Source organism: Helianthus annuus, chromosome 3, assembly GCF_002127325.2.
Source record: "Helianthus annuus cultivar XRQ/B chromosome 3, HanXRQr2.0-SUNRISE, whole genome shotgun sequence".
Classification (NCBI taxonomy): domain Eukaryota; kingdom Viridiplantae; phylum Streptophyta; class Magnoliopsida; order Asterales; family Asteraceae; genus Helianthus; species Helianthus annuus.
The window spans coordinates 67,620,395-67,764,573 of record NC_035435.2 but is presented as its reverse complement, the minus strand read 5'-3'; the positions used below and the strand labels follow the sequence as shown (position 1 = coordinate 67,764,573).

Sequence of the window (144,179 nt, the reverse complement as noted above, 5' to 3'; positions counted from 1 at the left end):
AAAGTCTGAGATTATGCTAGATCCGAGTTTGAATGATAATGTATGTCTGAGTTTAAGTAATAAGTGTGGCCGAGTTTGTTTTTATCAAGTTTGGCCGAGTTTAATGAATATCATATGGTCCGAGTTATGTGCAAGTATTATTGTCTGAGTTTATTAGCAAGCATAAGATCCGAGTTTATGATTTATGGGATAGGCTGCCCGAGTTTATTGAGTTGTTGTTTGGACCGAGTTTAAGGGTTTCTGGTCTGAGTTTGTTGATTGGTAAAATGGGCCGAGTTTAATTACCCATGTATGGTCTGAGTTTAAGTCATCAGGTGATGTCCGATTATTATTCAAGAACACTAGGGTCCGAGTTTAAATGATTGTTTCTTGTCCGACCTTATTGTATTACAAGATGTCTGAGTATAAGGTCCGAGTATAACACTTTGTCCGAGTTTAATCCTCTACCCCCCCCCCCCCACCAAGTCCGACTTTCATGTTAACCGAGTTTATCTACACTTGTTCTGCCCGAGTTTTGTGCTTGTTGATCGTCTGAGCTTTTAAACAAACAAAAGGGTCTGAGTTTCAAGAGGTGGCATGTCCGAATTTCTTCAAGGGATTTTGTAATGAGTTTTTTTTATTGTATGAATGTCCGAGTTCTAATTGAAAGCTATAAGTCTGATGGACCGATGTTTCGATATCCATATAAGTGGGCCGACTCTTGGGCTTGTAGCACATAATCTGATTTTCGTATGTCAACCATGTAACTTGACTCTTATATATATGTATCAAATATGATCTGAAATTTAAATATAACATACAATCCGAATATTTAAATGGTAATCATATTTTCATTCGTAATCGCATTGTCCGACTGTTATGCATGTTAACTTGACCGACCTTCATTGATGTGCGTTGCCCGAATATGTTAACTGTGTTAAGTGTTAACCACGTTAAGAGTGTGAGTTTTGCCAAAACTTGTTACCTTATTAAGTATGTGAAGGTCGTTAAACACGATACTGAGTAACCTTGTTCGTATTAACCAAGAACTCTATATTATGATGCATGATTGTAAGAAAGTGAAATAACTGCTATGTGTTACATGTCGATGGTTGCTTACACCCATTTCGAGACATACATATTGCATGTGAGTCTACAAGCTTAACTGATTGAGTGTTCATGCATAAATTAGGACTTGACTGATTACCTGTGAGCACATACTTAGCATACCGAGCAAACCAAGGTGAGTTCACACAGCCAAGGCATGGGGTTCCCAGGGTGGGAATGGGATTTGATTATTTACTGGTACTTATCTATACTGGAACGTAGTAATGGGATTTGATGAACTATGGTACATATCTCGCTGATTGAACAACGACTAGACTAGTAAAACTTATTGAACTGATCTTCGCACACCTGCCAAGGGTTGGCCGCGATATTATGACTAACTTCGCACACCTGCCTTTGGAAGGCCGCGAACTGTAATTTACTAATCTTCGCACACCTGCCTAGTAGGCCGCGATACAGATAAACCTAGTCTAGAATACTTGGGATGAACATTCCCCTAATATCTTCGCATACCTGCCTGGGAGGCCGCGATGGAAACTAATACGATACGTGACATAACGAACGAACATACTACTACTCACGCTATACTATTACTGAACTGTTAACTGTGAACTCGCTCAACTAGTTGTTGACTCTCTGCTGCATGCCTTGCAGGACATTAGGTACATATGGAGCTTGCACAGGGAGGAGCAGGTCGTTGTGGAGCTTGGATCGTGGATGTTATGTTACACTTACAACCCTTGAACTATTTACATACATTGGATTCTCATTGTTACGCTTCCGCAACTTAAACTATGTTTTGTTGGAACATCAATCGTATTGAATAATTTGTTTACATTTATTTTACTTGACATTAATTACATGTTCGATATGATTGGTGGCTTGATCCTGGTCAGTCACGCTCCCAAGCGGTGATACTCCGCAGGTGGATTTTGGGGGTGTGACAAACGGAGTATCATCAATCGACTTCAAATCAACTTCAGCCAATTCCTTCAGAGCTAATATACGTTCATCAGACATCTCTGTAACGTGTTCTCCCTCTTCTAATAGTTCACCCGTGACTGGATGATACTGTTGAACAATTGAGGATTCAGGGAGATCGGTAAATGCTTCTGGTTCAAGACTAACATGTTCAAACCCTGCCGAAGCTTCCAACGTTTCAGTCTGCTCAGACGGACCAGTAGTAGCTGTTGGAGGAGCAGTAGGAGCATCTTGAGACGTACCAGACCCACCTGCAGCACCAGATGCAGTTGCACCGGAACCTGAGGCAGCTGGTTGATCAGGATTTGCTACATCATCGTCTTTGTCATCGCCACGCTTTGAGGGAACGATGCCTAATGCTTTGCACCTTTCATTCCAAAGCGTAACTACTTTGTGATCAATTTTCTTGAAGTTTGCTTGAACAGGCTTGAAGGCTTCTATTAATCGATCATCACGATTTTTATAGCGATCCGACTGCTCTTCATGCTTCTGCTTTAACACTTTTGCCTCATGCTCTAACACAGTGCTATGCCCTTTCATTATCTCAACTTCCCTATCACGAGCCCTGTTTGCTTCTTTCAGTCTTTCAATCTCTAGAGCTTGTTCTTTTATCTTAAGATTCTGTGCACTAACAATTGAGACTAGCTTGTTGTGTGCCTCCACATCCTGTGTTCGCTGTACACGATACTCTTCAATCTTTCTAGTATGCCAACCGACTAAGTTACCCAATTCACTGACTTGTTCAATCAGGAAGTGAATTCTCTCAGCGTCAGACAAACCAGACAATGTTTCTGCTAGAGTCGGCCGTGAAGGCTCAGGTCCTGAGGAGCCAGACTGACCAGATGGACCGGAAGTACCTGTTGGACCAGTAATAACAAGAGGAGGACGTGTGTGTGTACCTGAGACAGGAGTTGCAGGCGGCTGTTGATCAACAGTCGCCGTGCGTGTCCCAGAAGACGTCTGCGGAGAAGAAACCAGCGCCAACATCTCTGATGTGGTTAATTGATCACTGACAGGAGGTAGCTGATGCTCTGGAGGCGTTGAATGCTGGATCGAATCAGGTATAGTGACATCACTAGCAGTTTCACCCATTGACCCTGATCCGTCCTTTGATTTCTTCGAAGTACGAGTACCCTGTTTTCCTGCTTTCCTCTTCTTTCTAACCGAACCAGGGGCAGCAGGAATATAATCATCATCTTTGTCAGATTCTGCGGCACTAACCCGTTTCTCTATACGTTCAAGACCACGAAGATTCCCGCGCTGATCATAAACCTTTCGCATCCCTGGTGGAGGAGGATTATCATCCTCAGAAGACGAATCATCATTACCAGAACCTCCTTCATCATCAGAAGACGAACTGCTTTCATCCACCAACCTCCTCGGCTCATCCGCCTTACTTTTACCTTTGTCGGTCGCATCATCGCCTGACCGACTTGCAGTACCACCATCTCCACCTGCACTACCACGAACATCAGAATCGACGAACACACCTTGAACTTCTTCTGCTACAACATTCACATCAATTTCAGCATGTGTTGCAGCACTGGAACTGCCAGCAGACTTCTTGCTCGATGCTTTAATTCCGTGCTTAGCCCCCAGTTGTGTGTTAGCTAACTCGATTAACCTGGGCTCTTCGTCATCAGAATCACTTCCATCTCGACGCCACTTGTTGTTCTGTGGTGCCTTGTAGGCCGGATCATCGAGGTGGCCAATAAGCTTTCTGACTGGATCGGATTCCTTATACTTAGACATAGACTTGAAGATCAGCAATGTACGCTCGTTCGTCGGATTAACTGGTAGAACGTCTGCCTCAACCTTGGGAAGATTCGGAATCTGATCATCTATCATCATTTGCAAGAATCTTGGATATAACCAAAACTTGGTTGACGTCTGTTGATTTGCTGACGGAAGTGGCCTGCGGGCATTCTCTTTCATATTGTCAAAAATGTAACGTGATATGTTGAACGGCTTGTTCAGAATTAAAGCCGTAAACAATCCCGTCAATTCAATAGGCGACAGATCGTATCCAGACCGTTTGTTGCTCAGACAGTGAATAAGAATATGCAATAAAAACTTGTATCGTAACGGCATGAACCCTTTGTTTATCTGATTTGCTAGCACATTCTCGGAGTAACGTAGCCTCATCAATAAACCACGCTGACACTGTAAATCAATAGAAGTCGAATCTTCTGGTTGATCTCCCAATTGCAAACGTGCTCTGATGGTGTTCTCGGTGATCACCACGGGTTTCTCAGTAACGAATCCTCTAATCACTTCTTGGTTATTCACTGTTTCCACCACAGCAGAATTCCAGAATTCCTTGATCTGGGACTGATGAGCGGTGTGTTGTGTAGTAATGGCATAGTTGATTCGTGCCTGATGAAGATACTCCATTATCCCTTTGTATTCCGGACTAACTTTGTCTACCGGTTGCAGATACGCGGCCATGTTGTGTCTTGGCTCGGACATTGATTCAACCTCAGACTTTTCTTTTTTAGTTGGTTTTGCCCGTTCCTTCTTCTCTTTCGGTGCCATTTCTGTTCATGAAAACAACGACACGTAATGAGAAAACAGTCAAACAGTCAACAAAGATTTCACACTTAGAAAAATTTCAGTTTCTTGAAAAATTTCTAAGTGTTGTTTCGTCGAAGGATCCCATTTAGACATCGAAGGATTGACACTTTGATCGAAAGATGTTATTTTCCTCGAAAGATGAAAGGTCTTATCGAAGGATCAACTTACGAAGGATCATTAATTTTGAAAGATATTTTGGTCAATCGAAAGGTCTGATCAATCGAAGGATGGATCCTTCGAAAAGCTTAGTGTCCTTTGAGTCTCAGTTCGAAGGATATTTTGCAGTCCATCTATCGAGATTAAGAAACATCATCTTTCGAGATCGGCGTGTTTTCCGGTGACACTGTTCATCGGCGTGTTTTCCGGTGACAGTTTTAAGTGTGTTTTCCGGTGACAGTTTTAAGTGTGCTTTCCGGTGACAGTTTTAAGTGTGTTTTAAACCATTTAAAATCATCAACATCAAATCATTTAAAAACATCAACCTCAAAACCAACCCCGGACACTAATCCTAACCCGGATACTAAACACAAACAGAGGTACCGATTAACCCCAAGAACACACAAGACCATTAAGATTCAACCCAAACCTCTGTAACATAAAACATCAATCAAGATAAAAATCTTATGATCATCAAAACCTACCACTAACATATTTACACCACATTCACATTACATATATAACACAGTTCATCCCATCATTTTCATTAGAATGATAACAAGAAGGATAAGACCACATGATCAGATGAAATGTTCATGTTGTGTTTGTTAAGTGTATTAGGATTACCCTACCGTGAACTTTTGTTTTGATTTTGGCAGAGTTTCGGTAGGATCAGAGGATTTTTGAGTGATGAAATTTGACCGTTATTTTGAAATGAAGAAGTGACCCACTTCTATACTCTGTCCTCGAAACTCGAACCGCCTCGAAGGATCACTACCCTTTCGAAAGATGAAAAGGTGTTTCGAAAGATGAACCTTTGGGTCGAAGGATCCAGATCTGGATCGAAAGATACCAGATATTTGTGGATCTGGATCGAAAGATACCAGATATTTGTGGGGACCCTCAACAACTTCGAAAGATGATCCTCGAAGGATATCTTTCGATCTGATCCATCTTTCGAAAAGTCTGATCAGCTCGAAGGATCCAATTGGTCAAATCCTTCGTTGACCAATTCATCTTTCGAGCATCAAGATTGACTTTCATTGACCATCTGATCTTTCAAGGGCCATTGCTTCCTCGAAGGATCAGATTTTCACCAACACTTTGGATTTTGGGAATTTGCAATTCAAACCCTTCAATTTTTAAAAGTTTTCAGAAACGACCATTTTGAAAAATTGCCCGTTATGAAGTTATGCAAAGGTCAGTTTTATGAAGTATCTCGGCTTGCCAGGTATCGGATCGAGCACCAACATCGGTTAATCAAAAATAAGATTAAATTGAAAATCTTTTTGGATTTTGATAAATTAAAAGACAACAATTTTAATATCCTTTGAGTGTTATCAAACGACATCACCGCTAATGTCGTGCTGATATGCACCAAACGACAAAACTGTTTAAAATAAGACAATAAAAGTTAAGCAGTAAATAAATATGTACAAACACAACAATATTTTTGCGAGTTTCTGGCGAAGAGAATCATATCAGTTTGCGGTCTTTTGTCAAAACACATTTCCTTTTAATATTCTTATACATATGTGGATAAGTATTCTACCACAATTACCGATATTGTTATCCACTTAAACTCAGCGATCAAGTGTAATCATAATACATTGAGATACATTTAAGGTATGATTTATACTTACCGACCGGTGTTCATCCACTCACGACACATTCCCGTATCAAGGTATGCTCGAGAGTTCATCTTACTGGCGAGTATACCATTTATCATCCGTTTTTAACGTATATAAAATGTGAGTTTGAAAACCAAGCCCTATGTGATGAAATCACTTATTGATGAGGAACTTGATTTTCATATGCATGAGGGCACAGGAGCAAGTCCGTGAACAGGTCAGTACTTCCGTACAACAGAGAGACGAACTTGACTCCCGGATAAATGTGATATTTTATCACTTATTTGTTTGGACATGTGATTGTTTATCACTTATTGAGGTCGAATGCTGTATGAGATATGTACACGTATGTATGGTATCATGGAAGAACTAGACTTTGTCTTTTATAGAAACAACCATGATACCCAGATGATAAACAACATAAACCCCGAATATCTCAGAACCTCGGCAATCTATCAAACGAAATTTCGGTACCAAGACCATATGCCAATGAGCGGTTCCCACGCGGTTTTCAGTTCGTTATGTTTATATCTCCTGCATACTTTAAAATGATCGTGAGTCTACCGGTACATCATTAGTAGAACTACTTATCATTTTCTTTTCTTTTGATTTCTAGAAACATGTTTCGACCGACCTCTGATGTAATATCATTTTCTCTTATATTGCCAAGAAACTCATTTTTGTTTTTCTATTGTTTTTGTGTTTTTCTGAATTTTCTCCCCCTTAAATGCAGAAAGTAAATAAAATAAAGACATATTTTTGTATTTTTTGCGGTTTTTCAATGTTTTTGTATTTTTCTTGAAACTTTCTCCCCCTAAAATTCAAAAATAAAATAAAGTAAAAACATATTTTTTTGGATTTTTGGTTTTAGAAAAATATTTACAAAAACGATTTCCCGATGTCGGTTACTCTTGCTTCACCTTTATGCCGTTTACCAAAAGTAAATAATCGAATCTTGATTTATCAAATGCTTTGGTAAAAAGGTCGGCACGTTGGTGATCGGTATGAATGTGAACCACATCGATAAGTCTCTTTTCAAAGCAATCACGTATGAAGTGATATTTAATATCGATGTGCTTCGTTTTTGAGTGCTGTACAGGATTTCTAGTGATCTGTAAAGCAGCTTCATTATCAACATAAATAGGAGTAGTTAGGAATTCAAAACCGTAGTCCCGCATCTGTTGTTGGATCCATAGAACCTGGGAGCAGCAACTAGACGCAGCAATGTATTTCGCTTCACATGTAGACGTAGCCACACATGTCTGCTTCTTGCACTGCCAAGTGACTAGGCGATTGCCTAAGAACTGACATCCTGCTGTAGTTGATTTGCCATCTTTCTTGCAGCCGCCAAAATTAGAATCACTGTAAGCCTTGAGATCGAAGTTATCATCCTTAGGGTACCATAACCTGGTGTCAGGGCAACCCTTCAGATAACGAAAAATCCTTTTGACAGCAGCATAGTGAGAGACCTTCGGATTCGCTTGGTATCTGGCGAGAAGGCACGTTGGATACATAATGTCGGGTCTGGATGCGGTGAGATACATTAAAGATCCAATCATAGCACGATAAAGTGAAGAGTCCACAGCTTCCCCTTTTTCATCTGGAGTAATCCTGTGATTCTGCGGAAGAGGAGTAGAAACTGGCTTCGAATCGGACATCTGGAACCGGCTCAAGATGTCTCCGACGTACTTGGTTTGATGGATAAAAATTCCAGATTCGGACTGATTAACTTGCAAACCCAAGAAGAACGTCATTTCACCCATCGCACTCATCTCGAATCGATCTTGCATCACCTTCTCAAATTCCTTGCATAACTTATCATCGGTAGAACCAAAGATAATGTCATCGACGTATACCTGTACCAACAGAAGATCTTCACCTTTTTCTTTGATGAAGAGGGTACAATCGATCAAACTCCGTCTAAACCCGTTGTTCAGCAGGTAGGTAGACAGTGTCTCATACCAGGCTCGAGGTGCTTGATGAAGACCATATAATGCTTTGTTAAGTAGTAAAACTCTGTCAGGATGTAATGGATCTTCAAACCCCGGTGGTTGCTCGACATATACTTCCTCTTCGACTACTCCGTGAAGAAATGCACTTTTAACATCCATCTGGTACACCTTGAATTTCTTGAAGGATGCGTAGGCTAGAAAGATTCTAATAGCCTCCAGACGTGCAACAGGTGCATACACTTCATTGTAGTCAATACCTTCTATCTGACTGAAGCCTTGAACAACTAACCTTGCTTTGTTTCGGACAACAATCCCACGGTCGTCCTTCTTCTTAAACACCCAACGAGTTCCGATCTTCTTGTAGTGGTCAGGCCTATCAACCAATTTCCATACGCCCAACTTCTCGAACTGCTGAAGTTCTTCTTGCATGGCCTCCACCCAGGAATCATCTTTCAATGCCTCCTTCCAAGATCTAGGCTCTTCTTGGCTAACATAGCAGGCGAAAGACCAATCATTTTGTTGTCCCGATTCTCGTATCTCAGCATACAAGCCAGCATTTTCGTTATTTCTGATTTGATTTCTTGTCCTTACACCACTGAGAACATCACCTATAATATTCTGCTGAGGATGAATGTTATGAATTCGGGTTTCAGAAACTGGAGGAATTTCAACACTGGTCCTCAAGTTATTGATATTTAAATTCCCGATATCATTCTGAAGTTGTTGAGTTGTAGAAGATGATGCATTTTCTTCTTGGACAATTGGCGCAGACACTGGATCCGTTGCTTCTGAAGTACCTTGAACCGGACGCAGTGCTTCACCATCATTTGCATCAACATACTCCTCATCTTCCGATGACAAATTGTAGTCGACAGCATCATTAAACACCTCGTTTGAAACGAGATTGTTGACAGAAGAAGATGCTTGTGAGTCAACAATGATTGGGCGAACTAACTGAGAGCCAGTCGCATTCTCGCTTTCAGACAACATTTGAGCAATTGCATTGTCATCATCAAATGTCGGCAGATTGAATGAGTTGAAAAGACCATCATAATCGAACATCCATGGATCTCCAGAAGGCTTCGGTGGATTAGAATATCTTTGAACTTTTACTTCACCCCACTCTTCAATCTTCTTGGTAGTCAGGTTCCATACTCGCAGATTTGGAGTAGCATACCCAAGGAAGTAACCTTCGATAGCTTTGGCACCAAACTTCCCGTCAGGCTCAATCATGGTACATGGTGCACCAAAAGGTTCTAGATATTCCAAGTCAGGAGTCTTCTTGTGTAGGAGTTCGAAGCACGTTTCGCCATGTCTTTTCACTGTGAGAACCCTGTTTAACGTGTAGCAAGCCGAGGCAACAGCTTCAGTCCAGAATCGAACTGGAAGCTGAGACTCAACCAACATGGTTCTTGCAGTCTCAATTAAGGTTCTGTTCTTTCTTTCAGCGACTCCGTTTTGTTGTGGCGTGTACCGAGAGCTGTATTCATGAAGGATTCCTTTTGCAGTGCAAAATTCATCCATAACCCTGTTTTTGAACTCGGTTCCGTTGTCGCTTCGAATTCGCCTCACCTTTAGATTATAAAGATTTTCCAACAAGGTGATCAAATTCTTTAGAATTTCTGGAGTCTCGCTCTTGTGGACCATGAAAGCAACCCATGAAAATCTTGAATAGTCATCAGTGACTACCAAGCAGAAAACCTCCCCGTGCACACTCTTGTGTTTGACTGGGCCGAAAAGGTCCATATGCAGACGTTCGAGTGGCATGTTTACAGTGTTAACCTTCTTCAATGGATGTGATTTCTTGATCTGCTTCCCTTTCTGACACGGCACACAGACATCTTGAAGTTGAAAATTCTTCACATTGACACCACTCACCAGATTGTTTTTGACAAGGTGATTCATTTTTCTGAGGTGAATATGACCCATCCGTCTGTGCCAAGAGATCGTCTCCTTTTCAGTGGCTTTTGAAATAAAGCAAGTAACTTGTTTGGACTTAGTTATTGCTTAGCTCATATCGAGGACATACAAATCATTAACTCTTGGTGCTGATAAGAGAATCCATTCTTCGGGAATCTTGAATCCTGGCTTCAGCACATAACAACCGGCATCATCAAAATGCACGGTGAACTTCTTGTCGCAGATCTGAGAAACACTCAGGAGATTGTGATCCAAATGTTGCACATATTTGATTTTGTCGAAACTCACAACTCCATTTGAGATCATTCCCTCGCCGGTGATATACCCTCCTTTGTCTCCAGCAAACGCAACATATCCTCCTCTTATACTTCGCACATCGAAAAGAAGACGATAGTCGCCCGTCATGTGCCTGGAAGCCCCACTATCAACAATCCAATGACTATTAATAGTTCCTCCTGGAGCCGCCTGCACATGCACTAACTTATCAGTTTGAGAGGGGGACCCAAGCCTTTGTGGACTTGGGTCGTCCTTGATCATCAAGGAAAGTGATTTCAATCACTTGATGATTAGGAAAAAGAACCTGTGGTGCTCCCCCTGATTGAATTACCTGCTTTTGCTTCCAAGCTGTTTGTCTTTTACCAGTATTTGAATTTATTGTTTTAGCATTTACTGGTTTTACAGTTTCAGGTTTTGCTTGTACAGGTTTTTCTTCTTTGACCTCTGATTTTAAAGCCTTTTCAATTACCTTTTGATTCTTTTACTTTAACTTCTTTTCCCTTTCTTTCAAGACACGTGGGTCTTGTTTCGGGGAAACTGGTCGTTTTTGGTAATTGATTTCTTGGGGAGCACTCGTTTTTGACTTCAGCTTTTGCACGTGTGGGCAATATCTTACAATATGCCCAACTGTGCCACATTCAAAACATGTTCTCCGCTCTACAAACTTCGGAGAAACATGTTGATGACCAGACGGAGAACCAGACGATGAACTTTGTGATCTAGACGTGCTTGGACCTAAATCACATCCGTTGGTGTGTTGGGTGTAATTATTCTGATCATTTCGTTTTAAAATTCTAACTTGTTTTACAAAATCAACGTTAGATTTATCCTGAAATGTTTCAAGTTTGTCTGAACCCGTGGATCCAACAAAGTTCATTTTCGGTTCTCGTTTCTTAACAGGAGCTCTTTTGTTTTGCACCTTTTGTTGTTGAACCTTAGGTTGCTCAACCTTTGATTGTTGAATTTTAGGTTGTGCAGCCTTAGGTTGAGTAGCCTTAGACTGTTCAACTTTAGGTTGTTGAACCTTTGGTTGTTCAGTCTTAGGCTGCTGAATTTTAGGTGCTTGAACATTCTTGTTCTGAGCCTTCTTTCCCTGTACCTTACCCTTTCCGGAGTTGACTTGTTGTTTTCGCTCAATTGGTAGTTTTTGATTTCCGTATTGTTTTCTAATTTTTTCACACGGAATTGGATCACATTGAGTGACTGTAACTTTGCCACTTTTGTTCCCCAAAAACTTATCAGTGCATCCTTCAAAAATTTGCTCAATTAAATCTTGATTTACATTTTTAATTGGAAAATCTTTGTTAGAGTAGATTTTGCTATCTCCTTTGAGCATGTACAACAAATTATTCCCTTCAAGGCTAGATACAATGGACTCCATTGCTTTTGACATTTCAGTCTTACTCGGTTTCACTGGTGGATCACACAGGATGTGATTCTCGATTGGAATATCTGTTGTAACCGAGTTAGACTGTTGTTTCACAATTTCATCAGATTCATCGTCCGAAGAATCAGCATCCTCAATAATGGGAGGACTCTGTTCCTTATCACACGATGAATGTATCACATTCTCAGATTCTGATTGACCCAAGGATGATGTACCAGTTGTGAACCCGAGGCCTGCTGCAAAGTCATCTAGACCGAGTGGCACAGTAGGTTCAAAACGGGGCATATCCTCATCATCAGGCAATTTGGAGTAATTGTTATTCATTGGGGGGGGACATGATTTGAATCCAATGCATTTTGCATCCCCCTTTTTCCTTTGAACGTCAATGATGTGATCCAATACATAGCGGGAATTGGAATAGCTTTCCAATTTCTGCTTAATTGTCTCACATTCACATCGAGCTGTTGCTAACTCTACCATTTGCTTTTCAATTGTGTCAATAAGATTATTGCTAGCATGTTGTTTTCGCAAAACAGCCTTTTGTAATTCTGAAACATCATGTCTTAATGACGCAATTGTTGCTTTAAATTCCTTTTCATTTCTGGTTAAAAACAAGTTAGCTTCGGTTGCTTTAGAAAGATCTACAATCAATTCTTGATTGTGTTTGTGTGTGATTTCAAACTGACTTTCCTTTTCTGCATATTTTAAACACTTTACACATTCAATAGGAACAGAAATAGAGTCAGAATTAGTATCACATACCTGAGAAGTCTGACCTTCTACGTGAGCCATAAAGGCTGTATGAAAAGAAAAAGATCCATCTTCAGAGAAGAACTGAGCAAGCTTCTCGGAAGTTCCAGCAGATTTCTGGCAGAGAATAGATCTCCTCTTGCATAATGCTTCAGCTTCAGCCAAAAGCTCATCAACCTCCAAATCTAAAGCATCACTTGATAAATCACCAGCATCAAGTGATTCCCCATCCATGCTCCCACTATAACCCGAACTATCATCATCTTCTGAAGATTCACCAGCAGACACGGGTTCTACTACCTTCTCAAACACTTTAGCATAACATGCTATTCCACCATTTCCTCCTTCTCCAAGCTGAAGGTTCCAGTTGCAGATTTCATCAGCTTGAACAACCAATCCTCTATGGGGATTAGTGTTTGTGGATCCAGATGCATTTCCTCCAACGGGAACTATTGATCTGACAGAATTGTTGTTCGATTGTTGTTGTGGCTGTCCTTGATTCCTAAAGGGATTCTGATTTCCTTGCTTAGGTGGCTTCTGACACTCCCGCTTGAAGTGACCCTTTTCACCACAATTGAAGCAAGTGACAGCATTCTTATCAAAGCCATACTTGGTGTTGTTGTTGCTTTCCAAGTTGGTTCTCCCCGTCCTTTCCATAAACTCCTTTGCTCTTCGAATTGCACTAGCAAGCGCCCATTTGATATCCATCATTTCAAACTCTTCTCTATCCACTTGCTGATAATCTTCATTGGTTAGATTGATATTCCCAATCTGACCTGCGACTAATCCACAATAAGCACTAACCAAGGTATTCAACATCTCCATATGCTCCTTGGCTATTTCGACAGTGACTTTGGAAAAGTTGGAAGTGTCTAATCTGACTGTGTTCGGATTGGAAGTGGCTTGAAAGTTTGAAGAGCTTCCATAAAACCCTTGCTGTTGCGGTTGTTGCTGCTGAGCTCTGCTTGGGTCTAAGAAAGGCGGTGGTGTGAATTGCTGAGCTGTCGGTTGCACATACTGTTGTTGAGAAGAAGAATCTGGTCTTGAATACATCATCGTGTATGCTGAAGGATCAAACTGATTTGTTGTGGAAGGTCCGGTGTTTGAGATGAAAGCTGTTTGAAGCTTCGCGTGTTGAGAGGCTGGTTTTTCTCCACTGATACCTCCTGCAATCCCATAGTACATCTCTGGATTTTGAGGAGTTGTGTTCTTTTTGCCTTAAGCTTTTCTTCTACATCCTTGTTCTCCAATTTTTGAATTAACTCATAAACGGTGATTGTGTCTAGAACACCATTTTCTTTGAGAATTTCAAGAAAACTGCTCCACTTTGCTGGTAAGCTATCAGCGAATCTCTTCACCATTTCTTGTGGAGTGGCAGTGACTCTAAAAGCAAACATCTCGCTCAACAAGTGATGGAACCTTGTAGATAACTCTGCCAAAGTCTCATTCTCCATACACGTGAATCCTTCAAACTCTTTCTTCAGTAATTCTTGCTTGATCTTTCTAGATTGAGCATTTCCTTCACATCGTAACGTGAGCATATCCCACAAGCTTTTAGTAGTCATGCAGTAAACAAACTGGTGGTAAATGTCTCTGTGAAGAGCTTGTGTGAGAATCATGAATGCTTTCTTTTCTAACTCAAATTTCTTCTTATCATCATCAGACATAGTGCTGTAAGTTTCTGGATTAGATCCTGCAACTTCCAAATCATTGTCAAATGCGGCGAAAAAGCACATCCATAGATCTTGACCTTGCCCCTGAACATAAGTTCTCAGCCTTTCTTTCCACCATCCCCAATCATTGATGTGATTTAGCTTTGGCGGTTTTGTGCTTGTACCAGTTTCACTGTCGTTCTGCATCATCGCTTGAATGCTGCTGCTTTGATTTGTGACCAATGCCCATTGATTTGCAGTTATCATTGCAGCTTGAGGTGGGGCAATAGCCTGCATAATCTGACCGTTTGTTCCCATTTTATAAAAATTAATATATTAAGTGAAAATTGATTTAAAAACTGAAAAACAAGTTTTCCCTTTTTTTTAAATTTAATTTTCACAAACTATGTTAATATCTCTAATGATAACAACCAGCCGAAGGATCCCTGATCGAAAGACCTGAAAAACACAAACTTGTTAAACTTAAACAGACTAGGATCGAAGAGTCAATACTTGTTCGAAGGATCAACAGTGTTCGAAAGATCACTGTTGAATTTCGAACAATGATTTCAAAAGATTCTCCAATCGAAGGATCCTTATCTTTCGAATAAGAACTGTAGATCGAAATATATATCCTTCGAAAAGATTCCTTGGATCGAAGGATAAGTCACAGACTTCGAAGGATGTTCGAAGGATGGTTATCTATCGAACCTCCCTTAATCGATAGATGATCTTTCGACTTCGAAGGATATCCTTCGATCTGTACGGACACAGCAGACAAAAGGTGACAGGTTGGTGAAAAGGTGATTGGTTGGTAGAGAACTTTCGGCAGAAGGTATGTTCAGACCATACTTTCTACCAAATCAGATTTGAACAATAAAATATTACCTAAAAAAGAAAGTTCTTATCCAGAAAACCGGTCACCGGAGTAAGCCGGAATTTGGCCGGAAATTACCAAACTTCTTAAAACAAGTTTTAAATTACCCAACCCGTCCTTTAACACACCCGATTAGTTTAGAACACGTTTTTACGTCTAGAAATGCGAGAAAAACACTAAAAACGGGTGCTAAACCATGTGAGTTTTTGTCCAAACACTCCAAAGTCTTGTATAAACTCGGTTTTTAACAAGGAAAAGAGCCACGGCTCTGATACCACTTGTAGGTCCCCCGGAGGTCGAGGTTAAACCTTATCCTTGTTATGTTTAACACACTAGCAAGTGCGGAATCCAAGCTAGAATGCAAACCGGTAGTTTATATGAGAACACAAGCTACAAAGAGAAAGGTAGACACACAAGATATCAAAGTTTTCTCTTGTATTTCAGTGGACACGGTTACAGCCCTTGACCAAACTGAAAATACGCTCTCTACAAGACTAAGTTCACTCACATAATGAAGTGAACACATTACATGACTATATATACTCATCACAGATCGTCTGGTCGAAGGATCAGATAGACTGATCGAAAGATCATCTGTCGAACTGAAACCTGTCGAAGGACCACATATACCTCGAAGGATGATATCCTTCGAGGTCCATTAAAATCCATCGAAGGCTTATCTTTCGAGCTCATCGAAGGATATAAACAATCCTTCGATGACTCATCCTTCGACACAAACATATTACAAAACCATGTGTTAACTGTTTGGCCAAGTCAAACCAGGAGGATGGTTGACTTGGTCAAACTTACATCAAACACACATATAACAAACATAAGACGTAAACAAGACTAACAAAAGACATCGTTTTATATCATAACAAAATACAGACAAAGTACAGACACAAGTGCACCAACATGATCGCCGTCGTTTCGTAGTGAGATCTAGGGTTTCGCTAAAGATAACTGCCGCACACCTATGTCATCCGAATAACGTATAATGGTGACGAGCATGGGCTTTACTTGGGCCGGCAGCCCAAGCGGCGAATCATGAGGAAACTCCACAGTTTCGTCAGACAAGGAATGATGGCGAAACACTAGTTTCGTCGGGTGATGGTAATGACGAAACACTAGTTTCGTCGATTGAGGTTTGAGGTCAAGTTAATACACTTAATGTAACATTTACTTTCACAAAAAAAAAACTTGAGTGGTTTAGATACGGGGAATGGAAGCTCTGGGCGAAATTGGCGACCACGTGAAACCCTAGCTTTCTTGTTCATCTTGTTCTTGCTGATCTTCTTCTTGATTAATCTGGGTTAGCGATTGTGGTTTTGTCGTTCCTTCTGAGTAAGGATACTAGACTTTACCGTGGTTGCTAATCTTTTGACGTCAGGATTAGGGTTAGTGTTGTTTTTTTTCGTTTTCTCTGCTAGGGTTTGCTGATTTCGTTTGGGTTGCTTGTTCTTTTGATTTGTCTGCACGGTGCATGTTCTAGTTTTTGATTGCCATGGAAGCAAGTCAGATCAAACCGACGGATATGGATGCAAGACATGCAAAGCCGCCGGATATTTTGACGTCCACGTTAAACCCTAATAAGGGTTTTGCTTCGAGATCTCTAAACATTGATGGTAAAACGTTTTGTCCACGAAGGGGGGTCTCGTCTGATAATCAACAAGGGCAGAAAGTTGTGAACATAATAGATGAACTCACCAAAATCACTGTTCCAGTTGATGTCCAAGCCGATGGCCAACATGATGCTAATCTAGAGAATGTGAATTTGGTAGGTGACCGATCAAACCTGAATCTTTCTCCTCAGGCTACATATGCAGATAGGGTTAAACATAACATGAAAGGGAAACGTGAGGTTAACTTCAGACTTCTTGAATCCATGGAGACTGTGGAGGAGGCTGATGTGGTTATCCCGAAAGAAGCTGTTCGGCAGGTACAAAAGAAATTCGAGAACGTTCTTTATGGTTATTTTCTGGGTGATAGGTTACCGTTTCCGGTAGTAGATTATTATGTTAAGAATGTTTGGGTGAAGTATGGGTTTGTTAAGGCAATGATGAACTCTGAGGGGTTTTTCTTTTTCAAGTTTGCAACCAAGGAGGGTATGAATAAAGTTCTAGAGGGGGGACCATGATTGATACGTAAGATGCCATTATTCTTGAATGTATGGGGTCCGACAGTCAGTCTAAAGAAAGATGGAATTAAGTCTGTGCCTGTGTGGGTAAAATTTCATAATGTTCCTCTTGCTGTTTACTCTGATGATGGTCTTAGCCTTCTAGCTTCGAAAGTTGGTATCCCCAAGAGGTTAGATGCTTACATAGCTGACATGTGCATTGATAATTGGGGCCGGACTAGCTATGCTCGTGCCCTGGTAGAGATAAATGCAGAAAACGAGCTAAAGAGTCAAGTAGTTGTAGCTATTCCAAAGATGGATGAAGAGGGTTTTGTAAAGGAAAGCATCAGGATTGAGTATGAGTGGAAACCACATCGCTGTGATACTTGTCGGATATTTGGCCATAATAATTCGTCTTGCCCGAGTAATCCTAAGGATAAAGCTAAGCAGGTTATTATTGATGATGAGGGGTATATCATGGATAGAAGGAAGATAGCTAAGCATGGCTTTCCGCAGAAAAAACAGAAGCCGAGATTTGTTTACAAACCTAAGCCTAACTCAAATGGGGCTAGCACTTCAGGTACAAAGGAACAACCGGAAGCAAAAAAAGCGTCTTATCATGTGGATACTCAGAATAAGTTTGAAAGTCTTGCTGATGAATCGTTGAAATCAGGAACTTTGAATGAGCTGAATTATGGTGATCCGATTTATGAGAAGCCTCAAAGTTCAGGAAGTAGTCAAGTTGAGAAGAGTTCAATGCATCAAAACCCGTATGATGTTGAGGAGGAGGGATTTCGTGATCCTTTCCATACAGAAGTTTCGTCATTTATGAGTTTGAATAAAAAGAAAGATAATTCTGAGGGGGCAAGCACTCCCGGTGACATGGGTTTACATGGATAGTATAGCTGCATGGAATATAAGGGGCTTGAACCGGCCCCTGAAACAAAGGGAGGTTCAGCAAATAGTTAAAGAAAATCGTTTGAATGTATGTGCTATTTTAGAGTCTCATGTAGAGGTCTCAAATCTGCCAAAGGTGTGTGGTAGAGTGTTTAAAAAGTGGGATTGGACGTCTAATGGAGGGGTTTGCAACAAAGGAACCAGAATTATTGTGGGATGGAATGATGATCACGTTCAGCTTATGGTGCTAGCTCAAACAGACCAGGTGATGCATGTTCAACTAAAGTCAAAGATTGATTCCAAAATTTTGTTTGTCTCTTTTGTCTATGCTAAGAATACCTACCAAGAAAGACGGGTTCTATGGCAAGATTTATGCAAGCATAGTTTGGTAGCTGGGAGCCATTCGTGGATAGTTATGGGGGATTTCAACTCGGCCCTCTATATGGATGACTGCCTGCACGGTACGTCTACCCCTACAATAGGTATGAGGGAGTTTTTTGAATGTGTTCAAAAGAATGAGTTAATAGATATTCCAGGCCATGGTCTTCACTTTACGTGGAATCAAAAACCTAAAGACGGTGTAGGTATCTTAAAGAAGATTGACCGGGTGATGGGTAACGTTGCTTTTTTGGACAATTTTCCGAATGCACATGTGGTTTATCATCCGTACCGGTTGTCGGACCATACTCCATGTATTCTGAAAACGGCTAGAGAGATCCGAATGAAGCCTAAACCTTTCAAGTTTGCGAACTTCATTGCTGCTAAAGATGGTTTTAAGGAGTGTGTTAAGGCTGAATGGAGCAAAAACATTGTAGGTATTCCGATGCTCTCAGTGGTGAAGAAGCTTCGAAACCTCAAACACCCGTTACGGAGCCTTCTTCACAAGCAAGGTAACTTGCATGTTAAGGTTAATGATCTTAGAGCTCGGTTGGATGATGTTCATAAACTGATTGACCAGAACCCGTTTATGCTGAACTACGAGCCAAAGAATCACATATTATCAAAGAGCTCCATAGCGCTGCATATGATGAGGAATTGTTTGTGAAACAGAAAGCCAAGCTTGATTGGCTTAGTGCGGGTGACGGCAACACGACTTATTTTCACAATTTCGTTAAGAGTAGAAACGCAAGGAGCAAAATTCATTCTATTAACGATGCTGATGGTAATCATTTTGAAGGCCCAGATGTGGAATGTGCTATAGTTGATCACTACATGAAGTTTTTGGGTATAGAATCTGCGGTGGAGGACATGAATATAGAGGAGTTGTTTTCAAATACCGTAAATCCGGTTGATGCTAATCACATGATTCGGCCTGTGACTCGTGAAGAAATAAAGGCTGCAATGTTTAGTATTGGAGATAATAAAGCTCCAGGGCCAGATGGTTTTACGTCAGTTTTTTTCAAGAAAACTTGGGATATAGTGGGTGAAGAGGTCTCGGATGCGATTATCAAGTTTTTTGATAATGGTAAATTGCTTCAACAGGTTAATCATACTATAATTGCTCTTGTCCCTAAAGTTCCTACTCCTTCGTCGGTGCTCGATTACAGACCCATCTCTTGCTGCAATGTTATTCTTAAATGTATAAGCAAAATTTTGGCGGATCGAATAAAAGGGAGTTTGGGTGGTTTGGTGAATATAAATCAATCGGCTTTCATTCCGGGTAGGAGGATTTCTGATAATATCCTGCTCACTCAGGAGTTAATGCATAATTACCATCTTCATAAGGGAAAACCAAGGTGTGCCTTCAAGATTGACATTCAGAAAGCCTACGATACGGTTAGCTGGTCTTTTCTAAAGTCTATTCTAATCAAGTTTGGTTTCCCTAGTAGAATGGTTGATTGGATAATGACATGTGTGTCCACTGTTTCGTTTTCCTTGAGTGTTAATGGGAATCTTTGTGGTTACTTCAAAGGTAAAAGAGGCCTTAGGCAGGGTGATCCTATATCCCCTTATTTGTTCACGTTAGTTATGGAAGTTCTTTCGTTGCTGTTACAAAAAGCTGCTGATCAACACCCTGCATTCAGATATCATGATAAGTGCAAGCAGCAGAAGATTATCAACGTGTCCTTTGCCGATGATCTATTCCTGTTTATTAACCCGGACATGGTCTCTGTTAAAGTGATGCGAGATACATTGGAATTGTTTACTAGAATGTCGGGATTAACTCCGAATCTAGCTAAAAGCACTACATTCTTTTGCAATGTCTCTCATGTGGTCAAGCAGGAAATTCGGTCGCTATTGCCGTTTCAAGAGGGAGAGCTCCCTGTGAAGTATTTGGGAGTGCCGCTTATATCTACTAAGCTTATGTATAAGGATTGCAAGATTCTTGTGGACCGGGTAGATAAAAAGATCGATCATTGGATGAATAAAACTCTTTCTTTTGCGGGTAGACTCCAACTGATTAAATCAGTCATATCGGCTATGCACATTTATTGGGCATCTGTGTTTATGCTTCCGGCGCGTATTATTGGTGATATTGAAAAGCGTATGCGGAATTTTCTATGGAGCGGGGGGCTGAATAAAGTTAGCCATCCTAAAGTGGCATGGAAAAATGTTTGTCTTCCTAAGACGGAAGGGGGATTGGGTATTCGAAGGATCCAGGATATGAATAAAGCTCTTCTCGCTAATCATGTTTGGAGTATTTTGCTTAAAAGGGAGTCGCTGTGGGTTAAATGGGTCCATTCTTACAGGATTAAGGGTAAGAATTTTTGGGATATACCGTTTCGGGGCAGCATGACTTGGGGGTGGCGAAAAATTCTTAAGCTTCGTGCTTCTATTCGTCAGTTTACTTGGTATGAGATTGGTAATGGCCGGAGCACGAATGCATGGCATGATAACTGGTGTAATCATAGTCCTTTGGGAGTCTTCATTACGCCAAGACGCATACATGGGGCGGGGTTTAATATGAGCTCTAAAGTTGCGGATCTTGTCAGTCACCGTAGCGAGTGGATATGGCCTAGCTCGTGGCTTCAGTTATATCCGGGTTTGATGAGCCTTGTGCCGCCTATTCTGAACCAAAATGTTCCGGATAGGTTGTTATGGAAGGATAGATATGCTAAGCATAGGGAGTTCAGTACATATGAAGCTTGGGATAACGTTCGTCCGCGTGGGGAAGAGGTTCATTGGGCTGAGCTGGTGTGGTTCTCTCAGTGTATCCCGAGGCATTCGTTTCACATGTGGCTTGTTATAAAAAATAAGCTCAAAACTCAAGATCGGATGGGGATATGGGACGCAGGTAGTGCAACTAATTTAAACCTCATGTGTTGTCCGCTTTGCTGGAACGGTAAAGACTCTCGTGATCACTTATTTTTCCAATGCTCGTATGGGTTGCAAGTGTGGAATATGGTTAAAGATTTGGCGTACATGGAAACAGTTGATGCCAATTGGGATTCTATTATGAATTGGTTTTATCAAAATCCTTCGGGTAAGTCATCAGAATTTTTAGTTGGTAAACTGGTTGTTGCGGCTTCAACTTATTTTATATGGCAAGAGAGGAACAATAGATTATTTTCTACAAAGCAGCGGGAGGCTACCTTGATTGCAAATATTATTCTCCATACGGTCCGCATGAAGTTGATGACGTTTAAGCCAGGGAGAGGATCCAAGAGTCCGTTATTGCTAGAGCGGTGGAAGTCCCAAGTCAAGACTATGAGCATTGATCCAGGCTAGAGTGGATTTGTAGTCTTTGTGTGTCTTGTTGTTGCCATTGTTTCGGCTTCTGGTTGTGTTTTGATGTGGTTGTTTTTGTTTGTTTGGTCGTGATTGCTTGTTGGTGTTTTTGGTTTTGCTAGTCTTGGTATGCCAAGGCTAGCCCTAGTGTGCCTCTCTGGCCCACTCGTGTATTTCTTTATTCTTTATATAAAATTCACCGGGGTAACCCTTTACCCAAAAAAAAGTTAATACACTTAAACAACTCAAATGCTTCTAATACTACACAATAATAATAATTATAACTGTTACAATCATATATCAAATGTGCACAGTACAAAGCAAACAATTACAATATGAGAACACCGGTGTGAAACAAGTAACGTGCCGAAGAAAGGTCTTGAAAATTCGGGTTGTCACACTACCCAGGTTTGGACCCTCTAGATCCCTACTATGATAACAATGAATACATTAGGGAAATTTTAGAAAAGCCATACCCATACCAGGAACCCTTGCACCAGTTCCCAAACCCAGTCCCAGCACCTGCACCCCCAATGAGTGCAGAAAATGTGCAAGAACTCCGAACTTTTGGAGAGGAGATTTTAGAAAGCAGCGAGAGGATGAGGCAGGTTGGAGAGTGACTCGTCTGGAAGTATGACGATCGTAATATGGAGTTTTGGATGAATCCATATCCGTAATGATGATGGTAGTAGTAATAATAATATAATATATATACATACATATATATACATAATATATGTGTATGAAAAAAAAAGAAAAATCTAGACAATAGTTATGGATGCATAATAGTATTGTAATTCTAAATTTTAGTATCAGTTTGTAGTAGATGCACATTATATATAAAAAAGAGTAAGTCGCAATGTTCGACGTTTTTTATCAACATGCGTGTTGTGTGATTGGTTGTATTAAATATTATCTTGTGATATTAATATGTGGTAAATGTTTAAAATTCAAATGGACAACGAAGTGAACCAGGAAAACTAGAATGATAATAACCAGAACGACAATAACCCAAATAATGATAATCCGAACAACAATAACAATGGAAATCAAGTGGATAACAGTGCCATCCAACACATAGTGGCACAAGGAATCATAGATGCAATGCCATTTATTATTCAAACTGTTAAGGAAGCTGATAATAAAAGTAACAAGGGCCGTAAGCGACCAACTGAACCAGATCACAGCGTAAACAATGGACCCATACTTCAAGTGCCCATTCCCAAAAGAAGAAGGACCATATCTTATGGTTGTTCTTACAATGAATTCTGGTCTTGTAAACCAATGGAATTTTTGGGCTATGAAGGGGCCATTGCAACTCTATGCTAGATAGAAAAGACTGAGGCAGTCTTAAAAATAAGCAAGTGCACGGAAGAGGATAAATTAATGTTTGCTTCCAATCTGTTTAAGAACTTAGCCTTAGAATGGTGGACCACTATCCTCTAGTCTAGGGGAAGTGACAGGGTTTACAATATGGAATGGGAGGAGTTTAAGAACATGGTGGAAAGGAAATTCTGCCCTCCCAATGAAAAAGAACAAATAGCAAATAAATTCCTAAACCTTAGGATGACTGGAGTGGATAGTAATGGTTACACTACGTTATTCTTTGAATATCCTAGAATAGTACCAACCCTTGCATCCTCTGAACCAGTATTAATCTCCCGTTACATTTGGGGATTAATTAGTGAGATTAGGCTTGTAGTCAAGGCAACTAGACCTCAAACTATAGAAGAAGCTGTAGAGCTAGAAAATACCTTGACAGATGAGTTAGTGCGTACACGGGAAGAGGATCAAAGGAATAACCTAGCTCAAAGGCTTACCCAAGAATTTCGTTATGGAAATTCCAACCGTGGGAAAAATGTAAGTTCTACCTTTGCACCCTACTGCGAAGCCTGCAAGAAAAAGCTTTCGGGAAAATGCTCCACTTACTACAATTTCTGCAAAATACCAGGACACAAGGAAGAAGATTGCAGGAGGAAACCTAATAATGGGATGTGCTTCAACTGTGGAGAAAAAGGTCACATCAAGCCGAATTGTCCGAAACTAGTTCTAGCCATGGGCAACAAGAACACTAAAAATGCTAGAGCATTTGTTCTGACGGCAGATGAAGCCAAGATGATTCCGGACATGATAGCCAGAATGTCTACTAGAGACAGCAAATGGGGAAACTGTTAAGATTTCTGAAATCTTGCAGGGAGCAAGAATAGAATTTTTAAATCAAAAGTTTATTGCAAACCTTTACCCAATGAATCTGGCAGGATTTGATGTTGTATTAGGAATGGATTGGTTAATAACCAATAAAGCCAGTATATTATGTGATCAAAAGTCAATTCAAGTAAATTCACTAAGGGGTGAAAAGATCACAATTAAGGGAGATAAACCATCTAGATCCAAGAAATTCATCTCTGTGATGAAAACAACAAGTTATATAAGAAAAGGATCTTTAGTGTATTTGATTTCCATAATCACTAACACTAAAGGAAAAGAACTGAAAGATATTCCAGTAGTATCTTTGTTTTCAGATGTGTTTCCAGAAGAATTACCAAGACTACCTCCAGACAGGGAAGTTGAATTCAGAATTCACCTACCACTAGGAACAACGCCAATTACCAAAGCACCTTACCGTTTGGCACCCGCAGAAATGCAGGAATTGAAGAAACAGTTAGACGAATTGTTGGAGAAAGGATTCATACAGCCAAGTTCCTCGTCATGGGGAGCACCAATACTGTTCGTCAAAAAGAAGGACGGGTCAATGCGAATGTGTATTGATTACCGTGAATTGAACAAAGTCACGATTAAGAATCGGTATCCATTACCAAGAATCGACGATCTGTTCAACCAATTGCAAGGAGCTCGATTTTTCTCAAAAATCGATTTAAGGTCAGGATATCATCAATTAAAGGTATAGGAAGAGGACATTCCTAAGACTGCTTTCAGAACAAGGTATGGCCATTATGAATTTACTATCATGCCATTTGGTTTAACCAATTCCCCAGCTGCATTTATGGACATGATGAACCGAATATGTAAGCCATATTTGGATAAATTCATAATTATCTTTATAGATGATATTCTCATTTACTTTAAGAGTAAAGAAGAACATACAAAGCATTTGCACGCACTTCTAAGTTTATTAAGGAAAGAAAAGCTTTATGCAAAATTTTCAAAGTGCGAATTTTGGTTAGAACAGGTACAGTTTCTTGGACATCTAGTCAATCATGAAGAAATTCATGTAGATCCCACCAAGATTGAGGCAATTACCAAATGGAAAACCCCTGAATCACCAACCGAGGTTAGAAGTTTCTTAGGATTGGCCGGTTATTATAGAAGATTTATTCAAGATTTTTCTAGAATAGCCTTTCCCTTAACTAAGCTAACCTGTAAATCTGTTAAGTTTGAATGGGGACTAAAACAAGAAGAAGCCTTTAGAATTCTTAATCAAAGACTAACCAATGCACCCATACTAGTGTTACCAGAAGGAACTGAAGACTTTATAGTCTATTGTGACGCTTCTAAGTTAGTTTATGGATGTGTGTTAATGCAACGTCAAAAGGTTATAGCTTATGCATCTAGGAAACTTAAGAATCATAAAGATAATTATTCAACCCATGATTCAGAATTAGGAGAAATAATTTTTGCTTTGAAAATTTGGAGACATTACCTTTACGGTAGTAAGTTTACCATTTTTACAGATCATAAGAATTTAAGATATGTTTTCAGGCAAAAAGAATTGAATATGAGACAAAGACGCTGGATGGAGATTCTTAGTGATTATGATTGTAATATCCAGTATCATGTAGGAAAGGCAAATGTAGTAGCTGATGCTTTAAGTCGAAAGTATCATGAAAAGCCAAAAAGAGTATGTTCTCTTAAATTAAACCTACACGTAGATTTAAATAAACAGATTCGAAAAGCACAAGCATCAATAATCAAGAATGATACTAAAAAGTTAAAAGGCATGATTAAGGAATTAGAACAAGGAACAGATGGAATTTGGAGATTCCATGAAAAAAGAATGTGGATACCCAAATTAGGAAACCTACGTCATCGTATACTAGAGGAAGCCCATAAATCTAAGTATACGATGCACCCTGGAAGTGATAAGATGTATTAGGATTTAAGAAAGAATTTTTGGTGGATAGGAATGAAAAAGGATATAGCAGCTTATGTTTCTAAGTGTCTAACTTGTTCACAAGTGAAAGCTAAACATCAGAAACCCTCAGGTTTGTTGCAGTAGTTAGAAATGCCAGTTTGGAAATGGGAATTGATAACAATGGATTTTGTTACCAAATTACCCAAAACAAGAAAAGGTAATGATACAATCTAGGTGATTGTAGACAGGCTAACTAAGTCAGCTCATTTTCTACCAATGAAGGAAACTTTCAGGATGAAACAGTTAGCTAAATTGTATGTAAATGAAATAGTTTCATTACATGGAATTCCTTTATCAATTGTTTCTGATAGGGATAGTCGTTTTACCTCTCATTTTTGGGCAAGTTTCCAAAAAGAAATGGGGACCAAATTGAATCTAAGCACAGCTTATCATCCTCAAACGGACGGACAAAGTGAAAGGACAATTCAGACAATGGAGGACATGCTTAGAGCTTATGTAATGGATTTCGGAGGTAATTGGGATGACCACTTACCATTAATAGAATTTTCTTATAATAATAGCTATCATACCATTATCAATGCTGCACCATTCGAAGCACTTTATGGACGAAAGTGCCGAACCCCAGTCTGTTGGGCAGAAATTAGGGAAAAGCAACTATCTGGACAAGAAATAGTGCAAGAGACAACCGACAAAATCATTCAAGTCAAGGAACGACTGAAAGCAGCACGTGATCGACAAAAGAGTTATGCTGATAACAGGCGAAAGCTGTTGGAATTTCAGGTAGGAGAGAAAGTATTATTGAAAGTCTCTCCTTGGAAAGGAGTAGTGAGATTCATCAAAAGGGGAAAGCTAAGTCCCAGGTATATTGGACCTTTTGAGATTATTAGAAGAATAGGACCTGTAGCCTATCAGCTACAACTGCCAGAGGAAATGGCAGGAATACATGATGTGTTTCACGTATCTAATCTCAAGAAATGTTTAGCTGATGAATCACTGGTAATACCTATTAAGGATATATAGGTAAATGAAGAACTTAAATTTGTGGAAAGACATCTACAGATTGAAGACATGAAAATTAAGAACCTCAAGCACAAAAGATTTGTTTTGGTCAAAGTGAGTTGGGACTCCAAAAGAGGACCAGAATACACATGGGAGCTTGAATCAGAAATGCAAAGGAAATACCCGCACCTATTCCAGTAGATCTCGAGGTCGAGCTCTAAAACAAGGTGGGGAGGATATAACAACCCTCCTAAATTTTTCGACACCCTAAATGTCACACCCCCAAAATCCACACGCGGAGTATCACCGCTTGGGAGCGTGACTGACCAGGATCAAGCCATCAATCATATCAAACATAGCATTTAATAATAAAAGTAGATCAAATAAATCATCACGACATGATTGATGTTCAAAACCAAACTTTGTTTAAGTAGCGGAAGCATAATAATGAAAACCCAAAATAAGTTATAAGTTCAAATATCGTTCATGATCCGTATCCAACAACGACCTGCTCCTCCCTGTGCAAGCTCCATAATGTACCTAAGGTCCTGCAAGGCATGCAGCAGAGAGTCAACAACTAGTTGAGCGAGTTCACAGAAGGTAAATGCGTAACAGTAAGTTCATGAGTATCAAGAGGCTCTACTGGGCCAATATAGGTTTCTATTGGTGGGGGCTTCCCATGTTATTAATCCACTAGACTATGCGTAACCATATGTGTTCTTCACAACCGAGAACAGTAATACGTACAAGTTTACGCAGGATTTACGTAAGTATCCTTCACAACCGAGGATAGGGTACGTGGGGGTTTACGTAGGTTTTACGTAAGTGCCTGACACAACCGAGGCAGTAGTGAGTATCCGTTCACGCAGGTTTTACATGAGTATCCTTCACAACCGAGGATAGCGAGTAACTTAGTTATACGTAGGTTTTACGTTTGTGTCCTGCACAACCGAGGACGATGGTATGGTAGTCTAGTAACAATGTCCGTATGAGTCTATTCAACCTTATCCTTATCAATCCCATTCCCAACACCCCGGGAATCCCATGCCTTGGTAAGAGTGTGAACTCACCTTGGGTTGCTCGGCAGATACACAAAGGAAAGAGTTCTTGAACTAGGGTTGGTCAACCACGTCCTAACAGGGTTACCATACGAGTCAAGTTTTGACACAAATGATGCACGTACGTATCACATAAGTTAACACGTTACAAACATGTGAATATCATGGTAAACACATAACAGTCAAACAATGTATCCAACAAATGCGAGTAAAATAGCCCAATAGTAATCGGCCCAACATGTTGTGCGATCCGCATAGTCCCGGCCCAACTATACTTAAGCCCAACAGAAGAGAAGTCCAAAACATAACATACTCGGCCCATATAAAAGCCTTGTGCGACTGACTAGGTTGTGCGATTGGCCTTTGGGCCTGTCCGGCCCAAACAGCGTAACAGCTCAACGTGTGCGATTCATTTGGGTTGTGCGACTGACCAGCCCAACCCAACATGTCCCCCGGCCCAACAGCTAAGCTAATCCGCTAACCTTGTGCGATCAGGTCAACAACTTGTGCGGTTCGTCCCTTATTGGTCTCGTGTGGTTCATGCAAGACTTGTACGATTGGTTTAAACTTTCCGAAAATCATGCTAAATCGGTTACAACATTTATCAAGTTTCCTTATTCACAACTATCAATTAACAAGTTTCCAATTAGTTTAGTTAGCATGTATTGATCAAACATGGTTTTCACCTTCAAATTCTTATGAACCCTAGCCGAAACATACATGAACATCACTTATAAACATAACGATTTACATGAACCCGTGCCCTAACATCCAATCTGGAATATGAGATTTGTGCACTTTCAAACATCAAAAGTAATCCATCGATCAAAACCCTAGCAGCCGACTAACAACATACACCAAACCCGATTCACTAGTACATCAGCAAGCTAACAAATCTGAATCATGTATCGTAACAGCAATTTAACAAGCATCATCAAATCAATTTTTGGTTATTCTCATGCAAATCCGACCACAAGAGCATCAATATTAGTTTACATCATTAACAATCATGCATTCTCTAAGACATGTGAAATCACATAACATAAACCAATCAAATAATAAAACACTAACCAAATGATAGTGGGTAATCCGATTGGAGGAACGATCTTGAAGAGAAGGAGAATGCTTGCCGTCGGGTTCCAAGCAAAACGAGAGAGAGAAAGTCGTCTAGGGTTTCTTGTGTGTGTTGTGATTCTGTAAAAAGTGGGGAATGGTTACAACCCTCCTATGTGGTAATCGGTTTAAGGGAGGATGGGCCGAACCCACCACTTGGGCTGCCCTATAGTCCGAGTACAAAACAGTGCGGCCCAACATGGGCTTGTGCGACCGAGTGCCTTCTTGTGCGATCGGGTTTGATGTGTGGTTTGGGTTCAATCAAACATGTATAATGCACATCACATATAGCATAATCACATAATCATTCAATTAATAAAGTTCTCATAAACACGTATCGTTACACAAAGTAAGTCTAAAGTTCGAGTTGTCACATTATCCCCAACTAAAAAGAAATTTCGTCCCGAAATTTGGTACGCACTCACTGAGGAAGCTAGGTGAGTTCAATCGTTCACTGATTTTCCTGGGGTGTCACACTAAAAATAATTGAAGTGTCCCTATATGCCCTAAAATACACCCCGTATGCGAAAACGGGCCCCGAATACCTTTACTGTTGTTGGTGCATATGTCTGTCGACTTCGTCTTGTATCAAGTCTTGTAATTAGAATAATAGATCAAGTCACGTAGATCGAGAAAAACAAGAAACGTGTAAGATGGAACCATTTCGCACGAAATACAAAAGGCCATTTCGCACGAAATGGACAAGTGTCCATTTCGCACGAAATGGAACATACCCATTTCGTACGAAATGATCTGTCTATATATAGTGTGCTTGAGTCTTTCATTGGGAACGTTCTGACTCCGGTGCCGTAGTGCTGCCGAAGTGTCTCCAGATCGTGTAAAGCTGTGAAATCAATATACGAGACAATTATAGTGTATATCAAGCTGTTTCAACTCCGATACGTCTGTTTCCGCCTTTCGTATTGGACGAGATCTCTTCTGAATGAATCGTTTGGTCGTGCGAACCGATCCTACATGTGGTATCAGAGCTCAGGAGGAAGAGTTCTTACCGATTTCAGCTTGATTTCATCAAAATTCTGATTTCTACACCTTCTTTTACAAGATTTTTCAAAATTAACTAAGATTTTTGGGATAAAATGGCTAATTTTCATATATAACGTGCGAAACACTATTTTAACGAATCCTTGAAAGAATCAGACCTAAAATCGACCTAAATCTTGATCATTTGTGCCAAAATCATACCCGATTGAGTGACGTCATCATCATTTCATACGAAATGGGTCATTTCGTGTGAAACAAATACTCATTTCGCACGAATTGAACATATTGGATCTCATTTCGCACGTATTGGACATATTGGACTCCATTTCGCACCAGATTTTCATCTTGTTTGAAAGTTGTGTCATTTCGTACGAAATCATCCATTTCGCATCAGATCGTCCATTTCGCTTGAAATTTAAGTTCATTTCGTTTGAAGAGGTTCATTTTGTTTGAAAGGCTGAGTTTATGAAATTTTATACCGAATCATGGAAGAAGAGTTTTACAACGCGTTTGCTACTGCCCCGGGTACTCCTGTTACCATTTCTCAGAGTGTGAACATGGAAAATGAAACTGGAACGTTACAGAAACCTCCAAAGTTGATGGGTATTGAAGAATACTATGGTTAGAAAGACTGGTTCGAAAATTGGGTTCAAGCAAATCATTTGAGGTCTTGGGAGTGTATTGAGAAAAAGTATGTTAAACCTCGTACAGATGTGGGAGTTAACAAAACTATTTCTGAATTGTCGGATAAAAAGAGAGACATGTACAAGGCAGAAAAAATGATGATTAGTCTACTTCAGCAAGCTGTGAAAGAAGACATCTTCATATTACTTCAACATGATGATACTTCACGTTCGATTTGGGAAGCACTTCGAATTAAGTTTGAAGGAAGTACGAAGATCATCAGGAGTTAGAAATCATTATTAAAGAAAGAATTTGATTTATTTACTAGCTTGCTGGGTGAAACTACAAAGAAACTGACTGAGAGATATTGCCATTTAGTGTGTTCAATGTCACTGTTAGATATAAACAAAGATCGAGAAGAATGGGCTGACAAATTAGCTGATGCTTTACCTCAGAAAGAATGGGATACATATCTGATGATCTTAAAGAACACTGGAGAATATGATAAATTGACAATTTCTCAGTTCATTGAAAAACTTGAAGGGCAAGATCTTGAACAACAAAAGATCGCTAGAATGAACAATCCAGGTGGGCAACAAGACATCAAGATGTATTACAAAGGGAATGTTCAGAATGTTGAAGCAAGTCCAAAAGTTCAAACCGCTTTCAGCGCAGAAAAATCATCCGGATCAGTCAATCAAAGTCCAATCAGCAATAGTGGATTTTCTTCATACTCGAGTGTTAATCTGAATGTTTCAACCTCAAGTTATCAGTCTCAAAGCTCAAATAACGGTACCAGTTATATGATTCAATGCAACATCGCGTTGCATCTTCAGAACGGTCAAAATTTCTCTGAAGAAGTCGCTAATGGTCATATGGCATTACTAGCTACAGTGTTAGAATCATATGAGGGCTTGGTTGCAGGAAGGATCGGAAATCCTATGTTAACAAAAGTGGATTACGATCAGATCGATGCTGAGGAAATGGAGCTTATGGATACTAAGTGGTGTTTAGCGAGTGTATTGAGAAGAGCTGAGAAATTTAAGCTGATTACAGGAAGAGATGACTTCCGTGATGCTAATGTTTCTACTTTAGGTTTTGATAAATCTAAAGTTAGTTGTTTTCGATGCAGGGAAAAAGGACATTTCAAGAGGGAATATAACAATCTAGAAGCAGGTGGAGCTCAGAATCCGTTCGGGAATAATGATTATTATCGGAAAGCTATATATCAACAAGTTGCTCAACAACCGTGTTAGTGCACTACATCTGTCAACTTCGTCTTGTATCGAGTCTTACATTGCTTTGTATAGATTAGGGCACGTATTACTAGAAAACAGGAGAATGTATGAGTATTAGGTGATGATTTCACTTATTTGGACATAGGGGTTTCGCTTATGTGGTCTTGATGGTTTCGCTCATATGGATATATTCCTTGGAGCGAAATCTCAGCTACTATATATAGGGGTTCAATGAGCGAAATCAGGATCCTAGCCTTGTATTCCATACCGAAGTGCTGCCGGTGTGAAGATCGAGCTGTATTCATTGTCAAATCAATACAATCAGTAGATTAAGTGAAGAACTAGCTATTTCTACCTCCGTTTCTTGTTATTCCACACCTGAAACGAAGTTGAACACCTCTGAACGACTCATTCGGGTGAGAACGCGATCATACAATTGGTATCAGAGCTCAGGAAGAGGAGTTCTGTAGAGATTAGCTGGAATTTATCGAGATTTCTTACTTCTACACCTTCTTTCATCATTTCAGAAAGTTTTACCAGTCAAAATTGGATCAAAATTTCACAGATTGTGCGTAATTGAACATAGACAAATCCCTGAGAGTTTGAGACCTAAATTCAAAGTAAAAATGGACAAAATTTACCTCGGACTAGGTTTCGCTTTTATGAACATCCTGTTATTCGCTTTTGTGTCATAGTGTTTTGAGGTTTCGCTCTTGGGTAATCATTGATTTCGCTCTTGTGACATAATTCAAGGACTATTTCGCTCCAAAGGTCATTAGGGTTTCGCTCTTGTGTGCAACATCCTATTTCGCTCTTAAGGATCATCTAATTTCGCTTTTAAGAACATCTGGGATTTCGCTTTTAAGTACACAAGTACCTGATTATGCTTTTTAGTCACTGATTTTGAAAAACGTGCTAAGTCATCATGGATACCGAGTTCTATAACGCGTTTGCAACACCGTCTGGTCCAACTGCTATTGCTCAAGCCATGAGTTTAGAAAACGAGATGGGTACCACCCAAAAGCCCCCGAAATTGATGAGTATTGTATAATACTACGGGTGGAAAGACAGATTCGAGAACTGGGTTCAGGCAAACCATCTTAGGTCGTGGGAATGTATCTTAAAGAAATATGTATTGCCTCGAACAGATTTGCAAGTTCTTAAAGAGTTATCAAAATTCACGGATCAAGAACGGGTTATGTACAAAGCTGAGAAAATGATGATCAGTCTGCTTCAACAAGCTATCAAAGAAGACATATTCATTCTGCTACAGCATGACAAAACTGCAAAGTCAATCTGGGATGCTCTTTGTGTTAAGTTTGAGGGTAGCGAGAATATGATTAAAAGCAAGTAGGCGCTGCTAAAGAAAGAGTTTGATCTGTTCAGTAGCTTACCGGGAGAGGATACGAAGAAGCTGATAGAACGTTACTGCCACTTAGTGCGATCCATGTAAATGTTGAGTATTACAAAAGATCGTGAAGAGTTGGTAGACAAATTGGCCGATGCGTTACCACAGAAAGAATGGGGAACGTATTTGATGATTCTGAAAAACACGGGTGTTTATGATGGGTTAACTATCTCTTAGTTCATTGAGAAAATCGAGAGTCAGGATTTGGAACAACAGAAGATTGCTAGGATGAACAGTCCTAGTGGTCAACAGGACGTAAAGATGTACTATAAGGGAAGTAAAGATGTCAACAGGACGTGATTCAGTGCAACATCGCTCTAAATCTTCCAGAAGGTCAAAGTTTTTATGAGGAAACTGCAAAAGACCACATGGCTCTACTTGGTTCAGTGTTACTCTCATATGAAGGTCTTGTTGCTGGAAGAATCGGAAATCCTATGCTTACAAAGGAGGATTACGATCAGATAGACGCCGAAGAAATGGAATTGATGGATATCAAATGGTGTCTTGCTAGTGTTCTTAGACGTGCTGAAAAGTTCAAGACAATTACCGGAAGAAATGACTTTCTTGATGCTCACGTATTTACTTTAGGTTTTGATAAATCTAAAGTTACTTGTTTTCGATGCAGGGAGAAAGGACCTTTCAAACGGGAGTGCAAGAACAGGGAAGCTAGTGGAGCTCAGAATCCGTTTGGAAAAGATGACTACTACCGGAAAGCCATTTATCAGCAGGTTGGTCAATCACAAGATTCATAGACGGCTCATGGTAGGAAGATTGAGGATTCAAAAAGAGCGTGTTTAGTAGATTTCAACTGGAGCAACTACATATCTCCTGATAGCGAAGCATGTTTAGTTGATCAAGATGATGAACAACTCCCTGAAGGATTCAGTTGGGATATGTTTGTTGATGTAAAGGGTGTTTTCAAAGCTTTCATCGCTAAGATTGTTAGAGAACCAGACACGTTTGCCACCTGGATGAAGTCTATTGGGGAGACTGTAAAGAGTGTGGATGCAGAGTCTGTTGTATCTGATGAAAGCTCAGAAAGTGCTGATGAAGGTTCACAGAGTGCAGATGAGAGTGTGCAGAATGATGTTACTTCAGAAATCGAAGTTGTATTTGATCAAACACCGTCAGATTCTGGTTTATCAGATGCTGATTCTAAAAAATCTGTACAGTTTGATCAGTCACCAGTTGATAGTAGCAGTGATGATGAGGAAGAGAAACATATTAATGTTGCTAAAACTCATCTTTCTCCTGAAAGTTTTCATTTCTATTTTGCAGATCGCATGGAGAAATTGAAGGAGAAAAGAGCTGCTAAAGAACAACAACAAATGAAAACTGAAGATGTTGTTAAGAATGAGAAAGTTGAAAGTGTGGCTGAGAAGATTGCTAAAGATGAGAAGGTGATTGAAGAAGAAAAAGTGGTTGAAGTGGTAAAAACAATCGAAGTTGAAAAGATTGTTGAAGTTGTAAAGCCTTGCACGAAGTGTTTGGAAGCATGCAAGGAAGTGCGGCAAAGAATGAAATAATTGCTGAGTATGAGAAGAAGAAGGAGCAGTTACTGTTCAACCTTAATTATGTGAAAGAATCTTATGATGTCTTTAACAAAACAGTAACTGGTCTCCAAAAGACAAATTCAAAAAGAGAACAAGCACTGACGATGATGAATGCTGTGATGATGACAAACAAAAAGCAATCAATTTCTACATCGAAGAAAGTGCTAAGTGGAAGCAAGAGTTGGAGACATAGAAGATTGAGAATGAGAGAATTAGACGCTTATTGCAAAGTTACTCTAGTTCTGATTATCTCATTGATCGTATTTACCCAACTGAGGGTGACTCGATAGTCGACTCGTCAACATCTGAGGGGGAGTCTGTTGGTGCACTACATCTGTCGACTTCGTCTTGTATCGAGTCTTACATTGCTTTGTATAGATTAGGGCACGTATTACGAGAAAACAGGAGAATGTATGAGTATTAGGTGATGATTTCGCTTATTTGGACATAGGGGTTTCGCTTATGTGGTCTTGATGGTTTCGCTCATATGGACATGTTCCTTGGAGCGAAATCTCAGTTACTATATATAGGGGTTCAATGAGCGAAATCAGGATCCAAGTCTTGTATTCCATACCGAAGTGCTGCCGGTGTGAAGATCGAGCTGTATTCATTGTCAAATCAATACAATCAGTAGATTAAGTGAAGAACTAGCTATTTCTACCTCCGTTTCTTGTTATTCCGCACCTGAAACGAAGTTGAACACCTCTGAACGACTCATTCGGGTCAGAACGGGATCCTACAAACCGTCATCATCCCATGCTATTGAAGATGGAAAGAAGAAAGCTTATCTAGTTAATCAAGATGATGAAAAAGTGGCAGATGGTTTTAGTTGGGACAAATACATTTCGGCTGATTCCAAGTTTGGAGCATTCATTCCACAAATAGTTCAAGAACTAGATTTGATGAAGGAATGGATGGATGTGTTTGCTAATGATGAGAGAAGTCAAGATGAAGAGTCTGTCTCTTCAGAAGATTGCTAGGATGAACAGTCCTAGTGGTCAACAGGACGTAAAGATGTACTATAAGGGAAGTAAAGATGTCAACAGGACGTGATTCAGTGCAACATCGCTCTAAATCTTCTAGAAGGTCAAAGTTTTTATGAGGAAACTGCAAAAGACCACATGGCTCTACTTGGTTCAGTGTTACTCTCATATGAAGGTCTTGTTGCTGGAAGAATCGGAAATCCTATGCTTACAAAGGAGGATTACGATCAGATAGACGCCGAAGAAATGGAATTGATGGATATCAAATGGTGTCTTGCTAGTGTTCTTAGACGTGCTGAAAAGTTCAAGACAATTACCGGAAGAAATGACTTTCTTGATGCTCACGTATTTACTTTAGGTTTTGATAAATCTAAAGTTACTTGTTTTCGATGCAGGGAGAAAGGACATTTCAAACGGGAGTGCAAGAACAGGGAAGCTAGTGGAGCTCAGAATCCGTTTGGAAAAGATGACTACTACCGGAAAGCCATTTATCAGCAGGTTGGTCAATCACAAGATTCACAGACGGCTCATGGTAGGAAGATTGAGGATTCAAAAAGAGCGTGTTTAGTAGATTTCAACTGGAGCAACTACATATCTCCTGATAGCAAAGCATGTTTAGTTGATCAAGATGATGAACAACTCCCTGAAGGATTCAGTTGGGATATGTTTGTTGATGTAAAGGGTGTTTTCAAAGCTTTCATCGCTAAGATTGTTAGAGAACCAGACACGTTTGCCACCTGGATGACGTCTATTGGGGAGACTGTAAAGAGTGTGGATGCAGAGTCTGTTGTATCTGATGAAAGCTCAGAAAGTGCTGATGAAGGTTCACAGAGTGCAGATGAGAGTGTGCAGAATGATGTTACTTCAGAAATCGAAGTTGTATTTGATCAAACACCGTCAGATTCTGGTTTATCAGATGCTGATTCTAAAAAATCTGTACAGTTTGATCAGTCACCAGTTGATAGTAGCAGTGATGATGAGGAAGAGAAACATATTAATGTTGCTAAAACTCATCTTTCTCCTGAAAGTTTTCATTTCTATTTTGCAGATCGCATGGAGAAATTGAAGGAGAAAAGAGCTGCTAAAGAACAACAACAAATGAAAACTGAAGATGTTGTTAAGAATGAGAAAGTTGAAAGTGTGGCTGAGAAGATTGCTAAAGATGAGAAGGTGATTGAAGAAGAAAAAGTGGTTGAAGTGGTAAAAACAATCGAAGTTGAAAAGATTGTTGAAGTTGTAAAGCCTTGCACGAAGTGTTTGGAAGCATGCAAGGAAGTGCGGCAAAGAATGAAATAATTGCTGAGTATGAGAAGAAGAAGGAGCAGTTACTGTTCAACCTTAATTATGTGAAAGAATCTTATGATGTCTTTAACAAAACAGTAACTGGTCTCCAAAAGACAAATTCAAAAAGAGAACAAGCACTGACGATGATGAATGCTGTGATGATGACAAACAAAAAGCAATCAATTTCTACATCGAAGAAAGTGCTAAGTGGAAGCAAGAGTTGGAGACATAGAAGATTGAGAATGAGAGAATTAGACGCTTATTGCAAAGTTACTCTAGTTCTGATTATCTCATTGATCGTATTTACCCAACTGAGGGTGACTCGATAGTCGACTCGTCAACATCTGAGGGGGAGTCTGTTGGTGCACTACATCTGTCGACTTCGTCTTGTATCGAGTCTTACATTGCTTTGTATAGATTAGGGCACGTATTACGAGAAAACAGGAGAATGTATGAGTATTAGGTGATGATTTCGCTTATTTGGACATAGGGGTTTCGCTTATGTGGTCTTGATGGTTTCGCTCATATGGACATGTTCCTTGGAGCGAAATCTCAGCTACTATATATAGGGGTTCAATGAGCGAAATCAGGATCCAAGTCTTGTATTCCATACCGAAGTGCTGCCGGTGTGAAGATCGAGCTGTATTCATTGTCAAATCAATACAATCAGTAGATTAAGTGAAGAACTAGCTATTTCTACCTCCGTTTCTTGTTATTCCGCACCTGAAACGAAGTTGAACACCTCTGAACGACTCATTCGGGTCAGAACGGGATCCTACAAACCGTCATCATCCCATGCTATTGAAGATGGAAAGAAGAAAGCTTATCTAGTTAATCAAGATGATGAAAAAGTGGCAGATGGTTTTAGTTGGGACAAATACATTTCGGCTGATTCCAAGTTTGGAGCATTCATTCCACAAATAGTTCAAGAACTAGATTTGATGAAGGAATGGATGGATGTGTTTGCTAATGATGAGAGAAGTCAAGATGAAGAGTCTGTCTCTTCAGAAGAAAGCTCAGAAAAGACTACAGTCTTTGATCAATTATCAACTAACAGTAGTGATGATGAAGAAGAAATACAAATAAACATTGGAAAAACTCAATTATCTCCTGAAAGTTTTAAATTTTATTTTGCAGATAGACTGGAGAAGTTAAAGGAGAAACGAGCAGCAAAAGATCAGAAAAAAGCAAAATGCAAAAAGGTTGCTCAGGAAGAGAAGTCTGAACAGTGTGAAGATTTTAAAATTGCGGAAAAAGTGGTTGAAGTTGAAAAGATAGTCGAAGTTAAAAAGATTATTGAAGTTGAAAAATTTGTTGAGATCACAAAACCTTGTCTAAAATGTTCGGAACCATGCAAACATTGTGAAGAAAAAGATGAGAATTATAGTGAGCTTGACAAGATGAAAGAAAAATTATTGTTCGATGTTAAGTATATGAAAAAATCATATGATGTGTTGAACAGAACGGTGAATAGTCTGCAAAAGACAAATTCTGAAAGAGAAGATGCTTTAACCATGATGAATGCAGTGATGATGTCTAAACAGAAGGCTATCAATCACTATATTGAAGAATGTGCAAAGTTGAAGCAATAGTTGGAAACTGAAAAGATAGAGAATGAAAGAATCAGACGATTGTTGCAAAGTTATTCAAGTTCTGATTATTTGATTGATAGAATTTATCCTACTATTGCAGGTTTTGAAGCCTTTCAAGACAAGAAGTCGGAAGATAAGGATACTGGTAAGAAACAAATTGCAAATTATAAAAAGTGTCCGCCTCCGATCTAGGAAGGTTATTCTCCCAGAAAACCAAATGAGGAACAAGTCAAAAAGGCAGTCAATATAAAGTTAAAATCTGAAACAACTGATGATTTACCAGAAAGCATTGACGTCACATTCATATCGTCTGACACTGATCATGAGTCTGAGTTAATAAAGAAAGTGGTCGATCAGGTGTTGGATAAAGATGAGGAGTCAGAGTTAAAGTCTGAATCTGAGAGTTCGAGTTCATCGGTTGACAATCCAAAATCATCGGTCAAAAGGGTTTACAATAAAGAATTTTTGTTATCAAAATCCAATTTGAATGACGAAACATTTGAAGTTGCATATACTTTGAATGATTCTGACAAATTATATTCTTGTGAGGAATTTCCAATAAGAAGTGTTCAAATTGAAAAGATTGAAAAGGTTTTCAAATTAACAGAAATTAATATTTCTGAAATAAAAGATGTAAATCCTACTGAAAAACCTAAAAAATACACTTCAATAGTTCAACAAAGATTGAACAAGAAAAAAGGTTACAGTTCTGGTTCTGGTTTTCAAAAGAAACCAAACCATAACAGTAATTTCAAAAAGAAAGGTTTATGCTTTATTCCACCCGAAAATCATAAAAATGAGAAAATTTCTAAAACAAAAACAATATTTGTTTCAGGGTCAAGTTCTGAAGAAGAAGAAGAAAAGAGCTCATTCTGGAAACAATCAAACAAAGAGTTCTTTGCATAAAAACAAAAGTTTGAGAAGACTGTGTTTGGAGCTAATCAGAAAAGGGAGACAAGAACTTGTTATCGATGTCAAGAAGTTGGTCACATCGCCTGGAATTGTCCAAAGGCAACCAACACAAAACATAAAGTTGTTTCTAAACTCAAAGAAAAGATTGTTGATAAAACTGAACCACCAACTGAAAAATTAAAAGTGTTTAAAAATTCAACATATGAAGTTGGTGAATGTTCTAAAAGGTTTTACAAAAGAAGGGTGAATCTTAACAACCTAACATGGGTTGTTAAGAAAATAGATGTGAAATGTGGCGATGAATCTGACTCGTCAAAGTCTGAGGAGCCATAAGTTGAAGAAAAAAGAGAAAATTCAGTTCCGCCAATGGATGATGTCTCCTTTCCACCATTGCGGGCTGAAAATTTAAAATCAAAAGTTGGAAAAGTTGAAATTTCGAATCAATTCTATTCTGAAAAGAAAGAATTTGATGTCGAAAAGGCGTTTAATGGCAAAGTGAAAAATATTTTTGGGAAAATGGTCGATGGAAGGGCCAAATGGGTAAAGGAATTTTATGAATCAAAAATAAATGTTCAAACCCCGAGTGAAACTGAGAAAGTCACACCCAAAGCTGGTCAAGCTTGGGTGTCTGTATTCCATATGTAAAAATCCTGACTTGCAGGAGCTCCCAAGTTGGTAATCATGGAGCAGGAATCGACATCATTCTTGAAAATGTTTGTTTGAAAAACCTACAAGTGGTTAATCAAGGTCATTAAGTTGGACTTGATTTAACTTTCATACAACTGGTTGAGAGAACAATGTGATGAATTAACCCGTCTCCTACAAGTGGTGTATGAAATCAACAAAACTTATTTTCTAGAAAAATCATTTTGATTAAAACAAACTTAAATGTTTTGAAATCATAAGGGGAAAATAGTTTGTTGTCAGTGGGAGTTCTGATTGTTTATGCCAAGTGAATGGAGAATTGAAGCAGTTTACATCGGTTTTGTCAAATTTTCTTTAAATGATTTTGAATTTTAGGGGGGGTAAGAAATGTTTAAAAATCCAAAAACATTTGTAAATTTGAAAAATCCAAAAACATTAGAAAATTTCAAAATTCAAAAACATGAGAAAATGAAAAAGAGTTTTGTTGTGAAAAGAGGATATGATAGTACATTAGTGGACTATCACAACACGCTAAAGAATTGGAAAGTCAAATGTGATAAACGATCTCACTGATGATATGCCAGTAGGTTTTTATACATTTAGTAGATTGTGTTCGAGATATAAACCTAAAATATCAAACTTTCTTATTTCGTGGGGAACATCTCTCGGATATATAGGTAACCCCTGAAATCTTGTTTGAAGGGCTTTCTGTCACACCCCCAAAATCCACACGCGGAGTACCAACGCCTGGAGGCGTGACTGACCAGGATCAAGCCACCAATCATATTGAACATAAGAAGTAATAAGTAAAATTCAACCACACAATATGAAAGGTGTTTCAAATCAAAAACGTAGTTAAGTGTTTAGCGGAAGCATAATTGTAAAACCCAATGTAAGTATTAAATATGAAATAAAGTAATGTTTCTAGCATGGCACACACGGCCATGTCCCACAACGACCGCGCCTCCCTGTGCAAGCTCCATGAGTACCTAACGACCTGCAAGGCATGTAACAACGAGTCAACAACAAAGTTGAGCGAGTTCACAGTTGGTTGTTTAGTTATAGTATTCGTTTCGTAAACCATATGTTCGTTTTGTAAACCATGTATCATATTAATTCGTATCGCGGTCTCCCAGACATGTGTGCGAAGATTAGTGGGGGCTTCCCATGTGTTACTAGACCGTGTGTATCGACTACTACGAAAATGTAAGAGGTGCACTAAGTCAATGTCTATCAGCATTGACCCTTTGCCCATAGTCAATTAGTACACGCCCATTCGAACGACACGGTGTGAGGTTTGTTAAACCTAATAGCGCTATTAACTAATGACCCGCTCGCCATAGGCCTCGGCGATTAAGTCGATATAAATGAGGGACTTAATGATAGAGTTTTCGTCCAGTGTGTATACTTGGCATCCTACTCTCAGAGGATGGTTGTTATTACCGTTTAGTTCATTAACCTATTCCCAACCCTTGGGAATCCCATGCCTTGGAAAGAGTGTGAACTCACCTTTGGTTGCTCGGTTGAACTCTTATAATAGCTAACAGTCAGGATTGGTCAATCACGTCCTAGTATGATTACCATATAGTCCATTAGTGGTTTCAAATAGAGCACAAAGTTCCTACACATATTCTAACATGTTACACGTAAAATATTATAATGTAATCTATGTACACATGCATGCAAAGTGTCGCTAATCGAATTAGCGACCACATATTCGTCACAAATCACATAATAAATCTTGTCACAAAATTTCAGCTTTTAAGTGCATTTTCGGACAATTTGCGGTGCGTTAATCGGGACCGTTCAGGCACCGGATAGTTCCCGAAGAATTACAAAATGTTTCAATCGAACCAGAGACCATTGCATTAAAATTTGGTGACCAAATTCCTTACGGATTTTTCATGAAAAATCTGGTCAGGTTTGCCGAAATTTTTTTTAAAAATATACGTTTATCCGATTGACGAAATTCCAGTTGGAGGTTTGCACTGACACTTAAGAGCATCTACAGTAAAATTTTCAAGTCGAAACAGTAAACATATACCATGTTATGACACGAAACGTGAGCTGCATTTTCTGCAGAAAATGACAGCTTAGAGCAGTTTTGCGATTTAATTCGTTAAAAATACTTAGACCTGTCCGAACAATATGAAATCACTGCGGTTTGAAAGCTACTTGAATTTTGAATTTTCAAAGCTTTCAAACTCATATAACCATCAATGATCGACCTAACATGTTTCACATAACATCACATACATAAACTCATAACATTGTAATTCAGAAATCAACACGCATGATCGTATACGAGTTCGTGTTTTTGAACCGAAATCAAACCGGAACTTGTTCTCATACATATAGACACTTACACAGTAATATAACCACTTGTTACACGGATCCGATTACGGGTTTTTATGGCTTTAAAATGGAGTCGAACTGGAACTTTTATACACACAGTCTATTATACGTCGTACACACGCAGCTCATCGACAACATGTGCAAGTGTGACCCCTATCCTTGAAATTTCATCATTGACTTATATTACAATCGGATATAGTAAATGGGGAAAAAGCTACACGTCGATAATTTTTCATTATTTAGAGTCAATTTTCCTATGTATAAAGCTTTCTGTTCCGGATTCAATATTTAGTTAATTACCCCATAACCGAACCTAATCAAAGCCAATAACCACCTAACCAAAATCTATCAGTTTACAAAGGTGACCCATGTGGCCATTATATATCATCGTTCATGTATAGTTTCATATACATCATCGTACACATAGTTTCATGTACATCATCGTACACATATGTATTTGCTAGAGAATTGGGAGTTCCTATCGTAATGCATGACTACCTAACAGGTGGATTTCATATACATCATCGTACACATATAGTTCATTAACAATTTCATGTAATCACTAAATCAAAGACACCAAACAAAGCTAAAGTTGGATCGAAACATAACTAACCTTGAAGAGACAAAGAGTGAGATAGCGAGAGAGAGGAAAAGCGATGAAGATGGGGGGCTGCTACTGCACGTCGAAGAAGAGGGGTTGTCACAGTGTCGCCGGTTGATTTCTAATGTTTAGGGTTTGTTATGGCATGCATCATATGTATATAATGAAAGAGATGGATGTGGCGGTGTGAAAGGGATGGGCCGAAGAGTGTGTTGGGCTGGAGTTAAGTGGGTGGTTTAATTGGGTCGACCAAACAAAGGGAATGGAAAAGTAACAGGGGAGGAAGACTTTGCATTATGATTGTTATTATATATGTTTTTTTTACACTAACAACTAATATTAGAGTAGGATGTAAATATATAATATACACGTTACGGTTTGGACCTCAAAGGTTTCGGGTTACGCAAGTAGGTTAGGTCGACTAGCGAGACATGGCTATGGTTCAAATAGTTCGAGTCGGTTCCAAGGTTAAGGATTCTGTTCCAAGTTAATCACTTTTATAATGCAAACTTATAATATAATTTAGTTAAGTATAAAAATTAACTCGTCAAATAAAATAAGTATAAGGTCCGATTAATAGTGTGACAACTCGAGTTTACAAGATTCTATTTTCGCATTTACTGCACGTTCATTGTTTGTTTAGCTATTTATTTGCACAATTGGTTGCTATGAAACTGTATACGTTTTAATACAATAAAGTGTATTGTGATTGTGCGTGGTTATGTGTTACTTGTGAAAGATTTGACAAATACTTGAATGTGGTGATGAAACTGTGAAATGTACATCTTTTTCCTGTAATATGTAATAGATAGTAATTAAGGGTATATAGGGTAATTAGTGAAACTTAAATCATTCTTAACCCTAATCCCTTTTCACTAATCATCACCAAAGAAACAAAAACACGTACTTTTATTCTCTGATCTTCTCTGGCAATCATTTGCTTCATCTTTGGCACAAGACTTTTACATCAATCTTGGTCTTTCAATCCATCTAGAATCAATCCAAGGTAATAGTTAATCATTGTTTATTGTTAATTGGTGATTAATTGATGCATGCTAAACCCTAGTTCTTCATATGATATTCTCTGCCTATTTGATTGATCCTGATTAATGAGAAATGAATAAAGTTGTTGTGGAATCATTGCTTGATGATTAAGATACAAGATATGTTAGAATGATCGATTGATGATTGATTATTACACTGTGGAAATGTATGAAATTAGGGTTTTGATCGTATGAATGTTAGAATGTAACTGTTGTTTTGATTCTGTGAATTTGCCTTGGAAATTACGTATGTTGATAGTCTGTGGATTAGGTCAGAGTTTTGTGATAATCAATAGTCTGAGTTTTATAACTATATGCCTGATCCGAATTTTAAACAAGTGAACATGGGTCAGACTTTTGGCCAAGATGGTGAGGAGTCCCAATTTTATCCTAGGGAAGAAAGTCCCAATTTTATCCTAGGGAAGAAAGTCCCAGTTTTATCCTAGGGAAGAAAGTCCCAGTTTTATCCTAGGGAAGAAAGTCCCAGTTTTATCCTAGGGAAGAAAGTCCCAGTTTTATCCTAGGGAAGAAAGTCCCAGTTTTATCCTACGGAAGAAAGTCCCAGTTTTATCCTAGGGAAGAAAGTCCCAACTTTATCCTAGGGAAGAAAGTCCCAGTTTTATCCTAGGGAAGAAAGTCCCAATTTTATCCTAGGGAAGAAAGTCCCAATTTTATCCTAGGGAAGAAAGTCCCAATTTTATCCTAGGGAAGAAAGTCCCAGTTTTATCCTAGGGAAGAAAGTCCAAGTTTTATAAGGGAGGCAGTGTTTTAAAACCTTGTCCGAATTTTTAACCCAGGGACAAGTGGTCCGAGTTTTTAAGCCAGGAAACCCCCCCTTGGTCCGAGTTTTAGGTAAGGAACCCCCTTGGTCCGAATTTGTTACCCTGGAATGTTGTCTGACCTTCTGTTGTGCTGTATTGTCCAACCTTTGTGAATTAAACATGATTGTCACTCTGATTTGCATGCTACTAGTCAGAATTCCACATATGATATATGTTTACGACAAACATCAGTGTTGAAGCTTGCTGTATGATTCTATATATGATTGTATGCTACTGAATGCAACTGTATGATCCTGCATGTATGAACATTATATGTGATATCATCCTGTACACAATAAACACACAAAACACTGTTGCTTGAATATCAATGACTTGCAAACCCTAATTGGATGCAAACACTTACATCGTATCATGTGCAATGTATCCTAGGTCGTGTGTAACGGACTTAGACATTTAATAAACCCTAGAAGCAATAACATACCGAGCAAATCAAGGTGAGTTCACACAGCCAAGGCATGGGGTTCCCAGGGTGGGAATGGGATTGATTTATTTATTTGTACTTCTCTAGATAATGGAACGTAATGATATGATCCTCGGGTAAGGAAGGTGATTGGTTAAGATACTGCTAGACTAGTGATGCTTATAGAACTGATCTTCGCACACACGCCGGGGTTGGCTGCGATAATATGACTGATCTTCGCACACATGCCAGGGTTGGCTGCGATAATATGACCGATCTTCGCACACATGCCAGGGTTGGCTGCGATAATATGACTAATCTTCGCACACATGCCTAGGAAGGCTACGAACTATACACTAAACTTCGCACAGGTGCCGGGTGGCCGCGATACAAACATACCTAGTCTAGAATACTTGATAACTTTCCCTAATCTTCGCATACATGCCTAGGTGGGCTGCGATACGAACTATTACGATACATGACTTAATGAACGAATACAAGGCTTATTACACTGTTACAATTACTGAACTATAAACTGTGAACTCGCTCAACTAGTTGTTGATCCTCTGTTACATGCCTTGCAGGTCGTTAGATACATGGAGCTTGCACAGGGAGGAGCAGGTCGTTGTGGAGCATGGATCGTGGATGCCATGTTAAAACATTTAAACATTTGAACTATGATATACATTGGGTTTTCGTACTTATGCTTCCGCTACACTTGATACTATAATTATGTTTTGAACACCTATCGTATTGAATGATTGGTTTGCATTTATTTTACTTGATATTAATTACATGTTCAATATGATTGGTGGCTTGATCCTGGTCAGTCACGCTCCCAAGCGGTGATATTCCGCATGTGGATTTTGGGGGTGTGACAGATTGGTATCAGAGCCATTGCTTATAGAGAACTTGGTTTTAATATGGGAAAACGTTTTTATTAAAACCAGACTATAACCAGAACAGTGCTCTCAACGATCCACAACGATGCTTCGCTCCACGTGCAAGACTCAACATCCTAGGTAATAAGGTTTATGTTTATTGCCTACTTGCTAGAATTGCATAGAACTTTGCTCGTGGTATGCTTAGATTACATTGTTCACTATTTGTTATTGCTTGAGAACACCTGTGTGCTTACACTCTTCTGTCATCGCACTATTCGCGAACATCTCTCACTCATGTTCTCCTTGATATCAAGATCATGAGTGGACGTGTTAACCTAACTCAAGCCCAGTTGGCGGCTTCGATCACTGAACAAGTTACCGCAGCACTCGCAGCAGCCCAGGAAGGAGGTGTAACCTGCCATCACCACTTACTCTAGGATCTTTAGATCCTACTCTCGTAAACCAACACTCGTGCTCAAGTATGTTTACTCTTACGCACACGACAGGTCAACACGCTCAGCCACCTGTCTGCACATTCAAGAACTTCATGGACTGTCGACCAAGCACGTTCAGTGGCACGGAAGGAGCAGTGGGACTACTCCATTGGTTTGAGAAGCTCGAGTCAGTATTCAAAATGTGTGAATGCCCTGAGGCTCGCAGGGTCAAGTACGCCACTGGCACGTTGGAAGGAATCGCGCTAACCTGGTGGAACGAGCAAGTTCAGATATTAGGGCTGGCAGCTGCTAACGCCACCCCTTGGAACGATTTTAAGGAACTCATTAAAAAGGGAATACTGCACGTGTGATGACATCCACAAGTTGGAAGTGGAGCTTTACCATTTGAAAATGACGGGGTCAGAAATTGAAGCTTATACGAAACGGTCGAACGAACTGGTTATCTTGTGTCCAACCATGGTAGACCCTCCAATCAAGCGCATCGAGTTATACCTCAAGGGTCTAGCCTCAGAGATTCAGAGCCATGTGGCATCGGCTAATCTCGACAACATCCAAGACATCCAACGTCTTGCTCATAGACTCACCGATCAGGCAATGGAACAGAACAAGTTGCCCAAACGCATCAGTGCTACCACATCAGCCGCTACTCCTACTACTCCCAGTGACAACAAAAGAAAGTGGGATGGGTATTCTAGCAAAGGTTCAGCAACAGTTCAGTCGCAAGCTCAGCAACAGAAGACTGACCACTACCAGAGTCCTAGTCAGCAGTCTTCTGGTAGTCGTGGACAGAGAAGATATCAAGGATTTCACCCCAAGTGTCACAACTGCAACAGACACCACAGCGGCCAGTGCAACAAGGGTCGTTGCCAAAGGGGTCTCAAGATGGGGCACGAGGCCAAAGACTGTAGGAGCCCACGGCCTGCGAATCGGAACCAGCAACCGCAACTACCAGCTCCACAGAACCAACAGCAGCAGCCAACACTCTTAACCACCAAACATGTAGTAGAATTAGCTAATGGTAAGAGTCTAGAAGCCACGCATGTAGTCAGGGGTTGTAGTATTGTCTTAGCCGGTCAAGCTTTAACGATCGATCTTATTCCCATAGTCTTGGGAAGCTTCGATATCGTTATCGGGATGGATTGGTTGTCCCAACATCAGGCAGAAATCTTATTTGTGACGGTGAAGGACCATTATCCAGTGTTATTTGTGAAAAAGAAGGACGGTACCTTCAGGATGTGCATAGACTACCGGGAACTCAACAAGGTGACGGTGAAGGACTGTTATCCTCTTCCACGTATAGACGACTTATTCGACCAGTTGCAAAGGTCGAGCTATTACTCCAAGATCGATCTAAGATCAGGTTACCATCAGTTGAGAGTCCGGGATGAGGACGTCTCAAAGACAGCATCCAGAACTCGCTACGGCCATTACGAGTTCCTAGTCATGCCATTTGGGCTTACGAACGCGCCTGCAGTTTTCATGGATCTTATGAACAGGGTGTGCAAACCCTATCTAGACAAGTTCGTCATCGTCTTCATCGACGACATTCTGATCTACTCCAAGAGTCAGGAGGAACACGAGCAGCACTTACGTCTTATCTTGGAACTTCTTCGAAAGGAGCAACTGTACGCAAAGTTTTCTAAATGCGACTTCTGGCTTCGAGAAGTCCACTTCTTAGGCCATGTGGTGAACAGGGATGGGATCCATGTCGATCCATCCAAAGTAGATTCGATCAGAAATTGGCCAGCGCCTCGCACACCAACGGAAATACGCCAATTCTTGGGTCTGGCGGGTTACTACAGACGATTCATTAAAGACTTTTCGAAGATCGCGCAGCCGCTTACTATGCTGACACAGAAAGGTGTCACCTACCATTGGGGAGATTCCCAGGAAACCGCTTTCCAGTACTAAAAGGATAGGCTTTGCAGCGCACCTATTCTCTCATTGCCAGAGGGCACGGATGATTTTGTGGTCTATTGTGACGCATCGATACAGGGGCTTGGTTGTGTATTGATGCAGCGGGATAAAGTTATTGCCTATGCTTTGCGGCAACTCAAGGTTCATGAACGAAACTATACGACGCACGATTTAGAGCTGGGAGCTATTGTTTTCGCGCTCAAGATATGGCGACACTACCTGTACGGTACCAAGTGCACTATCTACACCGATCACAGGAGTCTCGAGCATATCTTCAAGCAGAAGGAATTGAACATGCGTCAACGACGATGGGTCGAGTTGCTTAACGATTACGAATGCGCCATCAAGTACCATCCAGGCAAAGCCAATGTTGTGGCTAATGCCCTCAGTCGAAAAGATACTCTACCTAGGCGTGTACGAGCTTTGCAGCTCACTATTCAGTCTGATCTTCCTGCACAAATACGAGATGCTCAGGTGGAAGCATTGAAACCAGAAAACGTCAAGGCCGAAGCCTTACGCGGCTCAAGGCAACGATTAGAACAGAAGGAAGATGGCGCCTACTATGTAACAGGACGTATTTGGGTCCCACTTTATGGCGGTTTACGAGAACTTGTGATGGATGAAGCTCACAAGTCTCGCTACTCGGTACATCCAGGTTCGGATAAAATGTATCACGGCATCAGAACTACATACTGGTGGCCTAACATGAAGGCCCACATAGCAACTTACGTCGACAAGTGTTTGACTTGTGCAAGGGTCAAGACAGAGTACCAGAAACCCTCAGGCCTACTTCAGCAACCCAGGATACCGCAATGGAAATGGGAAGAAATTGCCATGGATTTTGTTACAGGCCTACCTAGATCCCAGTGTCGGAATGATACTATTTGGGTGATCGTAGATCGACTCACAAAGTCTGCTCATTTCTTGGCTATCAAAGAAACGGATAAGTTCTCTGCATTAGCAGACATCTACTTGAAAGAAGTTGTTTCGAGGCACGGGGTGCCCACCTCCATCATTTCGGATCGGGATGCACGATTCACGTCAGAGCTATGGCAAGCGATGCACAATGCTTTTGGCTCTCGATTAGACATGAGTACTGCTTATCACCCTCAGACGGATGGGCAGTCTGAGCGCACGATCCAAACTCTAGAAGACATGCTTCGGGCGTGTGTTTTTGATTTCGGTAACAACTGGGAAAAGCACCTCCCGTTAGTGGAGTTTTCGTACAATAACAGTTACCACACCAGCATACAAGCCGCACCATTCAAGGCATTGTACGGGCGTAAATGCTGGTCACCTCTCTGTTGGGCAGAGGTGGGGGATAGTCAGATTACAGGTCCAGAAATGGTAGTTGACGCTACTGAACGAATAGCACAAATACGACAACGCATGGCGGCAGCTCATGATCGCCAGAAAAGCTACGCTGATAAACGCAGAAAACCGCTCGAATTCCAAGTTGGGGATCGAGTGCTACTTAAAGTCTCACCCTGGAAGGGTGTGGTTCGATTTGGTAAACGAGGCAAGCTCAATCCACGGTATGTTGGAACGTTCGAAATCACAGAAAGAATAGGCAAAGTAGCCTACAGACTAGACCTACCAGCTGAACTCGGTGCAGTTCACAACGTATTTCACGTGTCGAATCTGAAGAAGTGCCTGTCAGATGAGACCCTCATAGTTCCTTTTAAGGAACTCACTATCGATGAGCGGTTGCAGTTCGTCGAGGAACCGGTTGAAATCACGGACCGGGATGTCAAGGTCCTCAAGAACACTAGAATACCTCTTGTACGAGTTCGTTGGAACTCCCGTCGTGGCCCAGAGTATACCTGGGAACGAGAAGATCAAATGGAACTCAAGTATCCCCAGTTATTCGAAAACCGTGCAACCACTACTGAGGCTGAAGCTACTAATACAGAATTTCAGGACGAAATTCCAAATCAACAGGGGGATGATGTGACACCCCAGGAAAACCAGTAAACGATACAACTTACCTAGCTTCCTCAGTAACCGCATGCTAAATTTCGGGACGAAATTTCTTTCAAGTTGGGGATAATGTGACAACTCGAGTTTCCAAGATTCTATTTTCGCATTTATTGCACGTTCATTGTTTGTTTAGCTATTTATTTGCACAATTGGTTGCTATGAAACTGTATATACGTTTTAATACAATAAAGTGTATTGTGATTGTGCGTGGTTATGTGTTACTTGTGAAAGATTTGACAAATACTTGAATGTGGTGATGAAACTGTGAAATGTACATCTTGTTCCTGTAATATGTAATAGATAGTAATTAAGGGTGTATAGGGTAATTAGTGAAACTTAAATCATTCTTAACCCTAATCCCTTTTCACTAATCATCACCAAAGAAACAAAAACACGTACTTTTATTCTCTGATCTTCTCTGGCAATCATTTGCTTCATCTTTGGCACAAGACTTTTACATCAATCTTGGTCTTTCAATCCATCTAGAATCAATCCAAGGTAATAGTTAATCATTGTTTATTGTTAATTGGTGATTAATTGATGCATGCTAAACCCTAGTTCTTCATATGATATTCTCTGCCTATTTGATTGATCCTGATTAATGAGAAATGAATAAAGTTGTTGTGGAATCATTGCTTGATGATTAAGATACAAGATATGTTAGAATGATCGATTGATGATGGATTATTACACTGTGGAAATGTATGAAATTAGGGTTTTGATCGTATGAATGTTAGAATGTAACTGTTGTTTTGATTCTGTGAATTTGCCTTGGAAATTACGTATGTTGATAGTCTGTGGATTAGGTCAGAGTTTTGTGATAATCAATAGTCTGAGTTTTATAACTATATGCCTGATCCGAATTTTAAACAAGTGAACATGTGTCAGACTTTTGGCCAAGATGGTGAGGAGTCCCAATTTTATCCTAGGGAAGAAAGTCCCAATTTTATCCTAGGGAAGAAAGTCCCAGTTTTATCCTAGGGAAGAAAGTCCCAGTTTTATCCTAGGGAAGAAAGTCCCAGTTTTATCCTAGGGAAGAAAGTCCCAGTTTTATCCTAGGGAAGAAAGTCCCAACTTTATCCTAGGGAAGAAAGTCCCAGTTTTATCCTAGGGAAGAAAGTCCCAGTTTTATCCTAGGTGTCACACCCCGACCGCGTATAACATGCAACTGCGGCGGAAAACGTCGGGGAGTGTTGTGAACAGAATTAAATTGTTTCATAACCATGGCATACAAGTTGTATTTTATTTATAAACAAAGGTGTTACATTGTCTTGGAAAGAGAGTACGGAAATCAAAACATAATTAAGCTAGTTCAAACTTCATTTTTAGGCTCTAAGGCACAGGTCCGCCCTAGAATCATGATCATCATCCTATGGAATAGCTCCTGAAAACACATGTGAAAGTAGGTACGTCAGCATAAAAATGCCTGTGAGATACATAGTTTTTGCGAAAATGGGATTCATGACTTGAGCTTAAAGAAATGTTTAATAACAGTCAGTCATGAACCTTGTAATTTGTTTTGCCTGGTAAACCATTTGAAAAACGATAACATCAATCGATATGTATAGATAAGTGCAAGGTTAAACGAGTAACCAAGTAAAATGAGTTGAATATGATAAGTTGTTTTGTAAGATGATGTTTTATGAAAAGTATGTTATTTGTATAAAATGTTATATGTTTAAACTGAAATGATTTAGATAACGCTAAGATATGTAATATTATACAAACATTTATATATAGGAAGTACCAGCGGCGTATCCACCATGTTTGCATCATATTATATACTCCACGTTACCCGAACCATTTACCCAAACCAATCCACCATGTAAATTGTTTATGTATAACCCAAATGTCAAGTGTTATTGTGTAAACCTTGTCAAATGTCTATGTTCAATGTAGACCACCAAATGTGTATGTCAATGTCAACGTGTTCATGTTCAATGTAAATCATGTAACGTGAAATCCCAAAATGTATCATGTATGGTAAGCGAAATGTATCAACTTAAACCATATGCACAAAACAGGTCGTTGAAGTAAAACGTGGTTTAAATCAACGTGGTGTCTTGTGGGAAATGCATGCTCAATTGATATTAACATTTATGCGGTATTGTAAACTATGCATACATCCAAGCCTTGAGACTGCGGCGATAAACCCTTAAACAAATTAAAAGTTTATCTAAGTTATGTATATCGAATTCGGTCATTCCTTCCAGTCCTATCAAACCCAGGACTTCAGGAATGGGAGTTGTCAATTCCTATGGTACCACTACCTACTAACGAACGGCGTGATCAATGTTAATGAATGTATTGTCCCATGTTAAACAAACCAAATGTCATAACAAAAATGAAGGCATGTGATGTAAACAATTGTACTAAGTATGCTAAGTAAACATACGAAGCAGAAATGTTCATGTAAATCAATGTGTCCATATGCTGAGTAAACATATGCAACAGAAATGTTTATGTAAATCAATGTGTCCATATGCTGAGTAAACATATGCAACAGAAATGTTCATGTAAATCAATGTGTCCATATGCTGAGTAAACATATGCGGCAGAAATGTAATGTAAATCAATGTACTAAGTATGCACACAATGGGCATACATAGCATAAAATGTAACGAAATCATGTACTATTATGTACTAATGAGCATAGCAGATATACGATGTGAAAACATGGAAAGCATGAAAGTAACAGATAGGCACATGTGTTTCACCCCAAAACAGTTGGAAAACAGTAAAAGATGGGGTTCTATGTACTCACCTGAGATTGCTTTGAGTTCCTTGTATGATAACCAGTCAATGCTAAAGATCACGGACTATCAACGGCACCTAATAGGTAGCTTATGTTAATATACCGGACCAAATCGGAAGGATCGGACAGTACGCGGGTTCGTAAACCAAACGAGTATGGAGGCTCGTGTAATATGGTTTAACAAAGCCTACATACTAAAATGAAACTTAACCTAAGTGCTTACGGTCCATTACGACCCGTTGAGGTAGCTTATGCCACCCTAACGCGTCATTCGCGTAGAACGCGTTCGGAACGCCTAACATTGCGACCACCAGGTATAACCTCGGAAGGTTATAGCTATGGTCACCTAACATGTTTGGTCGGATCCTAAAGATCGACCAAATGGGTCGGGTTCGAAAGTATAAGCATGTTTGGTTATAGCTATACTAAACGTGACGAGCTAAGCATGTTAGAACATGCTTAACTAAGTTTAGAAACAGGTTTGACATCAAAACAAACGGCTTTGATGCCCACGAGTAGTTTGGTTACAAAATATGCAAGAATGCACATTTTGGCCGAAACTACGACTCGTCACTGAGCCTAGATAACGTGGTGATCAGTAGGTATGGTCACTATGGACCATAACCATCGTGATCACGCTCACGTTATGAAGTTCCATGAACTTTGCATCGACCATAAGCTGGTCAATGCAGAAAGTCAACAAAACGTTGACTTTCGGACTCGAAAAGCGAATAAAAGAGCGAAAGAAGACTTACGGAGGGTCCCCGAGTGCTAATCTAGATCAAATAGCTCAGGTATGAAACAATGGTTTCAACTTAGAGCTTCAAGATCAGATTGTTGTGATTTTTACACAAAGGGGGGGGGGGTATTTATAGGAAAAGTGGAACCGTTAGGATCGTTTTATCGAATATCGTGCCTTGATCTCGTGCGTACATGTGTCCAGTGGTTAAATTCACTGAACTTGGCTCTTGGCCCTTCATTGGGTGAAAAGGCATTGCCCCTTGATCGAACGAAAGGCCAGATTTTGCATTAAATGCAAAATCTTTCTGTCAGACATCCTTAAGCGGCCCGCGTGAAAGGGAGTGCAGGTCTTACGCGGGTCGCCTGGCCCCGTCTGATCTGCACCACTTGCAGAATTTACATATTTGGCCCCTGTTGCGTTTTTAAGCTATTTCCAGCCCTTTTAAGACCTGTAAAGTCATCTTTAAGGCCCCAAAATGATGCCTAAACATTGTGGACATGAAACATGCCCAAAAATGTTCCGGATGTTGGCTCGTTTGGCCGTACGATCGCGATGTTCGCTTAATTACGACGGAATGTGCATAAGCGCGAAAGACGATCCAAATGACGCGACGAATGGATTTTTCTCATGCCAAACACTAAGGCATAATATAAGGATGCTTACATAAATTTTTGGATGTCCGGATGTATTCAGAACGTAAGTTATGTGCAAAAGTGCAAACTTGTGCACTTTTTGACACTTTTAGTCCCTGAATGACCCAAAAGTTTATTTTAGCATACCAAACCCCTCAAAGCCTATTTCTAAGCTATGTAAAGGATATTTATGGTATGTTTAACTTATGGGCATGTTCCGGAATGTTTGTTACAGTTCAAATTGGCATACTTTTACAGTTTGTCAAGTTTAGTCCCTGTAAGCGAATTATCTTGTTTTTGCCATACCAAAGCCTTTAAAACTTATTTCTAAGTTATGTAAAGGTTATTTAAGGTATGTTGAGTATGTGTTGATGTTCCGGAGTATTTGTCGCATTAAACGGAGTACGTTTACGCACCAGTTTGCGTATAATGCTCCAGAAAGCGATGTAGAGTTTGAAATTGAACAAAAGTCAAAACATGAAAAATGTAAAACACAACGAAACAAACATTGGGATCAAATAACATTATTTTATTGATAATTGAACTGTTCATAATGATTACAAGCACAAATGTTACAGTCTCCCCTACTTGTGGAAATTTCGTCCCGAAATTTATTTAGAGGAAACTGATTGAAAAAGATGCGGATATTTTGCCTTCATTTGATCCTCACGTTCCCAAGTAAACTCGGGTCCACGCTTAGATTCCCAACGAACCTTGACCAATGGAATGCGCTTGCGTTTAAGCCACTTGACTTCACGTTCCATGATTTCCACTGGTTTCTCGACAAACTTCAGAGTTTTATCAACACGAATTTCGTCAAGCGGTATGTGGAGGTTCTCATCAGCTAAACACCTCTTGAGATTGGACACGTGAAAAGTTGGATGAACATTTCCAAGTTCAGGAGGTAACTCAAGTCTGTAGGCTACCTTGCCGATTCTTTCGACGATCTTAAATGGTCCAACGTATCTAGGTGCAAATTTTCCTTTCTTTCCGAATCTGATCACACCTTTCCAAGGTGAGACTTTAAGTAATACACGATTACCGACTTGAAAATCCAAGGGCTTGCGTTTTAAGTCCGCGTAATTCTTCTGACGGCTTCTAGCTGTCTGAAGGTTATCACGTACTTTCTTTACCTTTTATGTTGTCTCTAGAATGATGGCAGGTCCAGTAAGCTGAGCCTCACCGATCTCATTCCAGCAGACTGGTGAACGACATTTTCGACCATAGAGAGCCTCGAAAGGAGCCATGTTGATGCTGGAGTGATAACTGTTGTTGTAGGAGAATTCAATCAACGGAAGATGTGAATCCCAACTACCACCAAAGTCGATCACACAAGCTCTAAGCATATCCTCCAGTGTCTGGATTGTTCTTTCAGATTGACCATCCGTTTGCGGATGATAAGCTGTGCTCAGATTAAGTTGGGACCCCATAGCAGATTGCATGGTTCTCCAAAAGTGAGAAGTGAAACGAGCATCTCTGTCAGAAATGATGCTCAAAGGAACACCATGTCTAGCTACAATTTCATCCACGTAGATTTTAGCAAGTTTGTCAGCCGAATAATCCTCACGGATTGGCAAGAAATGCGCTGACTTGGTAAGACGATCCATGACTACCCAGATGGCATCGTGACCTTTCTGTGTGCGCGGAAGTTTAGTAATGAGATCCATAGTAATGTTTTCCCATTTCCAAACTGGGATCTCCGGTTGCTCTAATAATCCGGAAGGACGCTGATGTTCAGCCTTAACCTTAAGACAGGTAAGGCATTTGGATACGTATAAGGCAATGTCTTTCTTCATACCAGGCCACCAATACTGTATACGAAGATCCTTATACATCTTATCTGAGCCAGGATGAATAGAATAACGAGACTTATGGGCTTCATCCATAAGCAAGGTACGAAGATTATCTTGGCTCGGGACCCACAACCGGTCCATGAAGTAATACGATCCGTTGTCCTTCAGCTCTAGAGCAGGAGTTATGTGATAAGGAAATTCCTTATCCATTAAACCTTGTGAAACACAAGCTTGTTGAGCCTGAGAAATACGGGCTTGGATATCGGTTTGAATAACAGATTGGACACGTACACAATGAAGCTTAGTACGTTCCTTGCGACTCAATGCATCGGCTACGACATTCGCCTTACCAGGATGGTAGCGGATCTCGCAGTCGTAGTCATTTAGAAGTTCAACCCAACGTCTTTGCCTCATGTTTAGTTCTTTCTGGTTGAAGATGTGTTGAAGACTCTTGTGGTCAGTGAAAACCACACATTTTGTACCGTACAAGTAGTGTCTCCAAATCTTAAGAGCGAAGACAACTGCACCTAACTCAAGATCATGAGTGGTGTAGTTTTTCTCATGTATCTTCAACTGCCTTGATGCGTATGCTATGACTTTGTTTCTTTGCATCAGGACGCAGCCAAGTCCTAATTTAGATGCGTCGCAATAAACGACGAAATCATCGTTGCCCTCAGGCAATGTTAGGATAGGCGCGTCGCAAAGCTTTTGCTTCAAAGTCTGAAACGCTTCCTCTTGTTTGACTCCCCAATCAAATGGCTTGTTCTTCTGAGTTAGAGCAGTTAGAGGAACTGCAATCTTTGAGAAGTTCTCAATGAAGCGGCGGTAATAACCCGCTAGACCAAGAAAAGAACGAACTTCAGTAGGGGTAGTAGGTGTATCCCAATCCTTAATCGCACTGATCTTGGAGGGATCTACATGAATACCTTGTTCGTTGACAATATGCCCTAAGAATTGAACTTCTTTAAGCCAGAATTCACACTTGGAGAATTTGGCGAAAAGTTGTTCCTCCTTTAGGAGTTCCAAAGTAAGACGGAGATGTTGCTCATGATCAGCTCGCGTCTTAGAATATATCAAAATGTCGTCAATGAAAACTATGATGAACTTATCTAAATAAGGCTTGCAGACCCTATTCATTAAGTCCATGAAAACAGCAGGAGCATTAGTCAAACCGAATGGCATGACTGTGAACTCGTAATGTCCATAACGAGTACGGAACGCTGTCTTGGGAATGTCTTCTTCATGTACACGAAGCTGATGATATCCAGATCGTAGATCAATCTTTGAAAAATAAGATGCGCCTTGTAATTGATCAAAGAGATCATCAATGCGAGGTAGGGGATATCGATTTTTGATGGTAAGCTTGTTAAGCTCACGATAATCGATACACATCCTAAAAGATCCATCCTTCTTCTTTACAAAGAGAACGGGAGCACCCCAAGGTGAAAAGCTAGGACGGATAAAACCTTTGTCGGAGAGTTCCTGCAGCTGTTTAGACAACTCTTGCATCTCGGACGGTGCAAGACGATATGGAGCTCTGGCAATGGGATATGCACCAGGTACGAGATCAATACGGAACTCGACTTGGCGTGCTGGAGGTAGACCAGGTAAGTCTTCAGGGAATACTTCGGAATAATCCCGAACGACAGGAATATCTGAAATAGACTTACCCTTGCCTTTATCTGTTGTAACATGTGCTAAGAAGGCTACATAGTGCTTTCGCAGATACTTCCGCGCTTTAAAACATGACATGAGTTTGAGACCACCGGCAGGCTTCTCACCACGAACCTGCAGGATCTCGCCTGTTGACAGCGGTACACGAATAATCTTCTCAGAACAAATTATCTCTGCATGATGCTTGGATAACCAATCCATTCCCACTATAACGTCGAAGCTTCCAAGTTGCATTGGCGTGAGGTCAATAGGAAAAATATGGTCGTTAAGGTTTAACTGGCAGTTGCGTAGAACGGAATTAAGAACAATGGGTTCACCACTGGCAACCTCTACTGTCAAAGGTTTACCTAGTTTCGTTCTAGACACGCGAAGCATTGTCTCAAAAGACAATGACACAAAGCTCTTGTCGGCACCCGAATCAAAAAGAACAGATGCTGGCTGATTATTAATAAAGAACGTACCGTTCACCACCTCGTTGTCTGCTTGTGCTTCATGTGCATTCATGTTGAAGACTCGTCCTCGAGCCGGTGCCGGATTCTGGTTTGCATTCTGGTTCTGGTTGACTAGTCTTGGACACCGATTTCTGTAGTGGGTCAGATCCCCACAGTTATAACAAGCACCTGGTGGGTAGTTTGGTCGTGCAACCTGACCATGTTGTTGAGCAACTTGTGGAGCAGGGTTCTGTACTGCGCGGTTCTGAGCAAACCGACAAACATTGGCAAGATGACCTGATTTCCCACAGTTAGTACAGAAACGGCACTGATATTGCGGCTGATGGTGACTGTTGCATTGATTGCACCAAGGTGCACTTCCTGAGTAGGGTTTCTTTGCTGGAGGCTGGTTGGGAGCTGCCTGGTTAGCTTGGGCAGTCACAGCAAAATTTTGGGAAGCCTTACGCTTCCTTGACCCCCTTGAGGAACCAGAGTCCTTTCCCTTCTTGTTCTGACCCTTCTTACTATCCTCCTTGTCAGCCGACTGCTTCTTGCCCTTGTCACCCTTCCTGTGTAGTTTATTCTTTCGGATCTGCGACTCAGTCAACGTCGCCGATAACTCGATTGCCTGACGGAGTGTGGTAGGGTTGTTACCAGTGAGAATGTCTTGTACTGAGTCAGGTAGGCCGTCGATGTACCTTTCGATGGCCTTATCGAGTGGGGTAACCATAGTCGGGCAAAGGAGACTCAACTCCTCAAACCTATCCGTATAAGCCCTGTGCTCGCCACTATCTTGCTTCAAAACATCAAATTCTTTCTCCAACGCTCGCTGTTCATGACGAGGACAAAATTCCTTCATCATAAGGGCTCTCAGTTCAGCCCATGACTGAGCTAGAGCAACTTCTGCACCTTGATCTCTCATAACCCCATTCCACCATGTTAGAGCCCTCTTCTGAAACACGCTTGAAGAAAACTCGACCTTGCGATTATCCGAACACTGCACGTGGCGAAAAGTGTTCTCGATGCTCTCGAACCACTGAAGAAGCCCAGTTGCTCCCTCAGAACCACTAAACTTCAGTGGCTTAGCCGAGTTAAAATCCTTGTATTTGCATGTACCATTGTTGTTGTTGGCCTGGTTCCATTGAGCAAAGAGATTCGGAAATTGAGCAGCCATCTGCTGCGCAATAATCTCCGCCAGCTCGACAGTAGCTATCTGGTTGTCGCGTCGAGGAGGCATTCTAGAAGAGAAAAACATGAAATGAAACGAGTGAGATGTTTGGATGAAGAGAATGAGATGAAGCAAAATCAACAAAAGCAAAGATGGTGGTTATGCATCGCAATGCAAACAAGCGATATGAAGTGTCTGGTCAAAGTAAATGGGTCAGAATTAGTGTATCGCGAAGACATGCTCGCCTATAAGTGAACACTCACCCCAAGAGTTCCCAGGTAAGAGTGACTGGTCCGATTATGTGGATTTGTACGAACACTCTAACCTTAGACAGAAAACTCAGGGTACAGGCATTCACCCTTCCAGTTCGCACGTGTTCACACTATTAACCCAACACTTTGACGGGATTTTTGAAAATCCAAAGGGGTTCAAAACCTTATAATAGAGGGTTCAAAACCTAGTAATCAATCATCCTAGAACAGATGATTAATTTTCAAAGCGGATTCGGAACCGAAGTTCCCGTTGTGGTTATCACCTAAGGATAGGTGATGTGCAAGTTTTAAACTCTAAACACAAGATAACTTGTGTTAGGGTCCTAGAAAGTTATAGTCTAGGTCAAAGCATTACTAATAACCTAGTTCCCTATAACCATTGGCTCTGATACCAACTCTTCTGTCACACCCCGACCGCGTATAACATGCAACCGCGGCGGAAAACGTCGGGGAGTGTTGTGAACAGAATTAAATTGTTTCATAACCATGGCATACAAGTTGTATTTTATTTATAAACAAAGGTGTTACATTGTCTTGGAAAGAGAGTACGGAAATCAAAACATAATTAAGCTAGTTCAAACTTCATTTTTAGGCTCTAAGGCACAGGTCCGCCCTAGAATCATGATCATCGTCCTATGGAATAGCTCCTGAAAACACATGTGAAAGTAGGTACGTCAGCATAAAAATGCCTGTGAGATACATAGTTTTTGCGAAAATGGGATTCATGACTTGAGCTTAAAGAAATGTTTAATAACAGTCAGTCATGAACCTTGTAATTTGTTTTGCCTGGTAAACCATTTGAAAAACGATAACATCAATCGATATGTATAGATAAGTGCAAGGTTAAATGAGTAACCAAGTAAAATGAGTTGAATATGATAAGTTGTTTTGTAAGATGATGTTTTATGAAAAGTATGTTATTTGTATAAAATGTTATATGTTTAAACTGAAATGATTTAGATAACGCTAAGATATGTAATATTATACAAACATTTATATATAGGAAGTACCAGCGGCGTATCCACCATGTTTGCATCATATTATATACTCCACGTTACCCGAACCATTTACCCAAACCAATCCACCATGTAAATTGTTTATGTATAACCCAAATGTCAAGTGTTATTGTGTAAACCTTGTCAAATGTCTATGTTCAATGTAGACCACCAAATGTGTATGTCAATGTCAACGTGTTCATGTTCAATGTAAATCATGTAACGTGAAATCCCAAAATGTATCATGTATGGTAAGCGAAATGTATCAACTTAAACCATATGCACAAAACAGGTCGTTGAAGTAAAACGTGGTTTAAATCAACGTGGTGTCTTGTGGGAAATGCATGCTCAATTGATATTAACATTTATGCGGTATTGTAAACTATGCATACATCCAAGCCTTGAGACTGCGGCGATAAACCCTTAAACAAATTAAAAGTTTATCTAAGTTATGTATATCGAATTCGGTCATTCCTTCCAGTCCTATCAAACCCAGGACTTCAGGAATGGGAGTTGTCAATTCCTATGGTACCACTACCTACTAACGAACGGCGTGATCAATGTTAATGAATGTATTGTCCCATGTTAAACAAACCAAATGTCATAACAAAAATGAAGGCATGTGATGTAAACAATTGTACTAAGTATGCTAAGTAAACATACGAAGCAGAAATGTTCATGTAAATCAATGTGTCCATATGCTGAGTAAACATATGCAACAGAAATGTTTATGTAAATCAATGTGTCCATATGCTGAGTAAACATATGCAACAGAAATGTTCATGTAAATCAATGTGTCCATATGCTGAGTAAACATATGCGGCAGAAATGTAATGTAAATCAATGTACTAAGTATGCACACAATGGGCATACATAGCATAAAATGTAACGAAATCATGTACTATTATGTACTAATGAGCATAGCAGATATACGATGTGAAAACATGGAAAGCATGAAAGTAACAGATAGGCACATGTGTTTCACCCCAAAACAGATGGAAAACAGTAAAAGATGGGGTTCTATGTACTCACCTGAGATTGCTTTGAGTTCCTTGTATAATAACCAGTCAATGCTAAAGATCACGGACTATCAACGGCACCTAATAGGTAGCTTATGTTAATATACCGGACCAAATCGGAAGGATCGGACAGTACGCGGGTTCGTAAACCAAACGAGTATGGAGGCTCGTGTAATATGGTTTAACAAAGCCTACATACTAAAATGAAACTTAACCTAAGTGCTTACGGTCCATTACGACCCGTTGAGGTAGCTTATGCCACCCTAACGCGTCATTCGCGTAGAACGCGTTCGGAACGCCTAACATTGCGACCACCAGGTATAACCTCGGAAGGTTATAGCTATGGTCACCTAACATGTTTGGTCGGATCCTAAAGATCGACCAAATGGGTCGGGTTCGAAAGTATAAGCGATGGTTTAGATCGCTTACCTTACGACCCTATATAAGCACTATACTAAACGTGACGAGCTAAGCATGTTAGAACATGCTTAACTAAGTTTAGAAACAGGTTTGACATCAAAACAAACGGCTTTGATGCCCACGAGTAGTTTGGTTACAAAATATGCAAGAATGCACATTTTGGCCGAAACTACGACTCGTCACTGAGCCTAGATAACGTGGTGATCAGTAGGGATGGTCACTATGGACCATAACCATCGTGATCACGCTCACGTTATGAAGTTCCATGAACTTCGCATCGACCATAAGCTGGTCAATGCAGAAAGTCAACAAAACGTTGACTTTCGGACTCGAAAAGCGAATAAAAGAGCGAAAGAAGACTTACGGAGGGTCCCCGAGTGCTAATCTAGATCAAATAGCTCAGGTATGAAACAATGGTTTCAACTTAGAGCTTCAAGATCAGATTGTTGTGATTTTTACACAAAGGGGGGGGGGGGTATTTATAGGAAAAGTGGAACCGTTAGGATCGTTTTATCGAATATCGTGCCTTGATCTCGTGCGTACATGTGTCCAGTGGTTAAATTCACTGAACTTGGCTCTTGGCCCTTCATTGGGTGAAAAGGCATTGCCCCTTGATCGAACGAAAGGCCAGATTTTGCATTAAATGCAAAATCTTTCTGTCAGACATCCTTAAGCGGCCCGCGTGAAAGGGAGTGCAGGTCTTACGCGGGTCGCCTGGCCCCGTCTGATCTACACCACTTGCAGAATTTACATATTTGGCCCCTGTTGCGTTTTTAAGCTATTTCCAGCCCTTTTAAGACCTGTAAAGTCATCTTTAAGGCCCCAAAATGATGCCTAAACATTGTGGACATGAAACATGCCCAAAAATGTTCCGGATGTTGGCTCGTTTGGCCGTACGATCGCGATGTTCGCTTAATTACGACGGAATGTGCATAAGCGCGAAAGACGATCCAAATGACGCGACGAATGGATTTTTCTCATGCCAAACACTAAGGCATAATATAAGGATGCTTACATAAATTTTTGGATGTCCGGATGTATTCAGAACGTAAGTTATGTGCAAAAGTGCAAACTTGTGCACTTTTTGACACTTTTAGTCCCTGAATGACCCAAAAGTTTATTTTAGCATACCAAACCCCTCAAAGCCTATTTCTAAGCTATGTAAAGGATATTTATGGTATGTTTAACTTATGGGCATGTTCCGGAATGTTTGTTACAGTTCAAATTGGCATACTTTTACAGTTTGTCAAGTTTAGTCCCTGTAAGCGAATTATCTTGTTTTTGCCATACCAAAGCCTTTAAAACTTATTTCTAAGTTATGTAAAGGTTATTTAAGGTATGTTGAGTATGTGTTGATGTTCCGGAGTATTTGTCGCATTAAACTGAGTACGTTTACCCACCAGTTTGCGTATAATGCTCCAGAAAGCGATGTAGAGTTTGAAATTGAACAAAAGTCAAAACATGAAAAATGTAAAACACAACGAAATAAACATTGGGATCAAATAACATTGTTTTATTGATAATTGAACTGTTCATAATGATTACAAGCACAAATGTTACACTAGGGAAGAAAGTCCCAACTTTATCCTAGGGAAGAAAGTCCCTGTTTTATCCTAGGGAAGAAAGTCCCAGTTTTATCCTAGGGAAGAAAGTCCCAGTTTTATCCTAGGGAAGAAAGTCCCAATTTTATCCTAGGGAAGAAAGTCCCAGTTTTATCCTAGGGAAGAAAGTCCAAGTTTTATAAGAGAGGCAGGGTTTTAAAACCTTGTCCGAATTTTTAACCCAGGGACAAGGGGTCCGAGTTTTTAAGCCAGGAAACCCCCCCTTGGTCCGCGTTTTAGGTAAGGAACCCCCTTGGTCCGAATTTGTTACCCTGGAATGTTGCTGACCTTCTGTTGTGCTGTATTGTCCAACCTTTGTGAATTAAACATGATTGTCACTCTGATTTGCATGCTACTAGTCAGAATTCCACATATGATATATGTTTACGACAAACATCAGTGTTGAAGCTTGCTGTATGATTCTATATATGATTGTATGCTACTGAATGCAACTGTATGATCCTGCATGTATGAACATTCTATGTGATATCATCCTGTACACAATAAACACACAAAACACTGTTGCTTGAATATCAATGACTTGCAAACCCTAATTGGATGCAAACACTTACATCGTATCATGTGCAATGTATCCTAGGTCGTGTGTAACGGACTTAGACATTTAATAAACCCTAGAAGCAATAACATACCGAGCAAATCAAGGTGAGTTCACACAGCCAAGGCATGGGGTTCCCAGGGTGGGAATGGGATTGATTTATTTATTTGTACTTCTCTAGATAATGGAACGTAATGATATGATCCTCGGGTGAGGAAGGTGATTGGTTAAGATACTGCTAGACTAGTGATGCTTATAGAACTGATCTTCGCACACACGCCGGGGTTGGCTGTGATAATATGACTGATCTTCGCACACATGCCAGGGTTGGCTGCGATAATATGACCGATCTTCGCACACATGCCAGGGTTGGCTGTGATAATATGACTAATCTTCGCACACATGCCTAGGAAGGCTGCGAACTATACACTAAAACTTCGCACAGGTGCCGGGTGGCCGCGATACAAACATACCTAGTCTAGAATACTTGAGAACTTTCCCTAATCTTCGCATACATGCCTAGGTGGGCTGCGATACGAACTATTACGATACATGACTTAATGAACGAATACAAGGCTTATTACACTGTTACAATTACTGAACTATAAACTGTGAACTCGCTCAACTAGTTGTTGATCCTCTGTTACATGCCTTGCAGGTCGTTAGATACATGGAGCTTGCACAGGGAGGAGCAGGTCGTTGTGGAGCATGGATCGTGGATGCCATGTTAAAACATTTAAACATTTGAACTATGATATACATTGGGTTTTCGTACTTATGCTTCCGCTACACTTGATACTATAATTATGTTTTGAACACCTATCGTATTGAATGATTGGTTTGCATTTATTTTACTTGATATTAATTACATGTTCAATATGATTGGTGGCTTGATCCTGGTCAGTCACGATCCAAAGCGGTGATATTCCGCAGGTGGATTTTGGGGGTGTGACAAATAGATACGAAAATGAACGGTTTATACCTTGAAGTTACGGGTTGTCACATCATCCCCAAGTTGAAAGAAATGTCGTCCCGAAATTTAGCACGTAGTCACTGAGGAAGCTAGTTAGTTTGTGTGGTTTCCTGGTTTTCCTGGGGTGTCACATCCTTCCCCCGTTGAGGAAGAGTGTGATGGTTTGGCCTAAGCCAATGGTATAAATTAGACATATCATTAATCAACAATCATGTGTCGGTACAAAAGCTAGTGCAAAGATTTCGCATATCTAAGAAAAACTATCATGAAATTAAAGTACCTCTCTTGTAGTGTATGGTGGGTCAGGTAAACGTATAAATTATCGTGTTTGCCGGTAGGTTGAGTGATACATCTCTGTCCCCAAATGTCCTGAAGACTATTTCACAAGTAATGGCATCCATTCGCTAGGTTGGGTATACGTGAGGGCTAATCAAGTAGAATAAAAATAAACCATCCAACAGGGTAATGAGGTAGTCTTGTGATCGGTGAAAATTGTGGTATGGTTGTTGGGGTTTCGTTAAATCAGTTGCCAATCGAAGAAACAGGGAATTAATGAGGTTCATATGAAGAATTGAGCGAAAACATGGGTCCAACAATAACCGAAGGATTCAACCAAGAATCCTGTTGCTTAGAAGCAATTCTAGTAGTGAGGTATGGTGGCACGACACAAAAAGGGAAGTTCATTGCATCATGGTCATGGAAGTATATCAATTGTCCATAACAGAATTTGGTTGGTAGGGTTGCGAGTTGCAAAATGACAAACGCGTGTAACTGTGGCTGCTTCGTTTCTGGTAACGACGACCGGTGGAGATGATGAGGTTCGTCAACAGGGATGTGTGGGTATAGTTCTTGTGACACCCCAGGAACACCAGGAAACGACACAACACAACTAGCTTCCTCAGTAACTACGTACTAAATTTCGGACGAAATTTCTTTCAAGTTGGGCATAATGTGACAACTCGAGTTTCCAAGATTCCATCTTCGCACTATTGCACGTTAATTGTTTAGATTGTTTGTTGACACGACTTGTTTGTTTCACAACTGTACACGTTTGTGATACGTTAAATTGTATTGTGATTTACATGTTATACTTGATGTGCAATGCAAGTGTTGTTCTTGTGTTTATGTATGGTGTGTAGTATATGTGTATGGGTTAACAATACATTTTGGTATTTATGTTATGATGGTACAAGTAAAACATGGAACCTTGGGCCGATTACCCTACCCCACTCGAAAACACTCTAGCCGGAAACACCCCTACCCTCCCCACGAAATCACCCCCCCACCCACAAAAACACCTTAGTGTTTTTATCAGGAAGTGGGCGACGAAAACACAATAAATTCAATGGAGTGGGCTTCGGCCCAGTAGTGTGGCCGGTTATCAAGTGTTCATCAAACTATTGTATGTGGCCTTCTTATGTTACTACAGGCCCACATCGAGCCCACCCCCATCTATTATTTACGTATAATTAACTCATAATTCCACAACTCCTTGCAAACCCTACGCTCACCTAATCATTACGGCAGTGGAGCCCTTTTTTTATCGAAACTCTGTGACCTCTTCAATCTATACATTTGCATTCGGTTAGTGAGTTATATTGTTAATCCATTTGTTGCTCTTAAAGATTGATTGTGTTGTGTCTATTCATGATTATGTGATATGTTGTGCTGTTTGAATGGATGATACATATTGATATGTTTAGTTGTTTAACCGAATGATGATGTTGTATACATGACACATGGATGTTAATTCGGATTGTATTCATGATTGAGAAGTTATCAGATGGTGTTAGTTGATCCGATTGATTGATTGTTTGTCGTAGTAGATGAAACGGCTATTGATAATGATAAGGATTTCTGTGTTCTCTTGTTGTTGACGATGATTACGTTACCTGGGGAACCTTCAGTGAGGAAGGTTAAGGTTCCTCATGAGGAAGGTTAAGCTTCTTCAGTGAGGAAGGTTAAGGTTCCTCATGAGGAAGGTTAAGCTTCTTCAGCGAGGAAGGTTAAGGTTCCCCGTGAACCTGTAAGAACTTTAAGGTTCCTCGTAAAGTTTATATGCACAGTAGTTTTATATGTTAACTCTGTTAGTATGATAACTCCGTTAGTATGTTAACCCCGTTAGTATGATAACTCTGTTAGTATGTTAACTCCGTTAGTATGGTAACTCTGTTAGTATGTTAACTCCGTTAGTATGATAACTCTGTTATGTTAACTATGTTAACTCTGTTATGTGAGCTATGTTAACTCTGTTATGTTAACTATGTTAACTCTGTTATGCTAACTATGTTATTTGTGTTAACTGTGATATGTTTCTGATTAACTCTGTTATGCATGTGAACTATGCAAAGTATATTAATCCAGTTAAGTGCGGTAACCTCGTTAAACCCATTAACACCGTTAGATATGTTAGTGGATGATATGGTTAGATTAAACTGAGAAAGCCTTGGATTGTATGAATGTCATTAACTGATGTATGATGCATGATATCAACTGCCAAACATACCATGTGGTATTGATTGCATATGAAACTTTACGAACTTGAACTGATTGAGTATACATGCATACTATAGGACTTGGTTGATTAATTGCGAGCACATAATTTAGCATACCGAGCAAACCAAGGTGAGTTCACACTCTTACCAAGGCATGGGATTCCCGAGGTTGGGAATGGGATTGAATGATTACATGTACTTACATCACTACGGAAATACGTACCACTGACCTCGTTAGGTGTAGGACACCTATAGATACAGCTAGACAAGTAAAACACGGGAAGCCCCCACTAATCTTCGCACACATGCCTAGGAGGCCGCGATACAAACATTAATCTTCGCACACATGCCTAGGAGGCCGCGATACATATACTAATCTTCGCAAACATGTCTGGGAGACCGCGATACAAATACAAACACAACTAGTCTAGGATACATGGGAAACCCCCACTAACCTTCGCATACATGTCTGGGAGACCGCGATACGAATTAATACCAAACCTGGTACAGAACGAACAAATGATTTATGAAACGAATACTATAAATAAACAACCAACTGTGAACTCGCTCAACTTTGTTGTTGACTCGTTGTTACATGCCTTGCAGGTCGTTAGGTAGTCATGGAGCTTGCACAGGGAGGAGCAGTCGTTGTGGGACATGGATCGTGGATGCCATGTTAAACATTTATGACATTTCAAACTTATTACTTATGTTGGGTTTTTACATTTATGCTTCCGCTACACACTTGATTATGTTTTGGTTTTTGAACACCTTTTGTATTGATGAATGACTTTTACTTATTACTTTTAATGTTCAATATGATTGGTGGCTTGATCCTGATCATGTCACGCCTCCAAGCGGTGGTACTCCGCGTGTGGATTTTGGGGGTGTGACAGATTGGTATCAGAGCCATTGGTTATAGTGAACTTGGTTTTAATAAGGGGAAAACGTTTTTATTAAAACCAGACTATAACCTGTACAGTGCTCAACGATCCACAACGACGCTTCGCTCCACGTGCAAGACTCAACACACTAGGTATTACTATTCATGTTTACATTGCCTACTTGCTAGATTACATAGAACTTTGCTCGTGGTATGCTTAGATTACATTGCCTACTATTCATTATTGCTTGAGAATACTTGTGTGCTTACTCTCTTCTGTCATCGCACTATTCGCGAACCTCTCTCACTTATGTTACATTTGCTATGAAGATCATGGCTGGACGCATTAACTTGACACAAGCCCAGTTGACGGCTCTCATTAACGAACAAGTTGTTGCGGCACTGGTAGCCGCACAAGCAGGAGGTATACCCTGCAGTCGTAAATCACACTAAGATCTTTAGATCCTACACTTCTAGACCAACTCTTGTGTTTAACCTTGTCCTGTTCTTATATACACAACAGGTCAACACGCTCAGCCACCTGTTTGCACTTTCAAGAATTTCATGGACTGTCGTCCTAGCACGTTCAGTGGCACGGAGGGAGCAGTGGGACTCCTCCATTGGTTTGAAAAGCTCGAGTCGGTGTTTGAGATGTGTGAACGCCCTAAGGCTCGCAGGGTGAAGTACGCCACTTGTACTCTAGAAGGAATTGCGCTGACTTGGTGGAATGCGCAAGTTCAGATATTAGGGCTGGCAGCTGCTAACGCCACCCCTTGGAATGATTTCAAAGAGCTAATCAAACGGGAATATTGCACACGTGATGATATCCACAAGTTAGAAGTGGAGTTCTTTCATTTGAAGATGACGGGGTCGGAAATTGAGGCATATACTAAACGATCAAACGAGCTGGCCGTCCTGTGTCCGACCATGGTGGACCCTCCTATCAGGCGTATAGAGTTGTATCTCAAAGGGCTAGTACCAGAAATTCAAAGTCACGTGACATCGGCCAACCTTGATAATATCCAGGATATTCAACGTCTTGCTCATCGCCACACAGATCAGGCAGTGGAACAGAACAGGCTGCCTAAACGTATCATTGCTATCGGTACTACTACTTCCGCTACTCCCAGTGATAACAAGCGGAAATGGGATGGGGATTTCAGCAAGGGTTCAGCTACAGCTCAGTCTCAGGTACAGCAGCGAAAGACTGACAACTACCAGAGTCCTGGTCAGCAATCTTCTGGTAGTCAAAGCAGGGTGGATATCGAGGAAACCTTCCAAGGTGCAATACTTGCAACAAGCACCACAACGGCCAGTGCAACAAGGGTCGTTGTCAGCGGTGCCTCAAGTTTGGTCATGAGGCTAAAGATTACAGGAGCTCACGACCTGCGAATCAGAATCAACAACAACAACCACATGCTCCACGAAACCAGCAACAGCAACAACAGTGAGGCAATAGGGGATGCTTTCAGTGTGGTGCTGAAGGCCACTTCAAACGTGACTGCCCCCAGTTAAACTAGAATCAGAATAACAACAATAATCAGGGCAATGGGAACAACAACGGGGGAAACAATGATGGAAATAATGGCGCCAGGGGTCGTGCATTATGCTGGGTCAGGGTGATGCAAGGAATGATCCTAACGTGGTAATGGGTAAGTTTCTTCTTGACGACTTTTATGTTACTGTATTATTTGATCCGGTGCGGATACCAGTTATATGTCTCTGAAAGTTAGTCTAATGCTCAAGCACACACCAAAACTTTTGAACACTAAACATGTCGTAGAGTTAGCGAATGGTAAAAGTCTAGAGGCCACACACATAGTTCAGGGTTGTAATCTTATCCTCGCTGGTCAGACTTTCTATATCGATCTTATTCCCATAGCTCTGGGTAGTTTCGACATCGTCATTGGTATGGATTGGTTGTCCCAACAGCAAGCAGAGATCTTATGCAAGGAGAAGATTGTTCGTATTCCCCGTTCTGGTAAGGAACCTCTTGAAGTTTAAGGCGACAAGAGTGGTGCCGTGGTTGGCATCATCTCCTTCCTAAAGGCCCAGAAATGTTTACGAAAGGGCCACACTGCCATTTTGGCACTTGTTTCAGACGCATCAACGAAAGAGAAGAGATTAGAGGATATCCCAGTTGTACGTGATTTTCCTCAAGTGTTTACTGAAGACTTACCTGGTCTACCGCCTCATCGCCAGGTTGAATTCCAGATAGAACTAGCTCCTGGAGCAGCACCCATAGCTCGCGCACCGTATCGATTAGCTCCAACCGAACTGGAAGAACTGTCTAGGAAATTACAAGAGCTCTTGGATAAGGGTTTTATTCGTCCTAGCTCTTCACCCTGGGGAGCTCTAGTATTATTTGTGAAGAAGAAAGACGGTACCTTCAGGATGTGCATAGATTACCGCGAACTTAACAAGGTGACTGTGAAGAATCGCTATCCTCTTCCTCGTATTGATGATTTATTCGATCAGCTACAAGGGTCGAGCTACTACTCAAAGATAGATCTGAGGTCAGGCTACCATCAACTGAGAGTCCGGGATAAGGACGTCTCCAAAACAACATTCAGAACTCGCTACGGCCACTACGAGTTTCTTGTCATGCCATTCGGGTTAACAAACGCACCGGCAGTCTTCATGGATCTTATGAACAGGGTTTGCAAGCCTTACCTAGACAAGTTTGTGATTGTTTTCATCGACGACATTCTGATATACTCCAAGAGTCAAGAGGAACACGAGCAGCACTTACGACTTATTTTGAAGCTCCTTCAAACAGAACAGTTATATGCCAAGTTTTCGAAATGCGACTTCTGGCTTCGTGAAGTCCACTTCTTAGGCCACATGGTAAACAAGGATGGGATTCATGTTGATCCATCCAAGGTAGACTCGATTAAGAACTGGCCTGCTCAGGTAGAAGCACTGAAACCATAAAACGTCATGGTTGAAGCCCTACGCGGCTCAAGGCAACGATTAGAACGAAAGGAAGATGGCGCCTATTATGTAACGGGGCGTATTTGGGTCCCACTTTATGGCAACTTACGCGAGCTTGTAATGGATGAAGCCCATAAGTCTCGCAACTCGGTACATCCAGGTTCGGATAAAATCTACCACGATCTCAGAACTACATATTGGTGGCCTAGCATGAAAGCCCACATCGCAACTTACGTCGACAAATGTTTGACTTTTGCGAGAGTCAAGACAGAATATCAGAAACCATCGGGCCTACTTCAGCAACCCAAGATACCACAATGGAAATGGGAGGAAATTTCTATGGATTTTGTTACTGGCCTACCTAGATCCCAGCGTGGGAACGATACTATTTGGGTGATCGTGGATCGACTCACAAAGTCTGCACACTTCCTAGCTATTAAGGAAACGGATAAGTTCTCCACTCTAGCAATCTCAAGGAAGTTGTTTCAAGGCACGGGGTGCCAACCTCTATTATTTCGGATCGTGATGCACGATTCACTTCAGAATTGTGGCAAGCAATGCACAAATCTTTCAGCTCACGATTAGACATGAGCACAGCATATCACCCTCAGACGGATGGGCAGTCTGCGCGCACTATTCAGACTCTAGAAGACATGCTTTGGGCATGTGTTATCGACTTCGGCAACAGTTGGGAAAAACATCTTCCGTTAGTGGAGTTCTCGTACAATAACAGTTACCACACCAGCATTCAAGCCGCTCCATTCGAGGCATTATACGGACGTAAATGCCGATCACCTCTCTGCTGCGCAGAGGTGGGCGATAGTCAGATCACAGGTCCAGAACTTGTAGTTGATGTTACTGAACGAATTGCACAGATACGACAACGCATGGCGGCAGCTCGTGACCGTCAGAAAAGCTACGCTGATAAGCGCAGGAAACCACTCGAGTTCCAGGTTAGGGATCGAGTGCTACTCAAAGTCTCGCCCTGGAAGGGTGTAGTTCATTTTGGCAAATGAGGCAAACTCAATCTGTGGTATGTCGGACCGTTCGAAATCATAGAAAGAATAGGTAAAGTGGCCTACAAACTGAACTTACCAGAAGAACTCGGTGCAGTTCACAACGTTTTCCACGTGTCAAATATGAAGAAGTGTCTGTCAGATGAGACCCTCATAGTTCCTTTGAAGGAGCTCACTATCGACGAACAGTTGCATTTCGTCAAAGAACCAGTTGAAATCACGGATCGGGATGTTAAGGTCCTCAAGCACACCAGAATACCTCTTGTTCGAGTTCGTTGGAACTCTCGTCGTGGCCCAGAGTTTACCTGGGAACGAGAAGACCAAATGAAACTCAAGTATCCCCAGTTATTCGAAAACGGTGCAACCACTACTGAGGCTGAAGCTACCACAGAATTTCGGGACGAAATTCCAAATCAACGGGGGGATGATGTGACACCCCAGGAAAACCAGGAAACGACACAACACAACTAGCTTCCTCAGAAACTACGTACTAAATTTCGGGACGAAATTTCTTTCAAGTTGGGGATAATGTGACAACTCGAGTTTCCAAGATTCCATCTTCGCACTATTGCATGTTAATTGTATAGATTGTTTGTTGACATGACTTGTTTGTTTCACAACTATACACGTTTGTGATACGTTAAATTGTATTGTGATTGACATGTTATACTTGATGTGCAATGCAAGTGTCGTTCTTGTGTTTATATATGGTGTGTAGTATATGTGTATGGGTTAACAATACATTTTGGTATTTATGTTATGATGGTACAAGTAAATCATGGAACCTTGGGCCGATTACCCTACCCCACTCGAAAACACTCTAGTTGGAAACACCCCTACCCTCCCCACGAAATCACCCCCCCACCCACGAAAACACCTTAGTGTTTTTATCAGGAAGTGGGCGACGAAAACACAATAAACTCAATGGAGTGGGCTTCGGCCCAGTAGTGTGGCTGGTTATCAAGTGTTCATCAAAATATTGTATGTGGCCTTCTTATGTTACTACAGGCCCACATTGAGCCCACCCCCATCTATTATTTACGTATAATCAACTCATACTTCCACAACTTCTTGCAAACCCTACGCTCACCTAATCATTACGGCAGTGGAGCCCTTTTTTCATCGAAACTCTGTGACCTCTTCAATCAATACATTTGCATTCAGTTAGTGAGTTATATTGTTAATCCATTTGTTGCTCTTAATGATTGATTGTGTTGTGTCTATTCATGATTATGTGATATGTTGTGTTGTTCGAATGGATGATACATATTGATATGTTTAGTTGCTGAGCTGAATGATGATGTTGTATACATGACACATGGATGTTAATTCGGATTGTATTCATGATTGAGAAGTTATGAGATGGTGTTAGTTGATCCGATTGATCGATTGTTTGTCATAGTAGATGAAACGGCTATTGATAATGATAAGGATTTTTGTGTTCTGTTGTTGTTGACGATGATTATGTTACCTAGGGAACCTTCAGTGAGGAAGGTTAAGGTTCCTCATGAGGAAGGTTAAGCTTCTTCAGCGAGGAAGGTTAAGGTTCCCCGTGAACCTGTAAGAACTTTAAGGTTGCTCGTAAAGTTTATATGCACAGTAGTTTTATATGTTAACTCTGTTAGTATGATAACTCCGTTAGAATGTTAACCCCGTTAGTATGATAACTCTGTTAGTATGTTAACTCCGTTAGTTTGATAACTCTGTTAGTATGTTAACTCCGTTAGTATGATAACTCTGTTATGTTAACTATGTTAACTCTGTTATGTGAGCTATGTTAACTCTGTTATGTTAACTATATTAACTCTGTTATGCTAACTATGTTATGTGTGTTAACTGTGATATGTTTCTGATTAACTCTGTTATGCATGTGAACTATGCAAAGTGTATTAATCCAGTTAAGTGCGGTAACCTCGTTAAACCCATTAACACCGTTAGATATGTTAGTGGATGATATGGTTAGATTAAACTGAGAAAGCCTTGGATTGTATGAATGTGATTAACTGATGTATGATGCATGATATCAACTGCAAGACATACCATGTGGTATTGATTGCATATGAAACTTTACGAACTAGAACTGATTGAGTATACATGCATACTATAGGACTTGGTTGATTAATTGCGAGCACATAATTTAGCATACAGAGCAAACCAAGGTGAGTTCACACTCTTACCAAGGCATGGGATTCCCGGGGTTGGGAATGGGATTGAATGATTACTTGTACTTACATCACTACGGAAATACGTACCACTGACCTCGTTAGGTGTAGGACACCTATAGATACACCTAGACTAGTACAACACGGGAAGCCCCCACTAATCTTCGCACACATGCCTAGGAGGCCGCGGTACAAACATTAATCTTCGCACACATGCCTAGGAGGCCGCTATACGTATACTAATCTTCGCAAACATGTCTGGGAGACCGCGATACAAATACAAACACAACTAGTCTAGGATATATGGGAAACCCCCATTAACATTCGCATACATGTCTGGGAGACCGCGATACGAATTAATACGAAACCTGGTACAGAACGAACAAATGATTTATGAAACGAATACTCTAACTAAACAACCAACTGTGAACTCGCTCAACTTTGTTGTTGACTCGTTGTTACATGTCTTGCAAGTCGTTAGGTACTCATGGAGCTTGCACAGGGAGGAGCAGTCGTTGTGGGACATGGATCGTGGATGCCATGTTAAACATTTATGACATTTCAAACTTATTACTTATGTTGGGTTTTTACATTTATGCTTCCGCTACACACTTGATTATGTTTTGGTTTTTGAACACCTTTCGTATTGATGAATGACTTTTACTTATTACTTTTAATGTTCAATATGATTGGTGGCTCTATCCTGGTCATGTCACGCCTCCAAGCGGTGGTACTCCGCATGTGGATTTTGGGGGTGTGATAGTTCTCCTAACCCTGAGTTCGTTTGAGCCAGGTCTGGTCTTCGCGAATGTTGACGTACAAACCGAATGTACTGAGGGTCAAATGGCGACGTCATGTCGAGATAAGCATATGAATAGATAGAACGCATATATGATTGTCTTAGCAGGGTGATGAGAAATCAGAGAGGGGCTTGACCACTACTTGTCAAATAATAAAATGATTGTGTGTCATAAAGGACGCAGTAGGGCTAATGGGCAACATGCTAGTACTCTAAGTAAACATACCATAAACGACACATTACACAAAAGCGATCTAGTAAGTAGGCAATATAAACTTAAATCACATCACCTAAAGTGTCAGGCCTTGCACGTGGAGCGAAGTATCGTTGTGGATCGTTGAGCACTGTACAGGTTATAGTCTGATTTTAATAAAATCTTTCCCCCTTATTAAAACCAAGTTCACTATAACCAATGGCTCTGATACCCATCTGTCACACCCCTAAAATCCACACGCAGAGTACCACCGCCTGGAGGCGTGACTGACCAGGATCAAGCCACCAATCATATTGAACATAAGAAGTAATAAATAAAATTCAACCACACAATATGAAAGGTGTTTCGAATAAAAAACGTAGTTAAGTGTTTAGCGGAAGCATAATTGTAAAACCCAATGTAAGTATTAAATATGAAATAAAGTAATGTTTCTAGCATGGCACACACTGCCAAGTCCCACAACGATCGCGCCTCCCTGTGCAAGCTCCATGAGTACCTAACGACCTGCAAGGCATGTAACAACGAGTCAACAACAAAGTTGAGCGAGTTCACAGTTGGTTGTTTAGTTATAGTATTCGTTTCGTAAACCATATGTTGGTTTTGTAAACCATGTATCATATTAATTCGTATCGTGGTCTCCCAGACATGTGTGCGAAGGTTAGTGGGGGCTTCCCATGTATTACTAGACCGTGTGTATCGACTGCTACGAAAATGTAAGAGGTGCCCTAAGTCAATGTCTATCAACATTGACCCTTTGCCCATAGTCCATTAGTACACGCCCGTTCGAACGACACGGTGTGAGGTTTGTTAAACCTAATAGCGCTATTAACTAATGACCCGCTCGCCATAGGCCTCGGCGATTAAGTCGATATAAATGAGGGACTTAATGATAGAGTTTTGGTCCAGTGTGTATACTTGGCATCCTACTCCCAGAGGATGGTTGTAATTACCATTTAGTTCATTAACCCATTCCCAACCCTTGGGAATCCCCTGCCTTGGAAAGAGTGTGAACTCACCTTTGGTTGCTCGGGTGAACTCCTAAAATAGCTAACAGTCAGGATTGGTCAATCACGTCCTAGTATGATTACCATATAGTCCATTAGTGGTTTCAAATAGAGCACAAAGTTCCTACACGTATTCTAACATGTTACACGTAAAATATTATAATGTAATCTATGTACACATGCATGCAAAGTGTTGCTAATCGAATTAGCGACCACATATTCGTCACAAATCACATAATAAATCTTGTCACAAAATTTCAACTTTTAAGTGCATTTTCGGACAATTTGCGGTGTGTTAATCGGGACCGTTCAAGCACCGGATAGTTCCCGAAGAATTATAGAATGTGTCAATCGAACCAGAGACCATTGCATTAATATTTCGTGACCAAATTCCTTACGGATTTTTCATGAAAAATCTTGCGCCAAACCATGATCAGATTTGACGTAATCTGGTCAGGTTTGCCGAAAATTTTATTTAAACATATACGTTTATCTGATTGACGAAATTCCAGTTGGAGGTTTGCACCAACACTTAAGAGCATCTACAATAAAATTTTGAAGTCGAAACAGTAAACACATACCAAATTATGACACGAAAAGTGAGCTGCATTTTCTACAGAAAATGACAGCTTAGAGCAGTTTTGCGATTTAATTCTTTAAAAATACTTAGACCTGTCCAAACAATATGAAATCACTGCGGTTTGAAAGCTACTTCCGAATACTTGATTTTAGGTTCAGAAAACATAGAGTTTTGATAAGTTTAAGTCCCGAAAAAGACTCCGGAAGTTGGCGTATTTTCTGCAGAAAATCGTTCAACGAAGCATTACTTGTTTTAAATTGTTTTTCATGTATCCTACGACGGTTCTAAGTGTCTTTGTCACGAAATTAGTACTCATTATCATATCAACATTCAACAATTCGAATTTATCACATTATGCGTTCACACCTACGGCAGCTTATACAAAAATCTATAATCACATTGCAACTTATTCCCTAGTTTCTCATCACATGACTACATAACATCACAGTTATACCTGCATACATCAATCACATATATATACATATCCTCCTATGTTTATTTTCCTATATCACCCCTTTACACTTGAATTTTGAAAGCTTTCAAACTCATATAACCATCAATGATCGACCTAACATGTTTCACATAACATCACATACACAAACTCATAACCTTGTAATTCAGAAATCAACACGCATGATCGTATACGAGTTCGTGTTTTTGAACCGAAATCAAACCGGAACTTGTTCTCATACATATAGACACTTACACAGTTATATAACCACTTGTTACACGGATCCGATTACGGGTTTTTATGGCTTTAAAATGGAGTCGAACTGGAACTTTTATACACACAGTCTATTATACGTCGTACACACGCAGCTCATCGACAACATGTGCAAGTGTGACCCCTATCCTTGAAATTTCATCAATAACTTATATTACAATCAGATATAGTAAATGGGGAAAAAGCTACAGGTCGATAATTTTTCATTATTTAGGGTCAATTTTCCTATGTCCAAAGTTTTCTGTTCTGGATTCATTATTTAGTTAATTACCCTATAACCGAACCTAATCAAAGCCAATAACCACCTAACCAAAATCTATGAGTTTACAAAGGTGACCCATGTGACAACTCGAATTTCCAAGATTCTATTTTGCATTTATTGCACGTTCATGTATTGACCAGTCGTTTATTTGCACAATTGATTGCCATGGAATTACATATGTTTTGATTGTTTGATAGCCATGGAATTATATATGTTTTGATTGTTGATTGTACATGGTTGTTTGTTAATTGTGAAATTGATAAATATATGAACTTGGTGGTGAAATTATGAAATTGTTATGAGATGGTGTACTATTGTAAAATATAATACTCGAGGATGTAGAGGACAATTAGTGAAATTCTAGTAATACTTAACCCTAATCTCTTTCACTAATCATTCTCTAATCATTTTCACAAGAAACCAAAACACGTAGTTCACATCCTCTAGCAATCACCATCAAATCATTGACAAGACATTCATCACTTTTGTTTCTGCATCTTCTCTAGAATCAACACAAGGTAAGTGATTTATGTTTATTGATTGGCTTGATTACTAGTAATTCTTGATTCTTGTAATTCTTGGTGAAAACCCTAATTCTTCATATAAGTATCCTGTGGTTTTGATTGATTCTGGATAAGTGTGAATATGATGATGATGATTAACTACATGATTGTTAGATTGTTCTCGTAATGATTATTGTTGTTAAGCAATTGATCAATTGATTATGTTCCTGCCGTCTTAGTGAACAAAATTAGGGTTTTGGAATCGTATGAATGCTGAAACGTAACCGATGGAATGATAGAACGTAATTGCTTCAATTGTGATTGCTTGTTTGTCTGAGTTTATTCATGATTTGATTGTCTGAGTTTTAATGTGAACATAAGCCCGACCTTTACAAAATACAAAGGTCTGAGTTTTAACAAGGTAAGGATGGGTCCGAGTTTAACACCCTTAGTCCGAGTATTATAAGAAACAACAGGTCCGAAGTACTTGTTATGCTTGTTGCCCGAGGTTGTGTGTCAATATGAATGCCCGAGTTTTAATGAATGGTGGAGTCCGACCTTCTTTGATATTATGCATGTCCGAGTTTAGTTGTCACACATGAAGTCCGAAGTTTAATGTCCAAGTTCTATCCGAGTTTAAAAGAGGAGCATTGTCCGAGTTTAAGGAGCCTTCCCTTAGTCCGACTTTGTTTGTATCAAAACACCATGACCGAGTTTAATATGAGAATCCATGTCCAAGTTTAACATGAGAATTCTTGTCCGAGTTTGTTAAATAGTGAGATCCGAGTTTCTTAACAAGGGAAAGAGGTCCGAGTTTATGGATCCTCATGTGGTCCGAGCTTCCTTGAGCTCCACCCTAGTCCGACTTTAAGAAATTATGAAAGAGTTTCCCCTTTGGTCCGAATTTGTAACCCCAAACCCCCCATACTTGTCTGAGTTTTGAGAAGTGCATGACCTTGTGAATGTTTATATGAAGCTCTGAGCTGTATGATGACTGTTGTGTAATCTGTTAAGTCTTGAATGATGTATATGTGCTCAAATTTCATACGCATGATGTGTTGTTCGAACTTTAAATATATGCCCTCATAATTCACTGTTGTTAATGGTTGAAAAGACTGTGTTATGTTGATACTAAGTTCAGAACTTCGTGTGAGGAACAACCTGCTACTGCATGCTACTGTTTACTACTGCATACGACTATGAGATACTGTCTGATTATGATGATACGTGTTACTGAATGATACTGCATGTTACGGTGCGATACGTTACCGTATGTTACTGTTTGAACACCAAAGAGTTGTAAACGTAATTGAACGTAAAATACTTACATCGAATCATGTGCAATACATCCTAGGTCGTGTGTAACGGACTTAGACGATTAGCAAACCCTAGAAGCAATAACATACCGAGCAAACCAAGGTGAGTTCACACTCTTACCAAGGCATGGGATTCCCGGGGTGTTGGGAATGGGATTGAAAGGATAAGGTTGAATAGATACACTACTGATACTATGACTAGACTACCATATTACTATCCTCGATTGTGAAGGATACTTATACTGATCACTATCCTCGGTTGTGAAGGATACTTATACTGATCACTATCCTCGGATGTGAAGGATACTTATACTGGTCACTATCCTCGGATGTGCAGGATACTTATACTGATCACTATCCTCGGATGTGCAGGATACTTATACTGATCACTATCCTCGGTCGTGAAGGATACTTATACTGATCACTATCCTCGGATGTGCAGGATACTTATACTGATCACTATCCTCGGTTGTGAAGGATACTTATAGTTACGAATAGTCTAGTGGTTATACAACATGGGAAGCCCCCACCAATAGCACGTACTAACGGCCCAGTAGAGCCACCTGTCACAAACGAACTTATTAATTACGCATTTACTTTCTGTGAACTCGCTCAACTAGTTGTTGATCATCTGTTACATGCCTTGCAGGTCGTTAGGTATATGGAGCTTGCACATGGAGGAGCGGGTCGTTGTGGGCTTGGACCGTGATTATCTTATAAAACACTTATGACATTTCGTACTTAATCATGTTGGTCTTTGATTATACGCTTCCGCAAAACAGTGATATCTTACTTATGTTTTGGAAACACCTTTCATATGGATTTGGTTTGGTTTATATTGCAATTACTTTTAATTTATTCAATGTTCTATATGATTGGTGGCTTGATCCTGGTCAGTCACGCTCCCAAGCGGTGACAATCCGCAGGTGGATTTTGGGGGTGTGACAGATTGGTATCAGAGCCATTGGTTATAGAGAACTTGGTTTTAATATGGGAAAACGTTTTTATTAAAACCAGACTATAACCAGAACAGTGCTCTCAACGATCCACAACGACGCTTCGCTCCACGTGCAAGACTCGACATCCTAGGTAATAAGGTTTATGTTTATTACCTGCTTGCTAGAACTGCATAGAACTTTGCTCGTAGTATGCTTACATTACTTTACTCATTACTTGTTACTGCTTGAGGACACCTATGAGCCTACACTTTTCTGTCATCGCATTACTCGCGAACCATTCATACTTATGCTACCTTTACTGTTCGATCATGTCTGGACGTGTTGACATGACTCAAGCCCAGTTGACGGCTCTCATTAACGAATAAGTTGCTGCGGCACTTGAAGCCGCACAAGCAGGAGGTATAACCTGCTATTCCAGACCTATCCTAGGATGTTAGATCCTACTCTCGTGACCCAACTCTCGCGCTTAACCTTGACCTATCTTTCTCGCGCAACGGGTCAGAACGCACAGCAACCTGTCTTCACATTCAAGAAGTTCATGGACTGTCGTCCAAGCACATTCAGTGGCACGGAAGGAGCAGTGGGACTACTCCATTGGTTTGAGAAGCTCGAGTCAGTGTTCGAGATGTGTGAATGCCCTGAGGCTCGCAGGGTCAAGTACGCCACTGGTACTTTGGAAGGAATCACGCTAACCTGGTGGAACGCGCAAGTACAGATACTAGGGTTGAAAGCTGCTAACGCCACCCCCTAGAACGAATTCAAAGAACGCATTAAAAGAGAATAATGCACGCGTGATGACATCGACAAGTTGTAAATGGAGCTTTACCATTTGAAAAGGACGGGGTCAGAAATTGAAGCTTATACGAAACGGTCAAACGAACTGGCCATCTTGTATCCAACCATGGTGGACCCTCCAAGCAAGCGTATCGAATTGTACCTCAAGGGTCTAGCCCCAGAGATTCAGAGCCATGCTACATCGGCTAACCTCGACAATATCCAAGACATTCAGTGTCTTGCTCATCGCCTCACGGATCGGGCAGTGGAGAAGAACATGTTGCCTAGTTGTATCAGCGCTATTACTACCGCTATCACTTCTGCTACTCCCGCTATTCCTAGTGACAACAAGCGGAAATGGGATGGGTATTCCAGCAAGGGTTTAACTACCGTTCGGTCTCAAGCACGGCAGCAGCGCAAGGATAGTGATCACCAGAGCCGAGTCAGCCAACTTCTGGTGGTCAGGGGCAGGGTGGATATCGGGGAATTCACCCAATGTGTAGGTAATGCAACAGACACCACGGTGGATAGTGCAACAAGGGACGTTGCCAGGGGTGTCTCAAGATGGATCATGAAGCTAAGGATTCAGGAGTCCACGGCCTGCAAATCGGAATCACCAGCAGCAACAGCAAGCAGAAATCCTATGCAAAGAAAAGATTGTTCGCATTCCTCGTTCTGGTCAAGAACATCTCGAAGTTCAAGGCGACAAGAATGGTGCAGTGGTTGGCACCACCTGTTTCTTGAAGGCTCAGAAATGTTTGCGGAAGGGCCACACCGCAATTTTGGCTCTCGTTACTGACGTATCAACGAAAGAAAAGAGGTTGGAAGACCATCCAGTTGTACGCGACTTTCCTCAGGTATTTCCTAAAGATTTACCTGGTCTGCCGCCTCATCGTCAGGACGAATTTCAAATCGAGCTCGCTACAGGAGTAGCACCCATAGCTCGAGCACCGTATCGCTTGGCTCCACCAGAATCGGAAGAACTATCGACGCAGCTACAAGAAATCTTGGATAAGGGATTTATCCGACCTATCTCTTCGCCTTGGGGAGCTACAAGAAGGATGGCACCTTCAGGATGTGAAATTGATTTCCGTGAACTGAACAAGGTCACAGTGAAGAACCGTTATCCTCTTCCACGCATTGACGACTTATTCGACCAGTTGCAAGGGTCGTGTTGTTACTCCAAGATAGACTTGAGGTCAGGTTACCATCAGCTGAGAGTCCGGGATGAGGACGTCCCCAAGACAGCATTCAGAACTCGCTACGGCCACTACGAATTTCTTGTCATGCCATTCGGGCTTACGAACGCGCCTGCAGTCTTCATGGATCTTATGAACAGGGTGTGCAAACCTTATCTTGACAAGTTCGTCATGGGTTTCATCGACGACATTCTGATCTACTCCAAGAGTCAGGAGGAGCACGAGCAGCACTTACGTCTTATCTTGGAACTTCTTCGAAAGGAACAACTGTACGCCAAATTTTCAAAAATGCGACTTCTGGCTTCGTGAAGTCCATTTCCTAGGCCATGTGGTGAACAGGGATGGGATTCATGTCGATCCGTCCAAGGTAGATTCGGTCAGGAACTGGCCTGCATCGCGTACACCAACGGAAATACGCCAATTATTGGGTTTGGCGGGGTACTACAGATGATTTATTAAAGACTTTTCGAAGATCGCGCAGCCACTTACACTACTGACACAGAAGGGTGTCACCTACCATTGGGGAGATCCCCAGGAAACCGCTTTCCAGTACCTAAAGGATAGGCTTTACAGTGCACCTATTCTCTCATTGCCAGAGGGCACGGACGATTTTGTAGTATACTGTGATGCATCCATCCAGGGTCTTGGATGTGTGTTAGTGCAGCGCGACAAGGTCAATACTTATGCTTCGCGCCAACTCAAGGTTCACGAACAGAATTTCACGACGCACGATTTAGAGCTGGGAGCTGTTGTTTTCGTGCTTAAGATGTGGCGACACTACCTGTATGGTACCAAGCCCTATTTACACCGATCACAGGAGTCTCGAGCATAACTTCAGACAGAAGGAATTGAACATGCGCCAACGTCGATGGGTTGAACTACTAAACGACCACGAATGCGCCATCAAGTACCAACCAGGAAAAGCCAATGTTGTGGCTAACGCTTTCAGTCGAAAGGACACTCTACCTAAACGCGTACGAGCCTTGCAGCTCACTATTCAGTCTGATCTTCCTGCACAAATACGAGATGCTCAGGTGGAAGCATTGAAACCAGAAAACGTGAAGGATGAAGCTTTGCGTGGCTCAAGGCAACGATTAGAACAAAGGGAAGACGACACCTGCTATGTAACGGGGCGTATTTGGGTCCCACTATACGGCGGTTTACGAGAACTTGTGATGGATGAAGCACACAAGCCTCGCTACTCGGTACATGTTGTTACATGCCTACCCAGATCCCAGCGTGGGAATGATACTATGTGGGTGATCGTGGATCGACTCACCAAGTATGCACACTTCCTGGCTATAAAGGAAACGGATAAGTTCTCCACTCTCGCAGACATCTATCTTAAAGAAGTTGTTTCGAGGCACGGGGTGCCCACATCCATCATTTCGGATCGGGATGCACGACTCACGTCAGAACTAGGGCAAGCGATGCACAAATCTTTCGGCTCACGGTTAGACATGAGCACAGCGTAACATCCTCAGACGGATGGGCAGTCTGAGCGAACAATCCAAACTCTTGAAGACCTGCTTCGGGCATGTGTTATCGATTTCGGCAATGGCTGGGAAAAAGCACCTCCCTTTGGTGGAGTTCTCATACAATATCAGCTATCGCACCAGCATTCAAGCCGCTCCATTCGAGGCATTGTACGGACGTAAATGACGGTCACCTCTCGGTTGGGCAGAGGTGAGGGATAGTTAGATTACAGGCCTAGAAATGGTAGTTGACGCTACTGAACGAATTGCACAGATACGACAACGCATGGCGACAGCTCGCGATCGCCAGAAAAGCTACGCGGATAAGCGTAGGAAGCCATTGGAATTTCAGGTCGGGGACCGGGTTTTACTCAAAGTTTCACCCTGAAAGGGGTGTGGTTACATTTGGTAAACGAGGCAAGCTCAATCCACGGTATGTTGAACCGTTCGAAATCACTGAAAGAATAGGCACAGTAGCCTACAGACTAAACCTACCAGCTGAACTCGGTGCAGTTCACAATGTATTTCACGTGTCGAATCTGAAGAAGTGCCTGTCAGATGAGACCCTCATAGTTCCTTTTAAGGAACTCACTATCGACGAGCGGTTGCAGTTCGTCGAGGAACCAGTTGAAATCACGGACCGGGATGTTAAGGTCCTCAAAGACAAGAGAATCCCTCTTGTTCGAGTTCCTTGGAACTCCCAACGTGGCCCAGAGTACACCTGGGAACGCGAAGGCCAGATGACAGAAAAGTACCCCCAGTTATTCGGAACCAATGCAATCACTACTGAGGCTGAAGCTACTACTACTGAATTTCGGGACGAAATTCCAAATCAACGGGGGGATGATGTGACACCCCAGGAAAACCAGTGAATGGTATAACTTGCCTAGCTTCCTCAGTGAGTGCGTACCAAATTTTGGGACGAAATTTCTTTTAAGTTGGGGATAATGTGACAACTCGAATTTCCAAGATTCTATTTTGCATTTATTGCACGTTCATGTATTGACCAGTCGTTTATTTGCACAATTGATTGCCATGGAATTACATATGTTTTGATTGTTTGATAGCCATGGAATTATATATGTTTTGATTGTTGATTGTACATGGTTGTTTGTTAATTGTGAAATTGATAAATATATGAACTTGGTGGTGAAATTATGAAATTGTTATGAGATGGTGTACTATTGTAAAATATAATACTCGAGGATGTAGAGGACAATTAGTGAAATTCTAGTAATACTTAACCCTAATCTCTTTCACTAATCATTCTCTAATCATTTTCACAAGAAACCAAAACACGTAGTTCACATCCTCTAGCAATCACCATCAAATCATTGACAAGACATTCATCACTTTTGTTTCTGCATCTTCTCTAGAATCAACACAAGGTAAGTGATTTATGTTTATTGATTGGCTTGATTACTAGTAATTCTTGATTCTTGTAATTCTTGGTGAAAACCCTAATTCTTCATATAAGTATCCTGTGGTTTTGATTGATTCTGGATAAGTGTGAATATGATGATGATGATGATTAACTACATGATTGTTAGATTGTTCTCGTAATGATTATTGTTGTTAAGCAATTGATCAATTGATTATGTTCCTGCCGTCTTAGTGAACAAAATTAGGGTTTTGGAATCGTATGAATGCTGAAACGTAACCGATGGAATGATAGAACGTAATTGCTTCAATTGTGATTGCTTGTTTGTCTGAGTTTATTCATGATTTGATTGTCTGAGTTTTAATGTGAACATAAGCCCGACCTTTACAAAATACAAAGGTCTGAGTTTTAACAAGGTAAGGATGGGTCCGAGTTTAACACCCTTAGTCCGAGTATTATAAGAAACAACAGGTCCGAAGTACTTGTTATGCTTGTTGCCCGAGGTTGTGTGTCAATATGAATGCCCGAGTTTTAATGAATGGTGGAGTCCGACCTTCTTTGATATTATGCATGTCCGAGTTTAGTTGTCACACATGAAGTCCGAAGTTTAATGTCCAAGTTCTATCCGAGTTTAAAAGAGGAGCATTGTCCGAGTTTAAGGAGCCTTCCCTTAGTCCGACTTTGTTTGTATCAAAACACCATGACCGAGTTTAATATGAGAATCCATGTCCGAGTTTAACATGAGAATTCTTGTCCGAGTTTGTTAAATAGTGAGATCCGAGTTTCTTAACAAGGGAAAGAGGTCCGAGTTTATGGATCCTCATGTGGTCCGAGCTTCCTTGAGCTCCACCCTAGTCCGACTTTAAGAAATTATGAAAGAGTTTCCCCTTTGGTCCGAATTTGTAACCCCAAACCCCCCATACTTGTCTGAGTTTTGAGAAGTGCATGACCTTGTGAATGTTTATATGAAGCTCTGAGCTGTATGATGACTGTTGTGTAATCTGTTAAGTCTTGAATGATGTATATGTGCTCAAATTTCATACGCATGATGTGTTGTTCGAACTTTAAATATATGCCCTCATAATTCACTGTTGTTAATGGTTGAAAAGACTGTGTTATGTTGATACTAAGTTCAGAACTTCGTGTGAGGAACAACCTGCTACTGCATGCTACTGTTTACTACTGCATACGACTATGAGATACTGTCTGATTATGATGATACGTGTTACTGAATGATACTGCATGTTACGGTGCGATACGTTATCGTATGTTACTGTTTGAACACCAAAGAGTTGTAAACGTAATTGAACGTAAAATACTTACATCGAATCATGTGCAATACATCCTAGGTCGTGTGTAACGGACTTAGACGATTAGCAAACCCTAGAAGCAATAACATACCGAGCAAACCAAGGTGAGTTCACACTCTTACCAAGGCATGGGATTCCCGGGGTGTTGGGAATGGGATTGAAAGGATAAGGTTGAATAGATACACTACTGATACTATGACTAGACTACCATATTACTATCCTCGGTTGTGAAGGATACTTATACTGATCACTATCCTCGGTTGTGAAGGATACTTATACTGATCACTATCCTCGGATGTGAAGGATACTTATACTGATCACTATCCTCGGATGTGCAGGATACTTATATTGATCACTATCCTCGGATGTGCAGGATACTTATACTGATCACTATCCTCGGTCGTGAAGGATACTTATACTGATCACTATCCTCGGATGTGCAGGATACTTATACTGATCACTATCCTCGGTTGTGAAGGATACTTATAGTTACGAATAGTCTAGTGGTTATACAACATGGGAAGCCCCCACCAATAGCACGTACTAACGGCCCAGTAGAGCCACCTGTCACAAACGAACTTATTAATTACGCATTTTCTTTCTGTGAACTCGCTCAACTAGTTGTTGATCATCTGTTACATGCCTTGCAGGTTGTTAGGTATATGGAGCTTGCACATGGAGGAGCGGGTCGTTGTGGGCTTGGACCGTGATTATCTTATAAAACACTTATGACATTTCGTACTTAATCATGTTGGTTTTTGATTATACGCTTCCGCAAAACAGTGATATCTTACTTATGTTTTGGAAACACCTTTCATATGGATTTGGTTTGGTTTATATTGCAATTACTTTTAATTTATTCAATGTTCTATATGATTGGTGGCTTGATCCTGGTCAGTCACGCTCCCAAGCGGTGATAATCCGCAGGTGGATTTTGGGGGTGTGACAACCCATGTGGCCATTATATATCACCGTTCATGTATAGTTTCATATACATCATCGTACACATAGTTTCACGTACATCATCGTACACATAGTTTCATATACATCATCGTACACATAGTTTCATATACATCATCGTACACATATAGTTCATCAACAGTTTCATGTAATCACTAAATCAAAGACACCAAACGAAGCTAAATTCAGATCGAAACATAACTAACCTTGAAGAGACATAGAGTGAGATAGCGAGAGGGAGGCGAAGCGATGAAGATAGGGGGCTGCTACTGCACGTCCAAGAAGAGGGGTTGTTACAGGGTCGCCGGTTGATTTCTAATGTTTAGGGTTTGTTATGGCATGCATCATACGTATATAATGAAAGAGATGGATGTGGCGGTTTGAAAGGGATTGGCTGAAGAGTGTGTTGGGCTGGAGTTAAGTGGGTGGTTTAATTGGGTCGACCAAACAAAGGGAATGGAAAAGTAACAGGGGACGAAGACTTTGCATTATGAATTTTATTATATATGATTTTTTTTACACTAACAGCTAATATTAGAGTAGGATGTAAATATATAATATACACGTTACGGTTTGGACCTCAAAGGTTTCGGGTTACGCAAGTAGGTTAGGTCGACTAGCGAGACATGGCTACGTTTCAAACAGTTCGAGTCGGTTCCTGTAGGATCGTGTATCGACCCGAATGAGTCGTTCAGAGGAGTTTTCGTCAACTACAGGTGCGGAAAACAAGTAATCAACGTAGAAATAGCTTGTAAATCACTTTTAAACACCTTTTTGTATTGATGTATAAAAGTTTACAATCAAATTTCGATCCGGCAGCACTTCGGTACGAGTTACTAGGAATTCTCCCCAGTTTCGCTTGAATGACACCCTTATATAGGGTTTGAGTTTCGCCTCAAAGGTTAAGACCAAATAAGCGAAACCTCCAAAGTGACATACAAGCGGAACTATATTCACACATAAGCGAAACCTTCTACCTATGTCATTATAAGCGAAACCTATTGCTAACACTTATACAATCTCCTGTTTTCTAGTAAAACGTGCCCTGATCTAACAATCTAAGACTAAGACTCGATACAAGACGAAGTCGACAGATGCATGCACCAACAGACTCCGCCTCAGATGTTGACGAGTCGACTATCGAGGCATGACAATGTTGTGTCTTCACCTCTTCAGTCTTAATCAGTCTCTGGGCTTCTCTCTTTCTATCTTCATCTCTTTCTCTCTTTTATCACCAATAAACTCCCTCACTTTGATGTTGACATCTTTTAAGTTTCTCATTTCCAACATTCACTCCCCCTCAAATGTTGATTCTTTCTGCAGAAAACTCCTCCTCTTGAAGCTCTTATACCACTTGTAGAATCGTGTATCGACCCGAACGAGTCGTTCAGAGGAGTTTTCGTCAACTACAGGTGCGGAAAACAAGTAATCAACGTAGAAATAGCTTGTAAATCACTTTTAAACACCTTTTTGTATTGATGTATAACAGTTTACAATCAAATCTCGATCCGGCAGCACTTCGGTACGAGTTACAAGGAATTCTCCCCAGTTTCGCTTGAATGACACCCTTATATAGGGTTTGAGTTTCGCTTCAAAGGTCAAGACTAAATAAGCGAAACATCCAAAGTGACATACAAGCGGAACTATATTGAAACATAAGCGAAACCTTCTTCCTATGTCATTATAAGCGTGCTAACACTTATACAATCTCCTGTTTTCTAGTAAAACGTGCCCTGATCTAACAATCTAAGACTAAGACTCGATACAAGACGAAGTCGACAGATGCATGCACCAACAGTTCCAAAGGTTAAGGATTCTGTTCCAAGTTAATCACTTTTATAATGCAAACTTATAATATAATTTAGTTAAGTATAAAAATTAACTCGTCAAATAAAATAAGTATAAGGTCCGATTAATAGATACGAAAATGAACGGTTTATACCTTGAAGTTATGGGTTTTCACATCATCCCCAAGTTGAAAGAAATTTCGTCCCGAAATTTAGCACGTAGTCACTGAGGAAGCTAGTTAGTTTGTGTGGTTTCCTGGTTTTCCTGGGGTGTCACATCCTTCCCCCGTTGAGGAAGAGTGTGATGGTTTGGCCTAAGCCAATGGTAGAAATTAGACATATTATTAATCAACAATCATGTGTCGGTACAAAAGCTAGTGCAAAGATTTCGTATATTTAAGAAAAACTATCATGAAATTAAAGTACGTCTCTTGTAGTGTATGGTGGGTCAGGTAAATGTATAAATTATCGTGTTTGCCGGTAGGTTGAGTGATCCACATCTCTGTCCCCAAATGTCCTGAAGACTATTTCACCAGTAATGGCATCCATTCGCTAGGTTGGGTATACGTGAGGGCTAATCAAGTAGAATAAAAATAAACCATTCAACAGGGTAATGAGGTAGTCTTGTGATCGGTGAAAATTGTGGTATGGTTGTTGGCGTTTCGTTAAATCAGTTGCCAATCGAAGAAACAGGGAATTAATGAGTTTCATATGAAGAATCGAACGAAAACAGGGGTCCAACAATAACCGAAGGATTCAACCAAGAATCCTGTTGCTTAGAAGCAATTCTAGTAGTGAGCTTTGGCGGCACGACACAAAAAGGGAAGTTCATTGCATCATGGTCACGGAAGTATATAAATTGTCCACAACAAAATTTGGTTGGTAGGGTTGCGAGATGCAAAATGACAAACGCATGTAATTGTGGCTGCTTCGTTTCTGGTAACGACGACAGGTGGAGATGATGAGGTTCGTCAACAGGGATGTGTGGGTATAGTTCTCCTAACCCCGAGTTCGTTTGAGCCAGGTCTGGTCTTCGCGAATGTTGACGTACAAACCGAATGTACGGAGGGACAAATGGCGACATCATGTCGAGATAAGCATATGAATAGATAGAACGCATATACGATTGTCGTAGCAGGGTGATGAGAAATCAGAGAGGGGCTTGACCACCACTTGGCAAATAATAAAACGATTGTGTGTCATAAAGGACGCAGTAGGGCTAATGGGCAACATGCTACTACTCTAAGTAAACATACAATAAACGACACATTACACAAAAGCGATCTAGTAAGTAGGCAATATAAACTTAAATCACATCACCTAAAGTGTCAGGCCTTGCAAGTGGAGCGAAGTGTCGTTGTGGATCGTTGAGCACTGTACAGGTTATAGTCTGATTTTAATAAAATCTTCCCCCCTTATTAAAACCAAGTTCATTATAACCAATGGCTCTGATACCAATCTGTCACACCCCCAAAATCCACACGCGGAGTACCACCGCCTGGAGGCGTGATTGACCAGGATCAAGCCACCAATCATATTGAACATAAGAAGTAATAAGTAAAATTCAACCACACAATATGAAAGGTGTTTCAAATCAAAAACGTAGTTAAGTGTTTAGCGGAAGCATAATTGTAAAACCCAATGTAAGTATTAAATATGAAATAAAGTAATGTTTCTAGCATGGCACACACTGCCATGTCCCACGACGACCGCGCCTCCCTGTGCAAGCTCCATGAGTACCTAACGACCTGCAAGGCATGTAACAACGAGTCAACAACAAAGTTGAGCGAGTTCACAGTTGGTTGTTTAGTTATAGTATTCGTTTCGTAAACCATATGTTCGTTTTGTAAACCATGTATCGTATTAATTCGTATCGCGGTCTCCCAGACATGTGTGGGAAGATTAGTGGGGGCTTCCCATGTATTACTAGACCGTGTGTATCGACTGCTACGAAAATGTAAGAGGTGCCTTAAGTCAATGTCTATCAGCATTGACCCTTTGCCTATAGTCCATTAGTACACGCCCGTTCGAACGACACGGGGTCAGGTTTGTTAAACCTAGTAGCGCTATTAACTAATGACCCGCTCGCGATAGGCCTCGGCGATTAAGTCGATATAAATGAGGGACTTAATGATAGAGTTTTGGTGTATACTTGGCATCCTACTCCCAGAGGATGGTTGTAATTACCGTTTAGTTCATTAACCCATTCCCAACCCTTGGGAATCCCATGCCTTGGAAGAGTGTGAACTCACCTTTAGTTGCTCGGTTAAACTCTTAAAATAGCTAACTGTCAGGATTGGTCAATCACGTCCTAGTATGATTACCATATAGTCCATTAGTGGTTTCAAATAGAGCACAAAGTTCCTACACGTATTCTAACATGTTACACGTAAAATATTATAATGTAATCTATGTACACATGCATGCAAAGTGTCGCTAATCGAATTAGCGACCACATATTCGTCACAAATCACATAGTAAATCTTGTCACAAAATTTCAGCTTTTAAGTGCATTTTCGGACAACTTGCGGTGCGTTAATCGGGACCGTTCAGGCACCAGATAGTTCCCAAAGAATTACAGAATGTTTCAATCGAACCAGAGACCATTGCATTAAAATTTGGTGAACAAATTCCTTACGGATTTTTCATGAAAAATCTTGCGCCAAACCATGATTAGCTTTGACGTAATCTGGTCAGGTTTGCCGAAAAATTTATTTAAAAATATACGTTTACCGATTGACGAAATTCCAGTTGGAGGTTTGCGTCGACGCTTAAGAGCATCTACCGTAAAATTTTCAAGTCAAAACAGTAAACACATACCAAGTTATGACACGAAACATGAGCTGCATTTTCTGCAGAAAATGATAGCTTAGAGCAGTTTTACGATTTAATTCGTTAAAAATACTTAGACCTGTCCGAACAATATGAAATCACTGCGGTTTGAAAGCTACTTCGGAATACTTGATTTTAGGTTCAGAAAACATAGAGTTTCGATAAGTTTAAGTCTCGAAAAAGACTTCGGAAGTTGGCGTATTTTCTGCAGAAAATCGTTGAACGACGCATTACTTATTTTAAATTGTTTTTCATGTATCCTACGATGGTTCTAAGTGTCTTTGTCACGAAATCAGTACTCATTATCACATCAACATTCAACAATTCGAATTTATCACATTATGCGTTCACACCTATGGCAGCTTATACAAAAATCTATAATCACATTGCAACCTATTCCCTAGTTTCTCATCACATGACTACATATCATCACAGTTATACCTGCATACATCGATCACATATATATACATATCCTCCTATGTTTATTTTCCTATATCACCCCTTTACACTTGAATTTTGAAAGCTTTCAAACTCATATAACCATCAATGATCGACCTAACATGTTTCACATAACATCACATACACAAACTCATGACCTTGTAATTCAGAAATCAACACGCATGATTGTATACGAGTTCGTGTTTTTGAACCGAAATCAAACCGGAACTTGTTCTCATACATATAGACACTTACACAGTTATATAACCACTTGTTACACGGATCCGATTACGGGTTTTTATGGCTTTAAAATGGAGTCGAACTGGAACTTTTATACACACAGTCTATTATACGTCGTACACACGCAGCTCATCGACAACATGTGCAAGTGTGACCCCTATCCTTGAAATTTCATCAATGACTTATATTATAATCAAATATAGTAAATGGGGAAAAAGCTACACGTCGATAATTTTTCATTATTTAGAGTCAATTTTCCTATGTCTAAAGTTTTCTTTTCCGAATTCATTATTTAGTTAATTACCCCATAACCGAACCTAATCAAAGCCAATAACCACCTAACCAAAATCTATCAGTTTACAAAGGTGACCCATGTGGCCATTATATATCATCGTTCATGTATAGTTTCATATACATCATCGTACACATAGTTTCATGTACATCATCGTACACATAGTTTCATATACATCATCGTACACATATAGTTCATCAACAGTTTCATGTAATCACTAAATCAAAGACACCAAATGAAGCTAAAGTCGGATCGAAACATAACTAACCTTGAAGAGATATAGAGTGAGATAGCGAGAGAGAGGAGAAGCGATGAAGATGGGGGGCTGCTACTGCACGTCGAAGAAGAGGGGTTGTCACAGTGTCGCCGGTTGATTTCTAATGTTTAGGGTTTGTTATGGCATGCATCATACGTATATAATGAAAGAGATGGATGTGGCGGTTTGAAAGGGATGGGCCAAAGAGTGTGTTGGGCTGGAGTTAAGTGGGTGGTTTAATTGGGTCGACCAAACAAAGGGAATGGAAAAGTAACAAGGGAGGAAGACTTTGTATTATGATTGTTATTATAGATGTTTTTTTACACTAACAACTAATATTAGAGTAGGATGTAAATATATAATATACACGTTACGGTTTGGACCTCAAAGGTTTCGGGTTACGCAAGTAGGTTAGGTCGACTAGCGAGACATGGCTACGGTTCAAACAGTTCGAGTCGGTTCCAAAGGTTAAGGATTCTGTTCCAAGTTAATCACTTTTATAATGCAAACTTATAATATAATTTAGTTAAGTATAAAAATTAACTCGTCAAATAAAATAAGTATAAGGTCCGATTAATAGATACGAAAATGAAAGGTTTATACCTTGAAGTTACGGGTTGTCACACTTTCTATTTCTGACATACTAGGTCTTTGTGCGTGATGATATCTGGGGTATTATATCAGGACTTTTGATTTTGCAAAAGCAATAGCCTAGTCCTCGTATAATGCTTTACACTGCTTTATTCTTAAAGCCCACCCTCAGCATAAAAATGATGAAACATTGCAAAATGCTAATCATGTGTTGTTGAAGAAAAGATCCCCAAACGGGACACACCAAAAGACGAGCCATCATCTCTTTGTCTGAACGGAAGTTCTAACCTGAGCTCTCATGGTTTTGCATTACCCGTTTACAGATATCATTAGTGTACATTCACCTGTAAGACTGAATGTAGGAGTCTGAATATGGGAGTATATTCTGAGGTGGGACACGCGAATAAGTTGAAGTGCTTAAAACATTAATCTCGTATCTTGAAACAATTGAACTTTGTGTGAAAATTTAATGCTCATCAGTATAGTGACAATCTAAGTGAATTGTTTAGAACTTAAAATGTTAAAAGCTTAATGGTGTTAGTGATTTGTCTCAAAAACTGATATGATCCTCTTACACAAACTCACAAAATTATTGTTTGTAAATATTTCTTTACTGTTTTCCGTAAAAAAAAAACCAAAATCCAAAAGGATTTTCGGAGTGTTTTAGCATAAAATTTTGAAAATAGAAAAAGATTTTATTTCACCTTATTTTCGACAACTGATGTTGGAAAGCTGATTTTCAAAATTCCAAGTGCTGAACATGATGAACAAAAGGTTTGGGAGAGTTAGTTTTGAAATAAAAAATTATATTTTACAAATGGTTCATTAGAAATTAAAATTGTAAAATCATTTTTTGATTGATCGATACCTACAAGTGGTTTATAAATTTGTCAAATTTTAAAATTTGTGAAATTTATTTTGAGGAAGAGGATGTGCATGTTAGCCAGGTTCCTGTTTCTGAGTGTTACAGAGAGCCAAGTTACGATCTTAGAACCTGTGAAAGTTATTAAAGCCAGGTTTCCAATCCAAAGAATTCCAGACCGCTATCCCAGCTTACCGAAAGGGGGAGTCTAAAGATGTTAAAGCCAGGTTTGATCTTGCTATCCATGTCAGCTGCTAAATCTGAAGATTTATGGAATCAACATCCAAGGGGGAATTTAGCTGCTGATGCTGAAGAACTTAAGGAATCAAGAGATCTGGTCAAGAGAAGATAGAGACAGGTTGAGATTCTGGAAAAGAGAGAAGGAAGAGAAGATTGAGGATGCTTACAATGGAGAATACTTTGGAGAGAGCGAAAAGACTGAAGACTTTGAAAACTCGACACTTAAGACTTCGTCAACATCCAAGTGGGAGTCTGTTGGTGCATATGTCTGTCGACTTCGTCTTGTATCAAGTCTTGTAATTAGAATAATAGATCAAGTCACGTAGATTGAGAAAAACAAGAAACGTGTAAGATGGAACCATTTCGCACGAAATGAAACATACCCATTTCGTACGAAATGATCTGTCTATATATAGTGTGCTTGAGTCTTTCATTGGGAACGTTCTGATTCCGGTGCCGAAGTGCTGCCGAAGTGTCTCCAGATCGTGTAAAGCTGTGAAATCAATATACGAGACAATTATAGTGTATATCAAGTTGTTTCAACTCCGATACGTCTGTTTCCGCCTTTCGTATTGGACAAGATCTCTTCTGAATGACTCGTTTAGTCGTGCGAACGATCCTACAACTGTTGTTAAAGTTAAATAAAAAATCAAATTTTGAAGGCGCTCGCGGGCCGCGAACAAGTTGGCCAGGATCTACGCGGGCCGCGACCTAGTGCCACCAGGCGAAACCCTAGCCCGCCTCGTGGCAGGCCACCCGGAGAAGCTAGGTTGTTGAATCAACAAAGCTAGGCCCAATAGACCTACTACGCGGGCCGTGAAGGACTATTCTTCGGCTTACGCGGGCCGCGAGGGAAGGCGAAAGGTCACCTATAAATAGAGGCCTTCGGTCTTCAGTCGAACTCGCTCATTCCTTTCTTTCTCTCTCGAATTTCTATAGAGTTAAAGTAATTTCCGGGCATAATGCCCCCCTAAATAACGAAGTTCTACCCCGTTGTAAGTATCATAACCCCGTTACATATTAGATACGCTGCCCGATTGATCCAGGGTTCCGTAACGGCTGTCGAGGTTCCGCCCGACGTAGTCGTTGGAATGTCGTCTCGGGGAGGGTATTACTAATGTAAATATTCGGTTATTATACTAACACGTGTGCATTTCTGTAAATTATATATAATCACCAGGGAACCCTAAAGGAAAACCTAAGACAGCAATGTGAGTAATCTCCTTTTTGTAAACCTTTTTGCAAACTGTTTTTACAAAACCTTAAATACTTTACAATGTGATTAGCAGTGATTGAGTCTTTGTGATTCTTCAATTACTGCCGGTATGTTGGGTTTTGTATACAAAGTGTGGAACATGTTACCATTGGACAAAGAGTTAGCTAATGTGTAATATGACCCACCAGTCAGGATTGACAGTACTGAATGAGTAATTGTGTAGATGTAAACATTGTAATCACTCTCAATACTGTTAAATGATAAAACTCTTCTTGATTAAATTGGGATTCACTTACCAGTATTTCCCACTAACAAATTGGTTTTAAACGCGTTTCAGGTAACAAAATGTGAAAGCCAACTAGAAGCCAGCTGGACAGCACTGAAGGCTTGGAAAAGTGGCTATAAAAGTTACCTAAATAAAGTACATGTTTTATTTCAATAAAATGGGGATCACCCCTATAAAACAGTTTGTGATGAAAACTTGGGTTTTCTCCGAATATCTTTATTTTAATAAAATATGATGTTTCACTCTGATAAAATATTTCCTAACTACGGTCCTGATGTAATTTCCGCTGCCAAATTGATAAACAACGATACCACCAAACGGATCTCGCGGCCGCCCGTTCCTGGGTTTGATAGGGGGCGAGGGTTGCGACATCATATTTTTTTCTCTTGCCTCTGGGTGAAAGCTATATGGTGGAACATGTGTGCTTGGCTTAAGTTAAATGGTCCGGACCCATCCAACATAGGAGTCGAAGCAATTCACTCGATCAGAAAGATAACAGGTTTAGATCAAAGAGGAATCTTTTGTTTGGATTAAAAATAGATCTAAGTTTGGGGATTTAAATTGGGACCGTTGGTGGATTTTAACCTTAGATACTTGGTAAAGTAATGTTATTGGTTTATTTCTTTGTATTTTGGGACTTCCACCGTCTAGCTGGCCCAACTTTTTGGTAATAAATTGTTGTCATTGGTTGTTCAAAAAAATAAAAAGACCATGTCCAAGAGAGATGTAACTCTAGCAAATCTTTCCTAATCCGCTCATCGCAAGTCAACTTGGGCCTACTTCGAGTCCTCCTCCCTTTCACAGTTAAGCCTTCTACTGCTCTAACTGGCGCTATCAATTACCTCCCCTTCACATGCCCAAACCATCTAAATCTTCCGTCATTTATCTTATCTGCAAATAGTTGCTACTCCTAACATTTCCATAAAATCCTCATTTCTTATTCGGTCCAACCTTGTGTGCCCACACATCCACCTTAACATTGCACTTCTGCCTTCTTAATGGACTTACAGTCTGTCTCATACAACATAGTAGGTCTAATCGTAAATCTATAAAATTTCCCCTTTATTTTATCAGGGAACCATTTGTCGTACAAAACCCTAGTAGCTACTCTCTACCTACACCAACCAGCCTGGATACGATGCGCTACATCACTATCTATGTCCTTGTCCCTTGTACAAGCGATTCTAAATACTTGAACTTACCTACGGAACCCCTTGACCGTCAATAGTAATTAATTTGAGTGTCATTGCCATCACCTACAGCACTGAAATTACAATAAAGGTACTCAGTCTTGGAGTGATTAATTTCTTAAACCTTTTGCCTCTAAAGATACTCCTCTAACCTCGCATTCAGGCAACATTTATTGTATAGTCGATTCTTTCCTCATGAAGTCGAAGGTGTATTTTTTTTTGAACGGCTAATTTCTTAAATCCTCTATCTGTGGGACTTGAACCTAAGAACTTCCCATTTGTCTTTGCCAATAGATTACCACCCCATTGGTGAGTTGAAGGTGTATATTATTTTATATATTTACAACTCAGTCTTATGTCGGTGGCATGCTATAAGTGGATTAAACACTTCCAAAATGTACGGGAATTAGTCAAAGACTAAAGGCGATATCAATATAATTATAGAAGGACCAACTTGATAATATTTATATCTCAAGTGTTATTTCTATATTGTCATAGCCACTCTTTCTATTACCTAGGGTTGAAATTGATTGCCTTTCCACTGAGCTTAAGGTCACACTTTTCCATTTAGAATGAGACCCCTAACATCAAGTTATCAAAGGGTAAAACTTATAAGTCAGTCAAGATAGATATAATTTAAGAAAAGTAATTTGCCATAATGAAAACAAAAGCATGTGTACATTTGTGGTTAACTTTCTCGAAAAAACCGTGTACACATTGGTATATTAATGGAAAATAAAAATGAATATGTGGTACAAATTGTGGGTCCTTAGGGGCTTAGGATAGTATTTATGGAATAAAGGACCAAAGAAACTACAAATTATGTGTCTTTTCCCTGACTTAGAATTTTTGTTTGCGAGTGTGCTGTGTCTTTTTGGATATTTGGATGACAGATAACTAAATTCTCGATGATCCTATTTCTACGCTTTAACTTTTGCAATAGTTTATTTGTCACACCCCCAAAATCCACACGCGGAGTACCACCGCTTGGAGGCGTGACATGACCAGGATCAAGCCATCAATCATATTGAACATAGCATAATATAAATAAAATAGTTCGTAAAACCTCATTCAATACAATTGATGTTCCAAACCATACATAGTATCAATAGCGGAAGCATAAGTAAATAACCCAAAGTAAACCATAAGTTCAAATATTCGAAATGTTAAACATAGTGTTCATGATCCATTGCCCACAACGACCCGCTTCTCCAGTGCAAGCTCCATAAGTACCTAAGGTCATGCAAGGCATGTAACAGAATGATCAACAAACTAGTTGAGCGAGTTCACAGTAAGTAAGTGCGTAACAGTAAGTAACGGGTGGCTCTACTGGGCCGATAGTAAGTTATACAGGTGGGGGCTTCCCATGTTATGTGACCACTAGACTATTCGTATCAACTACTCGTATCATCCCTGTTCTTCTTCCGAGAACAGTAGCGCGTATGGGGTGTACGTAGGTTTTACGCACGTATCCTTCACAACCGAGGATAGGAGACGCGGGGGTGTACGTGGGTTTCTCGTACGTATCCTTTGTACCGAGGATAGAAATAAGTAATGCGTACACGTAGGTTTTACGTGCGTGCCTGACATCCGAGGCAGTAATTGGCATATGACCACGTAGGTGTTATCCTAACCTACGGAACCGTCCTGACATCCGAGGACCATGGTAGGTGATAGTCTAGGAAAAGCATATGTACGTTCTTAGTCAATGGTAACCTTTATCCCATTCCCACGACCCGGGAATCCCATGCCTTAGTAGGAGTGTGAACTCACCTTGGGTTTGCTCAGTATGCTAAGTATGTGCTCAAAGTAAATCAATCACGTCCTAGGGTATGCACGTATACACAATCAGTTTATATCCAAGTTGTACACGTATAAGCAATCATACAAGTACCAGCATGTATTCGTTATCACATAAGTTATGTACATCATTTAACAGCAGTTAAATAATCCAGTTATCCTTTGACAGAGTTAAACCATGTTCCTGTGTAAAGTATACAGATTGGCGAATCACAGGTATTGGCGAAACACATGTTTTGGCGAAACACATGTTTCGTCAACTACCTTATTGGCGGAACACAATTTCTATTTCGCCGATTACTCTTGGCGAAACACAATCTTGTTTCGTCAAGAGTTCTCTTTCGTCAAGCATCAACATTCTAATTCGTCAACATCCTATTTCGTCAAACTTTCACATTCGACAAGTCTGATTCGTCAAGACAGCAGTTACGTCAATCATATCAGTTACGTTTTCAACAGTTACACAGCAATCACATGAAACCCTAATCTGCCGTTACATCATCGATCATGCAGAAGTCATTCAACATGCAATCATCATCTAATCAATACACGAACCGCAATTTATATGAACATAGATAGATTCATTATAATAACATATATTTGATCGGTATTCAATCAACAATAGTAACGACCGTCCAAACCGTCATGAGCATCACAAATTCAGATTTCGCCAGACCATAACCACATTAATCCGATCAGTTAATAGTATTCCTAAATCAACATCGTAATTCACATAAGGATACGTAACCGATTAGTGATACATACGAATCAAGATTACCTCACACATGTACTCACATCCGATCGTAAATCAAGCATACACAACATATACAAAGAAATCTAGGAAATCAAGAAACCGATTAACAAGCATACACTAACCGAGATATCGAAGATGATGGTTTAAATCGCTTAGAGCTAGAGCTTGAGTATCACAGGGCTGCCGTCAAAGTGGGGAGGGTTCTAGGGTTCCTTGTTTTGCTAAACGTATGAAATATAGGTTTGTTCATGTTAATATACGCGTTAACTCGTAATGGGCCAGAACTGGGCTTTAGCGAGACAGGTTGGGCCGGCGAAACAGGATTGGCGAAACAGGTTTCCTGTTTCGTCGAGATACATCTTGGCGAATCACTCCCTGATTCGTCGAGCTGCTGTATGGCGAGTCACATATGGGTCTAAGTCTAAGGTTTCACATAAGTTACAAGTTATACATATTCAACCAAACACAAAACCAGGCAAACACAATTCGTTTCATTATAACATAACGTGTGCAGTTACAAGTCGGACAAGTCAAACAGTCAAAGTCAATGGTCAAGGTCAACGTGCATTAAGTACAAAATGAAAGTCAAAAGTTCGAGGTGTCACATTATCCCCAACTAATTGGAAATTTCGTCCGAAATTTGGTAAGTACTTACTGAGGAAGCTAGGTAGGTTGCATCGTTCACTGATTTTCCTGGGGTGTCATATCCTCCCCCCGTTGATCTGGAATTTCGTCCCGAAATTCCGTGGAAGTAGCTTCAGCCTCAGCAGTGGTTGTATTGGTTCCGAACAACTGGGGATACTTTTCTGTCATCCTGTCTTCGCGTTCCCAGGTGTACTCTGGACCACGTTTGGAGTTCCAACGAACTCGAACAAGAGGGATTCTCTTGTGTTTGAGGACCTTAACATCCCGGTCCGTGATTTCAACGGGCTCCTCGACGAACTGCAACCGCTCGTCAATAGTGAGTTCCTTAAAAGGAACTATGAGGGTCTCATCTGACAGGCACTTCTTCAGATTCGACACGTGAAATACATTGTGAACTGCACCGAGTTCAGCTGGTAGGTTCAACTTGTAGGCTACTTTGCCAACCTTTTCTATGATTTCGAACTGTCCAACGTACCGCGGGTTTAGTTTGCCCCGTTTACCAAAACGAACCACACCCTTCCAGGGTGAAACTTTAAGTAAAACCCGATCCCCGACCTGAAATTCCAATGGCTTTCTACGCTTGTCCGCGTAGGCTTTCTGACGGTCGCGTGCTGCCGCCATGCGTTTTCGTATTTGAGCAATCTTTTCCGTAGCGTCCACTACAATCTCTGGACCCGTAATCTGACTATCCCCCACCTCTGCCCAACAGAGAGGTGACCGGCATTTACGTCCGTACAATGCCTCGAATGGAGCGGCTTGAATGCTGGTATGGTACCTGTTATTGTATGAAAACTCCACCAATGGGAGGTGCTTTTCCCAGCCGTTTGCCGAAATCGATAACGCATGCCCTAAGCATGTCTTCAAGTGTTTGAATCGTTCGCTCAGACTGTGACAACTCGAAATTTAAAACCTTTCTTGTGCCTCGATGTAACATACTTGTACGTTATGTGACTAGTTAACTGATTAAACTTAATGATAAACGTGAACCTTTTATGTGATATGTGCTTTGTCATGTGTGCATTTGTATGTATATATGTATGTATATTACGTGAACCGAGAACCCAACTCGAGACGACAAGGACCCGACCCGACTCGAGACCATGAGGTCTCGAGTGAATAGTGACCGATTTGGGCCTTTGGGCCGTGACCTCCTCTAACCGGTTTTGGTAAGCCCTTTAGGGTGGATCATGAAGAACTAGTATAAATACTACACTCATGACCACACTCACCATTTCCTTGGACTACACACACCCACACTCTCATACTTTCCCTCTCACTAAAACCCTAAGAACACAAGCACACTCCCCCATTCTCGGATCCAATCGGTTGGCACTAGGATCTTCGGTTCAAGCTTGGAAATCGACATTAGAGTTCACCTTTCCTACCTCTTAACCGGTTAGTGACTCATATTGTATTTCGGTTTGTTGTTGATGTGTAATGAGGTTGAATGATAATATGTGTTGGCTTGATGATTGTCTATCTATGATAAAGATGTTTGCTAGATAGAAAATAGTTGTTTGTTGTCAAATAATGATATTTTTTTTTTTTTTGGGTAAAGGGTTACCCCGGTGAATTTTATATATCATCAAAACAAAACAGGGTGTGACAAGAATTGGCACACACTTCTAGACTTGGCATACCAAGCCTAGGCAATCCAAAAACAAACACAACCAACTACAGAAACAACCCAGAACAACAAAACAAAAACGGCCACAACTAAACTAGACAACTCAAGACTCTAGTTAACTCATTTAGCCTGGATCATTAAGCTGATTCTCTGTAGAGATCTTCCATTTCTCTAAAACTCTCCTGTTCACCGGATTGCTGTCCTTTTTGAACCCCATCACTTTTAACCGGACCGCATGAACTATCACCTGCGCCACCTGTTCGGGAGTTCGGCAATTTTGAGAGAATAATCGGTTGTTTCTCTCTTGCCAAACAAAATACGAAGATGCTGCTATAAGAATCTTGCAAATAACATGAACCAACGTCTTCGAATCAGCATATTGAGCCATCCATACCATAATAGAGCTCCACTGGTCAGAAACACTATCCAAATCCACCATAGTCTTCACATTGTTCCAAATTTTAGATGCAAAGGAATATTTAAAGAAAAGATGATCACGCGAGTCCCGGCCGTACCTGCAAAGAGGACAACACATTAACCTTAAGTTAGTTTCGCTTCCTGCTTCCCATGCCGCCAATCTGTCTTGCGTCTTTAGCTTATCTTTGCAAACAAGCCACATATGAAACGAATGTCTCGGGATACATTGAGCGAACCACACCATGTTTGCCCACGAAACGATTCCATCCCTGTTGCGTATAGAATCCCACACCACCCCGGATCCGAAGCTACACTTGTTTCCTTCCCGGTCCTTCCAACTGATTCTATCCTCCATATTTTGATCTAGAGTCGGAACCGGTAAGTTAATTAAAACCGGGTACAAGTCATTCCAAGCTTGAGGCCATTTCCATTGAGAGTGATCATCAATCAAATCAGCAACAGAAGACTGGAGGTTAAAACCTGCATTGGCAATGTGTCTCGGCGTAATAAACGATCTGAGCGGGCTGTATTCACTCCAATTATCGCTCCATGCATTTGTTTGAGTCCCACTTCGAATAGAAAACCAAACATGCGGCCGAACCAGCTCGCGAATGGAGAGGATTTTCCTCCACCCCCAGCTCATGTTTCCTCGACTCGGAATATCCCAAAAAGACTTGCCTTTCAGCTTATAAGAGTGAATCCAACTTACCCATAAAGATTTCCGTTTGGTGATAATACTCCATATATGATTGGTAATTAAAGCTTTATTGACATCGGCAATACTACGAATGCCTAAACCACCTTCCTTTTTGGGTAAACAAACATCCTTCCAGGCCACTTTCGCTCGAACTCTACTATCAGTTCCCGCATTCCATAAAAATCTTCGGATTCTTTTCTCAAGATCATGAATGATACGAACAGGAATAATAAATACGGACGCCTAGTATATGTGCATAGAGGAGAGGACCGAATTTATAAGTTGGAGCCGACCCGCAAATGACAAAGATTTATTCATCCAGCTCGTGATTTTATGTTCCAACCGATCAACAAGGATCTTGCAATCCTTAAAATTCAGCTTAGTGGTAATAAGCGGAACCCCAAGATACCGAACAGGAAGAATACCTTGTTGAAAGGGCATAACACTCAGAATCTGCTGACGAACCGATGGAGGAACGTTGCACATGAATACCGTGCTCTTTGAAGGGCTCGGAACTAAACCGGATATACTAGTGAACAATTCAAGAGCATTTTTAACCTTCTTAACCGAGCTGATGTCACCATTTACAAAGATAAACAAATCGTCCGCAAATGAGACGTTAATGATTTTCTGCTTAGCACAGTGAGCATGAAATTTAAACGAAGATTCAGCCGCCTTTTGAAGCAATAAAGAGAGCACCTCCATGATAAGCGTGAATAAGTAAGGCGACATGGGATCCCCTTGACGAAGGCCACGTTTCCCTGGGAAGTACCCGTGGATATCACCATTAATACTGACCGAATACGAGGCCGTGGTTACACATGTCATGATCCACTTAACCATCTTATTATGAAAACCAAACCGCTGCAGCACTATCTTCAAAAAACTCCAATTTACCGTGTCATAAGCTTTCTGAATATCAATCTTAAAAGCACATCTCGGAGGACCTCTATTTAAATGATAGTTGTGCATGAGCTCTTGAGTGAGAAGGATATTATCAGATATTTTCCTACCCGGCACAAAGGCGGATTGGTTAATCCCCACAAGCGACTCCAGGCTACCCTTTATTCTCTCCGTAATAATCTTACTTATGCACTTGTACAGAACATTGCAACAAGAGATTGGACGATAGTCCAATACTGAATCCGCCGTATCTTTCTTTGGAATCAATGCCAGAATCGTATGATTTATTTGTTTCAACAGTTGACCATTATCAAAGAAATCCAACACCGCATTAGTAACCTCGTCACCCACAATATCCCATGCATGCTTAAAAAACGCTGAAGTGTACCCATCAGGGCCTGGGGCTTTATTTTCACTAATGCTGAACATAGCCTGCTTAACCTCCTCACGGGTAACCTGACGCACCATATAACCCGCAACATTAGCCGAGAGAACATTGGTGAAGACATCCTCCAAGCTTACCGATTCAACCGGGTATTCCACACCCAAAAAATTTGAGTAATGAGAAACCAACGCATTCACAACACCATCTCCATCATACCGATTACCCGAAGCATCCACAATACTATGAATTTTACATCTTGCATTCCTGCTTTTCACCATATTATGAAAAAAACTTGTATTCGAATCACCAGCACATAACCATTCCACCTTAGACTTTTGTTTCAGAAAACTCTCCTCATCATATGCCGCTGAGTGAAAATCATGAAGACATTGAACCTCCATTTGCCGTAAACTAGCATCAAGAGGGTCTTTGTCAATCATCATCTGGATGTCATCCAATTTTTTCCTCAACTCAATCACCTTTGTATGGAGATTCCCCTGATCAAACAAAATTCTTCTCATATACGGCTTAAGGTTCCTTAGTTTCTTCATAACCGAAAACATATGAACACCATCAATGCTCTTCGACCATTCCTGAACCACATACTTTCTGAACTCAGGTTTAGCAGTAATAAAGTTAGGAAACTTGAACGGTTTAGCCCGATTAGCCACACTATTGTTCGTCTTTAAAATGCACGGAGAGTGATCAGACACTCTATACGGCTGGAACATGGCATAAGCGTCTGGAAAACTCTCAAGGAACTTAAGATTACCCATTACTCGATCAATCTTCTTCAAGAGTCCGATGCCATTTTTTGGTTTTTGGGTCCAAGTATAGTGAAGGCCGTGGCCTTTGATGTCAAACAGCTCCACCTTCTGGATACAATCATTAAACTCCCTCATACTAATAGTATGCTTCGACGGCCCATAAAGCGAGTCTTCCTGATAAAGAGTGGTGTTAAAATCCCCCATCACGAACCAGGGCTTATCATAACACAGACTATTATGCTTACAAAGATCATCCCATAGGGCCCTCCGTTCCTGATACTTATTTTCGGCATACACAAACGAACCAAAGAGAACTTTCCCATTAGCCTTGAAAATCAATTGAACATGTATGACTTGATCCGATTGAGCCAAGACCATAAGATCTACCGAATCCGTATCCCAACCCAAAATAATTCTAGTGCCTCGACTACATTGACCACCATTTGAAGTCCAATTCCATTTTCTAAACACATTTTTGCAAACTTTAACCAGTTTCGTAACATCAACATGAGACTCTAAGATAGCACAAACTTTTAAATTATTTTCAGCTACAAGTACACGAACCTCACTTTGTTTCAGGGGCCGGTTCAATCCCCTTATGTTCCAGGACATAATACTATCCATTCAAACCGATGTGACCGGGAGTGCTTGCCCCCTCAGCTTGAGTATCCTGATTCGCATTCCTCATAAAGTTTGACATCTCCGTTGGAATCTCTTCTTCCACTTCGCCGTCCAGCCGAGCTGGTTTTCCCTTATCATCATTCGGATTAGCCTTTTGATTCTTGATCTCTCCAACCGTTTCTTCATCCGTTCTGGCCAGCACCTCAAAGTTATTCTTAACATGCGCTCCCGTGTCATTCTTGGTTCCCGACGTACTTGGCTGCTGATTTTTGATCTTAGGTCTGTAAATAACTTTTGGTTTTTGTTTCTTACCCAACTTGGCTATTCTCCTATTATCCGTAACAAAACCCTCCTCATCCACCACTACCTGCTTCAGCTTTGCATTGTTATTCTTTGCACAGGTATGGTCATTGTGACCAAAAATACAGCATAACGAACACCGTTGTGGCTTCCATTCGTATTCAACATCAACACGTTCCATAATGTAGCCCTCTTCGTCTAGCTTCGGGATAGCAATCGAAATATGTTCCTTAAGCTCATTATCAGCGTTTATCTCTACCATAGCTCTAGCAAAACTACTACGGCCCCAATTATCAGCACACATGTCTGCAGTGAAGCTATCTAAACGTTTTGGCACACCAATCTTAGATGCCAATAAGCTCAATCCATCATCCGTGTACACTGCAATAGGAACATTATGAAGTTTCACCCACACCGGGACTACTTTAATACCATCCTTTTTCAGCGTAGCCGATGGCGTCCAAACATTTAGGAACAATGGAGTTTTCCTAATTAACCAGGGTCCACCTTCTAGCATCTTCTGCATACCATCCTGAGACTCAAACTTAAAGAAGAAAAAGCCGTTGGAGTTCATCATAATCTTCTCAAATCCAAACTTCGACCATACATTCTTAGCATAGTACTCTACCACCGGAAAAGGAAGGCGATTACCTAGGAAGTAGCCGTACAAGACGTTTTCAAACCTCTCCTGAACCTTTTTAACAACTTCCCTAGGTATAACAACATCAGCACCATCACGGGTCTCCATAGATTCCATAAGTCTAAAATTAATCTCTCTCTTATTTCGAACATTCGACTTAAGTTTATCTGCATAAGAGCTAGGATTCTGATTTACCTGATTCTGTCCATCGTCACTACCATTAGCTGAGTTCACAAGCGGAACCGGAACAGTCACTTTCTCCAATTCATCTATGACATTGATCACTCTATGTTCTTGCTGGGTAACTCCCCGACGAGCTAACAATGGGTAACCATCAATATTCAGTGGTTTGCTGAATAGAGAGGGTATATCACGTTTTTCCTGCACTGCCGACGGCTTTGGACCCTTAGACGTAATAAAAACATCCCCATGCATCTTTTCTGAAAACGACTGGAACCCTAAGTCCTCTAGCCCCATGTCACGATTACTCTCCATGCAAAAATACTGAAAAAAACCCTAGACGGCAGAATTCATGCAACGTATAGCACCAGCAGAAAAACACGACACAAAGAAAAGAAAACTCACGGCAATCCGGCTGAAAAAACCCTAGTAGAACAAGAAACGAAAGAAAACCCTAACTATGACTGCAAAGGATTAGAAACCAGGATTGAAGTCTAGAACCTTACTCAGAAGGATCGACAACACCCCAATACCTAACCCAGATTGATCAACGTTAAGATTGAAGAGCAAGAACTAGGGTTTTAGTGAGAGTCGCCGAAATCGCCTATAAGCCAGAGAGAAGCCATACAATAGGAAGTAACCCAACGTCTTTACCTCATGTTTGTCAAATAATGATATTGTGAGATGATGAAATGTTATAATCGGCTTTGTATGGGTTTAAATCCGAATGACTTGTTTATGCTAGAAGGTTGTGTTCATGATAGTGTTTGAATAAGGGAATTTCTGAAATCGGTTTGCATGTGTGAGGATTGAAACCATTAAATGAATATGCTGGTTATAATAGGGTGCATATTAGTGAGTTATAGTCCATGATTTTTGCTTGAACAAGGGTTGAACATGGTGAATATGTGTTTGAATGTTTGAAGAACATGAAGAACAACTTGAATGTGCCTTGAATGTTTGAATTCTGCTTGTTTGATCTGATTTCATGAATTGTTAGACAACAAAACATGTTTTAGTGGATAGTACAATATTTGTGTTGCATGACATTCAAATTCTATTGGATAGTACAACTGTGCAGAATCAGCAGCTGTTGGGGAGTCGGAACCCCTGGTTGCGACTCGAAACCTCCACGTTGCGACACCAATTGCGAGTCGAGAACACCTGGTTGCGACTCGCAACCATAGCATGACAAGCCGAGACCACAGGTTGCGAGTCCCGTTGCGACTCGAGACCTTAGCATGACGAGCCGAAACCGTGGTTGCGACATAGGTTGCGACTCGCAACCACCTATGATCAACACAAACAACATGACTCGAAACCATGCTTGCGAGTCTTGTTACGACTCGAGACCAAAAGCAGCACAACCCGAGACCGGGGTTGCGAGTCCGGTCGCGACTCGAGACCACACTTAGTGGGCTTGCTTAGTTACGGGCCTTAGTTAATGGGCCGGCCTAGTGGACTTCTGTGTTAACTGTTTAATGCGTTGTTTTGGGCCTGTTATTACGAGCCTAACGGTTAGGGCCTCACACTTAGACTTTGGGTTGTGTTTGACTGTTAACTGCGAACTGTTAATGTTAAACGTGTTGCCATGATTATTACCTGTGTACAATACGTGTTGAACATACGTGCACTGCTGGCTTGAATCTGATACGAAAAATATCTGTGATAGGACCTAATTGATTACCTGCAATTGATTGACCTTTCTGTGTTACTACCGAGCAAACCAAGGTGAGTTCACACCCTCTACAAAGCATGGGATTCCCTGGGTTGGGAACGGGGTTAAGGAACGTGGGTTCCTCGTCCTCCTTGGGTAGGACGGCAGTGGTTCAGGAATGTGATTCCTCGTCCGGATGGACGGATAACTCGTACTAGACTAAAACTCTATCACGAAGTCCCTCCTTTTTGTATCGACTAATCGCCGGGCCAATGGCGAGCGGGTCATTAGTTAGATAGCGCTATTTAGGTCTGACAAACCTCACACCGTGCCGCAGAGGACGGGCGTGAACTAATGGATCTGGGGCACGTCAATGATGATAGACATTGATGTTTTCAGGGCACATAAACATGACTACAGTCAGCAGTCGATATGGTAACGAGTCTAGTGTACGCATGGGGTAGCCCCCACGGCCGAAATGCCTGATAACTAACATGGGGTAGCCCCCACGGCTGGAGTGCCGGAGTAACTGGGAATGAACAAGTCACGTTTTTAAACTATGGGGTAACCCCCACGGCAGGATGCCAGATAAAGGAAACTGTTTTCGAAACAACAAAAACGAACACCCACTGTGAACTCACTCAACTAGTTGTTGACTCATTACTACATGCTTTGCAGGACCTTAGGTACTCAGCTGGAGCTTGCATGGAGGAGAGTCGTTGTGGGACACGGATTGCTGCGTACTATGTTAAACTTGAAACCATTTGAACTTATGTTTTAACTTTAAACTTATGCTTCCGCTTGCAACTTAAACTGTGTTTGTTTGAAACACCAATCGTATTGGTTAAACTTTTATAACTGTTTATATGCTTGTTCAGTATGATTGGTGGCTGGATCCTGGTCAGTCACGCCTCCAAGCGGTAGTACTCCGCGGGTGGATTTTGGGGGTGTGACACAGACTGCCCATCCGTCTGAGGATGATATGCTGTGCTCATGTCTAATCGTGAGCCGAAAGATTTATGCATTGCTTGCCATAGCTCTGACGTGAATCGTGCATCGCGATCCGAAATAATAGAGGTGGGCACTCCGTGCCTCGAAACAACTTCTTTAAGATAGACGTCTGCGAGAGTGGAGAACTTGTCCGTTTCCTTAATCGGCAGGAAGTGTGCAGACTTGGTGAGTCGATCAACTATGACCCATATTGTATCGTTCCCACGCTGAGATCTAGGTAAGCCTGTAACAAAATCCATGGAAATTTCTTCCCATTTCCATTGAGGTATCTTAGGCTGCTGAAGTAGACCAGCTGGCTTCTGATATTCAACCTTGACTCTTGCACAGGTCAAACATTTTCCAACGTACGTAGCGATGTGGGCCTTCATGCTAGGCCACCAATAAGTAGTGCTGATGTCGTGGTACATTTTATCTGACCCTGGATGTACCGAGTAGCGAGACTTGTGAGCTTCATCCATTACAAGTTCGCGTAAACCGCCATAGAGAGGGACCCAAATCCGGCCCGTTACATAGTAGGCGCCGTCTTCCTTTAGTTCCATTCGTTGCCTTGAGCCACGTAAGGCTTCAGCCTTGACGTTTTCGGGCTTTAGAGCTTCTATCTGAGCAGTTCGTATCTGTGTAGGAAGACTGGACTGAATAGTGAGCTGCAAGGCTCGTACGCGTCTAGGTAGAGTGTCTTTCCGACTGAGGGCGTCAGCCACAACATTGTCTTTGCCTGGATGGTACTTGATAGCGCATTCGTAATCGTTTAGTAGTTCGACCCATCTTCGTTGACGCATGTTCAAATCCTTTTGCTTAAGGATATGCTCGAGACTCCTGTGATCGGTGTAAATCGTGCACCTGGTACCGTACAGGTAGTGTCGCCATATCTTAAGCGCGAAAACAACAGCTCCCAGCTCTAAATCGTGCGTCGTGTAATTCCGTTCGTGAACCTTGAGTTGACGTGAAGCGTAAGCAATAACCTTATCCCGTTGCATCAATACGCACCCAAGTCCCTGTATCGATGCGTCACAATAAACCACGAAGTCATCTGTGCCCTCTGGCAATGAGAGAATAGGCGCGCTGCAAAGCCTATCCTTTAGGTACTGAAAAGCGGTCTCCTGGGGCTCTCCCCAGCGATAGGTGACACCTTTCTGTGTCAGTAGCGTAAGCGGCTGTGCGATTTTGGAGAAGTCTTTTATAAATCGTCTGTAGTAACCCGCCAAACCCAAGAATTGGCGTATTTCTGTTGGTGTACGCGGTGCAGGCCAGTTCTTGATCGAATCCACCTTGGATGGATCAACATGAATCCCATCCCTGTTCACCACATGGCCTAAGAAGTGGACTTCACGAAGCCAGAAGTCGCATTTAGAAAACTTGGCGTACAGCTGTTCCTTTCGGAGAAGTTCCAGAATCAATCGTAGGTGTTGCTCGTGTTCCTCCTGACTCTTGGAGTAAATCAGTATGTCATCGATGAAGACAATCACAAACTTGTCTAAGTACGGCTTGCACACTCTATTCATCAGGTCCATAAATACGGCAGGCGCGTTCGTTAACCCGAACGGCATGACAAGAAACTCGTAGTGACCATAACGAGTTCTGAAAGCTGTCTTGGAGACGTCCTCATCCCGGACTCTCAGCTGATGATACCCTGACCTTAAGTCTATCTTCGAATAGTAACACGACCCTTGCAACTGGTCGAATAAGTCGTCTATGCGTGGAAGAGGATAACGGTTCTTCACCGTCACCTTGTTCAGTTCCCTGTAGTCTATGCACATTCTGAACGTACCGTCCTTCTTTTTCACGAAAAGCACTGGAGCTCCCCAAGGTGAAGAGCTTGGTCGAATGAAGCCCTTTTCCAAGAGCTCTTGTAGCTGCTTTGACAGTTCCTCCAATTCTGATGGAGCTAGACGATATGGTGCGCGAGCTATGGGTGTTGCTCCTGGGGCGAGCTCGATCTGAAATTCGACCTGACGATGAGGCGGTAAGCCAGGTAAGTCTTCAGGAAACACCTGAGGGTAATCGCGTACAATTGGAATATCCTCCAATTTCTTTTCCTTTACTGATGCGTCTGTAACAAGAGCCAAAATGGTTGTGTGACCTTTACGTAAGCACTTCTGAGCCTTCAAGAATGAGATGATGCCCACCACAGCACCACTCTTGTCGCCTTGGACTTCGAGAGGTTCCTGACCCGAACGAGGAATGCGAATTATCTTCTCGCTGCATAAGATCTCTGCCTGATGTTGGGATAACCAATCCATCCCAATCACGACGTCGAAGCTACCCAAAACAATGGGAATGAGATCGATAGTGAAAGCTTGACCAGCTAGGATAAGGTTACAACCCTGAACTACGTGCGTGGCTTCTAGACTTTTACCGTTAGCTAACTCTACTACATGTTTGGTGGGTAGAAGTGTTGGTGCACGTTTTAGCAGTTGACACATTTTCACAGACATATAGCTTGTATCCGCACCCGAATCAAATAAAACAGTAACATAAATGTTGTCGAGGAGAAACTTACCCATAACCACATTGGGATCGTTCACTGCGTCGCCTCGACCTAGTACGAATGCACGACCACGAGCTTCATTGCCGTTGTTATTTCCTCCGTTGTTGTTGTTGCCGTTGCCCTGGTTGTTGTTGTTGTTGTTCTGGTTCCTGTTGAGCTGTGGGCAGTGTCTCTTGATGTGGCCTTCAGCACCACAATTGTAGCATCCCTTGTTGCCCTGTTGTTGGTTAGGCTGAGCGTGAGGCTGCTGCTGATTTTGGTTCGCAGGACGAAGGCTTCTACAGTCTTTGGCCTCGTGACCCATCTTGAGGCATCTTTGACAACGACCCTTGGTACACTGGCCGTTGTGGTGCTTGTTGCAGTTGTTGCACTTTGGAAGATTTCCGCGATATCCACCCTGCCTGTGGCTACCTGACGACTGCTGGTTAGGGCTTTGATAGTTGTCAGTCTTTCGCTGCTGATTCTGGGACTGAACCGAAACTGATGCTTTGCTTGAATCCCCCTCCCATTTCCTCTTGTTGTCACTGAGGGTAACGGGAGTAGCTGAAGGAGTGACTGTAGCAGTAGCGCTGACTCGCTTAGGTAGTTTATTCTGATCCACTGCCTGATCGGTGATACGGTGAGCGAGACGCTGGATTTCCTGGATGTTGTCGAGGTTAGCCGAAGTAACGTGGCTCTGGATTTCTGGTGCCAACCCCTTGAGATACATCTCGATACGCTTGTATGGAGGGTCTACCATAGTGGGACACAGCACGGCCAGCTCGTTTGACCGCTTAGTATACGCTTCAATCTCTGACCCAACCATTTTCAGATTATACAGCTCGTCTTCTAGCTTGTGAATATCTTCACGCGTACAATACTCACGCTTGATAAGCTCCTTAAAATCGTTCCAGGGTGTGGCGTTAGCAGCTGCCAACCCCAGAATTTGCACCTGCGCGTTCCACCAGGTTAGCGCGATTCCTTCTAAAGTGCCGGTGGCGTATTTCACCCTGCGTGCCTTAGGGCATTCACACATTTCGAATACTGATTCTAGCTTCTCGAACCAGTGGAGGAGTCCAACCGCTCCTTCTATGCCGCTGAACGTGCCGGGACAGCAGTCCATAAAGTTCTTGAAAGTGCAGACAGGTTGTTGCGCATGTTGACCTATTGTGTACGAATAGGAGAAAGTTAAATACGAGAGTTAATGTAGGATCTAAAGATCCCAGTGTGTGTCTATACTGCAGGGTATACTACCTGCTTGAGCAGCTGCAAGTGCCGCAGCAACTTGAGCTTGAACGAGAGCCTCTAGCTGGGCTTGAGTCATGTTAATTCGTGCAGCCATTGATCTTCACATCAAAGGCAACATAAGTGAGAAAGGTTCGCGAATAGTGCGATGACAGAAAAGTGTAAGCACATAAGTGTTCTCAAGCAGTAACAGATAGCGAGCAATAGTAGGGTAAGCATACTACGAGCAAAGTTCTAAGCAGTTCTAGCAAGCAGGTAATAAACATAAACCTTATTACCTAGGATGTCGAGTCTTGCACGTGGAGCGAGGCGTCGTTGTGGATCGTTGAGAGCACTGTTCTGGTTATAGTCTGGTTTTAATAAAAACGTTTTCCCATATTAAAACCAAGTTCTCTATAACCAATGGCTCTGATACCAATCTGTCACACCCCCAAAATCCACACGCGGAGTACCACCGCTTGGAGGCGTGACATGACCAGGATCAAGCCATCAATCATATTGAACATAGCATAATATAAATAAAATAGTTCGTAAAACCTCATTCAATACAATTGATGTTCCAAACCATACATAGTATCAATAGCGGAAGCATAAGTAAATAACCCAAAGTAAACCATAAGTTCAAATATTCGAAATGTTAAACATAGTGTTCATGATCCATTGCCCACAACGACCCGCTTCTCCAGTGCAAGCTCCATAAGTACCTAAGGTCCTGCAAGGCATGTAACAGAATGATCAACAAACTAGTTGAGCGAGTTCACAGTAAGTAAGTGCGTAACAGTAAGTAACGGGTGGCTCTACTGTGCCGATAGTAAGTTATATAGGTGGGGGCTTCCCATGTTATGTGACCACTAGACTATTCGTATCAACTACTCGTATCATCCCTGTTCTTCTTCCGAGAACAGTAGCGCGTATGGGGTGTACGTAGGTTTTACGCACGTATCCTTCACAACCGAGGATAGGAGACGCGGGGGTGTACGTGGGTTTCTCGTACGTATCCTTTGTACCGAGGATAGAAATAAGTAATGCGTACACGTAGGTTTTACGTGCGTGCCTGACATCCGAGGCAGTAATTGGCATATGACCACGTAGGTGTTATCCTAACCTACGGAACCGTCCTGACATCCGAGGACCATGGTAGGTGATAGTCTAGGAACAGCATATGTACGTTCTTAGTCAATGGTAACCTTTATCCCATTCCCACGACCCGGGAATCCCATGCCTTAGTAGGAGTGTGAACTCACCTTGGGTTTGCTCGGTATGCTAAGTATGTGCTCAAAGTAAATCAATCACGTCCTAGGGTATGCACGTATACACAATCAGTTTATATCCAAGTTGTACACGTATAAGCAATCATACAAGTACCAGCATGTATTCGTTATCACATAAGTTATGTACATCATTTAACAGCAGTTAAATAATCCAGTTATCCTTTGACAGAGTTAAACCATGTTCCTGTGTAAAGTATACAGATTGGCGAATCACAGGTATTGGCGAAACACATGTTTTGGCGAAACACATGTTTCGTCAACTACCTTATTGGCGGAACACAATTTCTATTTCGCCGATTACTCTTGGCGAAACACAATCTTGTTTCGTCAAGAGTTCTCTTTCGTCAAGCATCAACATTCTAATTCGTCAACATCCTATTTCGTCAAACTTTCACATTCGACAAGTCTGATTCGTCAAGACAGCAGTTACGTCAATCATATCAGTTACGTTTTCAACAGTTACACAGCAATCACATGAAACCCTAATCTGCCGTTACATCATCGATCATGCAGAAGTCATTCAACATGCAATCATCATCTAATCAATACACGAACCACAATTTATATGAACGTAGATAGATTCATTATAATAACATATATTTGATCGGTATTCAATCAACAATAGTAACGACCGTCCAAACCGTCATGAGCATCACAAATTCAGATTTCGCCAGACCATAACCACATTAATCCGATCAGTTAATAGTATTCCTAAATCAACATCGTAATTCACATAAGGATACGTAACCGATTAGTCATACATACGAATCAAGATTACCTCACACATGTACTCACATCCGATCGTAAATCAAGCATACACAACATATACAAAGAAATCTAGGAAATCAAGAAACCGATTAAGAAGCATACACTAACCGAGATATCGAAGATGATGGTTTAAATCGCTTAGAGCTAGAGCTTGAGTATCACAGGGCTGCCGTCAAAGTGGGGAGGGTTCTAGGGTTCCTTGTTTTGCTAAACGTATGAAATATAGGTCTGTTCATGTTAATATACGCGTTAACTCGTAATGGGCCAGAACTGGGCTTTGGCGAGACAGGTTGGGCCGGCGAAACAGGATTGGCGAAACAGGTTTCCTGTTTCGTCGAGATACATCTTGGCGAATCACTCCCTGATTCGTCGAGCTGCTGTATGGCGAGTCACATATGGGTCTAAGTCTAAGGTTTCACATAAGTTACAAGTTATACATATTCAACCAAACACAAAACCAGGCAAACACAATTCGTTTCATTATAACATAACGTGTGCAGTTACAAGTCGGACAAGTCAAACAGTCAAAGTCAATGGTCAAGGTCAACGTGCATTAAGTACAAAATGAAAGTCAAAAGTTCGAGTTGTCACATTATTACATGTGATACACTTAAATAAAGTATCTTTATAAGCTATCTTGTTTAGTAAACTATCCAAGTTTATGACTGCATGCGGAGAAAACCTAGATGCAAAATAAGTAAAACAATTAAGAAATTTTAAAGCCTTGTGTAATCGTTTTTAATATCTCAAAGTATTTTTAAAACTACGTAACCATCAAAATCAGTCATTTTAGTTACACATTCGGTTTTTCTTATTACCTTTTGGTCGGTAGATTTAAATCGTAATGAACAGTTTGGTTTCCTGTTTCAAGAATTTCAAACCATATGAGACAGGAGTGGACCGTAAATTTGATCTACATTCATTATGCCATATATATGAGGTTCGATGATGTATTTTTGTCACTCTATGTGATGTTCTGTCGCAGGTCTTCTATTAATAGTTGGTTTTTCTTCTTTATGTGTACTAAATTGTATTTGTTTTTGCATAGTTTTTTTTGTAGTAAGAGTTATCTTATATATTAGACTACCCATACAGATTTTAACTAAAAAAGCTAATTGTGTTCCTCAAGTTTGTTTTACAAGTTTATTTCATTCTCTTGGAAATAGAGGTTGTGTTTGTATAGTGTTTTCCATATTGTAGGAAGCTAGCAAATGCTTATGACTCATCTTTTTTTCTTTGTTCATCATCTTAGGTTTGTAAATGAGGTTTCAATAAATTATGAATACAAACCGTAAAACTAAAGGAGAACCGAACTACTAGTTATAACGGTTTGTTTTTAACGGTTTGGTTTTCAATAACTAAGAACTTTTACTAATAGTTATGCTCACGGTTTGATGTAAAAACTAGTAAATCGGACTGTGAACATCCTTATCTCAGGGAGTCAAAAGAGAATGTGAATGGTGGGCGACCATCCAGAGCCCAAAATATATTTTCTTCTTTCGTACGTCGAAAAAACGTATATAAAAATATAGGGTAAATTACACTTTTCGTCCTTTATGTTTGTACCAGATTGCAATGGATGACCTTTAACTTCAAAAATTACAGTCACGGTCCTTTTTTTATAAAACTCATTACATTCTATGTCCTTTAGCACTAACCAGGTTAAAATTTCAAGTTAAGTCTATCCACTTAAGGGTATTCTGGTCATTACACAATTTTGTTTAAAATGTTTCTTAATAAATAAAATCAAAAAATTGCTTATAAAGTTTCATTGGTGTTTGTTTAATGGGTTACTGTTTTTCTTGGGTGAAGAATTTATGATTCTTCAGACTGGCCATAACTTGTAAGTGAAATAACACAATTTGACAACTGGCATTTTTCCATGTGTTACGTACAATAATGAATAGTAATTTGTGCTTTAATGACTCTGTGTGATTATATTAACAAGACGAATGATTTCCTGATTACTGTCATATACATACAAAGGCATTTCATGTTGCAAGATTATTTATCTTTATTACATGCAACACAGCATGGTACAATTAGTACTCGAAGAAAAGTTAGCACAGTTATCAGACAAAATAGAAGTACTGACGGGAGTTCAGTACTTAGATAGAGATGATGATAAGACACAAAATAAGCACCGGAACCAAGTGTTACACTAGAATAGTGTGTAGGAAAATAGGGGTTACAAAACTGCCTTCCTAGTGATGATTTAGGTGCCGAAAAGTGCTAGAAACACACCAAAAACTGCAGAATTCTGCAGAAAACAACACAAATCAGCAAAATTCAGCTTTTTAACATCTAAATATAATGTAGAATTATGGTTTAATGGTCCAAAATACCTAGGTCTCGGGAATCAAAACTATCATAAAAGACAACATAAAGCACACTAAACTGCGCGATTTAGCACTTTAACGAACCGGTAACCAACCGAACAACCTGACACTACCCGAAACGGACTTTGTAAGGCCAGGTCGCACGAATTGGACTTTGCCAATTCGTGTGAAATGGAATGTCCATTCCATGCAAACTGGGCAGCCTATATATAGGTGTGTTGGGTTTTCCATTAGTAACATTCTGGTGAAATCTCTCACGAAGTGCTGTCAAATTCTCTGCATGTATTAACGTCTAATATCAATGGAAAACCAGTTTAAAAAGTCTATTTCTCTGCTTCTACTCACATTCTAACACCGATTCAAGGTTACTAGATTGTTTCCGCCTCTCTAGTGACCTAAATTTGACTCAGACCAACTCATTTAGGTCGTATCTCGATCCTACAAGTGGTATCAGAACTCAGGATGAGTCAAATCGGCTGAATCAGTGCTTTGAATGGTTTAGAACTCTCTACTTCTACTCATTCTTGGATTTTTGAACAATTTCACAGATAAAATGGACTGAATTTTGAATATAACGTGTAAAACACCATTTTAATCAATCCTTCAAAGTTACAGACCTTAATTCAGACTAAAATTAATGAAAAAGTGTCAAAAACATCAAATCGTGTGAAAATGTGCCATTTCGTGTGAAAATTGCGTCCAATCCGCACGTATTGAACCATTTCGTGTGATTTTTTACCAAATCGCTTGAAAAACTTGTCCAATTCGCACGAATTGGACCAGGTCGCTTGAAATTTTCAAAAAGTTCATCATTTCGTACGAATTGAGGTCCAAATCGTGTGAAATTGATTCATTTCGCACGAATTGGAAATCTTTTGCTCATTTCACACGAGTTGACATTCCAGTTCGCTTGAAACTTCATTTCGTTTGAAGTCAATCCAGTTCGTTTGAAATAGTCCATTTCGTTTGAGATCCAGTCCGTTTGAAAATACAAATCGTGTGAAGTCAGTTCACTTGAAAAGTAATTTTTCAAAAGCTTAGAAAATTTTTTGAAACTGTTTTTCAAAGTTTAAATGGATAACCAAGAATTTTATAACACATTTTTCGGAGGGGGAATGACAGTAGTTCAAACTCCAGCGAGCATTGCACAGAATGTAAACATGGAAAATGAGCTTGGTACAATGCAAAAGCCACCAAAGCTTCTCAGTATTGAAGATTATTCGGGATGGCAAGAAAGGTTTAAAACATTGGTACAGGCAAATCATCTTGAGTGTTGGATGAAAATTGAGACGAAATATGTACCTCCGACGAATGGAGCGGGTATTGAGAAAACAATTGGCAGCTTAACTCCGCTTGAACAAGAAAGTTTTAAAGCTGAGAAGAAAATGATGAGTATCTTGCAGCAAGCAATCAAAGAAGATATTTTGGTTTTGCTCCAACATCATAATGACTTGCAGTCTATCTGGAATGCACTAAAAATCAAGTTTCTTGGAAGTGTTTTGATGATAAAGAGCAAAACGACATTGCTGAAAAGGAATTTGATATTTTTACGGGTATCAAGGGTGAGTCAACAAAAGAGTTGATCGAGAGGTATTGTCATTCGGTTGTAGAGATGAAGTGTTTGAACATAACCAAAACAGATGAAGAGTGGGTTGACAAGTTGGCAGATGCTTTACCGTATGATGAGTGGGGCACATATTTGTTGGTTTTGAAAAATAACTTGGAATATGTTGGTTTCAATCTAAGCACGTTCATCGAGAAAATTGAATCGCATGAGCTTGAACTTAAAAAGATTAGAAAAATGAAGTCTTCTAATGTACAACAAGATGTTCAATTGTACTACAAAGGAAGCTCATCAGCAACATCTACCCCATGTCCAAAAATTCAGACAACATTTAGTGCTGATTCTACATCTGGAGTTTCTCAAAGCACACCAAGCAACAGCTATTCACCATTTACAAGCTTCAAACCAAATCCTAAGGTTCATAGTTCACAAGACCAAGCCTATACTCAAAGCTCTTTAGGGTCAAACAATCAAAGTCACGGTCAAGGGATTCAGTGCAATATAGCTGTGAACATCAAGAATGGTCAAGATTTTACAGAATCAGCAGCAAAACAACATATAGCATTACTTGCTTCAGTACTTGAGTCCTATGAAAGTCTTGTTGCCGGGAAAATTGGTAATCTTGACATGACCAAAGAAGACTACGATCAGATTGATCCAGAGGAGCTGGAACTCATAGATATCAAGTGGGGTATGGCAAGTCTTGTGAGAAGGGCACAAAGGTTCATGGAAATAACCGGACGAAACAGTCTCGCAGGACCTGATTGTAAGCTCGGGTTTGACAAAGCGAAGGTTACTTGTTTCAAATGCAAAGAAAAAGGGCATTTCAAACACGAGTGTCCAAACAGGGAACTAAACAATCATCAGAATCCATTCAAATATGACTACTACCGACAAGCAATCTATCAAAAAAATAGTCAACAACCATTTAATCCAAGACCTCAAATTGAAAATAAACCAGAAAAGGCACTTTTGGTTAATCAGGATGATGAGAAGATTCCGGAAGAGTTTAGTTGGGATAAATATGTTCCTGGTAATGGTCTTGCCATGATGGCGGAGATTATTGAAGAGTCAGAATGTGTTGTTGAAGCTGAGGAAGTCGGTGAAGTGATGAGTGAAGAGAGTCTGGCTGAGCTTGAAGAGGTAGCAGCAGAAGTTTATTATTATCAATCAGAACAGGAGGTTATCGCTAATTCTTTTAAATCCATAATGCCTCCTAACATGTTTGATTCTTTTGCAGGTTTCTTCAGCGAACCAACTACAGGTTTCTGTCCATAATATGAAGTTGAAAAAGCTCCTATTCAAGAGATAATCGATGTTTCTAAAGAAATGAATGAAGAAACTCTGAAGGAGATAGCTGACAAGGGGCTGATGGTCAAGTTGAAAGAGGTAGACAAAACTCAGTGTCTATCGAAACGGAGTCTGTCGAAACAGAGTTAGTTGAAAATGTGTCTGTTGAAAAGGAGTCAGTCAAAAAGGAGTCCGATGAGGAATCAGGAAATGTAGAGATCAAACCAGGAGAAAAATCAGAGTCTGAGTCTGAAAGTTTGGTAAACCGGATGTTAAAACTGATAAAGAATAAAAGATTTTTGAAAAAGTTGATCAGATTCCTAAAACGCCATGCGAAAACTTTTCAAAACCCTGCATGGATTGTGTTGAAAAAGACAAATAGTTTCAAGAATTGAAAAATATACCGATGAAGTAAAATTCAATCTTTATGAAGTGAAAGAAGCTTATGACACTTTATCATGTTCAATTAAAATGATTCAAAATGAAAGTATAGAAAATGATAAAGTTGTTAATTTGCTCAAAGGAACGGTCATGGAAAAGTAGATGGAGATTAACATTCATCTGGACACAGTTGCATCTTTAAAAAAGGAACTTGAATTAATGCGTATAGAAAAGGAAAGAGTTGATAAGAAATTGACCAGTTATATCTCTTCATCTTATGTGATTGATCAGATTGTACCTCAACAATCTGATGCTAAACCTACTTTCAAAATGTTCCACCCCCAATGTGGAATCATTATACACAGAAATATCCAGATGGGGTGGACGCAGCTTTGAATCTCAAGTTGAGAACTGTGGAGAATGAGTTACCGGAAAACATTGATGTTACATTCTCTCCATCTGACACCGACAACGAGTCACAAGTGATTAAAATTGTTGTTGACCAAGTGTTGGATGAAGAAAGTGATAACTCTGATTTCGGAACGGTTAAAACTCATTTGGAGAATTCCAATTCTGATTCTGAAGATGACGGGAACTTTCTTGATAAGTTCATACCAAAATCAGATAAAGTTGAGGATGATGATTCGATCATTGTGGCTTACACGATGACCGTAACTGACAAACTATATACTGATTTTGAGTACCCGATTCAGAACGCAAAACTGGAAAATGTTAAAAAGGTTTATAAGCTTGTGGAAATTGACATTTCATAGGTTAACAAAAACGCGTTTCTATGAAAACCGAAAAAGTCTTTTGTGAAACAACAACGAAACAACCCGGGAAAGAAAGAATGGGTGGGTAACAATGGTCATAACAAAAGACATGGTAACAATTTCAAAAAGAAAGGTGTCAGTTTTGAGAAGAAAATGGCTAAAAAAGAGGTTAAGCCAAAAGAAAAGTTAAGTAACGTGTTTTTGGCGGGTAAGAACACAGTTGCTGAAAAGATTATATCTTTAGTCAGAAAGCAGTTGACGATTTCAATGCAGCCAATGTAGGACCGTTCCGGTGACCCTAAATAGTCAACTTGAGTAATTCATCATCATTTACAAAGACGGAATCAATGCAAACAATGTCAAACAGCTTGTTCCTTTTCTATTACTAAAATCCTGAGCTTTTACTTGTTCAAATGACAAACGGACAGCACCTCGACTCAGAATACAAGATCAGATTCTGCTCCAAATGACACACACTATTTCTATTTATAGATGCCCTGATTCCGCTTGAAACTGCCCAAGCGGAACCTGATTCCACTCCAAACTGTTCAAGCGAAATCAGCATGCATGTTCAAGCGGAATAACAATTAATCTGATTTCGCTTGAAATGACTAATGTCACTTTCAATCGGAATCACCTCTAAAAACCACTTTCTAGATTTCTGTGCACTGATCTATCCTATCTAGACATAAGACTCGATTAAGAAGAAGTTAACAGACACTAGATGCACCAACAGACTCCCCCTTGGATGTTGACGAAATCTTCGGCGTCGAGTCTTCAGTCTTCGTCTCTTTCCAAATTGTCTTCTCATTGTAAAAGCTCCCTTCAATCTTCTATCTTCAATCTCCCCTTTGAGTGTTGATCCAGAATTCTAACTCCCCGTTTCGCAGACTCCCCCTCTCGGTATGTTGGGACTCGAATTTCTGGTTCAAACTTTATCATTTTGTTGCCATGGGTATGTTGAATCCTGTTTCCTGTTTCTCAAACATATAACATTACAATCTATACAAACTTAAAAATTTCAACTATTCAACAGTTATAGAAATCCACTTAAGTATTCAAGTTCAAGTTAATGACCCTGATTACCCAATTTTATCTACCAAGTCCAACTTAATGACCTTGGTTGATCTGTGACAAAACAAATTGATTTTTATTCACATATTTTCAAACATTTTCTGAAAATTACAAGTTTCAAGTTAATGAACTTGTTTAAACTTTCCAATTTCTCAAATAACAGATTAATCTCCCAACTCATCATCCAGCTAGAATCTTTCTGCATCTGCTCCAACGATCTGAATCTGAAGATCAACTCTCCACTTTGGTTTGTCGGAAGATAAAGCAGAAATGAAAAATCTTTTTGTATTTTCAATAAAGTTTCTAAACTAGAAAATGAATTACAAAAATTTAAATGCAGAATGTAATGAAAGTACAATCTTTACAAACATATTTTTGATGAGCGTGTTAGGGAATCATATCAGCTATCAGACAAGTCACGAGTACCGTTAAGCTTTAATTTCATACTCAGAATTAAACAATTCACTTAGATTGTCGATATGCTGATCCACTTGAATTCTCACACAATTTTCAATCTATTCAGGATATGAATTAGGTGAATTAAGAACTTTAAACTCATTCATGTGTCCCACCTCTTGAATATACTCCCGTATCCAGATCCCAATATTTAGTCTTACAGGTGAGTAAACCACAGATGATATCTGTAAGGGGTTAGATGCGAAACCGTGAGAGCTCAGGTCAGAACTTCCGTTCAGCAGAGAGATGACGGTTCGACTTTCGGTGTGTCCCCTTTAGAGGATCTTTTGTTTCAACAGCACACGATTATCATTTTGCAATGTTTTATTGTTTTTTATGTTGAGGGCGGTGCTATGTTTCATGCAATGCGAAAAGTATTATTCGGGGACTAGGTCAGAATTTCCATTCAGCAGAAGTCCCAGAATAATACCCCAGATATCACTGAGTATAAAGACCTAGTATTTCATAAAGAGGGACCTTTCAAACTAGATTGCAGGGGTTACATATATATCCAAGTAGTGTTCCCCACGAAATAAGCAAGTTTGAATTTTTATGTTTATATCCTGAACAAACCTACTAAATGTGTAAAAACCTGTCGACACATCATCAGCGAGACTGTTTAACGCTTTTAAACTTTACAAATCTTTAGCATACCATAACTATCAAGCCGATGTACTATCATTTTCCCTTTTTACACAAGCTCTTTTTCAGTTTTCTATTGTTTTTGGATTTTGAAATTTTCTCAAGTTTTTGTATTTTTGCATTTTTTACTGTTTTTATATTTTCTGAAAAAAATATCTACTCCCTATAAATACAAAAACAAGTAAAAAATCAACAAACCATTGCAGATTGTTTCTCATCATCATCTACAACAGTACCTTCATCAACGCCAATAATTCCATCTGACACTGAGAAAAGCATCATACCATTTAGTTTTAAAAGATATTTAAAACAAGTTTTATCAAAAGCTTTAGTATGTAAATCAGCTTTCTGTTCGTCAGTGTGGATTTTCTCAATTCGTATCAACTTCTTCTCAAAACAATATCGGATGAAGTGATGTCGAATTTCTATATGTTTAGTTTTAGCGTGATGTACTGGATTTTTCGTGATATTTATAGCAGCCTCATTATCAACAAACAGAGCTGTGTTAAGAAACTGCAAACCGTAGTCACGCATCTGTTGCTGGATCCACAAGATCTGAGAGCAGTAACTACTAGCAGACACATACTCCAATTCACATGTGGATAAAGCCACAGAAGTTTGCTTCTTACACTGCCAGGTGACCAAACGAGGTCCAAAGAACTGGCATCACGCTGTTGTTGATTTTGCATTGACTTTGCAGCATCCGAAATCTGAATCGGAATACCCTTCGAGCGTAAAATCGCCTTTTCTAGGATACCACAACCCCAATGATGGAGTTCCTTTCAGGTAGCGTAATATCCTCTTCACAATAACCATATGCGAAGCTCTCGGGTTAGATTGAAATCTTGCTGCGAGGCACGTTGGGTACATGATATCGGGTCTTGAAGCAGATAAGTACATCAATGAACCGATCATTGAACGATAAAGCGTCTCATCTACCCTGTCTCCAGTGAGATCTGGGTGTATCCCATGATTTGTTGCTAACGGGGTTGATGCTGGAGTAGAACCTAACATCCCAAATTTCTCTAGAATATCATGAACGTACTTTGTCTGGTGTATGAAAATTCCCTCAGGTAGTTGATCAACTTGTAGACCCAAAAAGAATTTCATCTCCCCCATTGATGACATTTCGAATTTTTGCTTCATAATGTCACACCCCCAAAATCCACCTGCGGAATACCACCGCTTGGGAGCGTGACATGACCAGGATCAAGCCACCAATCATATAGAACAATATATATATAAAAGTATTTGCCATTAAACCAAACCAAATCCATATGAAAGGTGTTCCAAAACATAAGTAATTTATCACTGTTTAGCGGAAGTGTATAAATAAAACCCTACATAAATAAGTATGTAATGTCATAAAGTGTCTAATAAACAATCACGATCCAATCCCACAACGACCAGCTCCTCCCTGTGCAAGCTCCATGTATCTAACGACCTGCAAGGCATGTAACAGAGGATCAACAACTAGTTGGGCGAGTTCACAGAAAGTAAATGCGGAATAGTATATTCGTTTGTAACATGTGGCTCTACTGGGCCGATAGTACGTTCTATTGGTGGGGGCTTCCCATGTTGTATAACCACTAGACTATTCGTAACCATAAGTGTTCTACATATCCCGAGAACAGTAACACGTACAAGTTTACGTAAGTTTTACGTAAGTAATCCTTCACAACCGAGGATAGGGGTACGCGGGGGTTTACGTAGGTTTTACGTAAGTGCCTGACACAACCGAGGCAGTAGTGAGTATAATTTCACGTAGGTTTTACGTGAGTACCCTTCACAACCGAGGATAGCGAGTAGCATAAGTATACGTAGGTTTTACGTATGTGTCCTGCACAACCGAGGACGATGGTATGGTAGTCTAGTAACAGTGTAAGTACGATTCTATTCAACCTTATTCTTTCCATCCCATTCCCAAGCCCTGGGAATCCCATGCCTTAGTAAGAGTGTGAACTCACCTTGGTTTGCTCGGTATGCTCAACTATTGGTGCACAAACAATTCAGTCAAAGCCTATACGCACGTATACCAAACTGTTCAGTATTCACATTTAACCACGTATTTCGTCACAAGTTGCATTCATGCGATATACCCACATAATATCATGCGACAAGTAATAGTTGATCATGTAACACACTTAACCATAGCATACATCGAAACCATTACATGTACTAAACACTTTGAGTTACATGGAAGTTATATCACATTGTAATAATTCATTATACACCCTTACAGTATTATTCATCATAATATTATGTGGTAAGTGTGGCATTCCTCAATACTATTCATCCGCATGTCCCCAACCAAGCATCATATAGCACGTAACGCATAACACATAGATGGCCGTAACTAGATCACATCACACAAGTATTCAAAACTCGGACAAGAAGTGGGGGGGGGGGGGGTTTCCCCTATTTAAAAGTCGGATAGCACATGGGGGTTTCAAAACTTGGAGTACATAACTACCACACATGAAATTCGGACTAGGGGGTATGGGGGTTTAAAAGTCGGACCAAGGGGTGAGGTTTAAAGCTCGGATCCCTTGTTACAAGCCAAAACTCGGACCACATCACTAAACTCGGACTCCCTTCCCCATTAGCAAAACTCGGACACCCTTTATCCCACTTAAAACTTCGGACCAGCTTATAAACTAGGAAACTCGGACCTTTGATCCCTATAAAGGTCGGACCAGATCTTGGGGGTCAAAAGTCGGACCATAAACGTAAGTTACAACCTCGGGCCCTTTCATAGTTATGCAAAACTCAGACAATTTATTGTTACAAAAGAATTCGGACATGATGTACAATATCAAAACTCGGATCCAGCATAATGTTATAAAAACTCAGACAATGTTCTTTGGTTTTAGAGTTCGGACAATGTTTGTTTTATAACCTCAGACATACATTCACATTAAAAGTCGGGCTACTTCATTACGTTACAAAACTCAGACAATCAAAACTCATACGTTCTTTGCATCGTAGCAGTTACGTTTTTCACATTTCATGACGAAGAAAACCCTAATTACATCGTATCTGTCTAGCATCAATCCAATTATCCAATCAATCATGTATTCTTAATCACCAGGCAATCGATTAAACAACTATTCAATGTCATTATCATTATAATCAGAATCAAATCAAAAATCACAGAACATTATATGAAGAACTAGGGTTTTCATGAATCATATAATTAAGAATTGAAAACAATCAATCAATCAATTAAGGTTTACAAGTATTACGATGATCAATAAACAATTACCTTGAATGATCCTAGAGGAAATGTAGAATCAAAGTGTTGAATGTCTTGCCAATGATGATGGTGATGATTGCTAGGGGATTAGAGATTGTAGTACGTGCTTTGGTTTTGTGAAAATGATTAGTGAACAAGGGATTAGGGTTAAGTATGATTTAGGTTTCACTAATAACTCTTTACACCCTTTATTATCATATTTTACACAAGCACACCATCTCACAACAATTTCATAGTTTCACCACCAAGTTCACATATTTGATAAGTCTTTCACAATTAACACATAACCATGCACAATCACACAATACACTTCATTGTATCAAAACGTATACGATTCCATAGCAACTAATTGTGCAAACAATCAACTAAACAATACAAGAACGTGCAATAAATGCGAAATAGGAATCTTGGAAATTCGAGTTGTCATATTATCCCCAACTTGAAAGAAATTTCGTCCCGAAATTTAGCATGCGGTTACTGAGGAAGCTAGGTAAGTTGTATCGTTTACTGGTTTTCTTGGGGTGTCACACATAACTTGTTCGAAATCTTTGCACAAATTCTCATTTGTAGACCCAAATATGATGTCGTCCACGTAAATCTGAACTATCAGAAGATGTCCGTCGACCTCTTTGGTGAAGAGAGTGGCATCCACTTTTCCACGAATGAAGCTGTTGGCTAGTAGGTGTTGAGACAATGTCTCGTACCAAGCTCTCGGGGCCTGGTGTAAACCATACAGTGCTTTGTCCAGCAAGTATACCTTTTTTTTTGTGGATTGGATCGGTAAAGCCCGGTGGTTGTCCGATATATACCTCCTCTTTTACCTTCCCATAAAGAAACGCCGATTTCACATCTAGCTGATATACTTTGAAGTTTTTCCACGATGCAAATGCCAGAAAGATCCTAATTGCTTCTAGTCTAGCTACAGGAGCATACACTTCAGTAAAATCTATCCCCTCCTGCTGACTAAAGCCCTGGACAACGAGACGAGCTTTGTTTCGTACAACAACCCCTCGATCATCTCTCTTGCATTTAAGTACCCATTTCGTGTTGATCTTCCTATGACCATCAGGCAAATCTACTAACTTCCACACTCCCAATTTTTCAAACTGACTCAACTCTTCTTGCATCGCATTGACCCAAGAATCTTCAGTTAGCTCCTCTTTGTATGTTCGCGGTTCGATCTGTGAAATAAAACAACTTAGTGAAAAGTCAGTTTGTAAAGGTGCTACTGTAGAATAAAAACAAGTAAGGCCTTGGTCAATTTGACGTCTAGTGCGAACGCCTGATTGTAGTTCTCCAATGATCAGCTCTTCTGGATGGTATGAAATAGTTCTTGGCATCACCTTGCCTGGAACATCTACCTCGCCTTCCAGATTAGTAACATTCTGATTTGCACCTTGTTCACTGACTGGGTTTGTTTGACCTGAAATCTGAATCTGCTCCCACTCAGAATCTGAATCTCCATGATCCAATACTGGCATGTTCTCAAATTCTTGATTATCATCCTGTGTCGTCTGATTATCAGGAGCAACTTCTGAGGATTGTTGTATATCATCATGTTCACCAGCATTGCTTGGACCGGCTTCATCATCATACGAAGTTTGCTGTGGTCGTGTAGAATACTCAGCTGGAAACCTTTCCTGCGATGACTCATACTCTCTCAGAATATCCAACTCATCAATGAAATCTTCTTCTTCTTCTGGTTCTTCCATCACATCAAACGAATCCCACAAAGTGTCATAATGATAACGCCATGAATCTCCAGGATTTTACGGCGGCATTGTATTTCCTTGACATTCAACATTTGGAGCTTCAATAATCCGCTTCTCACTTGGAACGAAGACTCGTCGTAAAGGAATTGCATAAACAATGAATATTCCCTCAACACTCTTCGGACCAAACTTTCCAAAAGGCTCTAGAACAGTACAGGGTGACCCAAACGGTTCAAGATATTTCAGATTTGGTTTGCGATTATTGATCAACTCAAAGCATGTTTTGTTGAATTTCTTGACAGTGAGAACTCTGTTGAGTGTATAGCGTGCGGCAGAAACAGCTGTCACACCCCCAAAATCCACATGCGGAGTATCACCGCTGGAGGCGTGACTGACCACGATCAAGCCACCAATCATATTGAACAATGTAAGTGGTAAATGTAATTCAACCAAACAATATGACAGGTGTTCAAAACAAAAGTATAGTTCAATGTTTAGCGGAAGCATAAATGTAAAACCCAACATAAGTAATAAGTTTGAAATGTCGTAAATGTTTAACATAATATCCACGATCCATGTCCCACAACGACTGCGCCTCCTTGTGCAAGCTCCATGAGTACCTATCGACCAGCAAGGCATGTAACAATGAGTCAACAACAAAGTTGAGCGAGTTCACAGTTGGTTGTTTAGTTATAGTATTCGTTTCGTAAATCATATGTTCGTTTTGTAAACCATGTATCGTATTAATTCGTATCGCGGTCTCCCAGACATGTTTGCGAAGATTAGTGGGGGTTTCCCATGTGTCCAAGACTAGTTGTATTTGTATTTGTATCGCGGTATCCCAGACATGTTTGCGAAAGTTAGTATTCGTATTGCGGTCTCACGGACATGTTTGCGAAGATTAGTGTTCGTATCGCGGCCTCCCAGACATGTTTGCGAAGATTAGTGGGGGCTTCCCATGTGTTACTAGTCTAGTTGTATCTATAGGTGTCCTTCCGAGGACACTGGTACGTACTCCAGTAGCGATGAAAGTACAAGTAATCATTCAATCGCATTCCCAACCCACCGGGAATCCCATGCCTTGGTAAGAGTGTGAACTCACCTTGGTTTGCTCAGCAGATACACGAAAAGGGTTACTTGAGCTATAAGTGGTCAACCACGTCCTAACATGGTTACCATACAAGTCAGGTCTAGGTTTAGATAGTGCATATAAGTTTACACCATAACTAACAGGTTTCGAACACGTAATGATCATGGCAACACGTATAATCACATTGACAGTCAAGTATACAAAAATATCAAGATTTGTGCGACCAAGATGATAAGTCCCAATAAACAGGCGGCCCAACCTATTGTGCGATCAGCATGACTTATGCGATCCACAATGGGTTGTGCGACTGAAAACAAACCTGGCCCGTTAATCATGTAATACAAAACCTATACAGGCCAAACATACAAGCAGACAATCAACTTGTGCGATTGATGCAATTCATATAATCTTGTGCGATCAGTGTCATTTGTGCGATTGGTCTTTGGGCTGTTTGGCCCAACTGCTTAATATAATAAATTATGTTGGGCGGCCCAACATCTGGTGCGATCAGCACAATCTTGTGCGATCCACAAGATGTTGTGCGACTGTGCTTAATGAGGCTGTACAAGATGCTTTAGTCAATGTACCCTAGTTTATTTAGCTTGTGCGATTCCCTTGTGCGTGTGGTCTTGTGCGACCGGAACCTCTTGTGCGATCAAGAGACTTGTGTGATCGGTTACATGTTTCCTAAAATTGTGCAATTAACTTGTTTCCTTTTTATTTTGTAAGATCAATTCTAACAGTTTCCAATTAACAAATACTTGATCAAATCAAGAAATTCATCATTAATTCACATGAACCCTAATATCATAGCAATTCATCATCATCATCAACAAATTAACAGTAGAGTTTACACCAAAATTCTTAAGTCAACATGCAACAACTTTTGACAAAACACACTAATCATCCGAACCCAATTACACCTCAGCCGATTAACATGTATTCAATCCTAGACCCTCCTTAGCACCAAACGATTATCAAACCCTATCTACGTATCACACATGTGAGCCAAAATACAAAGACATCAAATCTCATCAATTACAATACGATCCAATACATGCTATCCATCAACAAACAGTTCCATTATCTATCCATATTGAAATCGAACATATACTTCCAACTCGTAATCATAATTTCCATCAACATTTCTACTAGCATGAAACCCTAGTTTACATATAGAATCCTAGAAAATCACAAAACCGTGTATTATAACAAACTAACCACAAAAGATCACTAACCGTGATGTTCGAGTAGGTTGGTTGGATCGATGGAAGGGAACTCGAATGGGGCTACCGTCGAGTTTCAAAGAGATGAAGGAGAGAGATTAGGGTTTTTGAGTGTTTATCTTGTATTATGAAGATAATGAGGGTTACATGTTATTCGAGGGTTATAAGGGTCGGGCCCGGCTTGGGCTTCCGTTGAGTTGTATTTGGGCCGAGCACAATCATGTGTCGCCGTGTGGAATTGTGCGACCCAAGGAGGGTGTTGTGCGATCGGTCAGATTTTGTTCGACTAGGTTATTGTTGTGCGACCACGGTTTAGTATACATACATATATTCACATTACACATATAACACATAGCATGATAAACGTAACATTCTGTTGAAACCAAATACATTAACTGGTCACGTATTGTTCAAACAAGTACATCAAAGCATAGCAAGGAGGTTCTAAAACACGAGTTGTCACATTATCCCCACGTTGAAAGAAATTTCATCCCGAAATTTGGTACGTACTCACTGAGGAAGCTAGTTGAGTTGCATGGTTTCCTGGTTTTCCTGGGGTGTCACATCCTTCCTCCGTTGGTTTGGAATATCGTCCCGAAATTCCGCAGTAGCTTCAGCCTCAGTAGTGGTTGTACTGTTTTCGAATAATTGGGGATACTTTTGTTTCATTTGGTCTTCGCGCTCCCAGGTGAACTCTGGGCCACGACAGGAGTTCCAACGAACTCGAACGAGCGGTATTCTGGTGTGCTTGAGGACCTTAACATCCCGGTCCGTGATTTCAACTGGTTCTTCGATGAATCGCAATTGATCGTCGATCGTGAGCTCCTTCAAAGGAACTATGAGGGTCTCATCTGACATACACTTCTTCAGATTCGACACGTGAAAAACATTGTGAAATCCACCGAGTTCTGTTGGTAGGTTCAGTTTGTAGGCCACTTTGCCTATTTTCTGAAGGATCTCGAATGGTCCGACATAACGGACCACACCCTTTCAGGGTGAGACTTTGAGTAGAACCCGGTCCCCGACCTGGAATTCTAATGGTTTCCTATGCTTATCAGCATAGCTTTTCTGACGGTCACGAGCTGCCGCCATGCGTTGGCGTATCTGAGCAATCCTTTCAGTAGCATCAACTACAAGTTCTGGACCTGTGATCTGACTATCGCCCACCTCTGCCCAACAGAGAGGTGATCGACATTTACGCCCGTATAATGCCTCGAATGGAGCGGCTTGAATGCTGGTGTGGTAACTGTTGTTATACGAAAACTCCACCAATGGGAGATGTTTTTCCCAGCTGTTGCCAAAATCGATTACACATGCACGCAACATGTCTTCCAGAGTTTGAATAGTGCGCTCAGACTGCCCATCCGTCTGAGGGTGATAAGATGTGCTCATGTCTAACCGTGAGCCAAAAGATTTGTGCATTGCTTGCCACAGTTCCGAAGTAAAACGCGCATCATGATCGGAGATAATGGAGGTTGGCACCCCGTGCCTTGAAACCACTTCTTTTAAGTAGATGTCTGCTAAGGTAGAGAACTTGTCTGTTTCCTTAATAGCCAGGAAGTGTACTGACTTAGTGAGTCGATCCACGATCACCCAAATAGTATCATTCCCACGTTGAGATCTAGGCAAGCCAGTAACGAAGTCCATGGAAATTTCCTCCCATTTCCATTGTGGTATCTTTGGTTGTTGAAGTAGGCCTGATGGTTTCTGGTATTCCGTCTTGACTTTCGCACAAGTCAAACACTTGCTAACGTAAGTTGCTATGTGGGCTTTCATGCTAGGCCACCAATACGTAGTTCTGAGATCGTGGTACATTTTATCCGTACCTGGATGTACCGAGTAGCGAGACTTATGTGCTTCATCCATTACAAGCTCGCGTAAGTTTCCATAAAGTGGGACCCAGATGCCTCCTGTTACGTAGTAGGCGCCGTCTTCCTTTTGTTCTAGTCGTTGCCTTGAGCCGCGTAGGGCTTCAGCCCTGACATTTTCTGGTTTCAATGCTTCTACCTGAGCATCTCGTATCTGTGCCAGAAGACCAGACTGGATGGTAAGTTGTAATGCTCGCACGCGTCTAGGTGCAGTGTCTTTTCGACTGGGGGCGTCAGCCACAACATTGGTTTTGCCCGGATGATACTTGATGGCACATTCGTAATCATTTAGTAGTTCGACCCATCGACGTTGACGCATGTTCAATTCCTTCTGCTTGAAGATATGCTCGAGACTCCTGTGATCGGTGTAGATGAGGCACTTGGTACCGTACAGGTAATGTCTCCATATCTTAAGCGCGAAAACAACAGCTCCCAGCTCTAAATCGTGTGTAGTATAGTTCTTTTCGTGAATCTTAAGTCGGCGTGAAGCGTAAGCAATGACCTTATCCCGTTGCATCAATACACAACCAAGACCCTGTATTGATGCGTCACAATAAACCATGAAATCGTTTGTGCCTTCAGGCAATGAGAGAATAGGTGCGCTGCAGAGTCTATCTTTTAAGTGCTGAAAAGTTGTTTCCTATGTATTACCCCAACGATAAGTAACACCTTTCTGTGTCAGTAGTGTGAGCGGCTGTGCAATCTTTGAGAAGTCTTTGATGAACCTTCTGTATTAGCCAGCCAAACCCAAGAAATGGTGAATTTCCGTTGGTGTGCGCGGTGCAGGCCAGTTCTTAATCGAGTCTACCTTGGATGGATCAACATGAATCCCATCCTTGTTTACCACGTGGCCTAGAAAGTGGACTTCACGAAGCCAGAAGTCGCATTTCGAAAACTTGGCGTACAGCTGTTCTGTTCGAAGGAGTTCCAAAATAAGCCGTAAATGCTGCTCGTGTTCCTCCCGACTCTTAGAATAGATCAGGATGCCGTCGATAAATACAATGACAAATTTGTCTAGGTAAGGCTTGCACACTCTATTCATAAGATCCATGAAGACCGCAGGTGCGTTTGTTAATCCAAATGGCATAACTAGAAACTCATAGTGGCCGTAGCGAGTTCTGAATGCCGTTTTGGAGACGTCCTCGTCCCAGACTCTCAATTGATGGTAGCCTGACCTCAGATCTATCTTTGAGTAGTAGCTCAACCCTTGCAACTGGTCGAATAAGTGATCAATACGTGGAAGAGGACAGCGATTCTTTATGGTCACCTTGTTGAGTTCGCGGTAGTCAATACATATCCTGAAGGTACCGTCTTTCTTTTTCACAAATAATACTGGAGCTCCCCAAGGCGAAGAGCTAGGGCGAATAAAGCCCTTATCCAAGAGCTCTTGTAATTGTGCGGATAGTTCTTCCAATTCCGATGGAGCTAAGCGATACAGTGCACGAGCTATTGGTGCTGCTCCTGGAGCTAGCTCGATCTGTAATTCGACCTGGCGATGAGGCGGTAGCCCAGGTAAATCTTCAGGAAACACATGAGGAAAGTCGCGTACTATTGGAATGTCCACTAATCTCTTCTCTTTCACTGCTGCGTTAGTAACAAGTGCTAAGATAGCGGTGTGGCCCTTTTGTAAACACTTCTGGGCCTTCAGGAAGGAGATAATGCCAACCACGTCACCACTCTTGTCGCCTTGAACTTTGAGAGGTTCTTTACCAGAACGGGGTATACGAACAATCTTCTCCTTGCATAGGATCTCTGCTTGTTGTTGAGATAACCAATCCATACCAATGACGATGTCGAAACTACCCAGAACTATGGGAATTAGATCGATAGAGAAAGTCTGACCAGCGAGGATACGATTACAACCCTGAACTATGTGTGTGGCCTCTAGACTCTTACCGTTAGCTAATTCTACGACATGTTTGGTGTTCAAAAGTGTTGGTGTGCGCTTGAGCATTTGACTAACTTTCAGAGATATATAACTGGTATCCGCACCCGAATCAAATAATACAGTAACATAAAAGTCGTCAAGAAGAAACTTACCCATCACCACGTTAGGATCATTCCTTGCATCACCCTGACCCAGCACAAATGCACGACCCCTAGCGCCATCGTTATCATTATTTCCCCCATTGTTGTTCCCATTGCCCTGATTATTGTTGTTGTTGTTCTGATTCTGGTTTAACTGGGGGCAGTCCCGCTTGAAGTGGCCTTCAGCACCACGCTGAAAGCATCCCCTATTGCATCGCTGCTGTTGTTGCTGCTGGTTTCATGGAGCTGGTGGTTGTTGTTGCTGGTTCTGATTCGCAAGTCGTGAGCTCCTGCAATCTTTAGCTTCATGACCCATCTTGAGACACCTCTGACAACGACCCTTGTTGCACTGGCCATTGTGGTGCCTGTTGCATGTATTGCACCTTGGGAGGTTTCCTTGATATCCACCCTTCCTTTGACTACCAAAAATTTGCTGACCAGGGCTCTGGTAGTTACAGTCTTTCGCTGCTGTGCCTGGGACTGAGCTGTAGCTGAACCCTTGCTGGAATCCCCATCCCATTTCTGCTTGTTGTCACTGGGAGTAGCAGAAGTAGTAGCATTAGTAGCACCGACACATTTGGGCAGCTTGTTCTGTTCCACCGCTTGATCTATGAGGCGATGAGCAAGATGAGTAATATCCTGGATAGTAGCAAGGTTGGCTGATGTCACATGACTTTGTATTTACGGTACTAGTCCTTTGAGATACAACTCAATACGCTTGATAGGAGGGTCCACCATAGTTGGACACAAGATGGCCAGCTCGTTTGACCTTTTCGTATACGCCTCAATCTCTGACCCCGTCATTTTCAGATTAAAGAATTCCACTTCCAACATGTGGATGTCATCATGAGTGCAGTATTCCCGCTTGATTAGTTCCTTGAATTCGTTCCAAGGGGTGGCGTTAGCAGCTGCCAACCCTAACATCTGAAATTGCGCATTCCACCAGGTCACTGTAATGCCTTCGAGAGTACCAGTGGCATACTTCACCCTGCGAGCCTCAGGGCATTCACACATCTTAAAGACGGACTCGAGCTTTTCAAACCAATGGAGGAGTCCAACTGCTCCTTTAGTGCCACTGAATGTGCTAGGAAGACAGTCCATGAAAGTCTTGAAGGTGCAAACAGGTGGCTGAGCGTGCTGACCTGTTGTGTATATGAATCAGGACAAGGTTAAACACAAGAGTTGGTTTAGGAGTGTAGGATCTAAAGATCCTAGTGTGAGTTACGACTGCAGGGTATACCTCCTACTTGTGCGGCTGCTAGTGCCGCAGCAACTTATTCGTTATCAGAGCCGTCAACTGGGCTTGAGTCATGTTAATGCGATGACAGAAGAGAGTAAGCACACAAGTGTTCTCAAGCAATAGTTGTTACGTTTATCTAAGCATACTATGAGCAAAGTTCTATGTAATCTAGCAAGTAGGCAATGTAAACATAAACAGTATCACCTATAGTGTTGAGTCTTGCACGTGGAGCGAAGCGTCGTTGTGGATCGTTGAGCACTGTACAGGTTATAGTCTGGTTTAATAAAAACATTTTTCCCTTATTAAAGCCAAGTTCACTATAACCAATGGCTCTGATACCAATCTGCCACACCCCCAAAATCCACACGCGGAGTATCACCGCCTGGAGGCGTGACTGACCAGGATCAAGCCACCAATCATATTGAACAATGTAAGTGGTAAATGTAATTCAACCAAACAATATGAAAGGTGTTCAAAACAAACGTATAGTTCAATGTTTAGCGGAAGCATAAATGTAAAACCCAACATAAGTAATAAGTTTGAAATGTCGTTAATGTTTAACATAGTATCCACGATCCATGTCCCACAACGACTGCGCCTCCCTGTGCAAGCTCCATGAGTACCTATCGACCTGCAAGGCATGTAACAACGAGTCAACAACAAAGTTGAGCGAGTTCACAGTTGGTTGTTTAGTTATAGTATTCGTTTCGTAAATCATATGTTCGTTTTGTAAACCATGTATCGTATTAATTCGTATCGCGGTCTCCCAAACATGTTTGCGAAGATTAGTGGGGGTTTCCCATGTGTCCTAGACTAGTTGTATTTGTATTTGTATCACGGTCTCCCAGACATGTTTGCGAAGGTTAGTATTCGTATCGCGGTCTCATGGACATGTTTGCGAAGATTAGTGTTCGTATCGCGGCCTCCCAGACATGTTTGCGAAGATTAGTGGGGGCTTCCCATGTGTTACTAGTCTAGTTGTATCTATAGGTGTCCTTCCGAGGACAGTGGTATGTACTCTAGTAGCGATGAAAGTACAAGTAATCATTCAATCCAATTCCCAACCCACCAAGAATCCCATGCCTTGGTAAGAGTGTGAACTCACCTTGGTTTGCTCGGCAGATATACGAAAAGGGTTACTTGAGCTATAAGTAGTCAACCACGTCCTAACATGGTTACCATACAAGTCAGGTCTAGGTTTAGATAGTGCATATAAGTTTACACCATAACTAATAGGTTTCGAACACGTACTGATCATGGCAACACGTATAATCACATTGACAGTCAAGTATACAAAAATGTCAAGATTTGTGCGACCAAGATGATAAGGCCCAATAAACAGGCGGCCCAACCTATTGTGCGATCAGCATGACTTCTGCGATCCACAATGGGTTGTGTGACTGAAAACAAACCCGGCCCGTTAATCATGTAATACAAAACCTATACGGCCCAAACATACAAGCAGACAATCAACTTGTGCGATTGATGCAATTCATATAATCTTGTGCGATCAGTGTCATTTGTGCGATTGGTCTTTGGGCTGTTCAGCCCAACTACTTAATATAATAAATTATGTTGGGCGGCCCAACATCTTGTGCGATCAGCACAATCTTGTGCGATCCACAAGATGTTGTGCGACTGTGCTTAATGAGGCTGTACAAGATGCTTTAGTCAATGTACCCTAGTTTATTTAGCTTGTGCGATTCCCTTGTGCGTGTGGTCTTGTGCGACCGGAACCTCTTGTGCGATCAAGAGACTTGTGTGATCGGTTACATGTTTCCTAAAATTGTGCAATTAACTTGTTTCCTTTTTATTTTGTAAGATCAATTCTAACAGTTTCCAATTAACAAATACTCAATCAAATCAAGAAATTCAACATTAATTCACATGAACCCTAATATCATAGCAATTCATCATCATCATCAACAAATTAACAGTAGAGTTTACACCAAAATTCTTAAGTCAACATGCAACAACTTTTGACAAAACACACTAATCATCCGAACCCAATTACACCTCAGCCGATTAACATGTATTCGATCCTAGACCCTCCTTAGCACCAAACGATTATCAAACCCTATCTACGTATCACACATGTGAGCCAAAATACAAAGACATCAAATCTCATCAATTACATTACGATCAAATACATACCATCCATCAACAAACAGTTCCGTTATCTATCCATATTGAAATCGAACATATACATCCAACTCGTAATCATAATTTCCATCAACATTTCTACTAGCATGAAACCCTAGTTTACATATAGAATCCTAGCAAATCACAAAACCGTGTATTATAACAAACTAACCACAAAAGATCACTAACCATGATGTTCGAGTAGGTTGGTTGGATCGGTGGAAGGGACCTCGAACGGGGCTACCGTCGAGTTTCCAAGAGATGAAGGAGAGAGCTTAGGGTTTTTGAGTGTTTATCTTGTATTATGAAGATAATGAGTGTTACATGTTATTCGACGGTTATAAGGGTCGGGCCCGGCTTGGGCTTCCATTGAGTAGTATTTGGGCCGAGCACAATCATGTGTGGCCGTGTGGAATTGTGCGACCCAAGGAGGGTGTTGTGCGATCGGTCAGATTTTGTTCGACTAGGTTAGTGTTGTGCGACCACGGTTTAGTATATATACATATATTCACATTACACATATGACACATTGCATGATAAACGTAACATTCTATTGAAACCAAATACATTAACTGGTCATGTATTGTTCAAACAAGTACATCAAAGCATAGCAAGGAGGTTCTAAAACACGAGTTGTCACAACAGCTTCTGCCCAAAAATTTATCGGAAGCTTTGAATCAGTAAGCATTGTTCTCGTCGTTTCGATTAGTGTCCTGTTTTTGCGTTCTGCGACTCCATTCTGCTGTGGAGTGTACGGAGCACTAAACTCATGCAATATACCTCTTTCTTCACAAAATTCTTCCATCTTGTTGTTCTTGAATTCAGTACCATTATCACTTCTGATTCTTTTTATACGCCTTTGGTACAGATTTTCAACTTTCTTGAACAACGCCATCAAACTATCGTACGTTTCATCTTTCGACTTCAAGAATGATACCCACGAAAATCTTGAATAATCATCAGTAACAACAAGACAATAGTAATCTCCTGTAATACTTTTGACATTCACAGGACCAAACAAATCCATGTGAAGTCTCTCCAGAGGTCTTGAGACTGAATTGACTTGTTTTTTAGGGTGTGACTTTTTCTTCTGTTTGCCTTTGACACAGCTAATGCACTCCCCTTCAAGATGAAAACCTTTCACATGAACACCCGTAACTAAATCATTATGCACCAGGTGATTCATTTTCCTCAAATGTATATGGCCCATTTTCCGGTGCCACAATTGCGATTCTTTCTCTGTTGCTCTCGACACAAAACAATGAGCCTGACCTGTGGTTGTAGTAGCTACGCTCATGTCCAACACGTACAGATCATTGACTCTTGGTGCCCTCATGATAATCCATTCTTCAGGGATAACACATCCTGGCTTCAAGATCAAACATTCTTTGTCAGTGAAGTGAGTTGTATACATCCTATCACAAATCTGCGAGATACTCAGCAGATTATTCTCCAGCTCAGCAATGTAATTAACTCTTTCAAACGTCACAATCCCATTAGATAACGTTCCTTCACCAATAATCCTACCATCTTGATTTCTGCGAAACCCACATAACCTCCATTGAAATTTTTCACATCATACAGCAACGCTGTCTTCCCCGTCATGTGCCGAGAAGCTCCACTATCCATAATCCATCTTGAAACGGATCTTGGAAGCTCCTGCACAAACCACAAACACTTTAGTTAGATTTGGATGCTGCCCAAGCCTCTTTTGACTCAGGTAACTCAATTTTGATGTGCGATTTTGTAGTGTAAAGTGGCGGAAAATTTTTGTCATTCATTTTTAGGCTTTCTTCAGACCCAACCTCAACATTTTTATAAAGAAAAAACTTATCTTTTTGAGGTTGACCAGATGGTTGGTCTTTCTTTTGAACATCTTTCTTTTCAAAATTTTGCTTTTCTTTCTCAATTTTCACATAGTAATCCAAAGGAACATTCGTCTTTACCGATGTGGTAGAAGATGATTGTTTTTCAATCTCAGAAACCTTTGGTTTTGGAACACTTGATTCCTTCTTAACCACTTTTGGCTTCCATGTTTGTTGAGGTGACGCAACCCGCTTGTAAAACTTGTCGTTTTTAGTTACCACCTTTTTAGTAGGTTCAGTTTTAACTTTGATGTTTTCATTTTTCAAAATCTTTTTCTCAACAACCAGTGAAGCTTTTCCTTTCTCAACAACTTTCTTCTTTTGAATTTCAACAACTTCAGTCTTAGGCTTCAAGTTGGTACACTTTCGTGCAATATGTCCAACTTGATTACATTTGAAGCATGTTCGAGTGTCAACTACTCGACTTGTGCCTTCAGACTGAGGCTGTGAGGCCTTCTTCTAAAAGAACTCTTTGTTTGTTTTTGAAAAGATTTTTGATTCTTCATCAGAAAGTGAACTTGAACTTGTCACAAACACTTTGTTCTCAACAAACTTCTTGTTTTGAACATTTTTCCTTTGATAATTCTTACCACTCTTATAACCACCCAACCATCTGTTTTGATTGTTGTTATAAAAACATGGTGGAACAACAGGCTTCTTGTAGTAAGCTTTATCTTTTTCAAAATTCATTTGTCTTTTTGTTTGATTTAAATTGTTCACTTCAGACAGATCAACTTCAATCAATTTGAACATGTTTGTCAGTTTAGCAACATTTACATTCTCCAGTGGAAACTCAGAATCCGAAAACAACTTATTCGATCCCAACATCTTGTACATGACAAGATTAGGTCCTTCATTTAAGTTGTTCTTGGACTGTGGTTTCTGAATGTATTTGTCCAAGAAACATTCATCTTCCTCAGTAGTGTCACTTTCAGATTTTAGAACATTCTCAACCACACTTTTCACCACTACAGTTTGGACACTATCGTCATCGGAAGATGAAGTGAACGTGACATCAATCGTGTCTGGAAGTTTCACCTCATTTTCATCATTATCATTAACCAACCCTGATTGTTTCTTTGAAAAATTTTTTAGAATTGGTGGTGGAACTTGATGATACCCCACCCCTGTACCCCACCCATGTGTTGCAAAACAAAGCTTGCGGAGTTGTAACTGGTTAATTTCAGATTGATGCGCTCATTTTCAATCTTAGCTTCTTCAAATTGAAGCTTCAACTTAGCAATCTCATCCAGTTACTTGTTGATTTGTTCTTCTTTGTGTCTAAGAACTACAGTTAAATGCTCATTTTCTTTTCTTGTTTTACTGGTTCGTTCATCAGAATCTTGAATTGTTTGTTTTAACTTGTTAAAATTTTCTGAAAGTTGATGATTTTCATGAATTAGTTTCTCATTTTGTTTCCTAATTCTTTGTCACACCCCCAAAATCCACTTGCGGAGCACCACCGCTTGGAGGCGTGACTGACCAGGATCTTAACCACTAATCACATTGAACTCATGAGTATATTTAAAGAAAACTTTCATTTATTAACAGTAAGTGTTACAACGTTACAATAATTCACAGTTTACAGCGGAAGCATATTTAATTCGTTAAGTGTTTATAAACCACATGTAAAAGCTCTTAGTCTTGTGTTGCGTTTCCATATAACTCGACCCATGACCACTCCAGCTTCCCAGACAGCAAGTTCCAATGTTATGCACCTAAAGGCCTACAAGGCATGTAACAACAAATTAACAACAAAGTTGAGCAAGTTCACAGTTGGTTGTTTAGTTATAGTATTCGTTTCATAAATCAAATGTTCGTTTTGTAAACCATGTATCGTATTAATTCGTATCGCGGTCTCCCAGACATGTGTGCGAAGATTAGTGGGGGCTTCCCATGTGTTACTAGACCGTGTGTATCGACTGCTACGAAAATGTAAGTGGTGCCCTAAGTCAATGTCTATCAGCATTGACCCTTTGC

The 144,179-nt window shown here is 40.6% G+C and overlaps 1 protein-coding gene across 1 annotated transcript; it reads right to left on the bottom strand.

Moving 5' to 3' along the window:
* Nucleotides 1-104,048: 104,048 nt before the first annotated feature.
* Nucleotides 104,049-104,984, bottom strand: LOC110931918. Its single transcript, XM_022175288.1, has one exon. The coding sequence runs from the start codon at nt 104,982-104,984 to the stop codon at nt 104,049-104,051; it is 936 nt and encodes a 311-aa protein (XP_022030980.1).
* Nucleotides 104,985-144,179: the final 39,195 nt, after the last annotated feature.

What these genes read in the sequence shown, in the direction of transcription:
- LOC110931918 (XM_022175288.1), bottom strand. Translation starts at nt 104,984, where the DNA reads ATGAGCTGGGGGTGGAGGAAAATCCTCTCCATTCGCGAGCTGGTTCGG.